The sequence below is a fragment of the Cimex lectularius genome, unplaced genomic scaffold, assembly GCF_000648675.2.
Source record: "Cimex lectularius strain Harlan isolate CLEC.00 unplaced genomic scaffold, Clec_2.1 scaffold4, whole genome shotgun sequence".
Classification (NCBI taxonomy): domain Eukaryota; kingdom Metazoa; phylum Arthropoda; class Insecta; order Hemiptera; family Cimicidae; genus Cimex; species Cimex lectularius.
In genome coordinates, this window is record NW_019392723.1 from 4,191,621 (window position 1) to 4,324,396 (window position 132,776).

Consider the following 132,776-nt stretch of genomic DNA (forward strand, 5'->3'; position numbering starts at 1 on the left):
ACAACATATAGTGTGAAATAAATTCAAAAATAGTCTACTTTTTGTCTTTGAGTGCATATACAAAGAAGGTTAGTGAGATAAGAGCTACTTAGAAAGAAAGATAGTATTATAACTAAGATAAAAAGCCAAAAAGATAGTGAAGCAGAAGAAAGGAGGAAGAAAGTCATTGTTCGTTAAGTGGACTGTATATGAATGGGTAAATACCTTTATGTTAAAATTTAAAGAGTGAATCCGAGGAGGGGATTGGGATACTTTTAAGTTTGCACTTACCCCAACGAGTTCAAGCAGCTCGGCCCCAGTCGTCCTCTTCTTTCTTCGACTAGGTAGGGCCCCACAGTCTCCGGCGGATTCAGACGTTTGGTACCGAACTCTTAAGGGACACGGGCAGGTCGTCAAAACCATCAGTGGCGCACAACACGGGTTTAGATAGGCAGGTATAACGGTGTTCTCTGCTTTGGCTCTAGGCAACAACTGACTCGCCGACCGGCCGGAGACCTCCAGAAGGGTTCAAAGGGCGATCGGCGTAAACATCACCACCCACCAAAGCACGAAGGGCTTTAGGAAATAGGATGTCGACATAGGAAAAAACACAAGAAACCCAAATTGGAACTTCCATATGGAAATAATTAAAGGAAAAGAAATCAACTTGATGGAGAGGAAAATTACATGGGTACCCACCTAGGGTAGTAAACAGACAAATAGAAAGGAAAAGTCAAACTCCAATTAAAGAAACAAAAAAAATAGGGTTTCCAACCACCAAAAAACAGACATGAAAATATGTACAAGATAAACAAGGAGACTGACTAACTCTAAATCAGTCAGGCAGGCGCAATAATTTATTGACTGGACGAGTATAAACACCTCGAACAGTTTGAACAGTGGCCACTCGTACGATTCCATCCCTGCCTGGATGCAACTGGGTAATTCTGCCCATGGGCCAGTCGAGAGGGTTGCTCGTCAGGTCAGTCAAAAAAACTATCTCGCCATTACAAAGGGGCTTACAATGAGTAGCCCATTTGACTCGGTTGTTCAAAGTTGTGAGATATTCACGGGTCCATCTTTTCCAGAAGGATTGGGTAACAATGCGTAAACGTGTCCAACGTTTGTGTAATGATGAATCTTCAGGCATGGGTTTCTCAGGCAGTGCGAGCAAGGGAGCACCTATAAGAAAATGACCCGGAGTCAAGTAGTCATTATGGTCAGGATCATCTCTTAAATTACAAAGAGGACGACTATTCAGGATAGCCTCTATGCGAGAAAATAGAGTGTAGTATTCTTCAAAGGTAAGTACCGTTTCCTTTATAGTCCTTTTCATTAGGAGTTTAGCAGATTTTATGGCGGCTTCCCACAATCCACCAAAATTGGGGGACTTGGGCGGATTGAATTGCCATTTAATCTGCCTTCCAGAGCAGTATTCACCAATTTGGGTGGAGTTATTTTTCAAAAAAGCTAGAGTTTCCGTCAAATAACGAGCGGCTCCTACAAAGTTGCGACCACAATCCGAATAAATAGTGTGAGGAGCGCCTCGACGGGCCACGAATCTATCCAAGGCGGCTAAAAAGGNATGTGAATTCAAGAATATCGCTCACTCGATTGGCTATGTAGGTTTCTAGTCGATAAGGGGGTATCCTCAACCAAGCTAATACGGTTTTAGAATCAGTATACAGCTGAATTCTCTTTGGTTTCAAATTATTTAGGCCCGTTTCCGGCGATTTCAATAATCGCGATAAGAGATGAGCCCCGGACAACTCAAGGCGATTTATCCGTAATGGTTTCAATGGGGCGACCCTGGTTTTTCCTACCAGGAGGGAACTATTGATAGTACAGTTTTCCCTGGTGACGAGATAGATACAAGCTGCAATACCCCTTTCACTGGCATCACAAAACCCTACCAACAACGACTCTCCGGTTTGTGGTCCGATATATCTTGGAATTAGCACTTGATCTACTTTATGGAAATCTTCCACAAAGTGCTCCCAGAGCTTTAATTCATCCCCGGTCAGTGGCGTGTCCCAAGCTTGCTTAGAAAGCCATAGTTGCTGGATGAACCACTTCATATAGTGAGTAACAGGTGCCAGGAATCCTAGAGGATCAAATACGCGTGCTAAGTAAGAGAGGATATTCCGCTTACTTATCAACCCTTCAAAAGGGGATACTCGAAAACCAAAGCAATCTTTGTGTGGGTCCCAAATCAAACCCAAAATTTTAATGATTTGGCAGTCAGAGGGAAAAGAAAGAATTGACTCCCTGTGTTCGGGCGGTACATTTTCCAGCACAGATTCCCGGTTACTAGACCATTTGCGGAGGTTAAAACCCCCTAGCGCTAACAATTGGACTAATTCCCCCTGCAACTGACAAGCCACTTCAACCGTATCAGCACCACATAAGACATCATCAGTAGTATATAGGGCACTTGGGGCAGACAAACATTACCCCCTCCACTTTCCCTGTTCATGGTGTTTGATGAGCTGGACTTTGACCCTTTAATCTTCCTTGTCCCCCCCCCCCGCGAGGATGGTCGTCGGGTCTGAAGAGCCAGACAANAAACCAAATATGGTTTGGAACAGACTAGGTTCTCCTGGAATTATTATTGGGTTAGGGGTTTGTAGAAGCTTTGGGTAAATATCAGCTCCTAAAAGAAGGTCAACTTTGGAAGGTAAATAAAATTCCTCGTCAGCAAGGGAAAAATGCCGAAATTGATCTTTTAGCTCTGATACGGGTAAACTGGGTAAAGACTGGGCAATGGTCGTCAACACTATAGGATTTAACGGGAACGAATGCGAATCATATCGTAAGGCAATAACACAATTCACGGCACCACACACTTTCACCCGATCATTGGAAATACCAGTTATTTCACAATCGACTTTAACAAGTTGAAGTCCCAACTTTTGAACTAATGACGAAGTTATCGCAGACACCTGAGAACCAGAGTCCAACACAGCTCTAGCTAACTGGAATTGACCGCACGAATCCCGGATCAAAACCTTGGCAGTACCCAACAAGACTAATTTGGGTTTTACCGTTGTACCAGAAACCTTAGATCTGCGAAGAGATGACGGTGTTTCCGTTACAGAAGAAAATAGGGATGTTTCAGACTCGTATGTGGGCACTGATGATTTACCTTCAGGTTCACTATTGGATGGGTGTAACAAACTATGATGTTTATTACTATGACATTGTGTACAAGTTCGTTGAGATTTGCAATGTTTTCGTTGGTGTGGTCCTAGACAGTTAAAACATAAATGACGTTTCCGCAAAAATTCATATTTACTATCAACACTGAGGGCACGAAAGGCTGTACATTTGGACACAGCATGAGAGCTGTTGCAATACGGGCAGTGCAAACTTTTATTCGAGCCAGAGACTCGAGTAGACCCAGCATTGTCTTTAGTTTCAACCGGTTTGGTAAACAAGACCATGCTTGGTTTGCGGTTGTTAATAGGCTCTTTTACGGTTGATTCTAACAGTTCATTAGTTCGACACATTTCAATAACAAATTCTACAAGTTGTTTATAAAGCGGGATTGAATTTGACGAGTGTTTACTCTCAAAAGCCTTCCGGGTTTTGTGGTCTAAATTATGTAACGCCAGATGTAAAAACAAATAATCAGCTTGATCAGAAATTTCTAACGCTTTGAAGGCATTTACCGAAGTTGTATGAACTTTCAGAAATCTTTGTAAATTATGTGCATTTCCATTGGGCATTTTACCAAAGTTACAAATATTATCTATATACATTTGTGCTAACCTTCGTTTATTTTGATAACGCTCTTTTAAAGCATTTAAAGCTAACGCGTAATTTTGTTCAGATAAGTGATACGGAGAGATAACGGACTGTGCATCCCCGACCACTAATGTCTGAAGGTACTGAAATTTTTGAACGTTAGTCAAACGCTTATTACTATCTATCAACGATTCAAACAGGCCCAAGAATCCTGGCCATTCGACAATTCGGCCAGAGAAGGGAGCTATCTCCAACTTCGCTAAGTTATCACAAGCAGGGGTCTCGGAATTCTGTGATACATTAACCTGTGGTTCTTCCTTTTTGTCATATTCTAAGTAAGCAGCCTTAGCCGCAAAGACCATATCTTCAAACGCGGTTTGAACTTCATTTACTTTAATGATAAAAGAAGGATCCCCGATTTTTGAATTAAATGTGATAACTCTATTCTGGATATCATCAAACCGTTCTTCTAATGTACTCAATCTTTCCAATCTCGGAACAAATGATTTTACCTTGTCACATGACAGGGATTTGGAATAATTGAGTATTGATTGCACACTTGTAAAAACCTTTTCTCTTTGGGAAATTAATGTTTTATATTCTGACTCTATTTCCATTTTGGGAGACATGTTAACTTTGTAAAGCTATCAAGATTGTTAAATTTAAAACACAAAAGAAATTCTTCAACCAACACCTTTGTTAGTGGTTAATAAACAAATGGTAATTCTTGTACGTTAGTAACTGGTTGTTTATAAACACTGTAGAAGGTAATACATACATAAGGTTACACTCACTTCGCTCCCTTGACCTCCAGAAGCCCCCACCCGGAACCGGCAAGACACAAGTGGTCCAGGTGATGATCACGAATGACGTAAGGCTGCCTGCAGATTCAGGTACTGAAATTGCAAATGTCCGGACCCTTCCACGGTCCCCTCTTATTCACTCTTTTTTTTTTTTTTACACAATTTTATCCGGTTCAGTGGGACCAAAATTTATGTTCGTTAAGTGGACTGTATATGAATGGGTAAATACCTTTATGTTAAAATTTAAAGAGTGAATCCGAGGAGGGGATTGGGATACTTTTAAGTTTGCACTTACCCCAACGAGTTCAAGCAGCTCGGCCCCAGTCGTCCTCTTCTTTCTTCGACTAGGTAGGGCCCCACAGTCTCCGGCGGATTCAGACGTTTGGTACCGAACTCCTAAGGGACACGGGCAGGTCGTAAAAACCATCAATGGCGCACAACACGGGTTTAGATAGGCAGGTATAACGGTGTTCTCGGCTTTGGCTCTAGGCAACAACTGACTCGCCGACCGGCCGGAGACCTCCAGAAGGGTTCAAAGGGCGATCGGCGTAAACAGTAACCTTCTTACCTTCTTTTTTCCTTTAGCAGGATTTTTGCTTCTCCAGCAGTTAATTCATTAACACTATTATAAATATTTAGGTTTAACTATGATAAAAAAAGAGGAAAAAATACAACTAACTTATTTTATTTAGAACTAATTTACATTTTTTTACATTAACTAAACGGAGACATACACTTAATAACTAAGGTTCTGTATTATCAGCCCTGATAAAGTGTTATAAAAGAGGCCTCGAACCTTCAGACTTCGGGCTGCGCCGTAGTCAATTTGTCGAACTGTTGGTCTCACACTTCCGGACCAGCACCAAACAGAGGACACATAAACTCTGTTTTTATTTTTAGTTTCACGCGGAGACCACCACTACCTACGTACGACACTCGCTGACTTACTCGCCTTCTTTTTTCAAACCTCGAACCCAGAGTAGTGACGTGCGATACCAATCGATATGAGTAAAGTATCGAATATTTTCTTTCGATACCGAGTATTTTTAGTATACATACATTTGGTATATGCAAGTACTGTATCGAATACCTTTTGTAGTATCGGAAAATATACTCAAATAAATTTTTCGTCGAGTGTTCAAGTAATATTGAATTGTTATTTACCGTCCGAAACTTACCTTTCACTAAACTGGGAGCTGACTAGTCACTGTTAGGAGCGCCTACAAGTGGCATGTATAACAAAGTTAATAGAGATTTTTAATTGGTGGTTGGTCTGCTCATACTTCTGATAATGCATAATTCTTTCCCGCGTCGCCCCTCGCACTTTCAATTTCAGTAATTTCATATAAAATGTTTTTGTCTTGAAGTCCCTGAAATGTGTTCACCTTCCTTCTCGTAGGTAGATACATAATCTTGTCTCCTCCCAAAAGTAAGGCACGAGGTTATTTTGAAAAAAAAAAAAAACTGAATCGCCGGCATCTTGTAAACTCTGGTAATACAGTAGGAGTACGTCTTATGTTTTAAAACATTTGATCAATTTTCTCAAAATTCGATAACGATAAAAATTGAAATATCAATTATGTTGAAATGTCTTGGCAACTTTTCCTTGTTCTAAAGTACGTACCCACTGTATGAAAAAACTACTTAAAAATTAAAAAAACCCTGCAATTTCTTGATTATATTAACGCATGAACGTATTTTAACCAAAGTCCAATAGTAAGTTTGAATAAACGAAAAAGTACTAATATGAGTAAGTACTCGTTAGTATCGAATAATTTCTGTTGATACTTGAGAAGTATCGAATATTTCTTTCGTCGCCAGTATCGAGTACTGGTATCGAATACTTTCTGGTATCTACATTACTACCTCCAACAAGCGTTGAACAGCTTCAAACCTCTCTTGATGAACAAGGTTTCTGTTTCACAATACTAAATCCGGTCGCTTATGTACTGTATGCTTAAAACTAGCTAAATTTTAATCTATCACTAATTCATTTCAGATGTTTTGTTTACTTTTCCTTTAAATCGTCACAGTTAAATCGCTATTGTTAAATAAACATGAATTTTTGGTCTTGTTTAATATTTGGTTTACAGTAAAATAAGTATATTGTAATTAATATAATGATAAAAATACATATATCTTCCTTATATACACATAGTGCCCGGTGTTTATTTTTGACGTTATTTTTAATTGAAGTTGATACGGTCCCTCGTAAATATGTATATTCAAAATCTTTCAGTATTATGAGTTAATTTTGACCGTTTCCTGATCGTACTGAAAACTTGCACATAAATTATTACCGAACCACGTTATAAATTTCGTCCTGGCTCTAACGACTCGGAACAATGGTGATGATGAGCCACTGATTCCAGGCTCATCTGAATTAAGGAATTAATTCACCATTGTCTTAAAATCCACGGCAAAAACTCCGCTCGTTACATTCAATTTGGTGCGAGGTCGTTATTTTAAATTGGGCCCGTTGATGGGGGAAAAAGGGTCAGGGCCGGAGGACGTTTTTTAACTAATGTTAACGCTAATAATGCCAACAGTGTCAGTCCTGGCATATAAAATTCAATATCATTTTCTCACTTATTGAAACGACTGAAACACTCGGCAATTTAATTTCATTGGCGAAATGGGAATTACTGACATGTGGCACATCTTAAATTCAAAGTGATTGTATTGATTCGCCTTTGATTACCGTCCACACTCTCTGATTCAATCTCTCTCCCATACTCTCCATTTAGTGTCACTAGATCGATTGAAACTGTCCAACCATCTAAACCAGTTCTACTATTAATTTTTTTAATTAGATTATCTAGTGCAATATAAATTAATCAGCGCATTTATCACACTATTATCTGACTATTTGTATATAAATTCCATTATTTCATTTAAATATTTACTTATGTTACAATATATACATAGATTTGCGAATAGTTTGTCAAACTTCAGAGGCTCTTTCTTTACCCAAAATGCAACATATACCCTACACCGGTTTTGTTCCATTTCATTTGTAAGAGAAGTAAAGGTAGGGACAGGGATAAAAGAGGTGGCCACAAGGCCTTCTACACATCGACTTTGATCTTGTGCTTCTCTAAAATTCAGCGGCTAGCTTCAATTTGCTAATCAACCTCCATACCCTTGCCAGCGGCTACTTTGTGTAGGGTCGTACTTGAGGCTATTCATCTCCTAGTTTCAAGAAACTACACCTACATAGAATCTCAAAAGAACATAAAACGTGTTCTGAGTCTCCTTTTTTTCCTGGTAGTATCTGCGCAGTGTTTCTCCGTTTATACTCCTATCTGGTGCATGCACCTTCTTAGGCAGCAGTGCTCTGACAGGAGTCCGACCAGCTTCCTGGTTCTGTTACGGTTACCTTCCAGTAATTCCATTGTAAGTCTTGCAGATCGCCCTTCTATGAATCTCTTCGCGTGCCTGATGACTGAGGTCTTTTTCCAACAGGTTTTGCACTCATTAAGAATCCATTTTGGATCCATTACCTAGTTTTTTGGCAAAGCTCTAGGCCACAATAAGGTCCGGGCCTAGAGAATTCACATTGGCTCTTTTTTTTTGTTACTTATGTGGGCCCAATTTAAAACAACGACCTCGCACCAAATTGAATGTAAAATTTGGTGCGAGGTCGTTGTTTTAAATTGGGCCCACATAAGTTAGTTGATCATTTATGAATAAACGAAGAAGTACTCATATGAGCAAATACTCGTTAATATCGAATAATTTCTGTCGAAACTTGAGTAGTATCGAATATTTTTGTTTCGTCACCAGCATCGAGTACCGGTATCGAATATTTTCTGGTATCGCACGTCACTAACCCGGAGCCCACTAGCCTCGAACACAATGCTTTCCGAGTGAGGATCTCTTAGGCCGCGCATGCTTCCCGCTCTTTATAAATTTTTTAACCGAGAAGAAAAAAAAAAGTAATATAATCTTGTAGAATTGGTCCCCTTATATCAAAGGAAGATACCAAGTTCAGAAAAACTCTTAGTGTAACAGATCGTCTTGCTGTAATTTTTCGATATTTAGCATCTGGTAAGTAGGTACTGCAATTAAATAAAAATTCTATTTTTAAATTTATTTTGTCTAGATTTAAACCACTCTTTTTTGTCACTAATATTTACGAGACAGTTATTGAAATGGCAGAAAGGTATGGCCACTTTTCGCGTCAGGTGACGAACAAGGTTGTACTTGTAAATGACCAATGTTTACATGTGTTGAAACAAATAGCTCGTGGTTGAAATATATATCTCTGGCATAAAGTCTTCATTGTTTACATTAGCCACGATTTCTGTCAGACATAAATATGCAATAACTGTATGTTGTCTTTGCTGCGTAAGACACTTATTAGCGCTGAAATATAAATTTTAATGGCTACAACTTTATTTCTGTTTTCAGAACATTGTGAGCTTGTGTACTTTGAGCGTGGGGTCAAGTTTCGGCGAGTCCGTCCTTCAAGATTCTCCAAGAGAGACGACAGTCGTGACGAAAACCTCATGCGAACTTCTACGCCTGTCGCAGCACGACCTCAAAGCACTTGCTGAGGTAAGAATAAAAAAAATACAGTAAGAGAGAGTGAGAGAGAGGAAAACCGTCGTAAAAACTTCGACATCTCAAATTTAGCAGTTACTCCCACATGAAATAGTTAAAGAGTTAGGTAGACTATTTTTAGCGAGGCCCCTTTCCACACCACCGTATCGACGAAAGGTCGCTAAGCCCTTTTAAGTTTGAGGGAGCTTTAAAGGGTAGTTCCCGATGTAGGACACGACGGTCGTAAATCTCAAAAATAATCCGTGGATATTTCAACGAACTTTTGCCCATTTCGAATTGAGATATATACGAAACAGTATTGTAAACAACGACCAGCGACCATTACGGTTTAATCCGAGTTTCCGAGTAATTAATTGTTGGAATGCCACAATCCATGAAAACTGAGTAAGCTGTACATTGGTTTCCAACCGTGAATTGCAAATTGGGCCTCGAACAATGAAGATTTGATGCCTTACGTTTACAATGAACGATTTACAGTTTACATTTATTGATTGCATAATAATTTGAGTTATAATCGTTTCATTGACACATATCTCTTCTAATGAATTATCACATTAAAATACTAAATTCACTAATTTCGTGGTCCGCTTGACCAATTAATATATTACAATTAATTAAGGTTTTTACTTGAGATAAAAAAGTCAATGGCACGAGCGGGATTCGAACCACGATCTTCGGCTTGATACGCCGCTGCTCTACCACTTGAGCTATCGTGACCTCGATCCACTCGGACACTAACTTCCCATCTCAACCCTACCCTATGAATTTTCCCTCTTTTTTGCTCTTTTTCAATCCCGCTCGAACACTGACTTTTTTATCTCAACTAAAAACTTTAATTAATTGAAAGATATTAATTGGTCAAGCGGACCACGAAAACTAGTGAATTTTTGAAGAATGAAACTTGCCTATTTTGAAAAGCAGTGTGACAGCTGCACATACGTTGACGGTAGATGTAGATGTGATTTTTAAGGGTATAGTATACTCGCTCTTTAAGAGCTATTGTATCCCTTGTTCTCTGCCTAAAGCACATCGATTTCGATCCAAAACATTTCCTTCTGCTGGCTAATGTTGCTCCGCAGTTTGTTAGTAAATGTGTTGGTGTGTCTTCCGCCTCCTTGCAGAATCTGAATGTGCCATGTTGGATTGTTCCAATTTTCTTTAAGTGTCCATTCAATCTGCAGTGTCCTGTTAGGCATCCTATTAGGATTCGCAGTCTGTTCCTGCTTCCTTTGGCACATTCTGTGATTTCTTTCTTGCCAAAATTGGTTAGAAGATTCTTGGATTGTCTATGTCCAATGAGTGAATTCCATTGTTCCTTCATTTTCTTTTTGTCCTTCTGTCTGAGATATTCGTTAATAGTGTGGATTCCTATGCCACAGAAGGGTTCGGGTCCTATCAGCGGTGTGGCAGCCCCTTTCCTTGCAAGGGTGTCCGCTTTCTCGTTGCCTTCTACTCCCATGTGTCCTGGGACCCAGCAGAAGCTGACTTTATTCTACATACCTAATATGTTTACCTTGGTTTTGCAGTTCAGCACCATCCTTGAACTAATGATACTTGAGCTTAGTGCTTTGATGGCTGCTTGGCTAACTGACATGATAGCTATATTCTTGTTTTTGTACCCTTTACTTAGATTGAATTGGGTACATCTTTCAATTGCATGAATCTCAGCTTGGAAGAGACTGTGTGTTTTCCCGTGGGTTCTGAGTATTTGGTTCTGGGTCCACATACTCCTGCCCCCGTACCTTCTTGTGTTCTAGATCCATCTGTGTACCAGAGGATGGTGCCATTTTTAAAGGAGTTATTTCCCTTTCTTTTCCATTCTTTTTTGGTACCCAGATATATTCGGAATTTTTTCTCGTAGAAGGGAGAGACAAGCGGTGCTCGGTGAGAGAGGGGCTGAAAATTATTTACAGAGGTTATCTTGAGCGCCACTGTATTTTTGGGGAAGGCTAACTACCGAAACCCGAAACAAAAAGAAAAATAAAAGAAAAACAGCAAAAAAAGAGAAAGAGAAAAGAAAGCACAGAGATACAGTTCCCTTGTTGAACCTCAGTCGACCGATATAGCGCTTCTCGCTTCCTCTTCTGTATGAAGAAGTCCAGCTTTCACCCAAGATGTGGAAAGTAACTGTTCGTTAAGTGGACTGTATATGAATGGGTAAATACCTTTATGTTAAAATTTAAAGAGTGAATCCGAGGAGGGGATTGGGATACTTTTAAGTTTGCACTTACNTTCGAACCACGATCTTCGGCTTGATACGCCGCTGCTCTACCACTTGAGCTATCGTGACCTCGATCCACTCGGACACTAACTTCCCATCTCAACCCCACCTTTGAATTTTCCCTCCTTTTTGCCATTTTTCAAATGTCGTCTAATCGGATTGGATTCTCGACGACAAATGAAATGGCCACGGAGAGCTTTAGTGAAGTATACTTGATTTTAAATCATTAAATTCACTAATTTCGTGATCCGCTTGACCAATTGATATATTACAATTAATTAAGGTTTTTAGTTGAGATAAAAGTCAATGGCACGAGCGGGATTCGAACTCACGATCTTCGGCTTGATACGCCGCTGCTCTACCACTTGAGCTATAGTGACCTCGATCCACTCGGACACCAACGAAATTAGTGACTTTAATGATTAAAAATGAAGTATACTTCACCAATGCTCTCCGTGGCCATTTCATTTGTCGTCGAGAATCCAACCCGATTACTCGACATTTGAACAATGGCAAAAAGGAGGGAAAATTCAAACGGTGCGGTTTAGATGGGAAGTTGGTGACCGAGTGGATCGCGGTATGGTATGGTGGAAGGGATGATGGGAAGCGGGGCTTGTGTTCCCCAGCCGGACATTAACGGAAAAATGGCAAAAAGGAGGGAAATTCGAAAGGTTGGGTTGAGATGGGAAGTTTGTGTCCGAGTGGATCGAGGTAACTATAGCTCAAGTGGTAGAGCAGCGGCGTATCAAGCCGAAGATCGTGGGTTCGAATCCCGCTCGTGCCATTGACTTTTTTATTTCAACTAAAAACCTTAATTAATTGTAATATATTAAATTACATTCAAATTATGCCTTTTATTTTGATGCAGCAAAACAAAAAAGGCTTGGAATAGAAAAAGAGGAAAAGAATAAGTGTAATATGGGGGTATATTGAAAAAGAAGGAAAGAAAGAGGAAGAGAGAGAGAGAGAGAGAGAGAGAGGAAGAACGAGAAAGGGACAAAAAGATAAGAGAGTTAACGAAAGAAATTGTTAAAAATAAAATATGCATATTTTATATATATAGTTAGAATAAAATGATTATTATTTTATTATTTATGTAGTAATTTTACAATTTTACAAAATAACCTTTACCTTGGAAACGGACATTTCACAGAACCAATAGATAGATAAGCCAATAAAAAGAAGGGAGATAGTAAGTGTAATAAAGATATATATAGGGGGCGTCGGTGGCCGCTATATATATATTTAGGCGCTGACATGGCGCTAATCATTGAAAGGTAAAGGTCCGGGTTCGAATCCAGCGGCCATGCATTCGAACCCGACATAACTTACAAATGGGCTTTTGGCCTGCAAGGATGATGTGTTTGTTTGTTTGTGTGTGTGTGTGTGTGTCGGTATTAAAAATTAGTGTGGTGGTGTAATGGAAACAAATAAATAAAGTGATGAGCGAAATGGATATAAGAAACCATTACAGTGATACTAAAAGGAAATTCATTTAATTCTTCTTGAAAGTTTTTGAAATGTTACCGTCATAAAGAATCACGTTTAATGAGGTTTAAACATAAACTTGATTTTTTAAAGATAAAAAAAAGATTAGGCTCATGTTAAGAGTTGTGATTGAAAAGGACTGGCGGTATGATGTTGAAAAAGGGGTAAAGGGAAAAGGGACGGCGTAACAGCCTCTCAGCAACAGCCGTCGATACACTTGTTGCGCCCGGCTTTCTTCGATCTCCCGCGAGTGAGGTCGTTTCTCGGCAGACGCGGTTGTCCTCGTAATGAACTTTGACCTAATTTACCATCATCGGCCTGCTCACGCGTTCCGTAAATTGCATTTACCCGTCTGTAATTATTTCTGTTGATTAAACTGTATACTATAAACGGACAGACGGAAATGACGGTCATGTTCGAGAACCCTGTCGAACAAATAGTCGGATTATTGTAAGTAAACAATCAAAAATCATTATCAAATTAGCTGCTTTATTTAAACTTAGTTGTTCAACGTAGAGCTCATTTTGATGTGAAATAGGCTAATGTTTCATCTTGGGTTGTAAACAAATTCTGTATGTGAAAGATATGATTGACAGATAAAGTCAAATTTCCTATCTGTTTATATTTCGCAAGAATAGCAGGTTAATTTAGGCGTTGAACAAAGAAAAATGAACTCGGTATACTTTTACGCTGAAAAAGCAGAATTGCCCACGTTTATAGATTTTAAATTATATTAATTCGGTTTCTGTCTTTAACATTCTACTATCCAACAATTTTAAGAATAGTCGATAACATCTCATCGGCTCTAAAGAAAGGAGTATTGCCTGGGCGCGTTCTCGGGCGTAGCAGAGTCTTTCGACGGAGTCTGGCATCCAAGCACTTTTAAATCTTAAGCACTTCCTACCTTCTCGTTATTACCTTTTATTGAAATCCTATCTAACTGATCGCTGTTCCAGAGTGAGGTGCAGCAATGAGTTCGCGAAAGACAAACAGATACAGGCCGGCGTACGGCAAGGGAGTATCCTCGACCCTATATAATTTAAACCGCTGCCTTGCAAATAATCCTGACAATATTATCACAACCTACGCAGACGACACCGCAATCCTATCCCCTAACTCAAATCCTATCCAAGCTACCTATAACATCTAGGAACACCTTCAGTTTATCGAAGACTGATGTAAAAGTGGAGGACAAGACAAGGCGTACCGCAAGGGAGTATCCTTGGTCCTATCCTTTATATAATTTAAACCGCTCACCTGAAAATAATCCTGACACTATTATTAAAACCTACGCAGACGACACCGCAGTCCTATCCCCTAACTCAAATCCTATCCAAGCTACCTAGAACATCTAGGAACACCTTCAGCTTATCGAAGAATGGTGTAAACGTGGAGGACAAGACAAGGCGTACCGCAAGGGAGTATCCTTAGTCCTATCCTTTATATAATTTAAACCGCTCACCTGAAAATAATCCTGACACTATTTTCACCACTTGCGCAGACGAAACCGCAATCCTATCCTCTAACTCAAATCCTATCCCAGCTACCTAGAACTTCCAGGAAAACCTTAAGCTTATCGAATACTGGTGTAAACGTGGAGGACAAGTCTGAACGAAGAAAAATGCACTCAGCATACTTTTACGCTGAAATAGATAAAAAACAACATCATCAACAACAAAGCCATACCAGTCTCCACTCAAGTCTAAATACCTGGGGCTATATCATGTCAGCAAACTGACGTGGAAATACAAACAAAACTTAAAAAATAATAACTCATTACAAGTCTTGGGCTACTACGAATACTTCTAAGACCGAAATCGACTTTGACAATTAAGACAAAGCTAACACTGTACAAGACTTTACTAAGACCGATATGGACATACAGAGTGGAACTGTGGGGTACTGCCAAGCCTTCCAATATCCAGCGCATCCTGTCCTTCCAATAGCAAGTCCTCAGACATATTGTCAAAGCATCTTATTATGTCCCTAACCTCACTATCCACAAAGATCTCAACATTCCTTTTGTCAACGAACCGATCCAGCCCAGATTCCAAACTCTCCACACCAACCTTTCAAACATCCTAAACATACTGCTCGAGCCCTCTCCACTCATTCCCAAACCTACATCCCACCCCGCTTTAAATAAGGAGCCGCTTTTAAATATAAACATTTTCACGCTTATGAATTTATGGTATGCCAGAAGAAATTTGGAATAACACGTAAAAGTCTGTCTAAAAGTCCTACTTCTTCTAATTGCTATAGTAATCCTCACGGCTCAATTAGAGGGAAATACAATATAATAGAAATGTGATATCGTGAGTGTGTGGGTGCCATGCAATTTTACGCTTATTGTTAATGTACATTTTGTTAATAATAAACTTATTTCTAATAAATATGCGGATCTGAAGTTTGGATGAATGTTGTTTTAATTGGGAAGGGAAGAGCGTTTTTTTAAATATTTTAATGACAATTTCAATTAGAGTGCACAAGCAAGGGTAGCGTCATGAGGTATCTCAATTTAGAGCGATTACAATAAGTAGACGGCATAAAGAACAACTGATGTTTTCGTTCACAAAACTAGCCAACAACCTGGATTATAAAGTATTTCTACCATCAAATTAAATTATTAAAAATAATTTGAAAGTGAAGCGTAGCTCGAAATCCTTTTGTGTATATAGCAATTTCGTTTGCGTGAAATTTAAAATTTATCTTGCGATTTTAGTTTAAAATGAGACATTTTTAAAGTATTATATTTAAATTATTAAATCTTTACAATTAAAACTTAATTTCTATTAAGAATAGATAGATGGATAATTGATACGAAGAAATTGAATAGGGTGAATGTTACACAGTGAGAATGAATAAGGAAAAGGAAGGGAGGGAGAGAGAAAGAGAGAAAGAGAGAGAGTGAGAGAGAGGGAACAAAAGGGTGTGAGAGGGAGAGAATACTGTTCGAGTACCTACCGTTACAGAAAAGTTGAGATTCAATGAAAAATACTAGAGAAGAGTTAGTGAGTGAAGGACTGAAAGAGTGAGGTGAGAGAGAGAGAAAGAGAGAGAGGGAGGGAGAAGGAGAGTGAGAGGGAGAGGGAGAGGGAGAGACAAAGAGAACGAGAGAGAGAGAGAGAGAGAGAGAGAGAGAGAGAGAGAGAGAGAGCTTAGAGAGAATGGAGATCGATTAACCGTAAGGAGTCAGAAAAATTGAAATTCAAGAAAAAATACAAGAGAGAGTGAGGAAAGGAATGAGAATGATGAGAAAGTGTGAGAGAAGGCGAGAGGGTCATTCAAAATGGTGGGCTGATAGGCTGATAATGAAAAGAAAGAGAGATGTATAAAAAAAAAAGGCGAGCGTCTGAAAGGAGGAACACAGAGAAAAAGAGGCAAGAGAGAAAGACAGATAGAAAAAGAGAGAGAGAGAGAGAGAGAGAGAGAGAGTGAGAGAGAGGGAGAGAGAGAGAGCTTAGAGAGAGGGAGAGAGAGAGAGCTTAGAGGCAATGGAGATCGATTAACCGTAAGGTGTCAGAAAAATTGAAATTCAAGAAACAATACAAGAGAGAGTGAATGATGAGAAAGTGTGAGAGAAGGCGAGAGGGTCATTCAAAATGACGGGCTGATCCGCCGACAGTGAGGAGAAGAGATGGATAAAGAATGGCGAGGGTGTGAAAAGAGGAGCACAGAGAAAAAGAAGCGAGAGAGAGAGAGAGAGAGAGAGAGAGAGAGAGAGATTGAGAGAGAGAGAGAGTAAGAGAAACCGTGGAGGGCAATGGTTATCTATTTCAATATTGCTTTCAATCCTCGGTCTGTACTTGTTTCAAATATCTGTCAATCGTTTGAGATATATTTTCAAACTTAATAAGTACACAAATGAGGTACATTGGATGAATGTAAGTTTAAGAATACATAGTTGTAACTTTTCATTGTACAGCAAAATAAAATTTACTTCATCCCAACCATAAAACTTACTTTTTGGTCTAATTTATCATAAAAATTCTTCCTAGCCGAAAAAACTAATATGGGTAAATGAAATATTTACATTGAATCAAAGAAGAACGAGTTACCAATAGGCTCTTAAAACAGATGAGATATCGCGAAAATAATATCAAGAGTAAAGGGGGTGAGAGAATATCCCCGAAGGTGCTCATGAAAAAAATCCTTTTTTTCGTAAAATTCAAACGTAAGTTAAAACGGGGATTTTGTACCAAATAATTTTTGCAGTCCAAATCAATGCACGGCGAAATGAGAAAGTTCAAAGGCGTTAAATTTAACAAACGAAATTGAGTTTATTCTCCTTTCGGGATGGAACCACGCGGATAAATTTGGACACACCCCTCGCATGTAGACCCAGTTCGTCTGATAGGGTTTTTATTATCCCCTAGCCAATGGGGGATTGATCCTGGGTAATAATGGGACCTGGTAATGAGCTCCCGTGCAACAGATACCCACGTCTTCCAGGAGGTAATTCCCGGAAAATGGAATTAAGGCTTTGCCTATACCCGAACATGCTAATTTCCTCACAAGTGAATCGACATGTTTCGAGGGTTTTTCTACCCGGTTCATTTTACCGATTTCCTTTTGGGCCGGATGTAAGATCCACCGTGAACCTGGGAACACTTACGGTTTCGAAAGGCGTGCCAGCGCGTCGAATATAGGACATTCGGGTTGTTTATCGATCATGGGCTTTGTGAAGCAAACCAAATAGTCTGCATCCATTTCCACTTACATCTCTTACATTTTTATAAAATATATAGTAAAGTTTACAGTACAATAACACCTCAGAGTTAATAAGTTTCGCCTTATACATGAGTTATCTTGTATGTACAAGTTTATTTTCTGTAAATTGTTACTTTTTACATAGAAATGTGTGGTGTTTAGTAACCGTTACTTAATTATTATTTCGCATTCTCAACACGTCAGACAAGAATGACACATCTACACGGAAAAAGAAACACTGAGCCCTGAAGATGATCTCAAAAAAGATCGAAACGTTGGCACGATAAAGAAAATGTTTTTCTAAAACCTACGTCACACCAGACCGCATCTCACCGCCTCCAAATAATAATTTTTACATAGATTATACTACATAAACGAATTTGTTTGATTAGATAAGGATACCTAAAAATATCGATAGGTCTTTCACAAAGGAATAAACTTTATTCCTTGTAGTTGATTCGTCCAACGAATTTTAACGATGTTTTGATGGTAGAACAGATTAATTACGTGGCAAGTATGGTGTCATGTTTTTTAAATTATTTTTAAAAATTATTTAGCGAATAAGTAATAAAATTAGCATTTAGAAGGCCTTCTCCTCTCAGATGGGTTTTGATTGTGTTGTCCCTTTCACCCTCATTCTCACTCTCTCTCTTTCAATTTTTCTTCATTTATCCATCTATTTTTCTTTCTTTTTTTTTCCTTATTTTTCTCACTCTTTTTATGACAGTCTCTCCCTCCCGCAGACTTTCCCTTCATCCTCACTGATTCCCTCTTCAATCTCAACTTTTTTTCTATAATCGGTTAATCTACCTCCATTCCCTCTAAGCTCTCAAATAGCATTGTGCTCTCTCTCTCTCTCTCTCTCTCTCTCTCTCTCTCTCTCTCTCTCTCTCTCTCTCTCTCTCTCTCTCTCTCTCTCTCTCTCTCTCTCTTCCTCCCTCCTCTCTATTTATCTATCTACCTATTTGTTCCTTATATCTTCTTATTTGTCTGTTTATTATCTTTTCATATACTTAAAATTGCAAATGCACAACATTTGTGACCAGTTTGAATTTTAGGTCAAAAATGTGATGAGAATTTTATTTAAGTTCAGATTTCGTCCACTCTACTAAGGTAAACTTCAACTGTATAAAGTATTGCAACTGTCATTACACTATTTTATGAATATAACAGTAGTATTAATCTTTATGTAAGGTATTGGTTGAAATGAAAAAGATAGTGTCACGAGCGGGATTCGAAACCACGACCTTCCGCTAAATACGCCGCTGCTCTACTACTTGAGCTATGGTGACTTTGATCCATTCGAACACCAACTCCCCATCTCAACTTACTTTTCGAATTTTCCCTCCTTTTTGCCATTTTTCAAATGTCGTGCAATCAGGATTCTCGGCGTCAAATGAATTGACCAAGGAGAGCATTAGTGAAGATACACTCCGATTTGCTTATTAAATCCATTATATTTCGTAGTCCGATTGACTCAATAACTTTTTTCAATGAATTAATCTTTGTGTAAGGTATTGGTTGAAATGAAAAATTCGCGATAGCTTAAGTGGTACAGCAGCAGCGTATTTAGCCGATGATCGTGGGTTCGAATCCCGTTCGTTACACTAGCTTTTTTATTTCAACCAATACCTTACATAAAGATTATTTAATTGAAAGAAGTTATTTGATCAATCGGACCACGAAATATAATCGAAGTAGTATTAATTTTTTAGCCTAATCCATGATTTTTATAAATAGAATTATTAACAATCTAACGATATTATAAAAATAGGAAAAGAATTCCTACGATATTATTACAATATGAATTTTTATAATATGTATTCCCTTCGCTTGTGATGTGTTTGTATTAGTAGCCGCAATGAGGAATGCAGAACTGAGATGATATGATACATAAGTTATTACAACATGCAGGCTTGGGTTGGAGACATAAAATTATAAGTTCAGAAGTTATAAAAATAAAACCAATTCCTGCTGAAACACACCGATGAGAATAGCAACTGTTTCGAAACGGAATTAATAGAACGTAATTAGCCAAGTTGATATGTTGTTAAATTTTCATTTTGATATAACTTTATGGGGGACAATGCAATAAATTCAAACTTGGAGATGAGCATCCGGGTAGGGATATTTGTCTTATAAAAACACATTACCGGAAGAATAGCAATAAAGTCTAAACATGATGTATATTGTTTTGCTATATTTTTTTTTGAACCTTGTCATATGAAATTTATGATTCGAATATTTGCTAATATGACAGAAACAGAATAAAATAATTTCAACATTTGACTTATAAAAACAATTTAACGGAATAAGAATATCAAAAAATTATGAACAATTTTTTAACCTAATCATATTTGCTAATATGACAGAAACAGAATAAAATAATTTCAACATTTGACTTATAAAAACACTTTGACGGACGAAAATATCAATAAATTATGAACAAGATATATGATATTTTTTTAATCTTAACATTTGAAATTTATGATTTCATTATTTGCTACGTGTAGAGATTAGTGACCGTTAATCGATAGTTATTCAGATATCGTGAGATGCGGTCGGGTCTCATAAACCCGACCGCATCTCACGATATCTGAATAATTATTTGCTACGACAGAAATAGAACCAAGTAATTTCAACATTTGACTTATAAAAACACATTAATGGGATAAAAATATCAATAAATTATGAAAAAGATGTATGTTTATCCTTTGAAATTTATTATTCAATTTTATGTCAACACAGCAGAAACAAAAGAAAATGATTTAAGCCTCATAAACATACCTTTTGCTTGATTTCGCTAAAACAAAGTCTTATAAAAAAACAGAAAATGGTAACCCCTAAAAACATTTTAAATACCCTATTGATTTTTTGAATCCATGCAATTGCTTATCGACATTTTAATTATAATTATCTTCAATTCCACCAAATTTATTCGATATCTTTATCAACATATTAAAAACTAATATCTGTGATTCTCAGAATACTCATAAATGTGTGGTGATTAGTGACCGTTTGTCGATGATTATTGAGAAATCGTGAGATGCGGTCTGATGTGATGTAGGTTTCAGAAAAAACATTTTCTTTATCGTGCCAACGTTTCGATCTTTATAGAGATCATCTTCAGGGCTCAAAGTGTTTGTTTTATGCTTAATTGCAACACGTCACGCAAGAATGGCACAATTACGCCGTAAACAAATACTTTGAGCCCTGAAGATGATCTCGATAAAGATCTTAACGTTGGCACGATAAAGAAAATATTTTTCTGAAACCTACATCGCACCAGACCGCATGTCACGATTTCTGAATAATCAATACTCATAAAGTTCTAATTTAACTCTCATTTATCACTACTGATCATTCCGTAATGTTTGTCAGAGTTGGGTTTGGTACGGTTAACGTAACAAGCCACAAATGGTACAAACTTGACGATCATGCTGTTAGCATAAGAAACTAGAATTATTTGTGCTTTTAAATAGATATTCAATACAATAATTTAAACATAGAGAAACAAATTTGTTTCGCTAAAACATATATAGTCATGTTACGCTTACGTAAACACGTACCCTGTAAATATCAAATTTTTAATCGGACTTTAGTTAAAAATTAAGATTCAAATAGTTTGAAATGTATAAAAAATAAAATGAAATTCTTCGAACCTTTTTCGATTTTTCGGTTTAGCCTGATTAACAATTAATTATCGTTTATTACGCAGTAATCTGGTTGACGGTAAACGTGATCAGAGCCGACGTTCCATTTCCGCCCATCGATTGTCGTATCTACTCTAATCAACAGAAATGAAATGGAAAACACGCCTAACATTCGTTTGAATTTGCTATTGTGCAAAAGTGCGAGACCCTTTTATCCACTTATTGTTAGTCGGGTTTTTAACAAGGTAACTTAATTGTATGAATTAGTATTTCATTAACGAGCGAGTGAGAGAGTGAATGGGTTTTAGGAACTGATTACGTTGGGGGCTGAAATGACCTAGCAGTTAGCAGCCCCCAGAGCCCAATCTCGGCGGCTGGACGGATAAGACCGAGGTCTGACCCCAGACTGCCAACACCCGAGGTGGGTGATTCTCGAGGCCTGGCATTAATTTGTTGTTAATTACTGAAGCTGGAATGGCCGCACTGCGAGAAGTGATAGGCTCAGCTATGTACATCAGTGTGCCGATTTGAACTTATACACATCTAATCAGTATTTGATTAACGAACTTTTACGTTTTGAAAATGGTAAAGACGCAATTGGCTTTGTTTAGAATATATCATTATTGGGAGTTTTATTTGATATTTTTCGCCGCCTGGACAAAATTTTACAATTGCTCTTAAAAATAATTTTAAATAATTTTAATAACATGACATATGAGTTCTCTCAGAGGTACAGCGATGCCATAATTTTGCTAACAAAGAGGTATAGAAAAATAATTTAATCACTTTTGCTGTAAATATTAAATTTGTTCCATTATATTTCGTGGTATACTTAATATACCACTTTCCGTAGAGTTCAATATATTCTTTAAGGTCTTTACTAGGTGAAAGAAAGACAAAAGTGTTGGGATCACCAAGCTTTCGGCAACATTATGTTGCCATCATGAGGGCCTATTTATTAAGAAAAATATACATAATTAATATAAATGTAACAATAAACAATCAAACCAACAATGCATACTTTCACAAGAGAGAAGAGAAAAAATTCTCATCGGAAAAACTAATGAAAAAGTGCTTTGGTTTAGGTTATGAAGCACATGGCTAGCATTCAGTTATACATGGTGAACAAGACATCTATGTATGGGAAAGTATGCATTGTTGGTTTGATTGTTTATTGTTAAATTTATATTAATTATGTATCGATGAACTAGATTATCGACCTGCTGGATACAAGAAGTCTTTNAAACACCATGTTGTTTAATTTCCTATTAAGGTTTTAAAGTAAGATATCCAATTATTGTTGTAATTATTGTTTTTTCATGTTTTAATTGTTTGTTTATATGATAATAAAACAGGCCCTGAAGATGACAATATAAAACTGTCGAAAGCTCGGCGAAAACCGTAAGGAAGTTTTCTCTGTTTTGACCTCTTCCGAAGATCCTCTGAAAAGACTTAATAATGTATATTTTTCTTAATAAATAGGCCCTGATGATGGCAACATAATGTTGCCGAAAGCTTGGTGATCCCAACACTTTTGTCTTTCTTTCACCTAGTAAAGACCTTAAAGAAGATATTGATTCTACATTGATTATCTGCAGGTCGATCTACAAACATCATACCACTTTACTTTCGTGGTAATAACTTCTTTCAATAATTAATCTTTATGTAAGTTATTGTTTGAAATACAAAGCCGACAAATAAAAAACAACCATTACAAGTCATTACAAATACACGACATTTGAAAAATGGCAAAAAGGTGGGAAAATTCGAAAGGTAAGGAGAGATGAGAAGTTGGTGTCCGATTGGATCGAAGTCACGATAGCTCAAGTGGTAGAGCAGCTGTGTATTTAGCCGAAGGTCGAGGGTTCGAATCCCGCTTGTGACACTAGTTTTTCTTTCAACCAATACCTTACATAACGATTAATTAATTGAGTGAAATTTGTTGTTAGAAATATTTTCTAATGTTATTCCAGATCAATTAGATTGATTGTAAATTCGGTATCACTATTCAAATGAAATAAGCTTGTTGTATTTTAAGTTCAATCATGGGCCGACGTGATGATGTCCTTTTTTTACTTATTATATTGAAAGCTAATAGTAATTATATCAGAGGTAATTGTTGTTATAAGGTTTATTTATAAGGCATTTCATCAATTAAAATCAACATTTGGATTGCTTACATTCGAAAGCTCAATTACGCTTAATCTTGAAAAATGAACCGTTTCTTTACATAATTATTTGTTACTCAAGAATCACTGGATGCTGTTGTTAGCCAAAAAGAAATCTAAAGACAAGAGGTAGAACTATTGTATAAAACTAAACGGAGGTCTAAACTTTATTTCTAGTTTTATTGCAGTCACAAAACTTAAACATTTCAAATTAAATAATGTGTTGGTTGAGACAAAAAAGTCAGTGTTAGATGCGGGATTCGAATTGAATAAAGAATAAATCGGATAAATTGAAAAGAATTTATTTGGTCAAGCGGACCACGAAACCTAATAAAATTTCAAATTAATATAATGCAATAATTAAGATTCAAAAGAAACAGCGTTCAGTTTTTTAACACAAAACCTTTGCAAGTTTCGTGGAAAACCTCCCCTTCATGAGTCAGATTATTTTTATGCAAATAGGTCTAAGGTATAAACTGAATTAAACACAAACTCGATATTATTATTAACATTTTTTATTTATTAGTATTTATCATATTTTTTTAATTGGCATATCCGAAGTAAAGGATAAATCTACAGGACATGCAATACTAAAAATTTGAGTGGACTATTCTTGGGTCAAATAATAACTTTATTAGTTTTACCTTTGTAGAGTGGACGAGAACTGAACATTGAATAAATTGTGTTAAATAAATTGTAAAATGCTTATTATATTTTTGACCTAGACGTACGAACTGCTCACAACTATTGTGCAATTGTAATTTTAATTATACTGTGTATGCGCAATGACATCAAATAGAGAAAGAAAAAAAGTAACAGAGATAGAGAGAGAGAGAGAGAGTGAGAGAGAGAGAGAGAGAGAGAGAGAGAGAGAGAGTGAGAGAGAGAGACAGGAACAGGAAAAGAGAGACATACAAACTAAAAGAATGAGAGTTACACTATTAGATAGAAAGAGGAAAAAGAAGAGAGATAAAGAGGGATACTAAAGACAAAATTTATGGCTTAAGGAAGGAGAGGTAGATTAATCGAATGAAGATAGACAGAAAAGTCGAGATTCAAGTAAAAGACAAGTGTGAGTGAGTCAGAGATACAGAAAGAGATAGAGATAGATAGATAGATAGAGATAGATAGATAGATAGATAGAGATAGAGATAGAGATAGAGAGAGAGAGAGAGAAAGAGAGAGAGAGGGAAAGGGAGGCATACATACCAAAAGAATGAGAATTCAACTATAAGATAGAAAGAGGAAGAAAAAGAAAACAGATAAAGAGAAATACTGAAGACAAAATTTATGGCATAAGGGAGGAGAGGTAGATTAATCGAAAGTGGATAGACACAAAAGTTGAGATTCAAGAAAAAAGAGTAGTCTGAGTGAGTCGGAGAGAGAGAGAGAGAGGGAGAGAGAGAGCGAGTGAGAAAAAGAGAGAGAGAGAAAGAGAGTGAGAGTGAGGTAAGTGAGAGAGAGAGAGAGAGAGTAAATGAGAGAGAGAGAGAGAGTAAATGAGAGAGAAAGAGTAAGTGAGAGAGAGAGAAAGAGAGAGAGTGAGAATGAGAGAGGGGGAGAGAGAGATAACATTACAACAAAGGGGTAAACTGAAAAGTTATTATAAAACCTTAACCCCCTAATATTTCAAGTTTAATAGAATAAAACTTGACCGTTCAAAATAATTGATGAAAGCATTATTTTCAATGTACCCTTCTCGTTCCAAGCGAATTTATCGTTGTTACATTGTAAGAAATAAAGTTATTATCGTGATTCAAGGAGATAAAATTAGCTACAGAATTGTAGCTACACATCTTCATATAATTGCTTCACAAAATGTCCATTTACTTTAAATTTAATAGATTCGACGAAATCTGAAGGAATACTGTTTGGTTTAGAGGATTAGGGAAACGGGATGGCGAAGAAGGTAGGGAGGATTTAAAAATCATAAGATATCACCCTATGAAAATTCATCCGGTTGAAAGTTCCGCAGTTAGCGTTTATCTCTATTTTCACACTAAGACGGGGAAAAAACATTTAGCGTTTCCAGCAGTTCGAAAATAAAATACACCAGGGTTAGATGGATTTCCGTCCCCCCTCATCGGAAACTCAATTATAGGATTTATTTCCTTCCATGCCGTTTTGCTTTGTGTGTACAGTCGCTGCTATTTTAAGAAATTAATAAACCAAGAGCGGTCCGAAGTACCCTCAGTGTTGATTGCCGGTTCGGATCGATTCGACCCCAGGCTATTTTTACAGGGAGCAACTTTTCTGAATCGTCTACTGACGGCAAGGGTTAGATTTACGCCCACCCTTGTACTATCCTCATATATTAAGTTAGCAGGGTTTTAAACCTTTCAGCACCTATTTGCTCTTGTATTTCTTTATAAATCAAATCAGTGCCGGGATCAGGGTTGTACGTCAAGTTGAATAAATTAAATTATGGTACATACATTAATTTTTTTTAAATTGTGTCCTCATTTATAAGTTTCTAATATTAATAAAAGGTAGAAATAATTTTTTAACAAATACTTACACTCTCGTTAGTCCGGCGGATATTAAAAATTCATCGAAACAATTAAGCTGGAATGAATGGCAAAACAGATGGAACGCCCTGATTGAAAAAGTAAAGGTGATAAAACCGACAGTCAAACCTTGGATCCCTGAAATTTTCAAAAAAAAAGAACGATTAAGGATAGGCCATACCCGCCTAACACATGGACATCTTCTCATCGGCAAGAGAACGAAGAAATGCCCCATGTGCAGCGCAAATGTAACAGTAAGACATATTTTAGAAAAATGCGAACAACTAGCGCCACACAGAGCACGGTGTGGCCTTCCCAATGACATAACAAAATTATTAAGCACAACAGTGATTATAAACGAAAGGTTATTGATTACCTAAAATTATTCAAAGCTATATATAACCCACCACACGTATATCCCCCCCCCATTTGTATGAATCTATTTATTTGCGTGAGTTCGAAGTATGCATGGGTATGTCTGACGGAATTTCGAGAACTCACAGGCCCACCAAATTAGTATAGGTACGTATATATATTTGTAGTATGATGTGAGGGACGGGTCATTGGCATTTCGTTAGTTCTATACTTCCGAAGTGTAGTGACCTGTTCAGAATGAATGTATTTATTAGCGCGAGTGGAGATGCGTGAAAGGACGTGGCTGTCGAGGAATATCGAGCAATCCACGGAATCGTCAACCAATTTAGGATGGATTAGTGTATGAGTGGAATTTGTAAATACTGTTTGAATGTATTTATTAGTGTGAAAGAAAGGAGGCCGCAAATTAGATAACGTATCTCCTATTAGGTGAATCTGAAGGCAACAGTCGTTTAGTTTGGGCATAAGAAGAGTTAGAAAAGAAAGTGCTCATAAAATAGCTAAGATGACAAATGTGAGAAGGCTGACCCTGGTAGTTAGCCGGCAAAAAAAGTTAAATATTTAAAAATCTTTTTGTCTAAGTAGCTTTTGGTAATTTACGTCCTTTCAAAATGAGCGAAGTTTTTAGCTTATCACCCCCTAATTTTATGTTGTATTTCTTATTAAACGAAACCCGCGAATAATTTATATTGCAATAGTATCATTTGTTACAAACTGAACTAATTAAAATAATCTAATATTATTTAACTATTATGAAAGCCTTAATAAAAATAATAATAAAAGTTATTATAAACAATTAGTAATGTTAAAAGTCGAGCAGTAAAACCTGGATTTTTCGTAGTAAAATATATGTGTAATAATATATGATTGAATATAATCTAATTTTGTTATTATGTATATTGTACATTTATAGAAATTTATGTAAAACTGTATTTTAGTTTGGTCGTCACTGATCATCCTGGTCAGCAGATCCTTGCTTGTTCGCTTGTTTAAACGTTAAACCTGGGAGGATTAGACCAGGATGATCGAACATGATTAAGCTGTAGGTTCATCACCTCCCAGACCCCAATAATACATCTTCCACATCGTTACAAAATATATATTACACTGTGGTCAAAATATGAGCCGAACATGTAATGATCTTTTGTTTTTATTAATTATTAATATTGATCCATTTATGTTTTATTTAGGAGTCAATTGACCATGTTACTTCTTTCAATGGATTATTCTTTTTATGTAAGGTCTTGGTTGAGATGAAAAATTTAGTGTCACGAGCGGGATTCTACGTTACGTTAGCTCAATTGGTACAGCAGCGGAGTATTGAGCCGAAGGTCGTGGGTTCGAATCCCGCTCGTGACACTGACTTTATTATCTCAACCAAGACTTTACATAAGAAGAATCATTATTAATATTATCCAACCTACGGTGGTTTGAGGTTTTAAAAAACTTAAAAAAACATAGGTACAAAATGTCGGCCTATTCTGGCTGGCAAATAGTGTTAAATAACTTACAACTAAATATTTAGTTCATCAATATATATTTCTAATTAAATTTTAATTGAGTTTGTCTCAATGTTCAAGCTGTTTTTCTGTTTGGTATGATAAATAAAAAATATTATTTACTGCAATTTACTTTTTGATAAGTCCACTCTGTAGACGCAAAGGACAATTGTAGACTTTACAAATAAAAGGTGCAATATTGATATTTATTGCCGTTATCTTTAATAAAAAGAAGTTATTTTTTGTTTCAGAAAAACAAAGACGTTATGACGGAGCTAATTTCCAACTGCAAGATGAAAAACGGTGAGTCCAACACGTAATCTTTATCTTTTTCAAGTTTCCAGACGAACGAACGAGAAGAAAAACAAAGCCGGCCAATTGGTCAGATAATAAAAAACGCACGGTAGATTAACTCAGAATAAAGAAACGTCATAAACCCCGAATTAATATCGTTTTCAAATATTAAGGGAGCCGAAGCTCATTCCAATTTTCGTTTTATAACCCGCGGGGTATTCAAGTTAGGAAAATGAAGGTAGATTCAGGCAAAGCGATTACTCTTTGAGGGCATTTGCCCATGAAAAGGGAGAAAAGAAATACGGGCAGCCTTCATCCCACTGGTTCTTTTAGCAAGGACTCTTTACTGCCACCGACCCCAGCCGCTGTAATGTCCCTATGAAATGCTAAACGTGTTACCAGTCAAGTTCGCTTATTTCCAACTAAACAGGCTTTCAAAGGAATTTATTATTCTTTGTATTCCGCCGCCTCAATTATGGAAATTAGCCACCGGTAGAGTCGATATCCTTCTTAAAAAAATACCTTGAAAGTAGGAAAAAGACAACAAAAATATAATAAAAAAATACTAATGTTAGATTTATAAAACAATGTTATGTCAGTCGAAATAAACATATAAAACAACAATTTTTTAAGCATTACATATGACTATGTATGCATAGCATGGTATTTGAATATAAAACTTCAGGCATAAGGTGAATTTGAAAAAAGTAAAACACTGTTCTTTCATCAAGCTTTCGATAAACATTCTTCTTTCATCAGGACCGTATGGTGATTAGTGACCGTTAATCGATAATTATTGAGAAATCGTGAGATGCGGTCTGGTGTGATGTAGGTTTCAGGAAAACATTTTCTTTATCGTGCCAACGTTTCGATCTTTATTGAGATCATCTTCATGGCCTGGGATTTACAAACATTGTTTACATTTAACAAATACACGTAGGATGTGGGAAAAAGTGAATTTATACAATGTAAAATATATTTTTTTATATTCATTTGAAGTATTTCTACTCACTGAAAGTGTTATCTTCTGTGTAATTGTGCCATTCTTGTCGTGTTGAGAGTGCCAGTGAGATATTGCTGTTTTCTGAGACCTATATCACGCCAGACCGCATCTCACGATTTCTGAATAATAATAATTTTCATCAGGACGTTGACAGTATTTATGATTTATACAGTTAGAAAATATAAACTTAATCCATATTTGTTTAATGGTCAAAATTGATTCTTTTTATCTAAGGGTTTTGGTTTAGTCACAGCAGCTCAACTGGTTAGAGCAGCGGCGTATTGAGCCAAAAGTCGTTGGTTCGAATCCCATGACAGCTTGTGACACCATTTTTTCATCTTACCCAAAAACCTTAGTTTAAAAAAATTAACTGAAATAAACTTAATATTCAAAATTCTGGCTTCAAATACATATAATGAATTAATGATTTTAGTTTAGTAGAGCGGACGAGCCTCAAGAAGTAGTATCGAGTACTCTGGGGGAGTGAATATGACCAGACTTATATGTTTGTATCGGGTGTTGTGTTTATCTAATTTATTTGAATGAATGTAATTTATTAGCGTGAAAGGAAGGGTGGTTTAACCCCGCCCCCAGGAATATCGAGTTCTGGGGCGATGGTGGCCGCAACGGTTTAGGCGTTGGCACGGCACTTATCACTGTAAGGTAAAGGTCCCGGGTACGAATCTAGCGGCCCTGCATTCGAACCCGACATATATACAAACGATTTTTTTTTCAAAAACACCGCCACCCAGAGGGTTTATATGACCTCTGCTGTTGCGTTTAGGGATGGTTAGGGATGGTTATGGATGGTCGCCTATCTAGGGAGTACGCGAGGGGGGGGGACGGGCTGATGTATTTCGGCCCGTTAGCCCCTCGCGTGCGGCGTACGACCCGACGCACAATGCGGGCCCGACCATTCGGAGTGGACAAGCGGAGAGCGTGGCTACTGACCCTTAGGGGCCGGGACACCACTACACCAATGCTGCGGCGGTAACACTTTTCCGTCGTATGCAGAAGTGCGTCAGCTCTCATCTTGAGAATCAAAACGTCCGATAAGGCCGTATAGGCTAGGTGCGGACGTTAAAGATCCTCTTGTCTTGTTGACGATGAGTAAATCGGGAACGCATGTTGCGAACCTTCGTGAAAAAAATATCGAATACCTGGGAAGAGTACATCTGGAGAGTAAAAGTAGTTATTAGCGAGAGTGGAGTGGGTTCAAACCCTCCCCATGGACTATCGAGTACTCTGTGTACTCTTCGATGTTTGCGCTTATACATACATACTCGATAACCTGAGGTACAGATTAGAATCTAGCATTTTAGGAATCGACTCAAATTTCATATAAAAGCAGTCAGTAACAGATTGCGCAAACTGCTGTAGGTTGAAAAATAAATACGCGTGAAAGACCAAGAAAATAAAACACGCAGAGGGCCGGCGATGACATGTGCTGTTTTTGACCCCTCAAGTTACCACCATTATATATAAATATTAAAAAATGAAATTGGATTAATCTAACCTGAGTGCAATATTTAAAACAGGGCATCGAAAGCATTGTAATTCGCTAATAACAAAAACTAAAATATTCTAGTAAACACTTAAATTGGAAAAAGAAAAAAATATTTAAATATTTGCTTTTGCTCTCAGGAAAAAACGACAGTTGTAAATAGCGAATATATTGATAAATTCAAAAAATATTGAGACTGTATTATTATTATTTTCCAAAAGTATTGCTAAAATCGACGCTTGTTTTTTGTATGTCATATTCAGCGATTCCGTAAACGTAACGTCTATTAATTTCAACGTTACTTATTTATTTTGCATCGTTATGTTTACCGTTTATTTTTTGTTTTTACGTTTTGTGTGATTAAACACTTTTTAGTTAGATAGCAATTCAGTTACTAGTTAAACCATATTTTTATTTATTTAAAGGATGTCGTTTTATAATAATGAAAACAAATGTCATGTAAAATCTATTTACACATAAATAACTACACGATGTCCTTTTTAACGAGCGCCCGCAAGTGTTTTTTTTATATTTTGAACACATACAATTGAACAATGTTAATCTTATAATTTTTGCGCAGATTCCAAAACTGTCGTCCAATTTTTTTCGACGTCAATTTTTTTATATTTCAAATGAGACCCCCAAATTATTATTTTTTTCTGATTTTCTTCTACATTTTATCTGAGAAGAATGAATATCAAATCTTTGGAACACCCCCAAAATTGACGGCTCTAGGATTTTGAAAAGCATAGAGTTGGAAGATTTTTTTTTAACTTAAAATATTTTCCAGTGAGAATCTAGTTTCATCATTTAAAAAGAATTGTCCAATTAACATAAGCAAATTAACCAAGAAATCCAGATTAAAAAAAATTGTCTGTTCAAATTTTCTTATTTATTCACATCAATCGTGACTTTTTATCGCCACATCCGAAGCAGGGGAATAAAGAAAATGACTTGCAAATAAAATTTTTGAATAAAGTTTTTCTGTTTTAAATTTTTGCACGGAAAAAGTAATGGAATAATAAATTTGTTCAAATGATGCAGATAGCCTGTCTGATTTTTCTTCTAATTTTTTTCTGAGAAGAATGAATGTCAAAATTTTGGGACATCCTCCAAAATTGACTGCTCGAGGATTGTTTGAAAATATTAACAAATTAAAGGTGGCGTCGGTGGCCGGAACGGTATAGTCGTTGACACGGTGCTCAACATTGTAAGGTAAAGGTCCCGGGTTCGAATCCAGCGGCCCTGCATTCGACTTTAAAAATGGACTTTTTTTCAAAAACACCGGCACGCTGAGGGTTTATATGACCTCTGATGTTGGGAACCCTCGTAAAAAAATAAAATAAATAAAAAAATTAACAAATTAAGGAAATTTTCCTGGAAATGTTTATTAAACGCGAGTTTCCATATCCTTTCTTTCCCCATGAGGTCGGTAGGTAAACATAATAATAATAAAAAACTTTAAACACAACCATTTCTCATTACAAAAATTTGAGAAATTGCTTACTTGAATATAATTGTATATACGCATAGAGTTGGAAGATTTTTTTTTAAATTAAAATATTTTCCATTGAGAATCTAGTTTCATCATATTTAAAAAGATATGTCCAATTAACAAAAGAAAATTAACCAAGAAGTCCAGATGAAATTTAAAAAAAATATTTATCAGTTCAAATTTTCTTATTTTTTCACCTGTTTTTAATTGTCGCATCTGATGTACGGGAATAAATAGAAAGACTTGCAAATAACATTTTTGAATAAAGTTTTTCTTTTCTAGATTTTTGGACGGAAAAATTAATGGAATAACAAATTTGTTCAAATGATGCAGATAGCCTTTTGTCCTTCAAGCAAAAGTTTAGCCTGTCGGCTGTCTAATTTAAGGGAAGAGTATACAATTGTTTGAACATTTTAAACCAGGTCAAACCAGATAAAGCGTTTTGAACAGTCGGAATGTTCAGTTTTTATTGTTGTTGTGTTGTTACTTTTTACCTTAGGTGGAAAAGGCCTGAGTGGAAATGGTAAAACTTCATCCTCAGTGTTGCTGTTCTGTATTATTTATTAAAAAAAGAAAGCGAAATTCTAGTATTATAAATAAAACGTTCAGATCTAATTATTTTGAATATAAATATTTAACAAGGAAACTCCCCAGCTTTCAAAACAATAAATTTTATTATTTAACTGTTTTATCTATAATGTTTTTCTCGCGAGTTATTTTTAAATGGACCGTTTTTATCGACCACCGTGTAAATATTAGTTCACATTTTAATCTGATCTTTAAAGTTACCCGGCTCAGAAAACTCCATGGAAAAGGTAAAAGTATTGAGGAATATCATATCTTTATTGTACTTTGCCCTTCGATTGTTTAATTTCTCTTAGTTATAATGTGATAATATTTTATAATAATTTAGTTATAATATTGTATAATAATTCTGTTGTTAATTAATTTTACGCGTTGTCGACTCTGGGAGAAACCGCGTTGATTGAAATGTAAATAGGCCCTTAATTCATTTGGCACGAATGGAGGTCCCACATGTAGAACCAACTTTTTTTTAATTAACTTTTACTTATACATGTTCCCCTTTTCATTAAATGTGTTCCTTATTCATATTATAAAATAAGTTAACTTTAAACAAATATCAAAAATTGAATTACATGTTTTACATTAAGTTTACAAGATGTTGAAAATAAAATAAAAACTTTTTATACATAACTAATTTTTTAAAATAATTTTACATCTCCAAACATTTACAGTAAAACAATTTACGTTAAACCAATTTGATTTGACAGAAGGCAATTTTTAGATAACTGTTATAAAGTTTTTTAGAAAATAATTCTTTTTTTTTCTCTGTCACAAAAATGACACTATGGGCGGAGCTGCGCCAGGGGTACACAGGTTAGGAGAAACCGAGGAGGTACCGAGACTATTGTTGTTTGGGGATCTCTAAAAAATGTAGATTACACTTGGGCAATAAAGTTTGCAAGTTGTTAAAAATATTTTTTTTTAATGCATAACTAATTCTTAAATAATTCACTAATTTCGGTGGTCCGCTTGACCAATTAATACATTACAATTAATTAAGGTTTTTAGTTGAGATAAAAAAGTCAATGGCACGAGCGGGATTCGAACCACGATCTTCGGCTTGATACGCCGCTGCTCTACCACTTGAGCTATCGTGACCTCGATCCACTCGGACATCAACTTCCCATTTCAATCCCACCTTTTGAATTTTTCCTCCTTTTTACCACTTTTCAAATGTCTTGTAATTGTAGAGCAGTGGCGTATCTAGCCGAAGATCGTGGGTTCGAATCCCGCGCGTTCCATTGACTTTTTTATCTCAACTAAAAACCTTAATTAACTTAATAATAATTTTACATCTACAAACATTTACCGTAAAACAAGTTACGTTAAACCAATTTGTTTTGACACAAGATAAATTTTTAGATAATTGTCATAAAGTTCTTTAAAATAGGTAGTTATAGATAGGTTCTCGATGTTGCATTCCGAATTAAATTTAATTTCCAACTATCTTTATGACTGCATCCGTAAATGAGATGGTTCCAGTTTTAGGGAACTGCTTCCTTACAGTAGCAATTTGGACTTGACATAATTTTTAAACGGTGTAAATAGGTTCTATTGCTTCTATGTTCAGTGAGGGCTTGTGTCAGTTTTTAATGCATTGATAGGAGATAATTTTTTGCGATCATGAACTATCGGGAAGAATTCTTTTGTCCGTCGACCGTTACTTGTGTTGCGCCATTCATCGTTCCATATTTCTTTTTTTTTATCTGAATTTACTTAATGGCTTTTTACTGTAATTAACACAGAAAATAGCCTTCTTTGCCATTTAATCTGCAAGCTCGTCGAAGGCGCCCACATGCGCTTTAGATCAATTGAATCAAACTGTCCAAAATATAACTTTCTGAAGCTGGTGTAGTATTTTTCTAGTTTCCTTGACTAGAGGCAAGAATGAACAGGTGGAAAATTCGTCCTAGCCAAAATTACAAAATTTGAAGGAATTTAAAATTTGGTTTCATTTTGAAAAACTTCTTACTGTTCTGACAAAACCATTATATTTAGTACTCTGAATGACCATATTACTTCTTTCAATTTATTCATCTTTTTATGTAAGGTTTTGGTTGAAATGAAAAAGCTAGTGTCACGAGCGGGATTCGAACCCACGACCTCCGGCTCAATACGCCGCTGCTCTAACCTCTTGAGCTATCGTGTCTTCGATCCACTCGGAAACTCTCCCGGACAACTCCTCATCTCAACCTACAACCTTTCATCTTTTCCCTCTTTTTTGCCTATATTATAATAACTATATTTAATAATAAGAATTGCCACAAATTGTATTCCATTACGTTTAATGACATTTCACTAGAAAAACAGTGTATAAATAGATATATTTTTGAAAAATACTTATGTTCAACATTAAAATTTATTAATTTCATTGTTGAAATTTGAAATGTTTTGCCACCAAAAGTGCTTTTGGTGAAATCATGTAATTATAATTTTGTTGAATAAATAGATGATTTATTTGTATTGCAGTAGGTTGTACATATCGAAATATTATAAATATGTGTATATTTTTTTTCTCCTAGACACAAAAATGACACTACTGGCAGAACTGTACCAGCCCACAGTTTTGGTAGACCGAACATGTCTCGAGGGCATCGTTGTTTGAGGTTCTATGGAAAATGTCGATAATGCTTGGGCAGTAAAGATTGAACGGATTTGATTGAAAGGATTGGATGCGATGTATATTGGTTGGCTTGGCGGTACACCACGGTTTCACACCGCAGGTCCAAGGAGGTCGCTTTAATTTCGCATAGAGTTAGTTGAGTGTTGATGGTCAGAACATATTTGTGATCTAAACGTCTTCGTATTTGCTTCAGTTTTCGGTCTCTTGGGGTGACTTCAGAGTAAGATGTGTTTGTTGATGCACATGGAAGGCAATACTGTTTTGTCAGTACAATATACACTGATACATTTTTCCACATTCTTTGAAAAATTCAAGGTGTTTTTAGACATTGGAGGCTGCTTGGATAGGATTCGTATTAAAAGGCCGACTTGCCGTTGGGTGTATAGGAGGGTTTGTAGTGTAAATGTATACAGTATAGGGCCGAGAATGCTCCCTTGTAGGACGCCAGCTGGAGTTGTTATATCTGACAATGAGTATTCGTATACGTTTCTGTTTAAAATGGAACATGTTTTTAAATTATAAAACGCAGATTTCTTAAAATTGGGGCAAAAACGTTCTTCCTTTAAAAAAAAGTTTAATGAGTGAGAATTTTAACTTAATTAGATATTTTTGACAAAAGCGGTCTTGTTTCAGTCCTATATCAAGAATTTAAAAAAAAGATAATTTAGGAAACGGTAAGTTAAAGGTTGGGAGCAAATTTTTCTTGTTAAAGAGTTAAATTAGAAGCAATTTTAATTTTACTTTGCCGGAAAAAAAAATGTCCAAAAGTCATTAAATATAAACGGGCACTGTTAAATATTTTTCTTGTGCAAAAGTATAGTAATAGTGCAGGTCGACTCTTGTTATTCGAAACCCAAAATAATATCAAGAGATTATCAAGAGAAGAAAAAAAAATAGTAAGAATTGATGTGCATTTTTATAGGGTCTTACCTACAAAAATGCACATATTATATATATACACACTTACATTTTATATATATATATATATATATATATATACAGGGTGAATTGCTACTCGTGCTACAAACTTCTCCAGTAGATTCTTCACCCTAAAATGAACAAAAAAGTTCATATTGTCCATGGTCCGATTCTCAACCATTTCAGAGTAATTTCGCTTTTTATCGATTTTGAAAGATATCACGTCCTGGCGTCGGAAAATCGTGATATCTTTTAATCTAAACATTTCTCTGAAAATCTAATAGCACCGTTGAAATTCCCGTTAATTTTTCAATAAGAAGATGACGGTGGCAAAATGTTTGGGCTAATTTTTTGTGTTTTATTTCAGCCAGAACTACAAAAAGAGTGGAAAATTGTGTAAATCGGAAAGTGTATAAAGTAATCCAGAGTTTCTAATTTTAGTCTCAGAAGGCAGCAAATTTGAGGAAAACTACCTGATTTAATAACGCTTCCAACGCACTCGTCATTTTCTTATTTAGTGGTTGTGAGACCAAGATGTTGATGACAAAAAGAGAAAAAATGGTGGTTCAAGGATTGCTAATGTTTGAGAGTGACTTGCTACTCGTGCTACAAACTTCACCAGTAGATTCTTGACCCTAAAATGAACAAAAAAGTTCATATTGACCATGGTCCGATTCTCAACCATTTCAGAGTAATTTCGCTTTTTATCGATTTTGAAAGATATCACGTCCTGGCGTCGGAAAATCGTGATATCTTTTAATCTAAACATTTCTCTTAAAATCTATAAGCACCGTTGAAATCCCCGTTAATTTTTCAATAAGAAGATGAAGGTGGCAAAACGTTTGGGTCTTTCTTCCTTGACCTTCTAGCTGTTTGTAAACTTCTTAAGCATTACATACTAAATGGGCATTAAATTAAATTAAAAAATTTCAATGGAATTATGATTTTGATTCTCTCTAAAAATTAACGGGGATTTCAACGGTGCTTATAGATTTTAAGAGAAATGTTTAGATTAAAAGATATCACGATTTTCCGACGCCAGGACGTGATATCTTTCAAAATCGATAAAAAGCGAAATTACTCTGAAATGGTTGAGAATCGGACCATGGACAATATGAACTTTTTTGTTCATTTTAGGGTGAAGAATCTACTGGAGAAGTTTGTAGCACGAGTAGCAATTCACCCTGTATATATAAAACATCATGAAAATAATGAAAAAGAGAAAATAGAACAACCGTAGAAATTTACCAAAGTGGCCTGGTGAGGAAATCGAAAAAGAGTCGACTATATTTCAATTTAATTGGATTCTTATCAAAAAATTTTATTCTAATGAAATCGGAGAAATTACTTACTTTTTTAAATGTTGAAAAAAAAATTTTGTTATTATTTGTTATGTAGAATCTTGGCAGCGAGCCGCCCAGTATACAAGTGTACTTTTATGATTCCTCCTGACTATTTTATTCAGAAACCGGATCAGTCCGAAGGAAAGTAATATTCAAAGGTTGACGCTTTAAATACAGCCGGAAAACAAACGCCCCTGTTATTCGAAAGTGGAGATTGAAAGGCAAATAAACATTACAATAGCTCTACGCTCTCTTATCCAAAGACAAGAATAGATGGTGTATTATTAGTTTCTACCGGATGATCTAGCCTGGAATGGATGTTTCTTGTCAGTGGTAGATATTTTTTTGCTTCTGCGGACGGTTGTTACGATCGCAGGCTGGAAAAAAGCAGGTTACGATTCCGGGTCAAACCCGCCGATGTATACAAACATTTGAAATTTGGTGTTCAGGTTCTGTATACTTTATAGGCTTTTAACATGGGACTAACAAATTTGTTTGCCTTCGGCTTCTTTCTGCCTATGCGCGGGAAAACAAATGATGTTTATTTTTATATACGAATTTCAAATATACTAGATTAATTAAATTAAAAAAAATAGAATTAAAAAACCGTTTCAATTTTTCCATTTTTGTTGTATGTTCCTTTTTTCGTTACATGGATAGTTATATTCATTTATTTTCATTGTAACATAAATTTTAATTGTATAAATTTTTCACGACAAATGCATAAATAAGAAATTAATTTGTATTGATTAACTTGAACCTGTTACATAAAGGTTTATTAAAAAAGTAGAATAAGAAAACAACAGTTGGTAACATCAAACAAAACCAAATACCAACTACAATTAAACTTACAGCAAAAAAATTACATTTTGATTAAGTACATAAATATTTTACATCCAGGTTGTTGGTTATTTCTTGAAGTAAAAACATGTTTTAAACCATACATTTCAGTTGGGATGTATTTCGGGCCACGTCCCTGCTTTTCAAATATGCAAAACTTTTTAATATCCGTAAATACTTCTTTTTATTAAAACTGTAAAAAAATGAAACCTTTATGCATACAATTGTTGATTTAGTTAAACCGAACTAAGCAGATCAAAAAGTTACAAAGGTTACATAAAAAGGGGGTATCATTGCTTAACATTTGCCGTCATGAGACGTGACACTATAAAAGTGTAAATTTTAACTTTTCATATAGTTACGACAAAGATTAAAGTTCTTTCATAGTTGATATATAAAAATAAAAATAATAAATTTATTTAAGTTTACAATTAATTGGTCAAACGGACCACGAAAACTAGTGAATTTATAATTAATAAAAAGTAAAATAATGAATACTCGACAATATTATAAATTACAATAAGAATAAAAAATAATCTAAAATCAATAAATGTAAAATTATAATATAAAATATTTGGAATAAAATATGGAAAAATAATTAATATATATATAAGAAATGTAATGTGTACACATCTTAAATCAATTTTAGTTACTAACTAGATTTTTTGAATAACTATTCAAAATAGTTTTCTACTGGTTTTCATGTTTTGTCCGCCAATTTTTATATTCACTTCTTTCAATTCATTAATATTTATGTAAGGTATTGTTTGAAATGAAAATGCTAGTGTCACGAGATGGATTCGAACCACGATCTTCGTCTAAATTCGCCGCTGTTCTACCACTTGAGCCTTTCGAATTTCAATTTTTTTCGAATTCGGAGGGAATTGTTGGGATTGGAAGTTGGAGTCCGAGTGGATCGAAGACAGGATAGCTCCAGTGGTAGAGCAGCGGCGTATTTAGCCCAAGGTCGTGGGTTCGAACCCCGCTCGTGACACTAGCTTTTTCATTTCAAACAATACCTTACATAAAGATTAATTAATTGAAAGAAGTTATTTGGTCAATCGGGCCACGAAATATAATGGTTTTATATTAAGATTGTTTGCGGTTAAATTAATGTACATAGTTTCTAAAAAATTACATTGCAGCTGAAATATTTTGCTAAAAACAAACAAGTGGGTTTTTAGTTCAAGAAATAACTAACATCCTGAATTCAAACGATTTTACTACCAAATTAAATAAAAATAAAGAATTTAAATTTCATTCAGAATTCTACCTTCTTGACTATAACGAACTAGCATCTCTTTTCAGAAAACAAATTCTTCTGTAAAATTGGAAAATTGACCTTTATTTACAACAGAAAATACCACTAGGTCCATGGTACATCTATTTGTCATGGCGTACAGATATCTTCAGGAAATGTTTTAATGTTATAAGTTTTGATTTCTTTTACATTGGTTCTTGCGTTTTGTAAATTTAATGTATGTGTACGTGCAAAATGATATTAAGTATATTTTATAATTTTCTTCGTTAGTTCTTTTCTGTGTTAGTTTATGTTTACTCTAGTTATCAACCAGTATTATAAAACGAAGTACACTTGGGTAGTGCCACTGAACATTATTAAACCTTTTGGTATTGTCTGGCATAACGGTATTATATTCAAGACTGATTACTGGTTCTATAAGCTCAAATCTGCACATGCATATATAAATGCCCGCACTTTTACAGAATTGACTTTTTCACTTTTTTCAGTCTATCGTTAATTTCAGCTTTTGTAATTTACAATAAATTATCGGCAGGTCCCGAGGATCGCCCAGATCAACACCTAATCTTGTATGTCTTATCAGTTCAACCACGAGGTTGGGTTCGGGGTGCTATCAACATCTAGTTCATTTCAGAACACAACATAATGAGTTCCTAAATACAAATCCATTTACGCTCTTACTCACTCTTAAAGACATTATTTCTTATGGCGGAAAGGAGGGAAAATTCCAAAGGTGCGATTGAGATGGGAAGTTGGTGTCCGAGTGGATGGAGGTCACGATAGCTCAGGTGGTAGAGCAGCGGCGTATCAAGCCGAAGATCATGGGTTCGAATCCCGCTCGTGCCATTGACTTTTTTATATCAACTGAAAACCTTAATTAATTGTAAGATATTATTTCTTATTTACATATCATTCTTTCCGTTAGGGTAGTGGAGTACTCGATAACTTCTATCCCCTTTTTACCTTACTACCCTAATTGCGGGAAGGTGGGATACTCAATATTCCGCCATCAGCCCTTTCACACTACTCATTCACGCTAATAAACACATTCACTCTCATCACAACTAGGGAAATACAATTATCATAAACTATATATAATCAAACAACGGTTTTCTTCAAGAATCGGAACATGGAGATACTCGTTGCCATGCTTAAGCAGAATTATCATATCTGGTGGCTTTCCTACGCGCTCTTTCTAATGCGCCCAGGAATTGATTTTCATGCTGCCTAATAATAATGATAGTATCACTTAAAAACATGTCAATTTCCAGTCCACTTTGAAAATGGAAATTCAACTGACTGCCTGTACAATATCGCTCAGTATTAGGTCCTACTCTATTCTTGATTTATCAAAACAACGTTCTTAATTCAGCAGCGCTAAAGTTAGCAACATTTGCCGACGAAGCGGTTGTTTACATCTTCCTGGCGGGTTGGTGCTGTGGTAAACATATTAAACAGGTTATTAATAAAATAGAACGAATTTCCTCAAATAAGGATCAATCCTACTAAAACTGCAGCAATTTACTTGCATAAATTTGGACCTAACTTTAAGAGGTACCGCGTACATTTGTCAGTTACGTTTAAAATCTCGAAATACAGCTAGACAGTAAATTAAATTTTACTTCCAACCAATTAAGGTTTTTTGTTAAGACAAAAAATCAGTGTCACAAGCGGGATTCGAACCCACGACCTTCACGCTCGTGACACTGACTTTTGTATCTCAACTAAAAACCTTAATAAATTGAATGATATTAATTGGTCAAGAGGACCACGAAAATTAGTGAATTGTTTTATATGTTATATTATATGTTTTGTATGATGTGATAATGATATATGTATAACTTCCTTCCCCACCCTTTCAAAATCCAACTTATATAGACATAAAACATCAATATCTCACTGGCGCCCTCAACATGACCCACAGGAATGACACATCTACACAGAAAACAAACTCTTTGAGCCCTGAAGATGATCTCAATAAAGATCGAAACGTTGGCACGATAAAGAAAATGTTTTTCTAAAACCTACGTCACACGAGGCCGCACCTCACGATCTCCAAGTAATTATTAACTAACGGTCACCACACATTATCATTAAACATGAAATTTACAATGTTTTACTTAAATTAAAGAGATCCCGTTTGATGCCGAACATATTTGGTCTTCTTGTGTGTTGTGGTATGTTTTCATTTGGAAACTTAGGTTTCCCAGGGCTTGTTTTAATTTATTGAGTAAAGTTTTCCCTGGTTGTGCGAAAAGAGGCGTTACTTAAGCGAAATGTTAAGAACCCTGAAAAGGACTGACAGTGATTGCTTTGTTTTCACACTCCATTTACCAAAGTTCTCGAGGGAACTTGCAGACGTTCCGCGTCGTTTTGCGGCCAGGTATGGCAGAATGTAAACACCATTTTATTTGGATACGTTGAAGAGAGCTTTCCGTAGAAATTCACCGGATGCGGTCGCCCAACAAACTGAGAAAACACGCCCAATTAACATCTGTTTGTTATGTAAACGCTTCGCCCTTTTGCACAGCGGCCGGGGAGGATATTTTAATCTGCTTAGCAGGCTTATCCCGCGTTAACGCCTCTCAGAGGGGTAAAAAAACATCTCCTTTAATGGGGAAAGATTCGGCTCGTTAATTGTCGCCACGAGTAAATCGGCGGTGCCGCCTGTGTGGGATACGATAAAAAACCTGTTAGAGCTTAAAATTTAACTTACAACCAACAACATGCAGTTAGGTTTAATCCATGCTTCCCGTACTCATTTGAGAAATAACTCTTTTTTTTTTTGTTGAGAAGATTAAGTTTAAAACATGCTTTGAAATTATAATATTATTAAGGACAGCTTAAAGCTACGCAAACAAAATCTTAATCTGGCTTATTACGAATAATTAAAACCAAATATATACACCGACAGGCAAAAATTTCCACCCACTTGTAATATAATTTGATTTGTATATATTTCCATATATTAATGATGGTTTTTTAACGTTTAATAATTGAGTCTTTGTCAAAAACAGTTTTAAAAAAAATTTAAATCGGTGTGGAAAATGAAAAAAAGACCGACAGATAAAATTTGTTTTAATTTTGTTTTAGATTTTTACTTAATATTTCAATATCGCGAATTTCCTCCACTTCCCTTACTTACATCTCGAAGACGTTTCAGCATACTTTTTACCAGTCTAAAAATGTCTCTTTGCTGGAGGTTAGTCCATCTTTCACAAAGAGTCCTTACAAGATCGTGGAGTGTATCAGGAAGTGATGGACGTTCTCTTATTCGTCTTTTGAGGTTATCCAATAAACGTTCGATGGGGTTCAAGTCTGAATAAACATTAAATTCACTAATTTCGTGGTCTGCTTGACCAATTAATACATTACAATTAATTAAGGTTTTTAGTTGAGATGAAAAAAAGTTAATGGCACGAGCGGGATTCGAACCCACNTATATATATGTATATATATATATATATATATATATGTATATATATATATATATATGTATGTATGTACGTACATGTGTGTGTTATTTAGCGTGTTTTTCAATAATTTGTTGAAGTAGTGAGGAGAGATCAGGAAAGAATTGTTTTAGAAAAACACCTTTTTTCATTTTCACCTTTCATTTCGACCTTCATTCGGGGCATCTTCAGGGCATGGATGAATTACACAATATACATTATTATAAAAATAATTATGCAATACAGATGTAAATAATATAAATTTTGAACCGAATACATAATGTGTGGTGCTGCTCTAGTAGTGTCATATTGGTTTTGTGTGAATTTATTGTGAAAAGGTTGTAGGATGAGATGGGGAGTTGGTGTCCGTGTGGATCGAAGTCATGATAGCTCAAGTGGTAGTGCAGCGGCGTATTTAGGCATATTTAGCTGAAGGGTCGTGGGTTCGAATCCCACTCGTGACACTGACTTTTTTATATCAAGACAATACATAAAGAAGATTATTTAATTGAAAGAAGTAATTTGGTCAATATACCACTAAATATAATGGATTATTAAATTCACTAGTTTCGTGGTCCGCTTGACCAATTAATATCTTACAATTAATTAAGGTTTTCAGTTGAGATAAAAAAGTCAATGTCACAAGCAGGATTCGAACCCACGATCTTCAGCTAGATACGCCGTTGCTCTACCACTTGAGCTATCGTGACCTCGATCCATTCGGACACAAATTTCCCATCTCAACCACACTTTTTTTTTTAATTCTCCCTCCTTTTTGCCATTTTTCAAATGTCGTGTAATCAATTTGATTCTCGGCGAAAAATGAAATGGCCATGGAGAGCTTTAGTGAAGGTATACTTCATTTGAAACTTATTAAATTCACTAGTTTCGTGGTCCGCTTGACCAATTAATATCCTACAATTAATTAAGGTTTTCAGTTGAGATAAAATGAAAAATGGCAAAAAGGAGGGAAAATTTAAAAGGTGTGGTTGAGATGGGAAGTTAGTGTCCGAGTGGATCGAGGTCACGATAGCTCAAGTGGTAGAGCAGCGTCGAATCTAGCCGAAGATCGTGGGTTCGAATCCCGCTCGTGCCATTGACTTTCTTATCCCAACTGAAAACCTTAATAATGGATTATTTTGAAACTTGAATTTATCTTCTGCTGTTTTTATATGATTATGACAGGATGGAGAACGCGGTGATCCCCGCCTATAATCAAAGAAAATTTCCCAGATTTACCGCGTTCCCTACACTGTCACAGCCATACAAAACAGCAGAATAAAAAAACCTAATGACAGAATGAAATTGTTTAGAAAAGCCTAATAACGAGACAAACAAAAGAAAATTCAAATCTATTTTTTATAGGAGCACACATATTCACGTGCTTTATTGTCACTATCTCCTGAAATTAGAAATTTCCAGGCTGAACGGACGCTAACTGCGGATCTTGAAAAGGCATAGTGTATGATTAGTCGCTGAAATATAAATCTCTTGCACACCACACATGTGGTTCAGATCCTCCGTTTCGTTACAAATACACTTTAGGAACAGCCTGTGATTTATAATGTGCAAGTATGAGGCGCCTGTCACCAGCTTTTAGAATAGGGACGATGAAAACGATAATATTTCCCTCAAACATGAAAGGTTTTTTTCTTTTATATGATTTTTGCATTAGCAGATGGCTCAATGAGAGGCAGAGAACTGAGATAGTACTTCGAAGCGATAAAGCCATATATTATTAATAGTCTGATAAAAGACAGTGGGATACGGTGTGTCCTGAATATGAAAAAAGCAGCAGCGCGTAGAAAATTGTATCACTGGCAGAACCCATCAGAGATAAGTAGAGTTTCATCCTGTTGTAATGCCTCTGGCGGGTCCAGAGTGGTTTCCCACCTGAGAAGCAAAGGGGGTTTTTGTCGCTAACGTCCCACAGACAGGGAGAACCAATCCCAGACGACGAATTAGAGTTTTCCCCTTACTTATTAAAACAATATATAAATTTATGGTAAAAAAATGTGAAAGAATAAGGAAATAATTAACTTGCAAAAATCTATTGATTCTTGATTGTTTAAAAATCTTCTAAGGTTTAATTGGATATCTTTTATTTGCTCTCATTATGATCTTTACGAAGGAACAAGCTAGTATGATGTTTGTTGATCGACCTGCAGATAATCTATGTAGTGTTTCAATCTTCGTAGAGGTCATTAGACAGGTGAAGGAAGAAGAAGACAGATTGTTGGGTTCACCGGGCTTTCGGCAACTTATAGTACCATCATCAGGGCCTATTTAATAAAAATTAAAATAAATAATATACAGTTAACAGTTAACAAAATAAAATAATATACATACTTTCCCAAGAGTGCAGAAAACGATTAACATGGAAAACTATTGTAAAAGCGTTTTGGGTTTAAGGTTATGAAGCTCATGGCCAGCATACAACATTTTACATGGTGAAAATAGACATCTATATAAAATTGTAAGTAATTATTAATATTTAAATTAACTTATTAACTTAGTGATTAGTATTTAAATTAACAAAATCAATAATTTATAATAAAATTTAACAGTACCTCGGTAATAAAAAATCCATATGACTAAAGATTCAACAATTTTGTTCTGACTAGCAATTTCTTACAGGTAGCATTTATGATCACAGAGGTAAGAAATTGCTAGTCAGAACAAAATTGTTGGACCTATAGTCATATGGATTTTTTATTACCGAGGTACTGTTAAATTTTATATTTATTTAGAAATCGTGAGATGCGGTCTGGTGTGATGTAGGTTTCAGAAAAACATTTTCTTTATCGTGCCAACTTTCGATCTTTATTGAGATCATCTTCAGGGCCTGGGATTCAAAAGGTGGTTTGAGTGGGAAGTTGGTGTCTGAGTGGATCGAAGTCACGACAGCCCAAGTGGTAGAGCAGCGGTGTATTTAGCTGAAGGTCGTGGGTTCGAACCCCGCTCATGACGCTGACTTTTTTATCTCAACGAATACCTTGCATGAAGGTTAATTATGTAAAAACTTTTACTTTTTTGGACTTGATAACTCTATTGGCCAGTCTAACCGCGTTGGTTTAAGTTTTGGTTCTAATAATCGTTGTTATGTGAGTTTGGACCGACTTGAGCCTTACTTTATGATATCAGTGGTGTTTACTTTTAACAAAGGCCGTCCCTGAGTTAAAGGTGACAACCGGAATGATATACGTTATCAGAGTGGAGTTAGCCTAAATTTATTCTCTGTTGAAAATGCATAACGCGAACAGGTAGGCGTGAAGGAGTGCGACGGGGGTCTATCTCATCGTTGCGTCATAGTTTTGTTCCCTTATCGCTTTTATCGCCCCTTTTCTGTCAGTAAGCGACATGCTTTTCTCTGTGTACTGTATAGTCTGTTCGTTCCTCTGCAAATGTTCGAGGCTGACGACGAAAATCGGTATTTGTATTTTTGGTTTTTCGCTTATGTCGTGATGTTCGATTTGGCATTCGCGCTCACTTTTGAAAAACAGAAGGCGGTGAAATTGTGAAGGAAATGTTTCTCGGGCAATTTCCTCTCAGCCTTCAAAACTCTGTTAAAGCAGTAAAACCGATCGTTGCCCGATTATTGTTACAACGTACGCCGAACCGCAAGTCGGCCTTTATCGATTTTCCCCCCGCTGTTTTATTATTAGTTAAGGTGCCATAACAAATATGATTTTCCAATCGACAATCGTACCTACTGAATGAACAACCGAGCTTCCGGAATCTTCACCCCCCTTAGGAAAACTGTTCTTAAATTGCTTTTCGACTCGGTTATCACTTTTAACAACTTTCCTCTCCTCTTCGTGTTAAAATCAGAAATACTGTCTGACACTGCTACGTCACCTTGGCATAAATGGATTCCGGAAAATGAAATTTCGTCCGTTTATTTCTCCAAGGGATGGTTACAAGGGAAATATTAAACCCCGGCCTGAGGTATATTAATACAAGACCCTTTAAAGGAAAAAGATCCGGAAATAATACAAGCACACCTCGCTAATTTTACAGAAGAGAGTACATTTGTACGTAATCAACAGATATAAAACGAATACTACAGAAAAAAGTTTATATAACTAATAATAATAATTGTATATTGCACGTTTCCCAATTTAACCGCTTTATGTATTAAACGATTAGAAAGCAAATCTTCAAATTTAGAACTAGAATATAAATGGATTTTTTATTTTTTTCCTTCATATTATCGGAATTACTTAAACCTTCACTCGTAAGATAATCGTACCGCCTACTGGAAAATTAGCCAACACCAGCTACTGTGTACTGTACTTTTTGCTCATGACAGAAAAACAAAATACTGCAAATAATTCGTATTTTATCGTAGAGGCAGTGTGCATCCGCCAAAATTATAAATCGAACAGCAATGAACAGATAATTGTTGGATTTGTACTGCTTTAAGCTTATATTGCTTTGCTCGATTGATATTTTCTTATTATCTGAGTTAGTTTGACCTTCAATCATAAGAGAGATAAGGCAACACTAGCCCGAACAGAGAAGAAATAATTACGGCGATTATTTCATGACCTAGTTTTTTTTAATAATAGAAAGAATTCGAGCCAAAATTGGATACGTAGCTTTGGGCCAACGCCCGCGCATGTGTCCGGCTTGTAAAGAAAGCTTGTTCGATTTTTCACACGTAACTGAAGGGCCTATATTGGCTCTGTAGAGGGAGTGAATAGGAATGCCACCCGATGTAAGAATTGTACTTGAGCACGGCATCGAGTCTTTGGGTCCTTTGTTGAAATTTTTGGAAAAACAAGGCTGTTCTATAGTACATGGTAGATAGATTTCTTGTTTAAAGTGAATCTGTAGTATGAAATAGCCGATGGCAGAAGCCCATGGACCATCAAATAGATATTCCATAAAAGGTGTTCATAATTTACTGAAAATCAATTACAATTACTTATTTTAACTTATATAAAGTGTGGTTCAATAAAAAAATAAAATAATAAAAAATCAAACATTAAGGTCTTGGTTGAGATAAAAAAGTCAGTGTCACGCGCGGGATTCGAACCCACGACCTTCCGCTTTATACGCCGCTACTCTAACACTTGAATCCCAAGCGGCGTAACCGAAGATCGTGGTTTAGAATCCCGCTCGTGACACTGACTTTTTTAGAAACGGTGAATGAGTGAGTGCGGTGTTCAGTCCTTTTTTAAAAAAGATAGTTTCTATTCACATAAAGTAGCAGGAAATCTCATCTTACTGTGAGTAGGAACCTTTTTAAAAAAACGGACTGACTTTTTATCTCAACCAAGACCTTACATGGAAGGAATAATTAATTGAAAGATATAACTTGTCAATTGACCACTAAAACGTAAATGAATTAATGAATGAATTTTACAATTAGAAAAATATTATCAACAACTCAATTCACTAGTTTCGTGGTCCGCTTGACCAATTAATATATTACAATTAATTAAGGTTTTCAGTTGAGATGAAAAAGTCAATGTCACGAGGGGGATTCGAACCCACGATCTTCGGCTTGATACGCCGGTGCTCTACCACGAGCTATAGTGACTTCGATCCTCTCGGATTCTTTATCTCAACCAAGAACTTACATAAAAAGAATAATTAATTGAAAAAAGTAACTTGATGAATTGGCCACTAAAATAACAATGGATTAATATTAATAATTATTAATATCAAAAGATCATTACATGTTCGGTTCATATTTTGACCACAGTATAACATATATTTTGTAACGCTGTATATAGTCGAAGGTCGTGGGTTCGAATCCCGCTCGTGACACTGACTTTTTTAGAAATGGTGAATGATAGATTGAGAGCGGCGTTCAGTACTTTTTAAAAAAAGATAGATCCTATTCACAGTAAGTAGTAGGAAATCTCATCTTACTGTGAGTAGTAACCTTTTTAAAAAAAAGGACTGACTTTTATATCTCAACCAAGACCATGGAAGGAATAATTAATTGAAAGATATAACTGTCAATTGACCACTAAAACGTAAATGAATTAATGAATGAAATTTACAATTAGAAAAATATTACCAACAATTGCTTTTGTTTGTATATTTATGCATTATATTTATTTTTAAACTATTTTCGGCAGAAGCTCATCGACCATCAAATAGATTAGTTATAAAGTATTTCCATGTAAGGTCTTGATTGAGATAATAAAGTCACGAGCGGGATTCGAACCCACGACCTTCGGCTAAATAAACCGCTGCTCTACCACTTGAGCTATAGTGATTTTTTATCTCAACCATGACCTTACATAAAAAGAATATTTAATTGAAAAAAGTAACTTGATCAATTGACCACTAAAATATCAATGGATTAATATTAATAATTATTAATATCAAAAGATCATTACATGTTCGGTTCATATTTTGACCACTGTATAACATATATTTTGTAACGCCGTATTTAGCGGAAGGTCGTGGGTTCGAATCCCGCTCGTGACACTGACTTTTTTATTTCAACCAAATGCTTACGTAGAAAGAATAATTAATAGAAAGATTGAGTGGAAAACTGGGTCAATTGACCACTAAAACGTAAATGAATTAATGAATGAGTTTTACAATTAGAAAAATATCATCAATGATTACTTTTGTTTGTATATTTATGTGTTATATTTATTTTTAAACTGTTTTCACAGATCTGCTCTGCCATTTGGTACCCGACAAATTGACAGATGTCTATTAACTGCTTCACCTTGGATATTCTGAAAATAGAAATTCCTGGGTTTATTTATCCGGACGTATAGTTGGACTTTTAATACCATTAAACCGTTTTAACTGCCAACGCCGTGTACGCTTGTTTAGGATGTGCAAAAAACTTCGGAACAATCCGATATTTAATCTGCTTTGCGCCAGTTGTATAGACAGAACATAAAATAATACGATGGTAGGATAGGACAAACCTGAAAATGACAATTTATCCCCTGTATCGAGCCCATCGTTGAAACTCCGTTTTTCAATATTATCCCCGGGCTGAGAATTTAGTGAGGAAAACCTGCAATAAAAAATATCCCATAGTCGGTATTGCGTTTATAAACCTGATAAAATCAAGGACTTAAAAGGATTATTCACTGAGTTGGGTGAATCACTCGAAAGGGTGGAATACCAAATGAGGTTTTTGTTATTTGAAAAGTTATTGAAATTTCGTTTAATTTATATAAATTTTACCTACATTGTTATTAAATCATAAGGAAATTTGACTTTTGAATAACATTCTGCAACACTGTTGTTACATTATCTTCGCCTTAAGAATTATAATATAATCTTAAGTAAATATTTCTAAATGGATTTGTCAGATTGTATAGTGAGAACATGTTCAAAATTTAAATTGAAAGTCATCTTTTGATTTATACTGATTAAAGATTACTGAATTATATAAACTCAAATCAGCACACTCGTGTACATACAGAGTTGAGGTTATCACTTCTCGCAGTTCGATTTTAGCTTTATAATACAATTGACAAAAAATTATAGGAAGGTCTCGAGATCGCCCACCCCGGATGTTGGCAGTCCAGGGTAAACTTTACGGGTTATCGATAGCTGGGTCATTAAAGTCACCAACGCAATTCCTAAAACCAAATTCGTTCTTGTTCACTGTCAAACTTACTCTTAAATAGATTCTTTCTTATTTACTTTCTTAGTTAGAGTCGTGGACTACTCGATGTTGGTCCATCATCCGTTACACCTATTATGTACCTAGCCTTATAGAGGTTCGATGGGTTACTCAATGTTCTGCCTTCATCCCTGTCACACTGTACATTCACGCCAATAAATACATTCACTCTCAATGTGTGAGGTACTCAAAATTATCAGCATTATTTATTCTCAACTTCTTCATTCCTGGTTGCTGATTAATTTTAGGTTGTTTTTAAAACGTTTTGAACTCACGGCGATTCCATCAAATCCATTTATTGAAGATATCGATCTAAGGTATAAATATTATTCATAATAATTGCTATTTGAAATTAACCAAACATTGGGGATGCTTTGTCTTTTCTCTCTCTCTCTCTCTCTCTCTCTCTCTCTCTCTCTCTCTCTCTGTTACAAACTAATTAATTGAACAGCAATTATCATAAATATCAAAGCAATTATAAAGAAAAACATGTAAAAATTATAAATCTTTTAAACAAAATTTGCAAATAGCTACCGAGAGATTGCCACCGATAATAATTTTTTTAACGAATGAATGAATTAATGTTTTAACGAAGGTATTTCAACTACGAGTTTATATGAAACCTCAGGGCGCTGGTGTTTTTTGAAAAAAGAACTTTTGTAAGTATGTCGGGCTCGTAAGTAGGACCTTTGGATTCGAACCTGGGATGTTTATAGTGATGAGCACTGTGTCAACAAAGCTTAACCATTTCGGCCACCACCCCAATATATATATATATATATATATATATTTTATAAACATATACACACTCGGTTCTAGAGTTTTCTATTCATCTGGGACAAAAATAAAACTAATTCCCAGAAAACTACCGGTAGGCGACGTTCCGAAACATAGAAAAGCAGTAGAAGGGGTTCCCTGTTGATGTATTAAAATCGGACGCTTAATCCACTGAAACGTGAACGATTAAAATATACGCTGTAGTAAAATCGGACGTCGAACCCACTGGCTAAAACTGGCTTTAAAATGTATGAAAACGACGGTGGCGTTCAGCCTGAATTTGGGTGAACTATTAACATTCAAATATTGGCACAAAGCACAATCTGGACGTCCACTCCAATATTGGTACATGTGCTGCTCTGATGATGATGAGCTGAAAGCACTGGCCCGGCAAATCGGCGTCAATATACGGACGCTATTTGGCCCAGGACGCTGGTTTAAATATAAAATTTCTTCGAGGGGATGCCGAGTTGATAGGAAGATGTATATATATATATATATATAAATTTTTAATTACTATAATTTTTTATAAATAATGAGATAAATAAATATATGTGAGTTATGTTTTTTTAATTTTTTCCAACTGTGCCGTAAGAAAGTTACCCACACTTAATGAAAGCTGACCAACAAGAAAAATAAAAATCGCAAAATATAAATAGTGTCTGTTTTTATTTTTATATCAAGAATATAGAAAGTTTAAATATGGAATAATTAATATTCTTTAACTTTTTCCTACAACTCTGAAGGCTGCATAATTTTTGGAATGAAACTTTAAGGTGTAAAAAACGTGGCTTAAATTATAAAATATTGTTTCATAATACTTACTTTGCTTTATTACATGTGCATGGCTTCCTCTGTAAAACCAAGTTAGCAATGCACCTCATTTTTTATTGAGAATTTGTCACCTTTCGGGAAATTTCATTGAACTAACTACAAAAAAGATTTTGGTTTTTGTAAGCAAAAAATTGGTATTTTAACTACGAGTTTATATGAATCCTCAGGGTATCGGTGTTTTTTGAAAAATCGTATTTTGTAAGTATGTCCGGCTCGTAAGTAGGACCTTTGGATTCGAACCTGGGATGTTTACTTTGCAGTGATGAGCACCGTGTCAACAAAGCCTTAGCCGTTCCGGCCCTCCAAAAAATGTATATATACACATTTTAATTAGTATAATTTTTTTAATAAATAATGAGAGAAATTAGTATAGAAAAATCACAAACCGAATTCTGAAAAAAATTCTAAAATTTATAAATCGGCTTATTCTTTGGCTTAAATTACAAAATATTGTTCATCATATTTATTGCGCTTTATTAGATGTGCATGGCTCCCTCGGTAAAGACCCAGTTTGCAATGCGCCTCATTTTTTATTGATAAATTGTCACCATTCAGGAAATTTCATTGCATTAACTACCTAAAAGCTTTTGGTTTTTCTAAGCAAAAAATTGGTATAGTGCATTTTGTACATCGTATAATAAAAAGTAAATAAATAAAGATGGATGACAGTACATACATGAACGTGACCGGGGATATATGGCGGCTGAGGGAGCACGTTCTTACCCAAGTGCAATAACTTTTTCCTCTCGGGAAAAGAAACCGTTACAATACAAACAAAATACTAGTTGAAAAACTTATGAATATATTGTTATACTTAGATATAAGAAAAAAAGTTATACAACTGGTATAAACAAGAGTAATAAATTAGTTAAACTGTCTCATTACAATAAGACAATCTTAGGTAAATATACCAATTAGGACGAGATTAACCTCCTAAACTGAAACGGATGAAGTATCACCTGTAATTTATGTGACTAATTAGTAAGCAACTCAAATTCTGATGTAAGGAACTCATCAAAATGTTTAAGGACAGTGATGGAATATTCAACTATGCAGACATCTGTCACAGAGCCGCCACGACTGTGCAATAATTTAACTAAGTTTCAAATTGACCCATTACGGTTAGAAACGATGCTATACAATACAAGCCTAACCAAATGGGGGAAAACCCATTAGGAAAAGAAGAAAAGGTGATAATTCACCGAATAAAAAACTGTACAAACATAGCATCAACAATACTTCAACGTGCGTCATTTATTTGTTGTAGAAGAAAATTAAAACTAAATTTCCTGCCCAATTTTCCTCGATAGATTACTCGGTCATTGGCTAGCTTTTTCCTCTTCAAGCAGCAGTTTATAGTTGTTCACCGTTGTATAACCAACAAATTTAATTTATAAAAACACATTTGACTTTCATCCTGTTTCGTGCCAAACTGTATTTTTAGATAAAATCCATTTTCATTCCTTATCACTGATTCGCTACGAATTGAGTCGTCGGTGTAATTATTTCAAAGGTAATTAACAATATGTCAATAAACCGGCTCTTAATGTTTATTGGTTCAAAACGTTGCTGAACAAACAAAGTCCATTTTCAAATGAACCTGAGTAACATTTATATATGGCATTGTACAAAATATGAATATATTTTATAATTTAATGAGAAAACCTTACCCCAATAAACATGTATTTTTTAATTTGAAAGGGGAATAACGTATGAATTAAAAATTGTTATTGAATGTTTTACAAAGGTTTGCCTTCGTGACATTTAAATTAAATTATATATTCTTTTTTTGTCATCCTCTCTCTCTATTCCGCTATGGATAGTGTGCTTAATTTTTAAAACTGTATAGTTTTAGACTAATTCAATTTTGTAGTAAGCTGGAATCACATTATTATTGATTTAATAAATATTACATAAATAAAAACAAAAGAATGGAAACAGGTACAACAGTTACATCTTAAAAATTTCTGTTTATTTCAATTAATTAAGGTTTTTGGTTGAGAAAAAAGTCAGTGTCACGAGCGGTATTCGAACCCACGACCTTCGCTAGATACGCCGCTACTCTACCACTTGGCTATCGTGACTTCGATTAGTGTCCGAGTGGACCGAAGTCACGATAGCTCTTATTTTTTGAAGTATTTGAAAACTATACACCCGATGATCAATTTTCTCTAAACTCGATGACGATAAAATTGAAATATCAATTATGTTGAAATGTGCTGGCAGCTTTTCCTTATTCTGTATGAACAAAACTGTATGAAAAAAATACTTTTAAAAAAACTGCAATTTCTTGATTATTTTAACGCATGAGCATATTTTAACCAAAGTCCACAATAGTAAGTTGATCATTTATGAATAAACGAAAAAGTACTCATATGATAAAGTTACTCGTTAATATCGAATAATTTCTGTCGAAATTTTCTGAAAGAAATTTAGAATATTTCTTTCGATAGTAGTTTCGAGTAGTGGTATCGAATATTTTTTGGTATTGCACGTCACTAGTTTTTGATGACCGCATCCCTGATCTCGAACTTACTAGTTTATGTTTAAAAAATGAATATATCAATTTCCCTCATTATTTCGTAAAATCTATTTTGGATATTATTTTATACCTGTCTTGAGTGTTGCAAATTTTTAACCATTACAAATAATTGTAAGCGTTAATTTATTATGTATTTACTAAATCAGTACTGCTTAATTTTGAATATTGTTTTCATATTAAAGAGGAAATTTAAAAATTTTGGACTACTAAGAAGAATTTCTCTTCTACTGGGACAATCGCGAGAACACAGGAACATATATTTTCAATATTAATAATACTTAAAAAGTAGCCTCTTGTTTTACGACATATGAAGAGCACGGCGCTCGTATAATCTGAAACGTAGGAGAGGGACCATCCTACCCAGATTAAGGATACGCCATGCCAGGCTGGCACATGGAGCTTACTCTTGGGCCAAAGCCCGCGTATGTGTCCGGCTTGTAGAGAAAGCTTGCTCGATGTATCCCACATTACTGGAGCGGTTGTTCCTTGGCTCTGTATGAGGAATGAATAGGATGCCACGAGTTACAATTTTTAGTTGCAATTGTTGGAAGAACAATGCTGTTTTATTTATTATAGTACATGAGGTACAATAGATGTCTTGTTTATTGAGAGCGTATATAATACATGTATTTATAAGGGTGAATGTGGCGGAACCCCAGCGACCATCAAATAGATTTCTTGTATAGTGTGCATAACGGTGATGGATTGATTGATGATATTGAGACCTCCACCACCCTACTTGAGCGAATGGCATTGCAAATATAACGAATATCGATACTTACTCATATCGTGTAGATAGAAATTTGAATAAAAATATAAATTGAATAAGAAACATATGGTAAAATTTAAATTGACATTAGTCGACTTTACTTTAGAACTTACATGACACTTTTGGTGGTTGGAGATTACTGGAAAGTTTTCCAATATTTGTACCGATCCTTTTTAAAAAGATAGTTCCTACTCACAATAAGTTGTTTTCAATGATCCGGATATCAGAACTCCTTCAACCTGATGATGAGCTAAAAGCTCGAAATCCGGATCGTTGAAAACAACTTACTGTGTGTAGGAACTATCTTTATAAAAGGATTGAACACGCACTCACTCCACCATTCATCATCTCTATACATTTGTACCGAGTTAAATATTTCAATAAAATAGCTCAATTTTTCAGTACCTAAAATAATAAGATAATCTATCTATTACAGTAGGAAGGATAATTGCGATATATAATCGATACGTATATGGTATCGCAATAAAAGCATCGATACCAAAAATACTTGGTATCTGATAAAAGTCTGGATAGTTGACTTTTATCTATAAATCCCTAGTTGGGGATGCAAGGACCTAGATGACCTCTTCTGCAGCCTTCGGCGTCTGACCACCTACTGCACACACACACACACACACACACACACACACACACACACACACACACACACACACAGAACTTGGAATTGATGTGAGAAGTCAAATTCAAATTGAGCCTACGCATTTAAAGCCCCGTAGGCATTGGTCGACCATCAAAGTAAATACTCTCTTTACATTATTACGAATATAATTACGCTTTTGTAAAAAAAATTATATATACATTTGCATTTTGCTTAATTAGCTAATTAAAAAACAATTAATCGGAATAAAAAAAGAAAAAACGAACGCTGATTAAAATTGTTATTGAAAAATCTATATTTTTTTAAATAAGAAATACAAACATCATTTGCATTTTCGTTTTGACTAAAAAATTTAATTATTTGAAAATAACCATTTATGAAACCAATTAACGAATTAATTAAAAACATTTCATTAATTTTTGTTTAAACAATGTTCAAAATTATATAAGATTGATTCATTAATATATAAAGTGCTATTACTTGTAACTACTATAGTAATTATATAATTAATAGATCTACGTTTTAGTAGTCAATTGTCCAAGTTACTTCTTTCAATTAATTGTTCTTTCCATGTAAGGTCTCGGTTGAGATAAAAAAGTCAGTGTCACGAGCGGGATTTGAACCCACCACCATCGGCTAAATACGCCGCTACTCTAGGTTGTAGGTTGAGATGGAGAGTTGGTGTCCGCGAGGATCGAAGTCACGATAGCTCAAGTCCTCAAGACCTAAGGTCTTGGGTTCGAATCCCGCTCATGACACTGACTTTTTTATCTCAACCGAGACCTTACATAGAAAGAACAATTAATTAAAAGAAGTAACTTGGAAAATTGACCACTAAAACCTAGATCTATTAATAGTTATAATTACTATAGTAGTTACAAGTAATAGCACTTTATATATTAATTAATTAATTGAAAAATATACGAAACTATATTATAGTCTTCGTAGTAAATAGATTTATGAATTATTCGAGTTTACAAATACTGATTACTGATTTACATAAGCTCATACACGCATGTACAGAATTGAGCCTATCACTTCTCGTAGTCCATAGGCAATTCCAGTTTTTGTAATTTACAATAAATTATTGGCAGGCCCCGAGGATCACCCCTGATCGTACATGTCAGACCTCGGTCTTGACCGTCCAGCCGCTGAGGTTGGCCCCAAGAGGCTATCGACAGCTCGGTTATTTCAGCATCCACCATAATGGGTTCCTAAATCCGAACCCATTGCCGCTCTCACTCACTCTTTCTTATTTATATACCATTCACTCAATTAAGGTGATGGAGTACTTCGTATTCCTCCATCACCATTTATACCTATTATATAACTAGCCAAATAGAGGGTCGATGTGGTAATCAAGAATCCGCCATCGGCCCTTTTTAGACATTCACGCCCATAAATACAATCACAATTATTAACACACTCTTGGGACCCAAAATTACCATTACTATAAACACACTAAAAAACAAGATATCTATCAAGTACTACATACTATAGAACATGCATGTTCCTCCAAGAACAGAAACAGGGGACCAAAAACTAGCTGCCTTGATCAAGCAAAATTCTTATATTGAGCGGTATTCCTACGTGCTCTCTATATGGAGCCAAGAAATTGTACTCTTCTATTAGGTGATACACATCGAATAACCTTCTCTGTATGCCGGGCACATGCGTTGTCTTTGGCCAGAAAGTAAGTGCCGTGTGTGAACCTCCGGCTTATTCTTTCTCAACTTTACAATTTGTAGATCTGCCAGGCCTAAGGAATGTACTTTTCACTTATTTCATTTTCTCCAATTTTCACTTATCCCGTTTTGCCCCGAGGACGACTATGCCAAAATCAAAATTATTACTCGTAATAAGCTTGTACTTGGATAACTAATTACCCGTCATTTCTTCGTCATTCACATTTTTTTAGTCAATGTATTTTCCAGCACAGCAGTAACAACATTACAGCGACTAACAAAAAAATTCGATAGTTACATTGCCTGAAGGAACTATTTCATTAATACTGGTAGTGTTTCATTAGTAGATAAAATACTACTACTTTGATGCATTTTTATTTTTTTACATCTGACTTTCATTGTGACGAAATTTACGGTAACAAGGATCGAGTAACTTGCGCAGAATGAGAATATTTAAAGTTTTCTGTGTGGTTTCATTTAATACGCAAAATACAGCGTGTAGGTTGTTTGGAAAAAATGTTGACTGAGCGGAGGATGTTTGAACGCTTGGCCGAACTCCAGACCTCTAGTCTACATGTCCATATGAGTTTTAGCATGGAGTTATAAAGACTTTTATAAGTTGGATCGTTTGTCAAGTAGTCTTGGTAGAAGTTTATATCGTTTAATTTGCGTGAATGCCATGTCGTTTGTCTGCGGCGTATCTAGCCGAATGTCGTGGGTTCGAATCCCGCTTGTGACACTGACTTTTTTATCTCAACCAAGACCTTACCTAGAAATAATAATTAATTGAAAGAACTAACTATAACGTCAAAACTGCAATAAGATTAATAACCAGTGAAATTTTTATGATCTCTCAATACATATTAGATATTGAGATAATCCTCTTTTATATAATAAAAATAACATAATTTATTGGGTTGTCCGGAAAATAATGCAGGATTTTGGTATTAAACAAAAAAAAAGAAACTAGTTACTTTAAAGCAATGTTCTTTAATCAAAATAATTTCCCATACTCTCAATACATTTCTCCCAACGTGTTGGTAACTTATTAATTCCGTCTGAGTAGAATTCAGAATTTTTAGAATTGATAAAGTCAATAAATGTATTTTCCAGTTCCGTTTGATTTTTGAATATTATGTGTTGTAAGTAGTGGTCCAGGTGTCTAAAAAAATGGTAGTCAGTAGGCGAGAGGTCCGGAGAGTAGGGTGGGTGAGGCAAAGTTTCATAGCCAAGCTCCAATAATTTTTGTGACGTTACACGTGACACATGTGGTCGAGCGTTGTCATGCAACAAAATGGGCCCTTTCCGATTGACCAAAGAGGGCTTCATTACTGCCAATTTCTGATGCATGGTATTAATTTGGTTACAGTATGATTCAGCATTGATGGTTTCGCCAGGATTTAAGAAGCTGTAGTGTATTAAACCAAATGAAGCCCACCATACCGTAACCATTACCTTTTTTTGATGAGTTGGGGGCTTTGGAGCTTCTCCTTTGTCGAGCCACTGTCCAGAACGTCTAGTGTTATCGTAGAGAATCCACTTTTCGTCACATGTAACAATTCTGGCCAGAAATGGGTCATTTTTGTTTCGACAAAGAAGTGATGCACAAACATCAAAGCGCTGATTTTTTTGGCGATCGTTTAATGAGTGTGGAACCCAATTTTCGAGTTTTTTCACTTTTCCAATCGCCTTGAGGTGGTCAACGACGGTCGTTTTACTGACTTTGAGTTGCTCTGCAAGTTCTCGAACAGTTGTTTTGGGGTTTTCTTCCACCACTGATCGCAGAACATCATCATTAAGAGAGGAAGGCCTTCCACGACCTTCTTCATCTTCAAGGCTGAAATCTCCCTCCCGAAATTTTTTAAACCACCTTTGCACAGTGCACTCATTAACACAACCCTCGCCCCAGACTTGGTTAATGTTTCTAGCCGTTTGGGCTCCGCTTCGGCCGAGTTTAAACTCGTAAAAGAAAATCGTACGAAATTCTCGCTTTGACATTATAAGGATAACTGAATTATTTCCAAGTAGCAGAATGCTACAGAGGTAAACAAACAATATCATTTGGAAGAGGATTAATAAGTGTTGACATTCATACAAATGAGTAATCCTGTAAACGTAAACAGAATATTTTATATAGATTTTAAAATCCTGCATTATTTTCCGGACAACCCAATAAATTATTGGGGATGCCTGAAAGCTTTCCTTTCTTCGCAAGATAGATCCACCATTTACTTTTTGATTGATTACTAATAATTACAGGATTTGGATATGAAATTTGATTTGTGGACCGTACACATTGATAAATGTCTAGCACAGGCCCATAAGTCATCCAGATTCGTATTGCATAGGGAACTTGCGCTTGATGGAAGCTTGTTTAATATGTCTGAGAATTTCCTCTGTACCGTTTGCTTGCTGGTTTTTGTTAAAATTAGAAGTGAGTTGCTTCCTCTCAACTATAATCCAACAAGTGATAACTGCCTCAACCTGTATTCCCTATACAATAAAAAGGCCAGAGAAGACACCTTACTTAGCAGAATGTCCGACACTGGCGGAATTCAGATTGACACACTTAGGTCTGTACTCATTAGCAAGAGAATATACAATCGGCTCATTAAAAAATTTTCATTGTTTCAACTTAGTAAAAATTTGTTAAAGAAGCTTGGAGTTACAGGAAAGAATTGAGTTCGTATCTTGTTTATTGAAGATGTTTTTATGCCACTTAATATTATATTTATTGAGGTATTTTTTCCTTGAGATTATTAATTAGATGCCCTGCTCAAAATGCTAAGAGTGTAAATAAGTTTAATAATAGTAAGTTTCATGTGCTTTTTTATTAAAAAGTAATAATAATTATTTTAAAAAAACTTTTTGCCCGTTTTTCCGGCAGACGGTTGTCAACCATAGCTGTAGTGGGCTTTTATTTATTTTTATAACTCTAACTATGATATAAGTATGGCACCCCGGCCTCCTCTATTAGATAAAATGTACCCTCCCTCATTCCTACTACCTTACCGTGAAATTTCTTCCTCTCAGATCGATTGTTTAAAGTAAGAATCGGCACCGATTTTTCATCTATCACACCAATCAAAGCTGGCGTTCCACAACGAAGTATCCTAGGCCCAATCCTCTACACCATCTACACTGCTGACCCACACATCCAAACACACAAATCACAACCTACGCGGACGATACCGCAATATTATCAAGACACTCCAATCCTATCCTAGCAACAGAAGCACTCCAACAACACCTGAACCTTATTACAAACTGGTGCAATCTGTGGCGGATCAGGTTAAACGAACAAAAAAGCCAACAAGTTACATTTACGCTCAAACGACAAACCTGTCCACCAGTGCACATTTACAACAAAATAATAACACCATCGAACCAAGTCCGCTACCTTGGGCTTTACTTAGATAGTAGACTTACTTGGAACCCACATACACGATTAAAACGGCAAGAACTTAACAAAAGATATGGACTACTCCGACACCTTCTTGGACCAAAATCAAAACTAAGCATACATAACAAACTAACCGCCTACAAAACACTCATCACACCTATTTGGACCTACGGAGTCGAGCTGTGGGGCTTGGCCAAATCATCCAATATCCAACGAATTCAGTCTTTTCAATCTAAAGTTCTCCGCCGTATCCTCAATGCTCCCTTCTATGTCACAAATCAAACGATCAATAAAGATCTTAAAATCCCTTTCGTCAAAGATCTTATCCAAACACGCTTCTTCACTTTTCACTCTAAACTCTCCCTCCACCCTAACTCCTTCCTCAACATCTCACCCTTACAATACTCCATGCCGTTTAAAACGACGATGGCCTCGTGACCTTCTATCTAACCCACAGAATTAACTTTAACTCCCCCCCCCAATTAAATAAAAGTTGGTTTCTCTCCCTACTGCCTCCTGGTCTGACAGGACTGTCAGATTTGTTTCTAACTAACTATTTGCTCAATGTATATTATGTACAGATAGCAATAAATAAAATAAACGTCTTTAAAATAAAAATAAAAAAAATTTTATAACAACTTTTTTATAACTAATTATATTAAATGAAGTACATTTTCTTTTCATTTCATTGCAGAGTTTTGGATTTTACTTTCCCCACAAAAGGCAGGTAGCAGTTCAGAAATAAAGTTCGGGTCCCTACAGGGCGCGAGTAGGCATGCCGCTAGATTTTAAGAGGGTTGTTTCGCTTTTTAAAGGAATTGAGTATTTTTTATTGTATATAGAAATAAACTTATGATTTTTCCTTCTTGAACGTGGGATAATAGGTCATCTCCAAAAAACCACAACCAGTTTTTATCCACACGTTTCGGATTTATCTTAATCCTTCCTCAGGTGAGTTAACGCAATGGTTAAAACAGTGGTCGTGAGTCATTAATATTTTATAACAGTTTATTTTAAAAAAGAGCCAGTGTGGTACAATTTAAGTCTTTCAGACTCCGAACAAACATTTTAATATTTTTAAATAATGTTTAATGTTTTTTTGAGATGACCAATTATCCCACCTTCACGAAGGAAAAATCATAAGTTCAACTGTTGAGGTCGAAATATAAAAAAACATCGTTATAGAAATAAAGTTATTTGTTTTGTGTTTCTGTGTCTTGTATTTGTAAGTGTATTTATTGGTGTGAATGTGGAGGGGCTGATGGCGAAGTAGCTTCTCCATCGCTTCTCAGGTTGTGTTGAGCTGATGGCGGAAATTTTATAAATTACCCCATCGACCCCAGTCTAGATTAGTTTACATGTACCTGAATGTAATATATTTAAACTAATATGTATATTTATGTAAATATAATAAATATTATTACAATTAATTAAGGTTTTTAGTTGAGATGAAAAAAAGTAAATGGCACGAGCGGGATTCGAACCCACGATCTTCGGCTAGATATGCCGCTGCTCTACCACTTGAGCTATCGTGACCTCGATCCACTCGGACATCAACTTCCCATTTCAATCCCACCTTTTGAATTTTTCCTCCTTTTTACCACTTTTCAAATGTTTTGTAATTGTAGAGCAGCGGCGTATCTAGCCGAAGATCCTGGGTTCGAATCCCGCTCGATCCATTGACTTTTTTATCTTAACTAAAAACCTTAATTAATTGTAATATATTAATTGGTCAAGCGGACCACGAAATTAGTAAAAATAAATATTATATTTACATATGTATGAATGTATTTACTGGTTCGATTGTGTAGCGGTATTATGTTAGTGCTTCGGGGCTGAAATGACCAAGATGTCGGATGCCCCTGTCAAAAAGAAAAAAAAATAATGTTCGAGAATAGTTCTTTCGTATCGGATCGCAAAAGTCTGGGGAAAAAAACGTAGAACTAAACAATTCATCTGAGACATATTCCATTCATTCCACCTGGTTCAATTCACAGCACATGTACAAAAGGGGACCGTTCAGTTTAACATGGTCGAGAGGTTTGCTGATTGAGAAACCTATAAGATTGAAAGAAAGAGATCTAGTTAGAAACTACCTCTACAAAACTCTAAATTTGGTCCATCAATTCCCTTCGGGCTATCTTTCGTATTAGCTTTAAGTTTCACTTTAGCAAAACAAGATTAAATTATAAAAATCAGTCGGCTACAAGTTGTCCACGCTTAATAAAATTTAACTTTTTTAAACGCTAATGAGTTGAACTTATAACTCACAACTTTCTATAGAGTTTTTTATTTAGAAATCGTGAGATGCGGTCTGGTGTGATGTAGGTTTCAGAAAAACATTTTCTTTATCGTGCCAACGTTTCGATCTTTATTGAGATCATCTTCAGGGCCTGGGATTTACAAACATTGTTTACATATACCAATTACATTTTGGATGTGGAAAAGTGAATTTATACAATGCAAAATATATTTTTTTATATATTCAATCAATGTATTTCTACTCACTCAAAGTGTTTGTCTTCTGTGTAATTGTGCGTGTCGTGTCGAGAGTGCCAGTGAGATTTTGCTATTTTTTGTTTATATACGTTGGATTTTGAAGGGGTGGGGAAGGATGTCGGTATAGAAAAGACATTTTTGTATAAGGCACACAGAACAAAACAAACATAAACGTAATTTCATAGAAATGGTTTATATCAACAGAGATAAACACAGCATCAATTACAGAACAGATACATGTAAACTCAGTCGCAGCTACGCCAATATCATTAATCAAATTCAATACAGATAACATACCTATATCATCACATTACATTCCACACATCAAATATTTTTCACATAGTCTAATTTCCCAACAAATTAGCTTTCCTTTTCCTATTTATCACTTTCCATATAATCCTGAAAGGATAATCTGGCCGAACCATTATCAACACGTTTTTTCCCTTCGTCGGCTCTTTTCACTTCAAAGAAGCCGACGCCTTATACAAAATCCAATCTTTTCTATACCAACATCCTTCCCCACCCCTTCAAAATCCAACATATATAAACACAAAATAGCAAAATCTCACTGGCACTCTCGACACGACACGCAAGAATGGCGCAATTACACAGAAGACAAACACTTGAGTGAGTAGAAATACATTGATTGAATATATAAAAAAAATATATTTTGCATTGTACAAATTCACTTTTCCACATCCAAAATGTAATTGTTATATGTAAATAATGTTTGTAAATCCCAGGCCCTGAAGATGATCTCAATAAAGATCGAAACATTGGCACGACAAAGAGAATGTTTTTCTGAAACCTACATCACACCAGACCGCATCTCACGATTTCTAAATAAATATCGATTAACGGTCACTAATCACCACACATTTGTATACAGTGATTGATTAAAACTTTAAAAATGGTTGCACCTTTAATTTTAGGAATTTGTCAATGATAATTAATTCACTATGAATATTCCCTAGTAGCAATGATATTGAGATTCGGATTTTACTTCACCAAGGAAAATTTATTTTTTCTCTTTTACTTGTTCTATTTCTGTGTATATTTTAATGAAATTTTGTGTTTCGGAACGTATTTAAAATCAAACACGAACAGAGTTGAAATGTTCCTTGGTTATTAATTTACCTAGGCCAATAACACCCGCTTTTCAAGGTGTAAATCAAATAAATGTTTTCGTGTTTAACCGTATAATCAAGCTCAGTTCGCTTTTAATTGGAAGGTATTTGTAATTAGAGGAAAATATTTGTATTCCCATTATTACACACCGAAATATGAATTATCAATGTATTTGAAATTGGGTGTAAGAAAATATTAACCCTTGTATGAGTTGTAGAAAAACATTGATAAATGTGCTATGTAATTGTTTTTGTGCAACGATTTCACGTAATCGTTCTCTTCGTCACATGATCCTGATGAAATTGGCGAATCGTTTGCGTTCAAAGGAAATCAAAAGGGAAAAATTATCTCTTTCAAATCAAATCATTGTTCTGCTACGAGACAAACCGTTTCCCGCTGTCGACGAGTTAAAGGAGAAAAACGACCTATTGAAAAATTCCATGATTTTTAATTCTTTTCATGGAGTAATTCTTTCTTTTGTAATGGTTATAAACGTTAGGTGTTAAAGCCTAGAAATTTAACTCAATATTTGAATTTGGTCACAATGTTCGCCAGAAGCTCGTCTTTCGTTATTTAAAATCAAATCTTTCACCATACTTCCAATGTAAAAATATTTACAAATTAATTCAATTCAATTTTAATCCAATTAATTAATCGTTATGTAAGGTATTGGTTAGGATAAAAAAGTCCGTGTCACGAGCGGGATTTGAACCTAAGACCTTCGGCTAAATACGCCGCTGCTCTACCACATTAGCTATAGTGACTTCGATTAGTGTCCGAGTGACCGAAGTCACGATAGCTCAAGTGGTAGAGCAGCGGCGTATTTAGCCGAAGGCCATGGGTTCGAATCCCGCTTGAGACACTTGACATCTTTATCTCAACCAAAACCTTAATTAAAAATTAGCCTCCTTCCTAAATGGAGTTTGATTGAAAGAGCGTTGATCAGTAGTGGATGTCGGTGGTGTCGGCAAAAGGTCGACCACCCTTCGCCAATACATTCCAGTCCCGTATCGGATTATACAAATTCCCATTAAAAAGATTTAAAAAACTTTGAGAGCTTAAAGTGGCGTTCTCAGCAAAATTGAATATGACGCTGGATGTTTCTGCCTGAATGTACATAATGGAAAGTTTGTTACCGAGTGGAAAATTGGATCGACGAGAAAGGGGAAAGCAAGTTGGGCGAATTACAACAAAGTCCATCTGACTAGAGTACTCACGTGCGTTTGCACCATTGAAATGCTTTTATCTCGTTCACGATCGATTTACCTAGCGGACGTGTGAGAGTACGCCAAAAAATCAACTGAAAAAAAATTGGTTTAGATTTCACTAATTTCGTGGTCCGCTTGACCAATTAATATATTACAATCAATTAAGGTTTTTAGTTGAGATAAAATGGTAAAAAGGAGGGAAAATTCAAAAGGTCCGGTTGAGATGGGATGTTAGTGTCCGGGTGGATCGAGCTCACGATAGCTCAAGTGGTAGAGCAGCGGCGTATCAAGCTGAAGATCGTGGGTTCGAATCCCGCTCGTGCCATTGACTTTTTTATCTCAACTAAAAACCTTAATTAATTGGTTTAGAATATTTAATAGGGATACAACTAGGATTATTTTTTCAGTGTAAAAACTTCACACGTCGGTTTTTTATAATTATTTCTAAATTGGTAGATGATCTTTATATAAATGTATATTTACATATTATACCTACTGTACATTTTCTCTACACTACTGATACTTATTAAGGACTGGTCCTAATTAAAATAATTTTCACGGTTAAAGGAGGATTATTAAATTTCAATTTCTTGGTTTGGCAAGATAAAATTATTATTATTCAATGTGTAAAAAAATTGACAGGCAAAATATCCCACCCACTTGTAATATAACGATTTGTACATACTTTTATATATTAATCGACGTTCACGTTTTTAAAGTTTAATAATTGAGACTTTGTCTAAAAAAATATAAAAAATGTAAATTATTAAGGAAAATGAAAAAACAAAGACAGACGAATAAAATTTTGTTTTAAATTTTTAATTTCACATTAAAAATCTTCAATATCGCGTATTTCTTCCACTTGCCTTACTTACATCTCGAAGAAGCCTCAGAACACTTTCTACCCGTCTGGAACTACCTCTTTGATGGAGGTTAGTCCATACTTCACAAAGAGTCCTTACGAGATCGTGGAGTGTATCAGGAAGTGATGGACGTTCTCTTATTAGTCTTTTGAGGTTATTATAAATATTCGCTGGGGTGCAAGTCTGGAGAACGGGCTGATGATTTGCTGCTGAAGGTACGTTTGTACTACACGAGCGTCTTGCGGACAGGAATTATCCTGTTTAAATGGGATTTTTGTTGCCCATATGCAAGCAGTGCAACTCCGTGTTCTGATCAATTCTGGTCCTCTTACGGGGCGAAAAGCCATCAGTCCATACAGATTTAATCTTCTTCGAGCAGTGCGTTCAGAAATTTGGACACCTCGAACATCCTGGACCTGCTGAATCGCTTGAACAACAGTACAGTTTCGTAAAATTCTCAAAGTCAAAAAACAGTCAACTTGAGGTTCTGACTCCTAAGTCGTCCAGAACCGGGCCTTCTATGGTATGACCCAGTTTCTCGAAAAGTCTCGCAGAGTTTCGTAGGGAACTCCGATGGCAATAGCCGCATTCCTGGTGGAACGTCCATCATCAATAAGTGTCACAACACGCACCACATCCTCAGCACTAAGTGGCATCTTTAAGTTTAAAAATTGAAATTAAGAAAACAAAGATAAAAATTAAAAAATTGATTGCTTCATAGTTCAACTGAGACTGAATAAACCTTTTAAATTCCGTAAAAATCAAACATCGACAAATGCTTTATCCTTGTTTTAGATTAAGGATTAATTGAGTTGACCTCTAATTGATATTCCCATTTTACAACATAGCATAACCAAATATTTATTGGTAAAAACAATGAGGCAAATTAAGAGCAGAATTTTCTCTTATGGAGAAAATAAAAAAATCAATTGGGTGGAATTTTGTCGGTTGTATAAAAAGAGAATATTACCGGCAGATGCTCAATTTTTAATTGATCATCTATGAGTGAGGAATCTGTGAAAGATGGAATTAAAAAAAGAGGAATTATATTTTTATACAAAGAATATTGACATTTCAGAACGTACATTTATTTGCAAATGGAGCATTGCAAATTAGGACATTATCATAATTGAATTTATGTTAAGTGCATTTTGTGTATTTATCCCTAATAGAATTCCATATTGGGACAGTCTGTAAAAATGTATGAGGTACATTATTATTTTAAAAATATGTTTGCTTTATTACAGACAATTGTGCCCATGTACCACAGGCATTTATATTTAAGCTTAAGAGAAACGTAGCTTTTTAACGGCGTATGTACTATCAAAATAAATAAAAGATTTCTATAAGAAAATACATAAAATAAGAAAATATTTTTGTCAGAGATTAACTTCATGTTTTTAAAATGGAAATAATAGGCCGTTTGTATTGTTTGGTACATATAAAAAATGCACTTGACAATTTCTTTAAAACAAATTATCAACCGTGCAAATCGGTATACTAGATTTTGAGAAAAATGATGTGAGCTTACACTAGGAATGTCAGTCACGTATAACGTTGTCGAAATTATCAGTCAAAAAATTAATTTACCCCGATTTCCGCAAAAGCCGGTATTTAAGGGTTTTTAAGGATCTCTTCCAGGTTTGAGAATAAGGTAACCCCTTGGATACCAGCACATAAAGGACTCTATGGCAGTGAAAAGGCGGATGCCTGGCCAAAGAAGGTTCTAATAATGCGTTTGTCGAGCCAGGCATTACCACACTCTATGAGCACAGCAAAAGAGAGTATCAACAACTGGGACACGAAACAATTCCTTAAGGAATGGAATCTAACCGCGGACACAGGCAAACGAAAGAGTTTGTTAAGGCGATTAAACGAGCAGAATCGAATTGGCTATTCTCTCTCTCAAGGAAGGGAATTAGGAGGCTGATAGGTATCCTGACTGCCCACTGAGAAGACACCTCTTCGTAATGGGTATCCTACCAGATCCCTTTTGCCGTTTTTGCGAAATAAAAGAAGAAACGGCAAGGCACTACCTCGTAGAGTGTGATAGGTATGCTAGGTCTAGATTTGAAATCTTTGAAGGAGTAAATGGTCCAAAATCTTGGGGTTTGTGAACAGGTCCAAGAGATTTATGCAGGACACGTGAGCCGACCAAGTCCCGGATCTTTTAGGGATGGAGTACGAGTCTACCCAGGCATTTAACCCCTCAGGTCTTGGTCGCCCACCCTGCATAATATATATAAGGGTCTTCGACGCTAGAATCACAACAATGAAGTCTAATCCAAGTTTTGACTATTTTCAGACCTACAGCTTACAGAATGTTTATTAAAATATACACACAAAAAAACAGTATTTTGTTGATTTATCTTTTTAAATCGTATCAAATTGGAATATTATGCCTATAGGATATTTTTGTTTTTATCTGAAGTCACAATTAAATTAATACAGCAAATGTAATATTTTTTTTACAAATGTGCTCATGTAGTTACCCCAGGCATTTGTCTTTAAGCTTTGTTCACATCTTAAGGACAAGTTGAACCAAAAGAGCACTTGAAATGAGGAAAATAGACAAAGTCATCTGCCTTGTAAGAAACACAGTTTATTGTTGCAAATACAATGTCGTCGAAAGTAGACTATGCTTTCTTGAAGACATAAAGCTAAGTTATCTCATCACAAAATACGAACCCTTTGGATCAAGGTATGGACTTGAAGAAGAAAGAAAATTCGGTTGTTATTGCCAAGCTTTCGACTTATTTTAAGGTCTTCATCAGGAAAAATCAATCTTAAATATATCCATCTATAGACATATTTAAGATTGTTTTCCCGTGCGATTTTTTGGGAATTATAATTACAAACCAATTTAAAACTTTGGTTAAATAGTACCATACATATGTAGATTGTAGAATAGATTGCATTTCATGTACTTTTTTAATTTGAATATTTTTCAGATTCTTACTTGAGCGATAGGGTTTGATACGTTTTCCTTCACCCTTTTATGTTTTGGTGATATTGTTTCGATACTCATAATGATATCGAATTTTTATTCACATAGAAAATATATTGAGGTTTCCTCTTACCCCGTGACGTCTTTCTTTCCGAATCAATCGCAATTTATGGCAATCCTTCGCCCAATAAAGCAACTCGCGTCGCGATAAGGGAGTCCGATAGCCGGTTTATCGCCACATGGCGTTCCGAATGCATGTGGACCAATTAATCCAATTACCGCCGGCCACGCAACGTCGTAACTTTCGACGCGCCCGCCCCCATTTGCTTTCCTCGACCCAATTTGCCAAATTGGATTTGGTGTTCTATTGGTCAAATGGGCTGCAGGGCAAAGAAGTTGTGGTACGATCTGGCAGTCCATCTGGTTTTAAACGGACTCTAGCTGCTGGAAAACCCCCCAAGATACAAAAAAAGTCTCGGCTCCTTTTAATTAAGATCTACTTTCAACTTGTTAGCGAGAACATGTCTTAGATAAGTTTAATGGGCAGACCCATTTAAACATTAGTCAACATCCCCAAATAGGTTTTCTAAACCCCCTAGTATCTTTTAATGACACATATTTACAATCGTTCTTCCTGTTTAATTAATTTCTCTAAAATTAAAAGTGTGGTTTGAATTCTGTACAAAGAAGTATAAGGTCAAACAACGTCAAAGCAAATATCATTAATTTTTTTTACGTATCTATATTTAGTAATTACATTCTATTAAAAAAGGACAACGTTAAACGTACGTCCTTCTCTATTTATTTGTGATTATTTGGAGATTGTGAGATGCGGTCTGGTGTGAGGTAGGTTTAAGAAAGACATTTTCTTTATCGTGCCAACGTTTCGATCTTTATTGAGATCATCTTCAGAGCCTTGTGTTGTCTGCATTTCAACAAGAAGTTCTCTGATTGATAGTCGATGCAAGTTTCTTCTCATCGTTGGCGAAGTCCTTCAGAACACTCTTTGTTTGGTGTCCGTAGGTAGTTGAAATCTTTTCATAGAATCCCCCAATGGCACTCTCAACACGACACGCACGAATGACACAATTACGCAGAAAATAAACACTTTGAGCCCTGAAGATGATCTCAATAAAGAACGAAACGTTGGCACGATAAAGAAAATGTTTTTCTAAAACCTACGTCACACCAGACCGCACATCACGATCTCCGAATAATCGCTGGTAATAATTACAAAAAATTTACTTCTTTGAAAATTAATTTTTTAATTCTCTCTGATTCTCGCAGTGTCAATTTTGCATTTTTAATGCTTCTTTTTGGCAAATTTTTCATGATGATAACATTTAACAAACCAATTGAACAAGTCACTACTTAATGAAAAAAATGGAACAACATTGTTTACTTCATATGTAGATTGGTATTGTAGAATAACCCATACATTTAGTTGTTTTTGAGCTCCATATTTTCCTTATTAGTTTTTTTCCACTCAGTTAATCAGTTCGGATTGTATGTCTAAAAGGCTTTGTCAAAGTTGTGGCTGTGTCGTTATGAAGGTTAGTAAAACGTCAAAACCGTTCGTAACTTTAAACTCCGATTGCAAACCGTCACAGTTACAGTCTGGCTTGTTGATCGATCCTTTATCCTTTATGGCTCTTAGAGCCATCGTGATAATCGCTACTCCCCTTTTAATCAAAATGCTCAAATCTGAAGGAATTTTATCGAAGAAACACTGGCCATCTTTGTTCGTTTAATATCGTGTTTGTTTTTTGTTTTTTTAATCAAACGGATGTGCGAGTGGGGAATGAGCTAGCCCTGAAGATGATCTCAATAAAGATCGAAACGTTGGCACGATAAAGAAAATGTTTTCTAAACCTACGTCATACCTGACCGCGTCTCACGATCTCAATAATCATAACTAATGTTCACTAAACACCACCTATTTATTTATATTATAACCGAAACGTCTTGGCTATCGCCGTAATGGATAAATTAATGATAAATAAATAATTTGTACGACAACTATGGTCTATAATTAAGATAATGATATAAATATCTATGAACCACATTTAGATTATATTTTTCGTACAAGTAAATGATACAAAAGAGAAAAAAACATAAGCTCTGTTAATGAATAATTTGTCAACCTTCAAACCTTACCTTAGTAACGTTAATTTATCAAAATCGAATTCACTTAATGCACGATAAATTTATATCCTATAATTTAAATGATAATGAGGAAATCAGTAAATATAGTAATCAGTTCTCTTTAGATAATGCGAAATGAGTTATTCTTAGAAATCCATTAGAGTTCGTGGTCCGGCTGACCATATAACTTCATTGTCGCCGAGAATCGAATAGATTACACGATTTTTGAAAAATGGCAAAAAGGAGTGAAAAGTCGAAAGCTGGGTTGAGAGGGGAAATTTGTGTCCGAGTGGATCGAAGTCACGATAGCCGAAGTGGTAGAGGAGCGGTGTATTTAGCCGAAGGTCGTGGGTTCGATCCCGCTCGTGACACTGAATTTTTTATCTCAACCAATACCTTACATAACGATTATTATACTTAGAAACTTGTGGTGATTAGTGACCGTTAGTCTATGATTATTCGGAAATCGTGAGATGTGGTCTAGTGTGACGTAGGTTTCAGAAAAACATTTTCTTTATCGTGCCAACGTTTCGATATTTATTGAGATCATCTTCAGGGCTCAAAGAGTTTGTTTTCTGCGTAATTATGCCTGGGGCACTCTCAACACGGCACGCAGAATGGCACAATTTCGCAGAAAACAAACACTTTGAGCCCTGAAGATGATTTCAATAAAACGTTGACATGATAAAGAAAATGTTTTTCTGAAACCTATGTCACACCAGACCCCATCTCATGATTTCCGAATAATAGTACTAAGAAACTTTAAGTCCGTTTTAGTCATTCAATGAACCTATGTATCGTCTGTTCTATATTAAAAATTTAGTTATGATAGTAAAAATCCTTCCCACTGTTTTGATGTAGACTTAACTAAGAAGAAAGAAGAATGAAGAATAATTCATCAAAACTAGAAACGATGAAGTTCTTAAAAGGAATTTGTTACTGTCGTGACAGTTGGATTTATATAGTTTTCCATTATTGCCATCTAATCTTCCATTATATCGTGTTTTTTCTTATTGTAGGGAAACACGCTAATGCTTGTAGTGGCTGGAACTATTGTGCGCTTTACATCCTGTTGGAATCGTCAACTACGAAGTATTTACGAACTTAGCCTAACTTCAGCGAGCTAACGAGCATCATAGTAGGATCATATGAAGTCCGGCATCGTGATGCAACAATTCTCGGTCTTAATGGCCTCGACTACATTGTCGTCCTCTAGTGCCCTTGAACCTCTGTTTGAAACAATGTGTGGTATGATCCCGCGAGACCATCTTCGTTTAAGTTTAGAGAGAGCGTCGGCTGTGAGATTAGTATGGATTGAGAAGTGCAAAATTAGAATGGGGATCGGATCAGGTCGTGGACAAAAGGATTGTTGAAGTCGTGGAAAATGATGTCACAGTGGCGTACTAAAGGACTTTTGATTGTAAAGGATTGGATGTGCTGGATATTAGCTGGCTTGGCGGCATACCACATTTCCACACCCTTTTGTATGTACAATAGTTATATTTTGTGTAAAGTTAGTTGAGTTTGGACGGCCAAAACAGATTTCGGCCTTAAAAGTCTTCGTAGTTATTATTTATAATTCTTTTATTCGAAGTTTTCTGTTATGTTTTTGCTCTTAAGTATTAAGTGGGGTTTCCACGTCAGCCTGCTGTCTAGTATAGTCCTAAATATTTGACTCGAGTGGAAGTCGGTAGTTCTTGCTGTTGATGCACAGTGGATGGCATTGCAATATAAATGTACACTGTGTACATTTTTTCACTTTTTGCACCAATCTTAGATAAGGTCAAGGTGTTCTTAAATGTTGGAGGCTGCTTGAAAAGGATTCGGGGTTGAAGGCAGAATTGCGCTGCATTGGTGTTTGCATGAGCAGGAAAGACAGCTATGTAAATGGTATACAGGAAGGGTCAAAGAATGCTCCCTTGTGGGATTCAAATTTTATTGGGTTGATGTATGAGTACTCGTTGTCGAATGAAGCACCAGTCACTTATTCAGAATTTCAGGACAAGGCCACACCCAGAAACCCGCCCAAAAATATTCTTTGTCCTCCAGGGCGTAGAAAATGGATGAACTTTGCTGGATCATGGAAGTTGGGTCTGTAGGATATGTGTTTTGGAGGTTTGTGATCTTTAGGAATAAGATATTAGTTTATACTTGAGTACGTGGGATGGTTTTATGTTGTGGTTGAAACTACAGCTTAGACAATTTGTCTGAGGACTTTTGACTGGAAGGGTATATGAGCTGGATGTCGGAAGGCTTCGCGGAACTACTCAGTGCCGCTCCATTTGTCCAGAGTGTTCGCACAAATGTCTGTGGGACTAAGCAACAATAAAGAAAAATTTATAATAGGATATACATAATTAAAACAGATATCAGTTCAAAAAGACTTCGGAGTTGTCTAAATCTTCTACTAAGTTGTAATATCTGAAGACTTGTCAGGATTCCATGTCTGTGTATTAGTCGAAAATATTTGTTTTGAATGGAAGCCGAAAGTTCCATATTGTTTACGTTCAGTCAAGAGCAAGCCTGTTTTTTCAATGTATATGTACATTACATACATTTTTCCTCATTCAATCTTGTCTTTCATTTTTGTACCAGTCTTTGATAAACTCAAGGCGTTCTCGGATGTTGAAGGTTGCCTACATCGATTCCAGTTTAGAAAAAAACTGTCATATCATCCTGGTAATTGGATGTACAGAAAAGTAAGCAGTGTAAATCTATACAGGATAGGGCCAAGACTCTTCCCATGTGGGGCGCCGGCTTGCATTGGGCAAGTAGTAAATAAGGCTACTTAATAAAATATGATTCCGGAATAAAGTAATAAAGAGTTGGTGTGAAATGTTTGAATTTATAAACGATTCCTGGAAACTAGACCTTTCATAACTAGGTATGTAATTGCTATTTGGGTATTGGATCTCAATCAATATTAATGTGAATATGGTTGCATTTATGTAATCGTAACTTACATAAATATACAAACCTATTTAACAAGCAATAATTAACATTCTTTGGGATGAAAGTCCAATAATTAACTTTCTATATACAAAGAGAAAAAAGAAAAGAACAGTACATGCAATTTTTGGAAATGTGAACTGGAAACCCCTTAATGTGAGAGTACAGAAGGATATGATTGCATAGTAGAACGAGATTAATACTTTAAAATATTTGATTAAAAACTACAAATTTTGAACCTGAACATTTTAACCAATTTTAACAAATACAACTTTTTTTACCTTAATGTTAGGAGATTCCTTGTGGAAAACTTAAATGATAAAACACATTCGTCAAAAAAACCTGTGATATAAATGGGCCCACAAATAGTTGGTAAAATAAAAACAAAACAGCAAAATTGCTATTTACACTAGTATATATTTACATATATTTACATTATATACAATGGTAAAAAGTTGAACTACAGCATGGTATGTACAAGGAGGGTAATCCCAAAACGATCACAGTATTTACAAAAGTCACTATAACACAAATAATAAACGTCCATATCGCGCACAAAAAAAAAATCTTCCTGTTGAAGAAGAGTCAACTCCGTGAAGTAAAAATAGTCAAATCCATGAAAAGTATATAGTCACATCCGGGAAGAAATTGTGGTCATGTTAGGTTGAGTTAGATGGAGTTGCCACCCCTGAAATGAGAAAAAATTAAAGAGTAATATTAGACTGATATAAAATGAGTAACTTTAAGAAACGTACCGCAGGTAATCGTATAACGGGATGCCATACAAAATCGCTGCGTCATAGGCGGACTGGGCTATTTGCACGTATCTCTGATACCTCATCAGCTTCTGGAAGAAGCTTTCTTCGTCTCCGAATTGCATCGCCTCCATTTCTTCGGCAGTTTCGTCCACGAAGCTTTTTATTCTGTAAATCCCGTAGGCTCCGATGGCTGCTCCAGTGGCAAGTAAGGCCATGCTGTGCATAAACGGCATTTTAATACGGCAAATTATTAATCTTTGTTCTGTTTAATTTTCTAATAGTCTTATTCGCTCCGTCCTATCCGGGGTATAATACTGATGATATTTTGTCAAGATTCTCGCAATTCAAGTTTAAGCGCAAGAAAAAATAGAGTTTTAAGTAAGCACAATTTTTAAACACTGTTTCACCTTTAAATGACAATTCAAACGTTACCATAGAAACATCATCAAAACTGTTTATTTGCCTCTTTTATTTTTACATTTTTAATTTGTTTTGGAATAATAATAGTTTATATTTCACAAATAATTAAGGTCATCAATGGATGATAGTTACATATTTTTTAATATTGTATTATAGTCAGCAATTCATGATTACAATATGTAATTTGATGAACATAGACATACTTACAGTTATTTACATATTTACATTGTGAAGAGCAAATAATATTATTCTCACATTTCACTTCAGTGTCTACTACTCAGAAAGGAGGTCGCGGGGCCATTTTTCCTGAGAGGCCTTATTGGTTTGTAGGGATGGGGTCTGTTGGACAAGCCTTGGCGAGATTATTGGGGTGATTATTGTCGAACTTGGCAAATTTTTGAGGAATTACGTTTGGGATGAGTGGGATTTAAGGTCGTTGTAGAGGGTAGTATTGCAAGACAAAATACGGAGCGTTTGTAAGAGATCTGAGGATTTTAGACTGATAGGAATGGAAACGTCAGATATTGGAAGGCCTTGCGGTGCCACCTGCCACACAGTTCTATACCGTTCGGTTGTAGTAGCGTTTTGCACATTATATGTTTGTTTTTCGCCAATAGCCTGGAATGTAGTCCTATAAATTTTAGCGTTTGTTTCCATCTTGTAATACCACCAAGTCGTATTAGTCGTACATGCTGATTCGCTGATAAAGGTGAGTATAGGTGGAACCCAAGGTAACTAACGGGTAGTGTAAATGTGACATGGACGCACTTGCTTTAATTTATCTTCATTTTCCATTGTTTATACCAATCTGCTATTCATGTTATATTTGCTGGATGATTATGTTTTCAGAGAGCGCAGACTGCTGGGCAGTTAAGGCTCTTTCGACTTGTGCATACCACCTCACTTGACAAAACTCTGAAGGTGTTAGCAATACTGTGTCCATTATTTTTTCGACTGGGGCTTCCGACATCTAGGTCATTTCAGCCCCAAGTTTATATTCTATTTACCCTTTAAAACACTACATTCATACAAATAAATACATCCATACAATACACTCATTCCGTTTGGTCGGTGGAGTGCTTGATATTCCTCCACCGCCCCTATACTCAAACTAATCTAGATTGGGGTCGATGGAGTACTTTTATAAATATTCCGCCATCGACCCCGAACACACACTCTTACGCTATCATCGTTCGAGGGGTGATGATGACGTTATATTTCACCCTCACCAATCGCCATTTACGCTAATAAATACATGCACTCAGACAAAACATATAGACACACAACACATGACATACTATAACAATAAAAAAAAAAATTTCCCCTAAAAAGCGGAACAGATGCTCTGAAACTCGCAACCGTGTTCGAGATCTCTTCTTAAGTCCGGCGGCATGCCTACACGCTCTCTGTCTGTGTCCATATTGTTGTCAGTGGAACCACTGGACTATCTGCTCCCGAAGATGTGGCTTTTTACCTTCACTCTTGTGTGGAAAATTGAAGTCATGTTACATATTTGGTGGGCAAAAGATGTGTGTTCGACATCCACGAAAAATAAGGGTAATGGCACTTTATCTGCCCCGTCATTTCCTCCCTTTGATTCAGTACATTCGAGACTTTGGCTATGTTGAACTCCATTCGTTGAACTCTTCCTTAATGACTTGGATTGGAGTGTTATAGTGCAGGTTTCTTACTGCTACTCTCTCTTCTTTGAGTTGGTACGTGTGAAACTGGGCTTTTGTCTCAGTAAGATATTGTACTGCGCCTCTGTACGAGTCAGCAATTATTGCCGGAATAAGTCTGTGTCAGTCTAACGTTTCAAGCAGGTTACTGCTCCTCATCCTATTTGCTCATCAAGTTACCTACACATTAACGGAAAATCTTCCAAATTTTTCACAAGTATTAATGGTACACTCGGGGAAGCAATGATTTCAGAATTTTCTTGAAATTTTTCAAAGAATCTGAATGGATATTTTGTAGAAAAGGGAGACTCTCTGATTTCAACGGTTGTAGGTGTTAGCGGCGTGGTGGTTGAGAAACCTTGTCTGTTCGATAGAGCTGAATGTGCATAGTTACTAGAGGTTGATGTGGGTTGAAGCATATAATCTAACGCTAGTTTATCCAGGTGTTCTCGCAGCGATTTTTTTATATCATTGGGTGAAAGGGACTGCGAACCTCCTGCGTAAGGTCTCTTGGTAGTCACCATCTTTTTGATGGTAAAACTTGTCTCCCATTAGGGAGATCAAAGCAAGGAGTATATGTTTGTCAATTAAATAATAATAACTACAAATGTAATATAAACATTAAAAGAAAACATTCAAAGTGAAAAAAGAAACAAAAATATGGTCATATATTCACTGGAGGTCGAACCTGGCACGTTGAGCTGATAAGATAATGTCGGAGATATGTCGATGACCTGAACATGCAGGCTTCCTGTCCGATCATCTATTAACTTCCACAAGTCCACTCAGTCGCTCGGTATCGCCAAATCCTTCGTAAATTCGATAGAATCCTCTCAGGAGCAATGGGTCACACTCTGTGCACTTTTACGCCGATCTTCGGTGGCTGTAAAGCAATCCACAAATTAACGACTTATATTAAATCATTTATTTAATATGGCCAGCTGAACTCTTGTGGCCAGTTTATTTAAAAAAGCGACCTTGTAAGTTATTAAATATTATATAAAATACAAAATATAAAATATCTGTTTGAATGTGACTAGCATAAAATCTATTTTTTATTAAACTTATCAGCGTTGTTGAAACTGATGACAATAAATTTGTATTCCCGTATCGTTCCTATGCGTATACGTTCTGATCAATTCAGCACGTTCTGAGCCTTCATTGAAGTGAAAGTCGTTGAATAGAAAAGAAAGACGTTCGATTTTCACAGAGATACACTCGCGTTGAATAAAATACAAATGTCCCCTGCAAAATCCTCTTTGTTATATAAAATATAAATCTTGGCAAAATGGAGTATGTAATCTTATAGAATTAACGGAATTTGGGGTCGCATTTGGCCGCAATTGTTACGTTTTTGCTTCCACGATCGACTAGTTTTAAATAGCTCATGATCATAATTAAGTTTTCAAGTAAGCATTACCGGCTAAAAATCCACTTCCTAAACATTTGGAGAGATAATGAACTCGGTTTAATTGGTGTGCTATGGGATTTAGCTGAGGGGAGATTATGTTTTGATAAAATCTCCTCTCTAAGAAACTTCGTTGCAATAATGAAAGTTTTTCTGCAGTTTTATTGTTCTTAGTCATTAGAAAGAAATCTTCTTATAAGGAAGTTGTAGAATAAGATATACATTATTTTTTCTTGTTGTTTGACAGCAGTTCATATATTAAAGAAATCAAGTTCAAAACAAAATTGAAAATATCGCAAATGGAAATTTTTGACAGGAGATTGATCAAAACTGATCGCCTCTGGGTCGTTTATCTTCGATGATGACCTATCTGACAGAACCAGAAACAGTAATTTTATATCGAACCCGCGAAAAATTATTAAATTCTACAGTTGAAAAGTTAAATTCTACTTGTAAGTCATATATTTGATACAAAAGTGACGTCGTGCGATATTTGCTTGAATTATTATTTTTTGCATGCTTAATGTTATCTCTGTTTGCTGAGATAAGAACAGTACATGTCATGTGGTAAAACAGAGCTCGACTCAAAAAGTCGTTTCAATATACGTAAAAATGGCAAAAAGGAGGAAAAATTCGAAAGGTTGGGTTGAGATGGGAAGTTGGTGCTCGAGGGGATCGAAGTCAGGATAGCTCAAGTGGTTGAGTAGCGGCGTATCTAGCCGAAGGTCGTGGGTTCGAATCCCGCTCGTGACACTGACTTTTTTATCTCAACTAAAAACCTTAATTAATTGAATCGTAAGATACTTGAATCAACGAAATCTTGTCATTAGCAGGCATCATTTCTAACCGTAAACGTTATTAACAATAATTTTTTTCATTGCTGGATTGCCGTTTGTTCTTTATTGTTCCTCACTCCTAAACCTTTCGATTCTTTAGTCCTAATAACTTTGTACGATTGCATACGTTACTGTGATTGATTTTGCAATCGTCTACTTTATTTACCAAGTTTGACAGTTATTTCTTCCAATCCGATATGTTCGGATTCTTCATTATCCAGGATATCCGAGAATCAATGCATCCAGACGTCCAGTCGATTCTTGAATACATCCTGCACAGAGAATTTAATTGCAAACATTTCAGTTTGGAATATTTTGTACTACAGAGAAGCATATCTCGAACTGCTGTACTTAGGGTACCAGCGGTTCTACTCTTTTTCAAACTTACTAACCTTTTACCTTTCACTTTCTCTAAATTTCTGAGTAGTTGATGTAAGGATGATGTGTGGTCTATTTTGAAATTAATTACTTTTATAATCCAAGCTTTCAATCGTTTATTAATGAAACCTACAAAAATATATCAATAATTTAAACATTCATTTACTGTGGCATATTATGACTAATTTCACTATTTTCGTGGTCCGCTTGACCAATTAACACTTTACAATTAATTAAGGTTTTTAGTTGAGATGAAAAAAAGTCAATGGCACGAGAGGGATTCGAACCCACGACCTTCGGCTCAATACGCCGCTGCTCTACCACTTGAGCTATCGTGACCTCGATCCACTCGGACATCAACTCGCCATCTCAACCTCAAAACTCATAAGGTGGGGTTGAGATGGGGAGTTGATGTCCGAGTGGATTGAGGTCACGATAGCTCAAGTGATAGAGCAGCGGCGTATCTAGCCGAAGGTCGTGGGTTCGAATCCCTCTCGTGCCATTGACTTTTTTCATCTCAACTAAAAACCTTAATTAATTGTAAATTATGACTAATGTATGGATTTAACTGCATATACTTAATTCCAGTCTTGTTGTAAATTTCCACGCTCTAACTTAAACTGTTTTGCCTCGAACAAATAGAACCTCTGTTCAATTTTTAATTGCTAATTTGCTTTGTCTTTTTGTAATTTCAGGGCTGGGCGGAGTTGGAAAGACACCCCAGTCGCCTCCACCGGTGGTGCAGCAGGGGAAAAGGACGTTGAGCCCTGACCAGACCAATCCTGCCGAACCAATTACAGAGGTGAGCCCAATAAAACTTACACCACAGGACCAAGGATTGTCTTAAATTTCATTTCTTACGGTTTATCTCTGAGAGTTTGACAGCCTTCATTTTATTTAAAAAATTCTCAATTAAATTAACCCTATGCGCAATAACTAAATTGCAAGTTTCTATAACAAATTTGATCAAATAAATCGTAAAAAAAATTGTTTTATTTATCTATCGGCTTGTCTGACAATCTTCTTAACTGAAATGGAAAAGATTTGCCATCCTCGTTTTTTTATAACATAAAAAGGAATATTGATAATTTGACGGAGAATTTTAGATTGGGTTGATTGCAGACGTTGGGAATTGGAATCCTTGGTTGAGCAACACACCTCGCAACCGTACGCCCAGAGAGATCGAATCTTATAAGTCATCGTCTTATAAATAAAAAGTTTTATTTAGTTCTTTTATTTAGTTTCTTTTAGTTCAAGTTCTTATAAATAAAGAAGTTTTCAATGTCTAATTTCGATCGTGAATCAAGAGTTTTTTTAATAATTTATAACATCTTTCAATTAATTAATCTTTATGTAAGCTTGAGTATTGTAAGGTTAAGATAGAAAAGTCAGTGTCACGAGCGGGATATTTACTATCATAACTAAATTTTTAAAATAAAACAGACGATACATAGGTTCATTGAATGACTAAAACAGACTTAAAGTTTCTTAGTACTATTATTCGGGAATCGTGAGATGCGGTCTGGTGTGACATAGTTTCAGGAAAACATTTTTTTATTTTGTCCACGTTTCGATCTTTATTGAGATCATCTTCAGCGCTCAAAGGTTTGTTTTCTGCGTAATTGTGCCATTCTTGTGTGTCGTGTTGAGAGTGCCCCAGGCACAATTACTCAGAAAATAAACACTTTGAGCCCTGAAGATGATCTCAATAAAGATGGAAACGTTGGCACGATAAAGAAAATGTTTTTCTGAAACCTACGTCACACCAGATCGCATCTCACGATTTCCGAATAATCATAGACTTGACTAACGGTCACTAATCACCACACGTTTCTAAGTATAATAATCTTTATGTACGGTATTGGTTGAGATAAAGAAATCAGTGTCATGAGCGGGATTGGAACCCACGACCTCCGGCTAAATACGCCGCTGCTCTACCACTTGAGCTATCTTGGCTTCGATCTACTCCGACACCAATTTCCCATCTCAACCCCACCTTATGAGTTTTGAGGTTGAGATAGCGAGTTCCAATTTTAAGATTTTTAAGATAATTTTGAGATTTTAAGAAACAGTATATATACAATCTCTCTTCCTACACTTTCTCTTTTTTTATCTCTTTCTCTCACATACTCTCTCTCTGTCTCTTTATCTTTTTCTGTTTTCTGTTCCTCTCTCTCTCTCTCTCTCTCTCTCTCTCTCTCTCTCTCTCTCTAGCTATCTGTTTATCCATTTATCTATCTATCTATCTCTCTCTTACTCACTAACACTTGTCTGTTTTCTTGAATCTCAAGTTTTCTGTCTACCTACTTTCGATTAATCTACCTCCCCTCCCTTAAGCCCTAAACTTGCCTTTGGAATCCCTCTTTATCTCTCTTTTTTTCCTATTTATACATTATAGTTGAATTTTCATCCTTTTAGTAGATATGTCTCCCATTCCCTCTCTCTGTCTTCACTCTCTCTTTTTTTTTGTCTCTTTCTCTCACATACTCTCTGTTTCTTTATCTTTATCTGTTCCTCTCTCTTCACTCTCTCTCTATCTCTCTATCACTCTCTCTCTCTCTCACTCACTCACTCACTCTCTCCCTCGCTCTCTCTCTCTCTCACTCTCTCTATCTCTCTCTTTCTCTCTTTCTCTTTCTCTCCCTCCCCTCGCCTGTCTCGCTTTCTATTATCGTTTGCTTACTCTTGCCTCTATTTATCTGCTCATCTATATGTGTACTTTATGTGTTTATCTCTATGTGCGCTCTATTATGTTTTTTGTGTATATATGTGTCTCTTCTATATTTGTAATAATCTTTGTTTTCCAACTATTAAACGACCATCCAATTCATATATGCATTTAACTATATAACTATCAATGTAATATCATTATTATTGAACCGTGGGAATCCAAAAAATTCACACAAAAGGAAATTAGTTTATCCAAATGCAATTGATAAACCTTAAACCTAATAATACAATTAGCATATTCAGAACTTGCATTAAGCAACATGGACACATACAATTGTAAGGATGGATAAAGTAGCTTACAAACCTGGGTACCTATTTAACTATTTGATGTTAATAATTTGTATCTTTGATACCATATTATAATAATACATCTAAAATTTCTTATTATTGACATTGTAACCACGTTTAACTAACTAGTATTAAACTAGTGTAAATAATTTTTAAAATAAAAAAATAGAAAAATTGCTATATACATGAAGTTTATATTTACAATATTTACACTACAGACAATTTTAAGCAGTTGATACAACAACACAGTATGTACTGGATGAAGGATAATCAGGATACACTAGCAACTACCACCATATTTACAAAAGTCACTATAACACAAATCATAAACGTCCATATCGCGCACAAAAAATGTCTTTCAGATGACGAAAAATCATCACATCCGTGAATTGTAGATAGTCAAATCCGTGAAAAGTAAATGGTCAAATCCGGGAAGAGGTCATAGTCAAGTTCGGTGAGTTTAGCGGGAGTTGCCACGCCTGAAATGGACAAAATTTGAAAATCAAATGGCTCGATGACCGATTTGAAATGGAAATATTCAAAAACTTACCGCACACTTCCATTAATGAAATCTCGGATAGAAGGTCCGTAAAAAATTGCTGCGTCGTACGCGTATCGGGCCATTTGCAAGTATTGCTGGTATCTCATTATCTTTGAGAATAGACTTTCACCATCTCCTTGCCCATCGTTCACCGGCTCCAGCTCTCCCTCGTCTTCCGGCACGATATTGTTAACTTTATAAAGGCCATATGCTCCGATTACTGCTCCTGCAGCGAGTAAAGCTACGTCTTGAAATGTTGCCATTTTGAATCAGCAAATTAGCAGTGTGAATCCGTTTTCAATTTTTAAGATTCTTAGAGACTCCGTTGTAGTCCGGGTTTAATAACTTTGTCACAATTAGGTTAGGTCAGGTTGAATTCGGTGAAAAAATATTGTTTCCGTTTGGCACAAAATTTTTATATTAATATTTCACTTTTAAATGAAGATTTTTAACGTAACCATAGAAACAGTACACTTCTGCATTTAGTATTGTTTCTTTATCAAAATCATAATTGCCCAGCAACCAGTTTAATTTATTTTTATTATTTTAGGACCAAAGATAAATTCTAATGTATGATTGCTTTATTCTATAGTTTAACAGTACATCAATTCTACGCTCACAAACCGTAATCGTTTTTCATTCCATGGAAAATCTTTACGGAAAAATATATATGTACCTAATGACAATCGTTTTTCCAAGCTCATGTTTCGCTTTTTCCATATATAGTTAGTCAAACTTAAAACCGATGCTTCGAATAAAAATTTACGGTTCTTTGCGTGTTGTAGATCCATTTTAATAAAAGGGATCTCGTGTTACGGCAGAAACAAACAGGTAAAAATAGGCTGTTTATTTCTATTGAGGCTGTGTCAGAGATAGTAAAGATTAGTAACCCTTTTACGGCTATAAAACATGTTTATGAAAAACAAATTATAAAACGGTATGACGCGTTCGTTAAGCAATTAATAATAAAGTGCGGTGATTAGTGACCGTTAGTCGATGATTATTCCGAGATCGTGAGATGCGGTCTAGTGTGACGTAGGTTTTAGAAAAACATTTTCTTTATAGTGCCAACGTTTCGATCTTTATCGAGATCATCTTCAGGGCCTGTGATTTACAAACTTTAAACTGTTTAAATTTAGTAAATATATGTAGAATGTGGAAAAAAAGTTAATTTATACAATGCAAGAAAATATTTTTTATATTCAGTCAAAGAATTTCTACTCTCTCAAAGTGTTTTTGTTTCTTCGAATTACTTTGATTTAATATAAAAAATATTTTCATGCATTGTATAAATTAATTTTTTTCCACATCCTACATGTATTTGTTAAATTTAAACAATGTTTGTAAATCCCAAACCCTGAAGATGATCTCAATAAAGATCGAAACGTTGGTACGATAAAGAAAATGTTTTTCTAAAATCTACCTCACAACAGACCGCATCTCACGATCTCGAAATAATACATAATAAAAATAAATATTTTTTTATTAATTGAAGAGAGTATACATTTGTAAAATTTTTATGTTACAATTGATGGGGTGGAGCTCGTAAGAGAGAGATAGGTAGAGTAGTATGTATATATACAAATATACATCGGATAAATCGGTCGATCGATTGATATAATTGATACCTAGGACTTTACCAATTAATAATAAGTAGGTATTAATTGAAGTATAGGTGGTGATATGTGGTCGAATGAATATGAAAGTGTATGTGTCCGTCGTTAACACGCTGATATCATAAGGCTTCAATTCAAAGCGATGTTATGCAGATGACCAAATAATAAAAGTCAGGGGCAATTTTGATCGTATATGTACTATTTAACTCAATGGAGAAGTGGTACGCTAAATAGGTACTAGGAGTCCTTCCCTCTAACCATGTACTCTTCACTAAAAATGGATTACTGCAAATTAAGTGTCCAATTCTATATAGTGAAGTACTTGAAATATCAAAACAAGCAATTTATCATACGAAAAGCGTGCCTGGTACACTCAGATCCTAATGAAATCTACAAAGCAATGTTGGCATCAAAACACTTTTGGTAGAATTGGTATCTAAGTATAACATTACTGCTCATAGCGATGGTAAGATCCATAATGACATAGACAAGTTTCATACGGTGACCTAAAGTTTATTTAAAGAAGAGTTATGTGATAAGTTCTATAAGAAACAATGTCTTGGCACAACAGGGGTCATGAACACTAATCAAACATCTGCACTGGAGGCAATGCTCAATTTCCCACTCTTCCTCATTTATGTGAAAAGGAAGCCTTAAGAATGCAGAGGAACAGGGGAATCACACTTATTGCCATAGTAAGTCATGAGGTAATATTAAATCTAGTAAGAACATCAATAATAACCGCAATGTTCTCTGATATTCTACAAAACCCAATGGATTTTGATAAACCAGCCCAAACGCTAATCTCTACGAGATAGGAAAGCTTAAGAAGCACTCGTAAAGCCAAAATAGGCGCTACTATGGTTCAAGGATGAAGGACCTACTGGCTTAGGACAAAAACCAACTATTTTATAAACTCTATACAGCCTTGCGTCAGGCTCCAACTATTTTTCAAGTAAAAATCATTGCAGTTGAGATAGCTAGAAAGCCAAGCAATGTTGTAGAATAGCTCGTATGAAGTAAATCCTCGCCTTTAAGTTTATGAACAGTATAAACAGCTTAAATTTATGGTTACCAAACAAGAAATTGATGTGGGTCCATTGGCATTAATTTATTGATGACAATGAGATGGCATACATACTTACGAAGTAGGACGCCTTATCATACTTGATTGGGCCCGCACCTTTCTGTTGAGTAACCCTGAGTTGCCTTAATAATGAAATGGCTGATAAGCTCCCAAAAGAACACAAATACCTTTGCATGAAATTATCAAGAAAGAGACAAGGCAAAAACCTCGATATCCAAACAAAAGACAACATGTAGTACTTCACTAAACCATAAAAAATACTGATTCTCAAAGACATACTAAATAAAACACGCCCAGTTAAATATCATCTAGCAAAGATGGGGAAAATGAGCGAAGATTTGTGTGGTGTTTGCCAATAGAAACCATAAACAACCAAATACTCAGGTCCACAGCTCCTCGTTGTAAAATACTTAAGACATCTCAATATTTCATTTTTAACACCAAATGAGAAACTTAATATACGAATGATACTGATGATTTTAACAGCAGATTTTCAAGCTTCTATGCTTGAACCTAAGGTTCAAATTCAAACAAAATACAAATATCGCTACACATTACTATATGCATTATATACAAATCCTTCTTTGTTTTATCTAAATGTACAATTTTAACTTTCTCAAAAGTCTTTTCAGAGGATCTTCGGAAGAGGTCAAAACAGAGAAAACTTCCTTACGGTTTTCGCCGAGCTTTCGACAGTTTTATACTGTCATCTTATATTTGTTTATATGATAATAAAACAGGCCCTGAAGATGACAGTATAAAACTGTCGAAAGCTCGGCGAAAACCGTAAGGAAGTTTTCTCTGTTTTGACCTCTTCCGAAGATCCTCTGAAAAGACTTCTTGTATCCAGCAGGTCGATAATCTAGTTCATCGTTACTTTCTCAAAAGTTTTAATAAAGTAAAGAAGGAAGCAAAATTAAAAAAATATGCAAAACACGACATTCTTATCTCTCTCTTTTTAAGTGCCTAATAAATATAATTTTAATGGTTGCCTACCCTACGTCATTTATTTGGATAATATGTTATAATTAAGTGTAAAGTAAAATTTTGTATATATCTATAACACTTTAGTTATTATTTAAAAAATATTTAGGTGATACTGTTAAAAAAAAGCGAGAAGCTATTGGAAAGTGTTCAGTTTTAAGCTATCGACTGAAATGAATAAAAACCCTTTAAAAAAACCGTTTGTTTGCTAATCGCCTATTTGATTGGCATTCGTAATCCCACAATTAATCCACAATCCCCAAAGCTTTGAAAGAATGTTTCACAATGTCACCAGTTGACGTTTTTTTATTAAATTTAGTTATATTAATTTCATTTTTTATTTAAGGTCTTCGTTGAGATAAAAAAGCTAGTGACGCGAGCGGGATTCGAAACCACGAACTTCGGCAGAGTTGGTGTCCGAGTTATAAGCTGAGCGACGTATTAAGCCGAAGGTCGTGGGTTCGAATCCCACTCGTGACACTGGCATTTTCATATCAATCAAGACTTTAGACAAAAAGGATAATTAATTTAAATAATTAATAGGTCAATTATGACTGCTAAATACGTTTATGAATTAATATTTATTTCTTCTTACCGAACAAGACAGAAATGTTTGATTTTCTTGTAGAAAACTGGAAAACAATTTCTACGGCTGTACGACAAATGCCAATTAATTTCGCTTGGTCCTAACTTGATATTTGTTATGTGGACAATGTCAAACAATCGGGGGAAAGTATAAAATGTATGAAATCCTTTTGGAAGCCTGTTACGTCCCATGGCAATTGATGCTTTTTACAAACGGACATTCATGAAAATTGTTTCCCCTCTGAATATTTAGGTCACGTTCCTACCTAAATTGTTGATGTGATCCACGAACGCGTCCTAATAAAAGGAAATAGATAAATAAAGATAGATTTCATATCTAAACCCAAATTATTAAAATTCAATTATTGTAGTAAATTGTGCGAATTTTAAACTAGGCACTGTGTCATAAATGTAATGGTGATTTTTTTATGGTTTTTTTCTGTTTATAAAATCTATTTTGAACTTTCGGATCAAAACACTTCACCATGTATGTCGCGACTCTTGAAACTCTTATTGATAAGATAACTTTTTGCTTATGGAGGATAAATTGAGCCAAAAAGAGTAAAGAAAAAGCGAGTAAATGGCATCCATTCTTTGAGTTTAAATTCTAATAAATTAAAAACTAAACATTACCTTGAAAAAAGAGGCGAAGTCCATTTCTAATTTGTTGGAGGAATTAAAACAAAGGATGTTTGCCTTTTATTGTAAAACCTGAAAGTAAAGTCAAATGTGATCACGATGTAACAAAATAGGTAGCAGACAAAATATATTTCATATAATAAACAGATTTGACATTATTATAAAAATAATATTCTTATGTTCATATGCTACTATAAAAAAAGTTCGGCAAGAAATATACCGGGCCAATTTGCCAATTATGTATGCACATAAAAGTTGCCGGGGGTTTCTTTACAAAAAGACTCCTTTAATCTACTTTTCACCAGCCTAAATTATGCCCTTTTCTTTTCAAATTTAATACTCTGTCTTGAAAATAATGATAAATTATTTCTGCCTTGTGGACTTTGTCATTGTATTATTATCATTATTTGTATCATTAAGGTGAAATTTTTTTGGTTTACCAGAGAATCTTTGAACATGAAAGCTAACCGTTACTCGTCCAAGAAATCAGAATGCAAAGGTTTTTATTAAACAACAAACTCGTATGCGATGTTAATAAAAATGAAACTTATGAAAAATCTTTCTATTAATTAAGGTTTTTAGTTGAGATAAAAAAGTCAATGTCACGAGCAGGATTCGAACCCACGAATTCCGCTAGATACGCCGCTACTCTACCACCTGCGCTATTGTGACTTCGATCCACTCGGGCACTAACTTCCCATCTCACTTATAAAAAATCTTGATATTTTGAAAACTAGATCATGAAATGTATGTTCGATATATTTTTTTATTTCGAAAATATTTTATTTTAATTATGTGAAAACTTCTGTCAAATTACATAAATATTATATTATATTCGTCCTTTCTTAGTTAATGGGTTCTGCATTTTAGGCTTGTTACAGTAAATCAATCTTGAATTGTTTCAACCATCCTCCTCGGTTTTATAAATTAAATATGGCCTATGCATTTCTGGGCTAATTCTGCTCCCCTGTTCAAACCTCCTGGGAGTTTATAAATCTAGTCTACAAGACTAGAATACATAATAATTAGTTTGTGCTAGTTCCTCTCTATAAACTCCTAGGAGCCTTGAAAGGGGTGAAAAGATGATGTAATACATGATATTATATTTGTTTAAAAAATAATGTTTAATCCCAAATAACTCTTCTAAAATATTTTATTTATCTAACATGTATAAATACCACGTATTTTATGAAGTTTTACATAAATAATTCCTTGTTGATTTGATCCTAAAATACAATTGAAACTGCTTCAGCATTTTAACATCGAAAATAATTAAATTAATATATTTAAATGGCTAAAATTTATGCTCTTCTATTATTATTATAATTGAAAAATTTCGTTTTCACTGTAAATATTTTGTTTCAAGATCGTTTAATCGTTGAACAATGGTTGCATGTTTTTAAACGAAGTATTCTCTTTCATAACCATAACCATATCCTCCTGGCAGAGTTCATGGCAAATGGGTGCAAGCTAATGACTGATGTTAGGGGTAGAAATTGCATGCGAGAATATTTTACGACAACCTTGAGTGCCTACAGACACTTTGGAGAACCATCAATTTTAGATTTGTAGATGTAACTTTGGTTTTATATGAACAGTTTCCCGACTAAGATCATCAAAGTTAAGATGGCATGTGCCTAAAGGTAGGAAAGATAATTTGAAAGAAGGAATATACAGTTTTTGAAAGGTCATTCGAAAATCTCTGTGTTCTTGTTTGTTGTTATTGATGTTCGAATCGTGTAGAGTACCTTTTTTTAAAAAATGTTACCGTTTATTAATGAAACCGGAGTACCAACTGCTAGCAGACCTATCAACATTATCCCAAGAAATTCAATTCAATCAGTTCCTTCTCCATTTGAATTTTTTCTCACTTTATGTTTACTATGTATTGTTATTTTATGCTTTTCACGTCGCTTTATTGTTAAATTTAAAAATAAAGCACAAAATTTTTATTCAAATTAACAAATTACTTACTTAAAATAATAGTAAAAAACGAAATGAAGATATTTTATCATCAAAAATTAATAATAACAACTAAACAAAAGAATTGTTCATGTTAAAAATATGAAAGAATAAGATAATTTAACATATAACATTTAATATCCTTTTTAGTGGTGCAATTGCTTTTTTAATTATTTTTTTCAAAGATGAAGAAATTGTTAAGGAAAGGAAAAAACCGTGGTTGATGGAATGGTAAGGCGGAAAGATTAATAAATAAAAAAATGAAAAATGCAAGGAAATTTTGAATGAATGGACTAAAAACGTTTTGAAACTTAAAACCCTTTTATTGCGGGGAAAATAATACAATAGGGGCGTCGGTGGCCGCAACGGTTAGGCGTTGACACAGCGCTCATCACTGTAAGGTAAAGGCCCCGGGTTCGAATCCAGTGGCCCTGCATACTTACTAAAAAAAGTTGATACTGCTTATTTTACTCCTTTTGAGGCCCATAAATCTGAGAGGCTTTGTTGTATTATTTTTTTCTTATAGTCTATACATGCCTACAAGCGATTTCCTACGTTTCTTTTGTCCGTTTTCTCTATCTTTCAGTAAATTCTTAATGACTTAAGGTTAAACATTTCACAGACAGGCTATTTTCTTTGAATCTGTTGATAATACAACTTCATCATAAAATTTGACCTTTTCTTTACGGTTCAACTAGATTAGAGTGTTATTAGTTTATTATATTTCCATTTGCTTGCATTATATTTATATTTTTATCTAGGCCGTTTGACACATCACCATTTAAATACAGTGTAAATATCTAAAAATGTCCCCCACGCTTTTCTAACTTACTATTTAATAGTTAAATAAATTAATTCACTAATTTCGTGGTCCGCTTGACCAATTAATACATGACAATTAATTAAGGTTTTTAGTTGAGATGAAAAAATGTTAATGGCACGAGAGGGATTCGAACCCACGACCTTCGGCTAGATACGCCGCTGCTCTACCACCTNATAAGTTACCAACACGTTGGGAGAAATGTATTGAGAGTATGGGAAATTATTTTGATTAAAGAACATTGCTTTAAAGTAACTAGTTTCTTTTTTTTTTGTTTAATACCAAAATCCTGCATTATTTTCCGGACAACCCAATAAATTGCGTGGTGATCCCTCGGGATGTAATTTATTTTTCAAATACAACCTTTAAAACATCCGAAAAATGTTATTTTCTTTTAAAAAACCTTAACATAAAAAGGGTTTGAATCTTAATTAGTTAAATTATATTTGATTCATCATTAAATAACATTTGCATGTTTAGTTAAAAAATATTAATAAATTGATGTTAATAGTATTGTTTGTTTATCAAGGTTTATTTTATTTAGCATTATACAATTATTTTTCCAAAAAAATCTCTTTTATTTTTTAAAAATGAAGCTGGTTTGTATCGTAGGTAATTATAATTTTTTTTAAATTTTTTATTTGAATGAAATTCCTTCGTCTAGCTATAGAAATTTTGAATTTCTCATAGCTCACAAGTAAACATAAAAATTAAAATAAGCCAAAAATTGCATCCAAAGACAAGTACAAAATGAAACAAGATAATGAAGGACGTACAGTTTTGAAAAAAAATTGCCAAATTCACACAACCCAATCTCAATATTAATTTAATAAAATCTATAAGCTTTTTGTTATGTTGCTCTTCTTTTATAGATGTAGGTTATTTTCATTTATCTATCTTGTATGTTTTGTAACTTGTTTTAATAAAATTCCTCATTTGCAAAGAAATTTCAATAATACAAGTTACAAAAAATACAAGATAGTTAAATGAAAAGAAGCTAAAATCTATTGTTATATGAACATGTGAACGGTTTAGTGCTGAGAAAGTTTAAATTTGCTTGTGTTCCCCACAGTAACTAATTCATAATTTAATGCTCATAATTAATTTTCATCATAAATATTTTTTCAAAAGAAGTCTTTCTTTATTGCTTGTCTTTTTGAGCATGAACTATGTGTCATTGACTTTCTTCATATAATTTATATTTGGATTGTATTTTGTGGTAGTCTCTTATAATGCTTTTTTAAAATATAAATCAGAATTTTAGTTAAGTTTTGCGTAAAACGTAATATTTTAGCTGTCTCATTTTTGCCATGTCGCTTTTTCAAAATGCCAAGCAGAATAAAATCTCACGATAAAAGGATGAATTAATCAAAAAATCCTATTTACCCCTCCCCCCATCAAAACGAAAAAAAATGCCATGTTATCCCAATGTCATAGGTTTGCGTCTCCGAGGGAAAAACCTGTCAGGAAGTTTCCTAATGAACTTTTCCCTTTTGTTTTCGCCCTTAAACAATGGTACATTTCAAAAGCCTACGAAGTGAGATTAAGCTTTCAATCCGTGCAAAGGCGAAAACTCCTTTAATATTGCCGTTGAATCCTCTTCGCCTAACTTTCTTCCAGGCCGACGTCAAGTTGAATGGCCTCGTCACATTAAGGATGATACGATCTAATCTTGTTTAATATACTTTAACCCCGGTTGTTGTGATATTTGAAATGAATCACATTGTTATAAGAATTTTCTTCAAAATTACGTTTGTAAATAATAGACACGAAGTATGCTTATAAGATGGCAGGAGGGTAGGTAGATTAAGACTCCCTTTTTAATCTTTTGTATTTATTTATTGTTAACTGTAAAATTAAATAAAATTAGACCTAACATTATATTTCTGTTATGTGAAACCATAGTTTTTTTTTCATTTTTAAAAACAATTTTTTCAAACGAGAATTTTCACAAAATATAAAACTTGATGAAAAGTAATTCTGATTTAAATTCCCTACGTCAAGACTTATATTATATTTTCTAATTACAATAGAAAAATATCATAAAAACTAACTTCCTACCTTACAAACGTTTTAATCGCAGGATTCTACGTGCTGGAAGGAAACGCTTTGTTTCCTGAATCATGATTAATCGGACCGACTTCGAAGCCGAGATACGCTGAACACACATGACCTTAGTTAAAGCGACTCAGCAGAAATCTCTCGCCGATAGAATATTATAACGACGAAGTTTCACCTGTAAACAAGCAACTGTAATTAATTTATCGTCCATTCCCTCGAACGAATTATTAATAATTGGAGAGTTTTTCATTTTTCAAACGACGACACAGTTGACTGTCGATCATCACTCCAAGCGCCGTCAGCCTGTAAATTCATTACAACGATTATTTCATCAATAAAATATATATAAATAAAATAAAAGTAAATCGGAGAATAAATGGCCGTACTCCTCGTGATCCAAATTGAATTGTGAAAAATAAATGGCACAGCTAAATCTAAGTCAGATTACAAAATACGTGCATTTGTATTGTCATAGTTCAGCGATTAGTCAATTCTGTCTGTGTGCATGTGTGTATGAAATGCACAGAAAGGGCGAGAGTGAGAAGGATTAATAAAAAATAGATTAGAGAGAGAAACAATGGAGAAAGAGAGTGTGAGAGGAGGGAGAGAGAGAGAAGAGAGAGAAGAAATAATAAGAAGGAATAGGTGAAAGAACGAGGAGAATGAAATACATTGAGAGAGAGAAAGAGAGAGAGAGAGAGAAAGAAAGAAAGAAAGAGAGAGAGAGAGAAAGAGAGAGAGAGAAAGAAAGAAAGAAAGAGAGAGAGAGAGAGAGAGAACTGAGAAAGATAGATAGGTATAGAGAGAGTGAGAGAGAGGAGAGAGAGAAGAGAAAAACAGAGTGAGAGACAGAGAGAGAGATAAAAAGGGAGAGACGGAATAATAGGAAGAAGGAATAGATGAAAGAACGAGGAGAATGAAATAGATTGAGAGAGAGAGGGAGATGAAAAAAATAGATAAATATAGAGAGATATAGAGAGAGTGGGAGAGAGAGGGGAGAGAAGGGAAAAGAGCGTGAGAAAGAGAGAGGAGAGAGAGGGGAGAGAAGGGAAAAGAGCGTGAGAAAGAGAGGGAGAGAGAGAAGGAATAATAATAAGAAGGAATAGGTAAAAGAACGAGGAGATGAAATAGATTGAGAGAGAGAGGAGATGAGAAAGATAGATAGATATGGAAAGAAATAGAAAGAGCGAGGAGAAAGAAAGTGCGAGAGGGAGAGAGGGGGAAAGACAGAATGAGAGAAAGAGAGTAGAGGGAAAGAAGGAATAATAATGAGAAGGAATAGGTGAATGAACGAAGAGACTGAAATAGACTGAGAGAGAGGGGGAGATGAAAAAGATAGATATGGAAAGAGATAGATAGATAGTCGGCGAAAGAGAGAGAGAGAAAAAGAGAGAGAGAGAGGAGTCAGAAGGAATAATAATAAGAAGGAATAAGGGAACGAACGAATTGAATGAAATAAATCAAGAGAGAGGGGGGAGATGAAAAAGGTTAGATCGATATGGAGAGAGAGAGAGAGAGAAGAGAGAGAGGGAGAGAGAGAAAGAAAAGAGAGAGGGAGAGAGAAAGAGAAAGAGAGAGAGAGGAGTCAGAAGGAATAATAATAAGAAGGAATAAGGGGAACAACGAATTGAATGAAATAAATCAAGAGAGGGGGGAGATGAGAAAGATAGATCGATATGGGGGGGGAGAGAGAGAGAGAGAGAGAGAGAGAGAGAGAGAGAAAAGAGAGAGAGTGAGAGTGAGAGAGAGAGAGACAGAAAAGAGAGTGAGAGGAGTCAGAAGGAATAATAATAAGAAGGAATAAGTGAAAGAACGAATTGAATGAAATTGATCGAGAGAGAGGGGGAGATGAGAAAAATAGATCAATATGGAGATAGATAGATAGATATATACAGAGGGAGAGAGAGAGAGAGTGAGAGGAGAGAGAGATAGCGAGTTAATGAGATAGTGATAAGTAAAGATTCAGAAAGAGAAGGAATAAATATAATAAGAAGGAAGTGTAAGAGAACGAGGAGAAAGAGATGAGATGTTTCTTGCAATTTACGAAAAAAGGGAAAAATAGAGTAAGGGAAAGAATGGGAGTGAATGAATGGGAGAAAGGGATAAGAAAAGGGAAATGTGAGAGAGAGTGTGTGAACCATATTGTTAGTGAAAATGAAAGCTAAACTAATTTGTTAAGTTGCCTTGAATTGTAGATACCTGATTTTTGTGTAGGCTGAATAACTTCGTATCCCAGCTGCTCAGTTGTTTTATCAAATTGGCTCGTTTGTGAAACAGCTGATATATGCCATAAAAAAGGGAGACTTCGTTGCTTCCGGACAAGCAATATTTCTTGTGCAGTTGTGCGTACTGATCATGATTGAAATATTGTTTTCAGGTCCCTTCCGTCGTTATGACGAGAGCCGCCTGGGTATTGAGGACGCTCCTGCTCAATGAGGCCGAGTCTATTTTACGGGAGAGAAAAACCGCCGGTGGCAGGCTCGTGGTGCCCTGCTGCGCTTCGGGAAGCGAACTGGTCACCTGGCTGGTCAGCCTGGCCCCGGATATCGACAGGCATCAGGGTACGACCATGTGGCAGGCGTTGCTGGAAGAAGGTCTCATATATCACGGTATGAATTTTTTAAAATAAAATATGCAAACACTTCTTAAGGTGATTCATGCCAAATACAAAAGTGAACGTTTCTACAAAAAATGATTACTGACAACTACTTGCATCTCACTGTCAATTTAACTCATTGGTGATTCCAAATTTTAATTTTTCTATTAATCAATTAGTTTATACTAATTAGTACATTATTTTAATATATACGATTTTTATTCACATAGCCCTTATAATTTCATTAAGATTAATTTGGTATTAGTATTACAGAGTGGTTCTGACCCCTGTTCCTGGATACCCAAGTTTTGGATGTTTAGCCCTCCTCCTTTAAATTAGTAATTACTTCTCTTTAAATATATAAACCATGACTTTTTATAACAGACGAAACAAACAACACTGACAACCAACCAACAAAATTATTGTACCTCAACATGTTTTTCCAATAGTTTTCGAATCCAATATTCGATTTTAAGTGAAATATTTTATTCTTTTGTTTATTGTTACTTCGATGTTTACGTTCTACTTGACTTTAATGCTTGGTGTTTAATGTATTTGAGAAGATATGTCTCAAGTCCAAGACAAACCACTTTCGAAGCCTACTAAAGTCTACTAATTAAATCTAGGGGGCGTCGGTGGCCGCAACGCTTTAGGCGTTGACACAGCGCTCATCACTCATCCCGCTGGATTCGAACCCGGGGCCTTTACCTTACACTGATGTGCGCCGTGTCCTTAAAACCATTGCGGCCACCGACGCCCCTGTATTGGTTATTAATAATATGATGCAATCAAATAATATGTATATGCTTTTATAACAGTAATAAAGCATGTTTAAAAATATAGATAAATAAAAAAAAAACTTTGCTTAAAATTGTTTAAGGTTGGTGTCAATTTTAATCATATCTTCTTTATAAAGATTTAACAGGAATAGAAACTTTAGTTGAAAACTAATTACATGGTTTTATTTTTAGACTATAAAATTGTCAAGATATCAATTGTTCTTAATTTACTCAGTCATTATGAATGTACTTTTGAATTATGCTTAGATTTGTGGAAATAACGAAAGAAATACTTGAGGAAAATAGGGTCATCGGACGCTAAAACACCAACCCAGCTTTCCAAGGACTTTTTCCCAACTTTGTATATAGCGCAAGTTGAATGTAGGGCGAATAAATTATAATGAGTGGGATGCAACGAATTTTGTTTTAATAAGGTCTTCAAGTGCTGATGCAATGTTTGCATAAGTGCGCAGGGTTTATCTTTCTGTCGGGCATTTCAAAAAATTGTACAGTTAGGATTGAACTAAATTGTCAAACGATTTGGGGAAAAAAGGATGAAATGTCTTGATCGACACGATATTATCAAAATGGTAATTTTAGAATGGTAGCCGACTTTCGGCGAAAGGGGCCGACTTAAGAGAAACGGATTATTCGACGAGATTTTCGGCCCCGATCAAAAAATTATTTCGTTATTTCAGAAAACGTTACAGCTGGGCAAGACTTTTATCTGCACGCTCGCTGGCTTGTGGGCCACGATGTGTCATGTCCAAATCCAGCGGGATTTCGAACCCGACATACAAATCGGCTTTTTTTCAAAAACACCGGCACCCCGAAGGTTGAAATAACCTCTGCTGTTGTAAACCCTCGTAAAAAAAATTCTACTATTTAAAACATTTATTCTAATCAGCTGCCCTTAGGAAGGCGTAAAATTCAAGTGACCTGTTCTTCTTTATGAAAATTTAGAAAATTAACTTGGTACGACATAGTAGTAAATGGGAAAACACGCCTTTTTAAAAATTAGCATTACAATTTCTGAAAATTACGCTGTGCCTTATCAACTTTAAGCTCTGGGTAACATAAGCCCGGTGGTAGTATCGGAAAGCTCATGTTCGCCATTGGTAGGATTATTGTATCATGCACTTTCAGATTGTTCCAGATGGCCGGACTATTGATCCAGAGCTTTAAAATTCTACATTTCGCTAGACCTTAAGGGTTGTAAAAGCTAAAACATTGATCCAACAGTAAATAAATATTGGAACAAGTCAACATCCTGAAAAATGAAAGGTAGTTAAAAATGTATACATACCTCAAGGAGTAAAATTCAATTTATTACTTAAGATTTCTTAATTATGTATATAACGTTTTCTGTTGATGAAAATCAGCCTGAAAGCTAAAAATTGCGTTCAAAGTCTGAGTAGACACAGGACGATCATATATCAACGAACTTCCTCAACCAGATCGCGATTTATAAGGACTGCGGGCTCGCTAATAAAATTTTAATATGTAGACGTGGAGGAAATCGGTCTTTTGGGAGTGACAAATCGTGCAAACTTTTTCGAATCCGTAGATCTAGGGCAAGTTAATAAAATGAAAGAGATTTTACGAGTTAATTGATATATCCTCCACACGTCTGAACTTTATAGCAACGATACTCGGAAGGGGTGATGAGTTCTTTTTTAGTTGTCTGTGTTATAAAAAATAGCATCTATAAAATACCTCACAAAGAAGACAAAACATGATTTTTTTAAATTATATATACAATATTAGGTCTATCTGAAAGTGGGAAATGTGGACGAGTGGTTAGGGCGTCCGATTCGTTCTTGTCATATAAGCGGTCCTGGGTTCGAATCCCGGCAAAATTCATAGGTTTTTAATTGAGAATAATATGGAAGAAGTACTGTAAAATGTTGTGACCTTTCGTCAACTCCACCAATCGGGTTGGTTGGACGTTAAATGTTCCTGTATGACAAAAATTACATTGAAAATATTTTGGACCACAATATGACAATTTGGACATTGAATGTAATACCAAATTGATCGAACATTGTGGTTGTCAACCAGTAAACCCTGCGAAAGTTAACCAACTAAAGAAAAGTATGTTTGTATACATGAGATGTTATCTATAGTTTAAAAAATATCTCTAATCTTAAAATATATTAAAAATAGATTCTTTACAAGAAGTTATTAAAAAAAGACTCATCATTGATATCGTATTATTCTTACAGGAATGGTACAGCCATTTTGAACTCGTTAAGAAACTTGAGTAAAAAGCATCGAGTCAGAGGATTTTGCGTATAAATATATTAATGTTTGATTTTCTGGTAATTACATTTTTTTAATTTTTAGTTACTGGAGAACATCCGTTCAAAGATAAGTGCGTCCTTTACCAATTCAGACAGGACAGGGACATCACTTGCATCCCACGTCCGCCACCGCAGGACATAGCCGAGGCCGAAGAACACTTGCACGAAGCCATAGCGGACCTGAGCGACCGCGGGCCCGACGCCTGGCTCAGGATGATACTAAGAAAGCCGTAAGTGTTATTTCCGAGATACGAGGAAAAGTTTTATAACAGTCTTTCCTATCCCAGGAGCAACGACAGGACCCCGGAAGATCTGGAGATCATTTATGAAGAACTCTTACACATGAAACCTCTCTCTCATCTCTCTAACTCGATGAAAAGGGAACTGGCGAGTGTCATCATGTTCGAAGCTCATCCCAGATCAGGTTCGATAGGTGAGTCGGGTCAAAAATTAAAAAACTATTCAGCAAATTTTATTCAAAAATTGGTCGTGTCGATATCAATTCTCGAATCTCCCTGAGTTGAAAAGGATAAAAGATCTTTTAAAACCCTCGAGGTGATTTATTATCACATCTATCATATCGCGACGTTAGGAAACATTAGCCGTGTCAAAAATGTTAAAACATACACCGTCAGAATTGGATCAATTGACATCAAGTTGAATTTATTTATTCTAGAGCCTATATTGGATGGTGTTAATAGAGTTAAGAAAGTTTTGAGTGATGGTAGGCAACCCTAAGTGGCCTATGGTCGTGAGTAAAGTGGAAACAATGGGAAATTATCTATTTAATATAGGAGTTGTCGTTATAAGATAAATCAGCTATAAAATTCTATTTATATTGCCCATTTTAACTGGACTGTTCCATGAATATTGATATTAAAGAAGTATAAAATTATTCAACGATGTTGGGTTGTGGGATGTGCAGTTATACCGTAAACAAGCGTAGTGCTCGTTTAATTTCATCGTTTCGAATGGTTTTCATTCTTTTTCAAGGAAACGCTGGAATAAAGGTAGAGCCGCTTTTGTCCATTTTTTTCCGGTGTTACCATCAAAATCGTTTCAAAGTAGTAGTTCCTCAATTCTTCTTTTTTTTCCCCTTTTTTCTTTCTCGAGCCGGTATTACTCTAATTACGCGTCAAGGGCTTTACTTTTTAGTTAGAAATCTGGTACTTCTTCTTAGGAAAAAAAAACCTTCGAAACGAATCTATGGCTACGATTTTAATGCTAACACCGGAAAAAAGTGGACAAAAGCGGCTCTACCTTTATTCCAGCGTTGCTTTGAAAAAGAATGAAAACTATTCGAATTTTGGCAGATTAAAGAATTGAGCACAACACCTGTTTTCGGTATGTTTACACATTCCAAAACCCAGCATCGTTGAATACAACAGTCAGAAATAAAATATATAAAGTTATTATTAACAATTAATTGAAAGGGATAGACCCCTACTAATTTATAATTATAGTTGAGTCACGGCATGAGCAGAGTCTAAGTTAACAAATTGGTACTTGTCAGCTTTTCCTTTCGCCTGTTAGGCCTTTTCTAAAATTAAACTTACCTTAAAGCTTACCTTAAGCTTCCAAAAGCTAAAGCAAAAATATCTTTCTCGCAATGAGAGCAAATCACCAGAGTTACTGAAGAGAATGATAAAATGGAAACCGTAGAAATAAAAATAATAAGAAACGTAGATAAAACGTGAAAGAAGAAAAGGATAACTTACTGGACCAAAAATTAAATTTATCGCACCTTTAAAAATAGGATCAAATTATAAATGAAAATAATTGGGATAATTACTCAATTAACTACTTTCTTCTACATTTAAAAAAAAATTCTATAATGTTTCTTTGTTAATTTAATAAATAAATCATTTTAATTTGCAGAAATAAGTGAAATGGCAAACGCAATTCTTCTAAAGCGTAAAGCAAAGACATTCCATGCTTAGATTAAATAATTCGTTTTCCTCTTAACCATCTAATTATATCTATCAGTTTACCTTGTGTACACGCAGATATGTCTATGCACATTAGTGACTTTAAACGCCTTCATGATTTTTTAACATTCGGTTACGTACTTGTATATAGTTTCATATTGTATAATTTGGTTTCTTGACAAAATAATAATAATTTGAATTAGAAAGTAAACGAAAGACCAGATAATTAAATTATTCTATAGGTTCTTTATATATATGAACAGAAAATAGCCAGCTGCTATATACACAAGTTTATATTTACAAATATTTGCATTATATGCAATTTTAAGATTTTCTTCTCTATGTACAACAAGGTGAATTCCAAATAAACACCGTATTTACAAACGTCACTATAACACAAATCGATAAATCATAAGCGTCCATATCGCGCACAAAAAATCTTCTTTGTAAAAAAAGTCAAATCCATGAAATACAAATGAGTCAAATCCGGGAAAAGGTTATAGTCAAATTCGGTGAGTTTAGACGGAGACTCTCCTGAAATAAGGAAAATTGTTAGATGAAAAGTCTGGGCCGATAGAAACTTACAATGTTGAGGAACTTACCGTATGTTACCGTTCACAAATTCTAGGACGGAAGGTCCGTAATGAACTGCGGCGTCGTAAGCGTACTGGGCCATTTGCACGTATTGCTGGATTTTCATGAGCTTCTTGAAGAACCCTCTTTCTCCTTGTTCGTTGTACTCCTGCTCGGGCTCTGCATCTCCATTCAACAGTACATTCTTCATCGAATATATTCCGTACGCTCCGAGTGCTGCTCCAGTTGCAACTAAAACCATCGGGTGGATAAACGCCATTGTGAAACAGCAAATTATCAGTATTGGTCCAATTTGTTTTCTCAAGATTCTTATTCACTTCGTCGTAGTCAAGGTATATTGAATGTCTTAGTAGGTCACGATCTTCGCAATTTTAGTTGAATCCAAAGTAGAATTTCAGCTTCGGTATAGCACAAAATTTTTCAACAGTGTTGCACTTTTAATAGATGATTCAACGTTACCATAGAGATACTGCTCTCTTACATTATTTTTTTTAAACACCTTATTAATTACATCTGTTTGGCCATTTTGTTTGTATTTTACCTTTCACTACTTCCTCCTTCCCTTCTCTTTCATGTTCTATCCTTCCTATTATTTTTTCTCTCTCTCCTTCTTCTCTCTCTCTCTCTCTCTCTCTCTCTCTCTCTCTCTCTCTCTCTCCTATTAGGTTTTTTCTAAAATTAAACTTACCTTCAGATGACTTCCAAAAGCTACACCCAAAATATCTTTCTCGCAATAAGAGCAAATCACCAGAGTTACTGAAGATAATGATAAAATGGAAACCGCACAAATAAAAATAATATGAAACGTAGATAAAACGTGAAAAAAGAAAACGTTAACTTACTCGTCCAAAAATTAAATTTTTTACACCTTTAAAAATACAATCCAATTATAAACGAAAATAAACGGGGGTAGTTACTCAATTAACATTTAAATGAAACGGAGATTTTTTACACAAATCGGCTTCTCTCACTTTTTTCCGTGTCTGCAATTCTATTCTCATGCCTATCGACTTCCAATTATCGTTACATACTAAGCTATTATTTACCTAATTTACCATCAATAGATCAAGAAATTGATTTCTGCCATCAGTCTCACCTTCAGATTTAAATACAATTTTTTCTGGTACGACTTTAATAAATCTAATGTCGAATCCTTAGGAACAATAGCCAAAGATGATCAAAGAACTTAACCAGTAATTTTGAATCGTAAGGGAGCTGACAATGGGATGTAACCTAATCCAACAAATCTGTTCCTGCCATTTAATGTAACCATTCTTGGACGTGAACGATAAAATGTCTATAATGATAGTGATGTATTTCATCACATTTCCTGCCAATAGTGTATGTCAACAAACTAACTAATCAGTTTAAAATTTTAAAATGCTCAAGTTTCTTAAGATGGCCCTGAACTACCGTTGAGTTACGCCCTACGCTATTTTTCTCCTCGAAGTGTTGTGCTAAGTTACGATTTGTCGCTGTCTTCAAAGTAATTAGAAATGATTCTGAAGTTGTTTCGTGGGGCAGACTATTCTATTGAGCTTATTAGGTAACAACGTCATTCGAAAATATCAAAAGCTCATTTGACGTCAAAGAAGATAGCTATGACTTAATTTGTTATCTTTTCATACAGCTTGATAATGGTATCATTTGTAGAAAGCTCTTTTTTTTCCCTCGAATAGTTTTCCCGTCAGCTTATTTAACATCGGACCAACCTCAAGAGAATATGTTTTTCAATAGGTTTGCCTGAGACTGGTAGACTACAGGTTGACCTGAAGGCACCTTCGTTCCTTAGGTTTGTTTCCAGATTTAAAAAGCATTTTAATTTGGGATCTTTTCCAGTCTGATGTGGAAATATCCTTGTTTTAACAAGTGTGGTTGTCTCAGTTAGAATTGAGATGATTGGGACGCTTTTCTTAATGTATTATATTCTTCTGAGTTATAATCTGGAGCCTTTCACTTTTTTTTTGGTAGTTTATAACACACATAACCTCGTCGAATGTTCATTGGTTGCTATTTTCAAAAAGATTCCTCGAGTCACTATGATTTTTTCTTTCAATTCAACTGTTTTGAGTTGTTCTATTGTCTTTTTAACAGTTTCTGTTTGCTTCCCATTTTTTTATTGAATGCTTTCTTGGACTTTGATCTTTTCCATTGCGACTTTGTATGTTTGCCCCTTGAATAATTCTCAATTTATTGCTTTCGTCCTTCTAATTTAGATTTACTGAAAGTTTTCGAAAACTTTTTGATCGCAAGTTGAAATTAAGAAATCACTCAGATTTGACAAAGAATTATTAATAAAACCCTTTTTATGTGCCAGGCGTTTTTCGAGATATAATGTGCAGAATTTATTATTCAATCTTTTAATTTATTTTTTTGAAAGGTTTCATGATAAACAACCTTCGATTATTAATAAAGGAATAAGCAATATTTATACATCTTACAATAGATTAAATGTTTTCTTGAATTTCTTTCATTTCCCAGATCCCAGCTTAGTGAACTTGTGGGATCTGCTTCCGAACCTTCAAATATAATTATTATTACATAAATTTGTGGAGGAATAGTACATTCAACATTTTTTACTATTATTTCGAAATTTCGACCCAAGTGGCTGGCACTCCCCGATGTCGAACAGGTGCCAGTATGACCTATTCTCAATCGGGTAAGAACGATTCCTCGTTTCCGGCTCTGGTTCGAGGGGTGGGTTATTATTATTAAAGTGTGCGGTGATTAGTGACCGTCAATCGATGATTATTCACAAATCGTGAGATGCGGTCTGGTGTGATGTTGGTTTCAGAAAAACATTTTCTTTATCGAGCCAAAGTTTCGACCTTATTAAGATCATCTTCAGGGCCTGGGATTTACAAACATTGTTTTAATTTAACAAATACAAGTAGGATGTGGAAAAAAGTGAATTTATACAATGCAAAATATACATTTTTTATATATTCAATCAAAGTATTTATTTATTTTAGTATTTATTTTAGTAAGAAATACTTTGATTGAATATAAAAACTATATTTTGCATTGTATAAATTCACTTTTTTCCACATCCTACATGTATTTGTTAAATTTAAACAATGCTTGTAAATCCCAGGCCCTGAAGATAATGTAAATCCCAGGCCCTGAAGATGATCACAATAAAGGTCGAAACGTTGGCACGATAAAGAAAATGTTTTTCTGAAACTTACATCATGCCAGACCTCATGATTTCTGAATAATCATTATTATTAAAAGTGTTATATTACGTATGTACATTTTTTATCAGAAATGGTCAGCTTTTTATATGTACTTAATTTGAACAATATAAGCAAAATACCCTTCAATTTGAAAAGTATGATTTGTGGGAAATTAACCTTTCTAAATAATGTATAATTTTTCATGAGTCAAAAAGAAATTTTGTTACGTTAACGGTAATATTGAACTAACAAAACATTAAGGTTATTTTAGCAGTAAAAACAATGAACTATTACATTTTGTTTACAAAATGAGGCCAACAACAATTTATTTGTATACGTTTTTTATATTTGAATAAAGAAAAGTTCTATTTGCATATTTGGGTTCGTACCTTTTCTATTCTTATCGGAGTTGATAAAATCAACATCCCCCAGTCCGCCTCGTTAAAGGAAAATTACCCTGTGAATTAAATCATGAAGTTTTGCCTGGATAGCATTTGTTTATAGGAAGCATTGAACCGTTAAAGTGAAATTCCTAGATTGAGACCTTTGAAAATACGTCTTCCCTTAATTATAAGGCCTTGAAGCCGTCTTGATTGTACTTCTTAGGGGGAAATTTATTTCTTTGTGTACTCAGTGGTGAATATATATGCAGTGAAATGAAATAACATGAACGAAACGAATTAGTACTTAAATTCAGAAGTGATTTTATTTTCTATCATTTATATGTATTATATAATGTTAAAGTTAATGGAAAAAAGCTATTCTTGTTTTGCCTTATTAATTTTTAAAGAAAAAACTACCCTTTGTGTAAAACCTACCGACATTTTGGAATATCGGTTTTGTTTACAACGCGACATCATTTTCATCCGACTAAAAATAAACCTCGCCACCTTTAGCGGGATTCGAACCCACGATCTTTGGTTAAATACGCCACTGCTTTAACCTCTTGCTTGTATTGAGCCGATGGTCGTGGGTTCGAAATCCGCACGTGATACTTGCTTCTTTACCTCAACGGAGACCTTAGATAAAAAAAAGTGTAATTAATTAAAATGTATTATTTATATAAAACAATATCTATTTTATGGTAAAAATATTATTAGATTTTTTTATATTTCCAGTTTTAATTGAAAGTTTAAAATGTGTTTATTTTTATTTGGAGATCATGAGGTGCGGTGTGACGTTTTAGAAAAACATTTTCTTTTTCATGTCAATGTTTCGACATTTATAGAGATCATCTTCAGGGCTCAAAGCGTTTGTTTTCCAGGTAGATGTGTCAGTCTTATTTGTATTTTGTTTTATAAAACGGTGGCTAATTCTGGTTATTAAAATGATAAACTAATATTTCGCTTTTCTAAACTTTCGCTTGAAGATACTACTGTATAAACAATTAATTAAGGTTTTTAGTTGAGATAAAAAAGTCAATGGCACGAGCGGGATTCGAACCCACGATCTTCGGCTTGATACGCCGCTACTCTACCATTTGAGCTATCGTGACCTCGATCCACTCGAGCACCAACTTCCCACCTGAACCCAACTGAGATCGAATCCCGCTCGTGCCACTGACTTTTTTATCTCAACTAAAATCCTTAATTAATTGTAATATATTAATTGGTCAATCGGACTAATCTACTGTATAAATTTAAAATGGTAAATATTAAATAAACCGCACAGAAACACCAACAACGGTTGGTGACGGCAGAAGTTATATTATTATGACGTATAGTGTAATATGTATTTTCCTATTCGTACTAATGATACAAAGTATACACTTTGCAACATTGATTTTGGTTAATAAAGTTTCCACAATAAAAAAACATCTTTCATATTGGAAAAAGAGTTTCTGCAATACATACGTCAATGATGCAAGGGGGAAGAAAAATGGTTTCGTGTTTAGAAGTAGTACGGCTTACATAATATATAAATGCTGTTTTTAAATATTAGATCGGCATTAAATTAGTTATTCTAACCAGTATTAAATGTTACTTCATTTGGGGCAACAAATGATTGTTACAAAGGAGGCTACGGAGGTGGAATCATCGATTTTTAATGAAACTTATTTTGCGATACTTAGTAGAAAAATACTAGACATGTATTTGAGCGTTCTTGGCAATTAATAAAAAAATTAAATATGGTTTTCTGTGTGTTGAACATGTATTTCAAGGTTATTACATGCATGTAATTGTTTTGATATTTGAAAAATCAGTTCGGATTCGGTTTTAGCACCCTTTAAAGCCCTGAATATAAATTTTTGTACAAAACAAAAAATTAAAGTTTTTTGGTTGGATTAGCAGATCAGGGCACAGTTTTATTACCCACGTAAGTCAAGTACTCCATTTAAACACCTCCGGATTTATCGAAATTCCAAGTTATTACAACTCGTATAAACCTTAACTTATCTTCCGTCAAGCTTTGTCAACAAGGTTATGATTTCACGCTATCATAAGAATGAAAAATAAGGATGAATTCAGCAAAAACTCTTCTACGTTTTATTTTATACCTCCGGTTTAAGTTTACTTACGGACGCCACGTTTGTGCAGTTTATACGCATAAAATCCATTGCAAAATTTTCGGTAGATTAGTGGAATCGTTTTAATTTTATCTCGAGTTTTAAGACTTTTTTTAAATTGGATGCGTTGTGTGGAGAGACAAATTAGAGAAAACAATTTTTTGTAAATAAAAAAAATAATTAGATACAGTAATATATCTACTTTTCTAGTGGCATTAGATAGGATATGATAACAATAAATAAATATTCTTTATATAAGGCTTTGGTTGAGATAAAAAAGTCAGTGTCACAAGCGGGATTCGAACCCACGACCTTCGGCTATATACGCCGCTACTCTACCACTTGAGCTATCGTGACTTCGATCCACACGGACACCAACTTCCCACCTCAACCCAACCTTTTGAATTTGGAGAATGACAAAATGGAGGCAAAATTATTTAACTTAATTGGTGTGTTTGTGTACATTTTTCTATATTGGTTTCATTTTACTTTGAACCATTGTGCTGAGCTAGCACAGTTGTCTTTTTTTGATTTGTCAAACCTTTTACATGGTGCGAATTTTATTGCACACTTTATGGTTTTTCCTAATAAACAACATTGCATGTAGTTTTAAGTAAATAAATATCTTAGTTTGTACCATTCTACAGTATTAATAGTTTAATATCGGTAAAATAGTATTAATTTATAACCAATTTTCGGTGTTATAGCTACTATTGATTCGGTTATAGCTATATGTATATTATAACAATTAACAAAAAATAAAACAATTATAAAAGGTCAACACAAAAATAATATAATTAGATTTTTTTCACTGTAAAGCAACGCTTCAAAATGAAAATTCTGATAATCCATTAGCAAGTTAGGAAGATATTAATGTAAATTTGGTTTGGACGGCCGCTCACAATGTTGTAGGCCCCGGGGGTTTTATAACTAACACGATTTCGACACAATTTCAAACCATCCACTACTTATGGAATTTAATAAACAATATATCAGTTAGATAAAGTTTAAAAGGATCGTTATAATTAATTACAATCGATTGAGTTTTTAAAGTGTTGTGTTACGTACAACAAAAACTGCAATATATGCTAAAACTATATACAATACCAAGCAAGAACATTGACTGTTGAAATCATAATGATAACTTTATTTATATGTTTTTCATATATCCAGTGTTTTTTTACTTATAGAATCGATTCAGGAAAACATTGGTCACAAAGTAAAATTGTACACTTATTGACAGAAAAATTAATTTAAAAAAATCTTTGAAAAATTCTTTTATGACAATAGTTTTTCCCAAGTTATAAACAAAAATAATGTTCTGCGTGTAATAATTATAGTAAACTATCCAGTAATAGTCACACTCGTAAAAGTGTTTATTTAGTTGTTATATGAATTTTATACAAGCGATTTTTTAATAAATTTATCCTTCGCTGATCGCAGAATAATTTTATAACGGGATGTTATTTTTTCCATTTTTCTACGGGCCTTAAAAAACGAAAAGTGAATCAACTGTTAAATCTAATATGTTTTATAAAGAATTATTGAAACTTTAAAAGTTAAACGCTCTTTTTTGATAAAATCTATAACAAAAAAAGTAAATATTAACTCATTTAAAAAAACGCATATTTCTTCTACCTTATCAGCCTAATGGATTTTTCTGATCTGCATGGACGTAGGTATTATCTCTTTTCACTTCATTTCTATCTCTCATTCTACATTCTCTTTAACATTTATTTACAATCCCGCTTGTGGCACTGACTGTTTTATCTCAACTAAAACCTTAATTAAAGATTAATTAATTGAAAATTGTCTTTAAACTTTGATAACCAACATTATTAACGCCTTGGTTTACGACATTATAATAACAATAGTAATAAACAATAAAAACTCTAAAGTAGAGATTCAGAAGTTACCTATGGAATTTTTATTTACTCACAAAGTATATACAGGGTGTCCCAGATCCTTCTGACGAAACTCAGGGAATCGGTTCTACTCTTCATTTGGAGCAAAAAATGCGCAGGAGAAAATTTTAGGAAAGTTCTCTATTTCGAAGATATTAGTCAACTTAAGTTTTTTCAACTTTTATAATACCTTACCACATAAAAACGCTTACAAATTTCAAAATTTTGGGACTACAACAAATCCAATTACACCATTTGAAAGAACGCTGGATTTGCTGTAAGATATTTCTATTTGCAACAATCTGAATGATATAAAATGTTAGCCAATATCAGTTGGAACATGTCAAAATTACAAAATTTAAAATTTTGGTCATGATTGCACGTTCTACCGAGGTTACAAAAAATACCTACAACTTGTCAACTTTCACAAAAACTTTTTCATCTAATATGCTTTACGTTGATATATCCAGGTTTTTAAATAACGTTCTAGTAGAGTTGAAAAATAACAGTTGAATGTTCGAAAACGTGAGCTACGGTAAATTTGAACGGGGGGGTTAGCAATAAATCAATTAGAACTCGCTTCGTAAAATAAAAATGGGACTTGTTTGACCGGTTGAATGAAAAATTGGGATCGAAGTTTAAACAATAATCATCACAGAATGTATCAGGTAGGGTGTGTTACTGAAAGATAATATTAATTAATATTAATATTATTTTACAAAGCGAGTTCGAATTGATTTATTTCTATCCCCCCTTCAAATGTACCTTAATGTATATATATATATACATATATATGAAAATAGTAAGTAGAAACAGCAGTAAGAAAAAGTGGTAGTAACAAATATTACAGAACCTGCATACATTTTTTTAATAAAATAGCTATGAATATGATTTTAAGATTATAGATGCCATTTAAGATGCCACTATATGATACTTCTGCTTGTCTGTTTGTTTGTATATCGATTTGGTCGACTTTCTTATACATTTTTTGAAAAACAATTTGCTATAATGTTTACAATTTACAAAATTGAATAAATAAATCATTTTAATTTGCAAAAACAAATGAAATGGCCTGCGCAATTCTTTTAAAGCGAAAAGCAAAGACTTTCCATCCTTAGACAAATATTCTCCGCTTAAGCGCCTTATATATTATATTATATATTATGTATATAGTTACCTTGTGTATAGACAGATATGTCTATACATATTAATGACTTTAAACTCCTTCAGGATTTTCTACCTTTGATTTATGTACTTGTATATCGTTTTATATTATAATACGTACGTTGGTACGTTGACAAAATAATAATTTAAATTAGAAAGTAAACGAAAGGCCTGTTATGTAAATTATTCTAAAGGTTCCTTATACGTGATGAAATGAAGAGAAAATAGCCAACTGCTATATACACAAGTTTATATTTACAAATATTTACATTATATGCAATTTTAAGATTTTCTTCTCTATGTACAACAAGGTTATTTCCAAACAAACACCGTATTTACAAACGTCACTATAACACAAATCGATAAATCAAAGCGTCCATATCGCGCACAAAAAAATCTTCTTTGTGAAAAGTCAAATCCATGAAATACAAATGAGTCAAATCCGGGAAAAGGTGATAGGCAAATTCGGTGAGTTTAGGCGGAGCTTCTTCTGAAATGTGGGAAAATTGGAAAATTAAAAAGTGCGCCTGGGCCGATAGAAACTAGGGACAATGTTGAGGAACTTACCGTATGTTATCGTTCACAAATTCTAGGACGGAAGGTCCGTAATGAACTGCGGCGTCGTAAGCGTATTGAGCCATTTGCACGTATTGCATGATTTTCATGAGCTTCTTGAAGAACCCTCTTTCTCCTTGTTCGTTGTACTCCTGCTCGGGCTCTGCGTCCCCATTCAACAGTACATTCTTCATCGAATATATTCCGTATGCGCCGAGTGCTGCTCCAGTTGCAAGTAAAGCCATTGGGTGGATAAACGCCATTGTAAACAGCAAATTATCAGTATTGGTCCAATTTGGTTTCTCAAGATTCTTATTCACTTCGTCGTAGTCAAGGTATATTGAATGACTTAGTAGATCACGATCTTCGCAAGTTGAGTTGAATCCAAAGGAGAAATACAGCTTCGGTATAACACAAAATTTTTCAACAGTGTTGCACTTTTAATAGATGATTCAACATTACCATGGAGACACTAGTGCATTTATGTTATTTTATTTTTTTTAAATCAAAATATTAATTACATATGTTTTGTCATTTTCTGTTTTACTCTCTCTCTCTCTCTCTCTCTCTCTCTCTCTCTCTCTCTCTCTCTCCCTCTCTCTCTATATCTTTATATATTTTTTTCTATTTCCTTCTTTCCATTTTCTCTCTCTCCTCTATCACTCCCTCCCTTTTTTTCTCTCTCTTCGCCCGGAAAAAACTGATCATAGATAAAAACAAATCAATTATTTACAACACTATGATATAACTTGGACCTACTTGGACTTCTGAACTGGTACTTTAAGGGGTTCGACCCGTAACATTCATAGAACTCAAAAATCCTAAATTCGCCTTTCTAATTTATCCAACGAAAAAATCCAAAATGTTTTAAATGTCTCGCCCATTCTTTAATTCCTGATATTCTTTTATGTGTTTTGTTTGTCTATGTGTACTATTGCTTGCAACCCACACCTAGTAGCTGAAAATACAGGAATATTCTAAATTGATTCCTAAAGCGCATTTGTTTCAGCAAGTTTTATAAAAGTATACATTTTCTTTGTGGACTATTTGCTACTATTTTTAGAACAATCATCTTTTCATAAAAAATGTATTCATATTAAGTAAACTGAATTGAATTCATTCAACAATTGTCAGACATTTGTACGGGGCTATACATGTTTCAACCAACAGTTTTGGACACAGAAACCACTGACAGACACTCCGCAATCTCGTCCAAACCAGATATTCGGTGTTAGAGGTATTTCGTAAGTGTGTCAATTGATAAATCTGTGCTTACGAAGTTTTGATTCGTAGCGCTTGCCACAATCAGTCAGAATGTACCGCAGAGTAAGTTGAGCCTTCAAGTTTTCCACTTTGTCCAACTTCGCCTCTCGGAAGTGCTTAACAAACTTTCAATAGTGATGAAGTAGACCTGGCCCGCAACAAGCGAGACGTGGCGAATCCCAATAGTCAAATATGATTTACACCTTGGTTTGAAAACAGACGTGAAAAGTTTTCTTTGATAATTTGAAAGTTAGATTTGTGATCTCGTTTCACTGGTTCAACTAACAATAAACAAAAATAAAATAAACAATACGTCTTTCTGTGAAAGACCACATAAGCAACAATAATAAAGTTGGTCATTGATTAAGTAAGTTATGAACATTGAAAAAATCTTTATTTAACTACATTACTGAACAATTATTTAATATGTTCAATTTTCTATTTTTAAATTTGTCTTTCTGCTAATTTCTTTAACCTTCTTTTAAAATGGTTTCTAGTTTAAAATATTTATTCTACAAATATATGTGTGTTCATTCTTTAATTTCTCATAATAGAATAGCCCGGAAGTACCCTATGAGTTGGAAAAAATAATATTTTAGAACTCACTCCGACTTGAAGATACGAATTTTTTTTTAAATGGAAAAAACGAACTGAACTTATTTTCTCCATGATCTCTGCATATTTCGTCTAAAATTTGGCCATTTTTAAAAACTTCGGTAAATGTTAAAAAAACGAAAAAGAAGTCATTTACTGTGACAAATTATGTTCCACTGGCAGCTGTTTCCCTGGCCCAAACATACACAAACCCACATTTAAATATTGTTCGGTTTAGGCGAGGAGGTTATGGGGCCATCATCTTGGAGTATTTTCTTGGCGTCGTGGAGGTTTCTTAGGAGAAGAAGTGGAGAGGGCTTGGATGGGTTGAAACAGTTGAGTAAACCTTAAGGAAGTTGGAACGGAAGTACTTTGACTGAGGAAGTGTTTAGGTCATTGTGGATAGTAAGATTGGAAAGTAAGGAGTTTGATCAATTCTGAGGACTTTTGATTGGATATAACTCTGGTTTATTGGATGTTAGATGGCTTGGTGGTACTTTAGTTTCGCTCCGTGCGTCCAAATAGGACGAAGTAATAATGTGAATGTGAAGTAATAATTTAAATATAAGAAATTGAAGGATTTCAAAAATTCACTACTCTTAAACGAAACCTCCTACGGATTGGTGAATTCTATAAAAAAACTGTTACATTAATCAGCTTTTTTATGGAATGCTCTTGTTTTGAGGTGAATGATATTGGGTTGGTGCAAAACTAATGCTGGTTTTTAAAATTTGTTTTGCAGGTGCTTGTCATTTAAACAAAGTTAAATCCTCAAATCTAGTTTGTTGGATTATAGTCATTGCTTTTATATAAAACATTTTACTTTATACTAAATTTTATAAGAATGAGGACCTGCTATGCCCAAACTAGATTTTCGTTCAATTTATTTTTACGAATTTAAAATTGGAGGAAATGCGGCCCATATCGCGCGTAACATCCATACAGTTCCGGGGTAGAGAAGCATTGGCGAATGAACGGTGCAGCGATGGTTTCAGAGATTCCGCCTTGTAGATTAAGATCTGGGAGACAAGGGTGGTCGCGGTAGGTCTTCCATTGTGGACGCGAAAATTCAAAACTTTGATTGAAGAAAATTCACGTAAGGCCATACGGGAAATTGTGGAAGAGCTTAGTGTAGACTGATTAACTGTTGTTCGCCATCTGGAGCAAATGGGTAAAATACAGATGCTCGACATGTGGGTACCGTACGAACTGACCGAAGCGCAAAGAAATCGACGCTTTGAAATTTGTACGTCTCTTCTGATGCGCCACCAAAATAATCCATTTCCCGATCGAATCATCACGTGCGATGATGGATTCTGATAACAGGAGGCGTTCAGGTCAGTAGCTGAACAAGGATGAAGCGTCACCGAAAGACTTCCCAAAACCAAATCTGCGCCCCAAAAGGTTATGGTGACTTTTCAATGAATTGAGGCTTTGGCTGAGATAAAAAGTCAGTGTCTAGAGCGGGATTCGGACCCACGACCTTCGGCTAAATACGCCACTGCTCAACATATCGAGACTTCGTTCCACTCAGACACCAACCCCATCTCAACCCCACCTTTTGAATTTTCCCTCCTGTTTGCCATTTTTCAAAATTCGTGTAATCTATTTGATTCTCGGCGACAAATGAAATTGCCACGGAGAGCTTTAGTGAAGTATACTTCATTTTGCTTATTACATCTATTAGGTTTCGTGGTTTATCGCAACCAAAGCCTTAGTTAATTGAAAAGAATTTATTTGATCAATTGGACCACGAAACCTAATAATATGGTGACGGTTTGGTGATGTACTGCTGAGGCTGTTCACTATAATTTCCTGAAACATAGCAGAGAAATATTGCAAAGAAATTGACAAATTTCATGGGGAACTGCAACGTCTCTGTCCAGCAATGGTAAGCAGTAAGGGGCCGATTCTTCTTCACGATAATTACAGGCCATGTCGCAATACCAACCCTGAGAAAATTTAAGGACGTAGGATATGCAACTTTCCGCACCCTCCAAATCCACCCAGCCTCTCGCCTACGGACTTCCAATTTTTTTAGGCATTTTGATCAAGTCTTGAGGCATACAATTTTTAGAAAACGCGGAGAAGCCGAAAACGCCTTCCAAGACTTCATTGTCAGTCGAAATAAAAAAAAAATCGGAATAAAAGTACTTATTACATGTTGGCAAAGATGTATAGATTGTGATGGAAAATATTTCATATAAATTTTCTTTATTTAATAAACATTAAAAAGAATTTTGCCTGCCTTTTCAAAACCTGCTTTATTTTTGCACCAGATCGATAGATCGAACCTCTCAGAAAACGCATATCATGAGAAAATCTAGGTTTTATACGAGGGGGAAGATTTTATTCGTACTGATGAGAATACAATGGATAAATTAGAATATTCTTTATACTTTTTTTGCAAACATAATAACAAAATATCCACTAAAGGAAACAAGTTTATCATATGGCCGAACAGTCTAAAAGTCAACTCTTTTTTTGGATAAAGAACAAACATTCCAATATCTTTAATAGCATTGGGCTGTTTTCGTTCGAGCCTTTTTCTAGTTTCAATGTCTGTCATGTCTCTATTTTAATTTACATCGGGAATATTTAGTTTGCCCCTGAACAAAAAAGCGTACCATTAATACAAAACAAATCCTCCCCATCGTTTAAAATCTTGGTTTTTTCAAAAAACACGTTTTGTGATCAAAAAGAAAAAATAGCGATCCTAAAAGTACCAAGAAAACCATTCCAAAACTTATTAAATAAAGCATTTTTGTTCAATTCGCTAAGCTCTAGGGTGTTTTGCCACTGCCCAGAGAATTTTTGAAATGCTTCAAAGAGATCTTTTAAAAAAATTCAAACTTTTTAATTTTATGGGTATGGCAGCAATTCGGCTATTAGTGAATTGATCGGATAGGAATCAGTAGATGACTCGTCTTTCATTTTTTAGAAGATTTATCGTACATTTTAAAAACTACTTTAATTTCTATGAAAAACGAAAATACAACCGGGGTAATTCTGTATTTTCTTGGATGAAGTCAGATATGGTCGACAAAATATTTAAAATGTCGTATTTTACCGCCGGAAGGTGTTTGGAAGCCCGTTTTTGAGTTATTCTACTACATTTGGTATGCTATCGCCCCCGAACCACCCTGTACAGTAATCAGAAAGTTTGTTGTTTATAGCTAAAATATAAATTCACACTCTTCGACTAACATTGGTCCGAAACTAAGTATATAAACACATAATTTTGTAAAATGATTTAATATTTATTTATAAATGGAGCTGTGTAATTATTATTTATTCACATCTACTCCCGCCTTAATATATTTGCATGTACATTTCAACTTATTAATTATTTATACGATTATTTTATAATTAAAACAAGCCATAATAGTTTTTAAGGATATTTCACATATAAAAATAAATAACATTTCACCAATATTGCTGAATTTAACCAAGAGGTTGGCTATCCTTTAACGGCCTACGTCTGTGCGTTTTTCCCCTTAACTTTATGGATGCAAATGGTACAAATAATATGGAATATATAATTAGAAAGTTATTTTTTTAAATTAACCAAAATGACAATTGAATTTCTTCCAACCATTCTGGGTATGTTTTTTTTTTTCATTCGGACGGAAGTCGAATACTTCCTTAATTAATTCATTACTTAATTTTTTATAATTTATTTTTAATTAATAATAGTTATGCTTAGAAGAAAGACCAATTTTTTATATAATTTTAAACTTTATTTGGTGGGTAGAGACTTCTATGATAGAATTACTAGCTTTTTGGAAGTTCGTTAAAACTCTCCGCATCAATCATTGCAGCTGCTCAAATGTATGATTGATTGCATAGAGTTAATTTATTACATTTTTATGGAAAATATTGAGTTTGTATACTTCGACTGGTACGTATGTCACTTAGCCGGATCAAAGTCATCATCAAGGAAACAGCATTGGGGTGGACGTTGCGTGCCGGGAGAAAAATGCAGTGAGTCACCCCAATCTCATAGGGTATCCCCCATTACAAGAAGGGTGGACGATGACATCGATGTTTACCATCACTTTGGAATAAGGCCTAGGGGCTTAGTCAGTCGAGATCCAGTACGGGACACGGCCGCACGTATCGATTGGTCAAAATGACTTTTATTTGTTTCTAGTGTTCGAGCAGGGAGAGGAAGGAAGGTCGTGGTATCTCGTGCTCAACGGTTCCGTCGACGTCGTCATCCACGGAAAAGGGGTTGTAGCAACACTCCACCAAGGTGAAGATTTTGGAAAACTGGCCTTGATCAACGACGTACCAAGGTAAATTTGCATTTATATCTGTAGTCTTTAACTTATACCCATAAAACCCTGTGAAACAAATAAGATATAAATACATACAATACACCAGGTCGTGATTAATTAAAAAATAAGTAACATGTAAGACATCATAGCTCAAAAGATCAGCATCGAAACTAAAACTATTTCAAATTTAAACTTTTTAAGCTATACCATAATAATAAATATCTAAAATATTCCTTCAAATCAATAAGGTCGCACATGACAAGCATAAAATCTTGAAAAGGCAAATAACCGAACCGAACCTGGCTTATATGTGAATAAACATTTTCCTTCTAACATGTTTTTAAGTGTGGTGTACTCTTAAGAATGGAAGTTGGATATTTATTGTAAAGAATCGCTGAAACTTTCAAAAGAAAATGTACTGAGAAATTAGTACATATTTACCTAAGTGCTCTTCTTATTAGGACTTCTTTTAAGTAACTATACAACCAAACTATCATTCTACTTCCTCTTTAAATCTTTGATAACACAACTGATTAGTATTTGACATTATATATAACAACAATAATAAAAAATAATGACACTAAAGTACAATCAAAGAAGTCGTCTACGGGATTTTTATGGTATGAAATAATCAGCTGTAATTCAACCAGGGAATAAAAATGTAAGAAAATAACAAATTACTGTCTGTCTATTTTTTGTGTTCACCTTCTATGTTTAAAAAAAAACAATTTGGCTATAGTGTGTACGATTTATTAATTTAATAAATAAGTTATTCTAATTGACAACAACAAGTGAAATGGCAAGAACAATTGTTTTAAAGCGTAAAGCAAAGACTTTTCATTCTTAGATTAAATAATTCGTTATTCTGTTAACCATCTAATTATATCAATCTTGTATAAAAACAGATATGTCTATATTATTCATTCATGATTTTCAAACTTTGATTTATGTACCTGTGTGTCGTTTCATAGGGCATCATTTGGTACGTTGGCAAAACAATAATAATAATTTTGAATTAGAAAGACAAAAAAGTAAACGAAAGACCTGTTAAATAAATTATTCTATTGGTTCCTTATATTTAGTGAAATGAAGAGAAAATAACCAACTGCTATATACACAAATTTATATTTACAAGTATTTACATTATATGCAATTTTAAGATTTTCTTCTCTATGTACAACAAGGTTATTTCCAAAAAAACACCGTATTTACAAACGTCACTGTAACACAAATCAATAAATCAAAGCGTCCATACCGCGCACAAAAAAAAAATCTTCTTTGTGAAAAAAGTCAAATCCATGAAATACAAATGAGTCAAATCCGAGAAAAGGTGATAGGCAAATTCGGTGAGTTTAGCCGGAGCTTCTCCTGAAATGAGGGAAAATTGTTAAATGAAAAGTCTGGGCCGATAGAAACTAGGGACAATGTTAAGGAACTTACCGTATGTTATCGTTCACAAATTCTAGGACGGAAGGTCCGTAATGAACTGCGGCGTCGTAAGCGTATTGAGCCATTTGCACGTATTGCATGATTTTCATGAGCTTCTTGAAGAACCCTCTTTCTCCTTGTTCGTTGTACTCCTGCTCGGGCTCTGCGTCCCCATTCAACAGTACATTCTTCATCGAATATATTCCGTATGCTCCGANTAATCCTGTAAACGTAAACAGAATATTTTATATAGATTTTTTTTAATGAAAACTTAAAATCCTGCATTATTTTCCGGACAACCCAATAAAACCATCGGGTGGATAAACGCCATTGTGAAACAGCAAATTATCAGTATTGGTCCAATTTGGTTTCTCAAGATTCTTATTCACTCCGTCGTAGTGAAGGTGTATTGAATGACTCAGTAGGTCACGATCTTCGCAAGTTTAGTTGAATCCAAAGTAGAATTTCAGCTTCGGAATAGCTCAAAATTTTTCAAAAGTGTTTCACTTTTAATAGACGATTCAACATTACCATGGAGACACTAGTGCATTTATGTTATTTTATTTATTTTTTTTACATCAAAATATTAATTACAAATGTTTTGTCATTTTCTGTTTTACTCTCTCCCTCTTTTTCTATTTATCTATCTTTCTCCTTCTCTCTGACTCTTCTCTTTATTGAAAAGAGCAAGATGGATTGGAGCAAGGGATTAATTAACTTAATGACAGATTCAACAGAAATAGCTTGAGATAGGTAAATGGAGAAGAGAGGGAAAGTGCGAGACAGTCAGACAGACAAAGTGAAAAGGACGAGGAAATGAGATATGTATAAAGATAAAAAATCTGAACATAATATATTAATTGAGATTGATAGGTCTTTTATATATTAATTTGGTCGTAAAATACGAATGCTCCTTGACATTAACTAATATTTATTCCAGATCTGTCTTGTTTATTTACCAATCGAATCAATCACATATCTTTCTATTTGTGTTCAACTTTCTTCCTTCCTTTCTTTTTTAAGTTCTTAAATTATGAAGACATAGACCAGAGGTTTCGTTCGTCCATGTCCATTACTGGTACAATAAAGTACAACGTTATAGTTACATAGCTAGAAGGATAGAGAACGATGTAATACAAGATTGGAAAGCCTCTTTGATTTTGTGAGGTGATACGATTTAGTTATAAACTAATAAATTGAATAAATCCTAATCAGTACAGATAAGGTTTTATTTAGAAAAATAGGAATAGTTCACACATAACAATAGACAAACAAACAAACATATAAGCAGAAATATCATTTAGTAGGCATAACATATATGCCGACAACTGTATTAAAAAAATATATGCAGGTTGGGTAGCAGTTGTTAGTCTACAGATTAGACGTAGGAAGATTTCTTAGAAAGTTGGTTATTAATCAAGCAATACCTTTGTATCACCCGATATGAACGTACAAAATTCACTAATCATCCATGAATGTTTACTCTTTTTGAACATAGGAAAGAACAGAAAGTATGAATGATTGTTTAACATAAAGACAGATTTAGAGCTTGAAATGATATATCGTAAAGACAAGGAAGGAGAGTCATACAATTAGTCAGGCAGACACAAAAATGTATAGGGCTGAGGAAGTGAGAGATGACTGAGATTATTGGGTTGTCCGGAAAATAATGCAGGATTTTAAGTTTTCATTAAAAAAAATCTATATAAAATATTCTGTTTACGTTTACAGGATTACTCATTTGTATGAATGTCAACACTTATTAATCCTCTTCCAAATGATATTGTTTGTTTACCTCTGTAGCATTCCGCTACTTGGAAATAATTCAGTCATCCTTATAATGTCAAAGCGAGAATTTCGTACGATTTTCTTTTACGAGTTTAAACTCGGCCGAAGCGGAGCCCAAACGGCTAGAAAAATTAACCAAGTCTGGGGCGAGGGTTGTGTTAATGAGTGCACTGTGCAAAGGTGGTTTAAAAAATTTCGGGAGGGAGATTTCAGCCTTGAAGATGAAGAAGGTCGTGGAAGGCCTTCCTCTCTTAATGATGATGTTCTGCGATCAGTGGTGGAAGAAAACCCCAAAACAACTGTTCGAGAACTTGCAGAGCAACTCAAAGTCAGTAAAACGACCGTCGCTGACCACCTCAAGGCGATTGGAAAAGTGAAAAAACTCGAAAATTGGGTTCCACACTCATTAAACGATCGCCAAAAAAATCAGCGCTTTGATGTTTGTGCATCACTTCTTTGTCGAAACAAAAATGACCCATTTCTGGCCAGAATTGTTACATGTGACGAAAAGTGGATTCTCTACGATAACACTAGACGTTCTGGACAGTGGCTCGACAAAGGAGAAGCTCCAAAGCCCCCAACTCATCAAAAAAAGGTAATGGTTACGGTATGGTGGGCTTCATTTGGTTTAATACACTACAGCTTCTTAAATCCTGGCGAAACCATCAATGCTGAATCATACTGTAACCAAATTAATACCATGCATCAGAAATTGGCAGTAATGAAGCCCTCTTTGGTCAATCGGAAAGGGCCCATTTTGTTGCATGACAACGCTCGACCACATGTGTCACGTGTAACGTCACAAAAATTATTGGAGCTTGGCTATGAAACTTTGCCTCACCCACCCTACTCTCCGGACCTCTCGCCTACTGACTACCATTTTTTTAGACACCTGGACCACTACTTACAACACATAATATTCAAAAATCAAACGGAACTGGAAAATGCATTTATTGACTTTATCAATTCTAAAAATTCTGAATTCTACTCAGACGGAATTAATAAGTTACCAACACGTTGGGAGAAATGTATTGAGAGTATGGGAAATTATTTTGATTAAAGAACATTGCTTTAAAGTAACTAGTTTCTTTTTTTTTGTTTAATACCAAAATCCTGCATTATTTTCCGGACAACCCAATACATAAAACAGTTTTACCGCAACTTAAGTATTCATGTAGAGGAATGTTTTGGTTGTTCAGCGCTCGAATGTTGTAATCTTCAAATAATTTGTTTCTAACTATTCATAAAACAACTTAAATTTGTATTTTTATTTCAATATTTCTGACAAAACTATCATTTATTTTATACATAATCCCATTTTTAATTAACAGTAATTTTTTAATGTTATTTTGGACATTAACAAGTCCGGATATGTATTAGAAAGTACGGTCGAAACATCTCAGTACATAAGTCAGATTAAGTTTGAGTGTATGTAAATAAATGTGTAATAGAACCATTAAACCATATTACATATATTCTTATTTATTTTTGGCTGTCATCCTTCTATGCTTCCTATTTTCTTAATTTCCTTGAATTTTATTGAATAAATGTTCAAATTTTTGTTCATGTCAACAATTTTTGTCTGGTATGTTGTCGCAAGACAAAAATGAGTACTTAAAGGTTTCCATGAAATGTATGTATGCCCAATGTGCGTTGTGTACTTAATCTAATTTGCTTTGTCTTGCCATGCCATTCTAAGTGATATATATACAATTTCATCTTCACTAGAAAACACAATTTACGCGTTTTAATGTTTACTCTTCATTCTTTTTTCCCCGAATACAATTATTACAAACATGCCATTATCATGAAAGCATCTTCATTTTATAAAAATGTATGTCTATCAAGGAAAAAGATAATTAAAGTCCTTCTGGTGAATTAAAATATTTTGTGTCATCTTCGATATTAATATTCATCCAGTAAATATTAATGTTAGTTTATACAGAACAAGTGTAATTTTGACTCTTCTTCTTCTTAGATTAGATAATTGATCCACTTTTATCAATCTCTTTATTTATGACTAATTTGCCTATTTACTTTTAGATACCTTCTAATGTATTTACTGAAGGCTGTTGAGCCACCTTCCTACATTTTCTAATTAATTAATTACTTTACAGAGATTTAAGATAATTTAGTCTTTCTTTGTATCGCAATGGAAGGTTGTATGAGATAAGTCCTTTTTTACATATTTATCTTTCACATTATTCTTACTATATTTTATTTCATATTTATTTGTTGAATATCCCTCTTTCCTTTCATACCTGTTATTATAAATGCTATATTTCTTTCGTAGAATCTCTTCCTTCTTTCTCCATCTGCCTGAAATTCTTTTGTTTTAAAAACATTCATACGTTGTTGTATTGTTCAGGGGATATAATGGGTGATAAAATACGTAAAAAATGTAAATAGTAACTCTTCATATTCTACCTTATCAACCTAATGGATTTTCTGCTCTGCATAGACGTAGGTATTATTAGGAATCTCGTTTCACTTCATTTTTAACTCTATTTCTACTTTCGCTATAATCTTTGATAACTTATTAACTCCTTGATATACAACATTGTAATAATAACAGTAATAAACAATAATAACACTAAAGTACAATTTCAGAAGTTGCTTATGGAATTTTTATTTACACACAAACTATATGCACTATATATATCAAAATAGTAAGTAGAAGCAGTAAGAAAAATTGGTAGTAACAAATACTACAGAACCTGCATGCATTTTTTATTAGATAGCTATGAATTATTTTCTTAAATATAATTTTAAGATTATATTTTATACCACTATATGATATTTCTACTTGTCTGTTTATATATCATTTTTGTCCACTTTCTTCTACAGTGAACGTGAACAAAGAAGAACATATTCCTTCAGGTTTTCTAATATTGAGTTATGTACTTGTATATCGTATTGTATAATTTGGTACGTTGACAAATAATAATAATAATAATTTGAATTAGAAAATAAACGAAAGACCATTTAGGTAAATTATTTCATAGGTTCCTTATACGTGATGAAATGAAAAGAAAATAGACAACTGCTATATATACAAGTTTATATTTACACTAAATGCAATTTTATGATTTTCTTCTCTATGTACAACAAGGTTATTTCCAAACAAACACCGTATTTACAAACGTCACTATGATAAATCATAAGCGTCCATATCGCGAAAAAAAATCTTCTTTCTGAAGAAAGTCAAATCCATGAAATATAAATGAGTCAAATCCGGGAAAAGGTGATAGTCAAATTAGTGAGTTTAGCCGGAGCTTCTCCTGAAATGAGGGAAAATTGTTAAATGAAAAGTCTGGACCGATAGAAACTAGGGACAATGTTAAGGAACTTACCGTATGTTATCGTTCACAAATTCTATGACGGAAGGTCCGTAATGAACTGCGGCGTCGTAAGCGTATTGGGCCATTTGCACGTACTGCATGATTTTCATGAGCTTCTTGAAGAACCCTCTTTCTCCTGGTTCGTTGTACTCCTGCTCGGGCTCTGCGTCTCCATTCAACAGTACATTCTTCATCGAATATATTGAATATGCGCCGAGTGCTGCTCCAGTTGCAACTAAAGCCATTGGGTGTATAAACGCCATTGTAAAACAGCAAATTATCAGTATTGGTCCAATTTGGTTTCTCAAGATTCTTATTCACTCCGTCGTAGTCAAGGTATATTGAACGACTTAGATAGGTCACGATCTTCGCAAGTTTAGTTGAATACAAAGTAGAAATACAGCTTCGGTATAGCACAAAATTTTTCAAAAGTGTTAAACTTTTAATAGACGATTCAACATTACCATGGAGACACTAGTGCATTTATTTTTATTTTATTTTTTTTATCAAAATTGTCAGGCTGACATATGTTTTGTCATTTTCTGTTTTACTCTCTCTCTCTCTCTCTCTCTCTCTCTCTCTCTCTCTCTCTCTCTCTCTCTCCTCTCTCTCTCCCTCTCACCCTCTCTCGCCCTCTCTCTCTCTCTCACTCTTTCTCTGTCAGGCAGACAAATTGAAATGAGGAAATGAGATATGTATGAAGAGAAAATATCTGAACATAAAATATTAATAGACATTGAAAGCTCTTTTATATATTAATCGGCCCTAAAAACAGGAATGCTACTTCAAATTAGCTAATATTAATTTTAGATAGGTCTAAACTGTTTATGTTCAGCTTTCTTGAAGAGGCACCCTTGTACTTATTTATTTTTTAAAATCAAAATATTAATTACATATGTTTTGCCATTTTCTGTTTTACCCCGTCACTCTCTACCTCTCTCATACATATTTTGACTAAAGTTCGGCACGTTTTTAGTGTTTTCTTCATCAGATGATCATTTACCTGATCCAGATTCAAATAATTTCAATGGTCGAACTTTACTTCACACACATTTTTGTTCATGTCAACTATTTTTGTCTTGTACTTTGTCATAATAAGAAAACATAAAATTACCTTTACACAAATGTATCAATAAAAAGGATACTGATCTGATTTTTCCTCTATTTTATATTGAACACACTTTTGTTAATAATGGTCGAATTGCCATAGGATCTTAATTCTACTTGTAAGCCATAAATGATGTCCATTTTGGGTGTGTTCAGCACTGTCCCATCATGCCCCCACTTAGGTTCTTTTTTCTTTTATTGAAAATATTACATACAATTTGCCCATTTATTGTTTGAACCCATTATGTAAGTTTTCTACAATTTTCTATTTAGCATTCATTTATTTATTAGATGTTAAAAATTTTTGTCCTTAAGTTACTTAAAATACTACTTTTGGAACATCTCTCTCGAGGAATTTTTCATATGAAACTTGATCCAATAAACATGGAAGTAAATATGTACAATAAATAACAAATATTGACTCCAGTCCTTCTCTCATCATACATTTATTCATCACCAATCTGTTTAACTTTAATTATCTTTCTACTTTACATGGGCAGAATTGATGCCACAATGAGAGATATGTTATTTTAAATTTTTATCCAATAAACGAAAATATTTTTACTCATATACTATTGTGGACTGGTTGGGCGCCAAAATCTTACGCCGAGAATTTGCCTATGACTTTATGCCCCTTAAAGAAGGAATAAAACAAAATCGATAAGAGGACCGTTCGTGAAAAGAACGGGTTTAACCTCCACCAAGGTTTACTTCTTTTCCAGGCGCTTGAAAATCCCCGCTTCTAGGAATGTGGAGCACCTTCTCTGAAGTTGAGTGGGTCCGCGATCGCCTTCGTTGATTTTCTTTGATCCGGCCAGGCCGTATGGATGTCCGTCTCGACGCACACCGTCCTCTTCCATGACTCACTCACCTTTCCGAGTCCTAAACCTATCCTAGGCCATATTAATTTTTGATTGACACACCGCCAACTTTAGTTTAGGAGACATTATAAGTTAGGAGGCATCCCTGTTTAAATAATAATAATAGTCCATACATATTCTGATACGAACGTAGCAAGCATTCAAATGCGACATATAGTTACATTGTTAGAGAAATGTTAGACAAAAAAAAATGTGTATAGAAAGGTATTAAAGCATTCTTTAATGACAGAAAGTAATTTTATACATTCAATTTGCAAGAAACTGAACAACAGAATTGATAAAAATTTAGCATACTTCCATTCTATGAAACTGGCCAAGGATGCACATATTTATAAGTGCACGATAATGGTATTGAATAAATTACCCAGCGATAAAAATATAATAAAAATGATAAAATATTATTAAACGTCCTAAAGCCCCACTCGAAATATAAAAATGCCTTTTGCTTTGTATTTAATGGTAAATGACATCCCAAATAGAATGGTTCACCAATTACCTCATCCCCTTTCAGTGTATTATCTCCATTTCCACCCTTACGCACTGTAATCTCTCCCTCACACACCCTCCCAATCCCTTTCTCCTTTCTTTCTCTTTCTCACCTTTGTCTTTTTTTCATACGTTAACTGAATATATTTCTCAAATAATGTAATAATAATAATAATCAAATTTGAGCCGATAAATAATCACACATAATTGATTTTTTTAAAATAAATTAAAGGCTGCAACCTTATTGGTCATTAAGCCTTGAGTCTTTGCAAGTCAACGGCGCAGCCCGGACCCCCCAGAGCGAGGCCCCCGCAAACCCCGGCGCAGTGGCAGCCCCAGGCCTGGAAAGAACGGAACCCCACGGATCTCTCGCAACTGATTCTTTTAGTCTTAATATTGCGCGCAGGACTTTATGGAGGAGGGGTCGGTGTCTAGTCACCATCGACACCTCCTCTAAGCTAGCTGGTGATTCCTTGATCTCAGAGTACGGGGAGGCACCCCTCAATCCAGCCCATGACCGAGCAGCACCCGAGGCCCCGAACGGGCGTCGCCAGAAGTCAGCCTCACCACCCGCCAACATGGGGAACCAGCAAAGGAAACAAGAGTTGAGGGGATGGGATATTAGATTTTATCAATTAGTTGGATGTCTGTTAAGAAGTTAATAATTTTGTTTATTGATGTTGAGTTGTTGCTTAGTATGGATCGGAGGTCTTTGGGAATCTGTTGGAAGGTTCTTTTAGAGGTGTATAAAGAACAATCTATTAGGATGTGGGATATTGTGATGGTACTTTTACTGAGTGGACATATAGGTTTAGGAGTTCTTTCAAGGAGGAATCTATGGGTGAGTCGGGTGTGGCCAATTCAAAGCCGGGTTAGGAGGGTTTCTTCTTTTCGGGAGGGTCTAGAAGAGGGTTCCCATTTCTTCACATCTTTCTTTATTGGGAGGAGCTTGTTTCCTCTGCAGGCATCCTATTCACACTTCCATGCCCCCCAGTTGAGCCGCCTAAAGTGACAGCAGAGGTCACTGAAGGGGACCCCTCTGTGAGGAATACCACTCAAGGCTGCCTCTCTCGCCTTCTCATTTTCAGTTATTCCAGCGCGGCCTGGGATCCATTTGAATAATACTTCTACACCTACGTCTTGATATTGCTTTAATTTTGCAAGAATATTGTAGATGTCTGGGTTTAGGGAGAATGTGTTTTTTAGTGTGCTGAAAGAGAGTCACAACAGATAATTAGGGTGGTACGGGACACATTAATGATATTAATTGCTTTGAGTATAGCTAGGAGTTCAGCAGTAAAACTAGAGCAATGGTGATGTGGGCGGAAACGATATACTTGTGATTCACAGACCACAGCAGATCCAGTTCCATCCTCAGACCTGGATCCGTCATTGAAAACAAAAACTGCTTCTGAATGTGTAGATTTGAACATTAGAAATTCATTCTTAAATATATACAGTTGGGTACGATCCTTATTGTAAGATGAGAGTGAGTAGCAAATGGAAGGTGTGGGGAGGGTCCACGGGAGGATGGGGGATGTATGCGATTTTTGGACTTGAGGGACTTCAATTTTGTAATCTGTTAGGAGTATGTGGATTCTTAGTGGGAAGGAAAAACGTGGGATGTGCCAATCAGGAAAGTTTGGAAGAAGGCGTCCATTTGTAAAAAGGGAATGGAAAGGGTGATGGGGGGTGGATAGGATTTTGGCGAAAGAGAAGAGGTCAGATATGCGACGTCTTTGTTTTAGTGGGAGTTCACTTGAGTCAACGTGTATGCTGTTTACAGGGCTAGTACGAAAGGCACCAATAACCATTCTCAGCCCTTGTTTTGAATTGGATTGATGATTTCAAGTGTTTTTTCACTGGCATAATTGTTTACTATAGTAAAAGGAAAGTTAAAGAAAGATTCGTTTTTAAAATTAATTGAGCAAAGCGCATTACAGATGTGATCATACTCTAAATATAAAACATGGCTTGCAACCTGTGACGACAAACGCCCAGCGACGTTCCTCACATAATAAGATCATTAATAAATTTAATAACAATAACGTCCTAAAATTAATTACGAACATTCTGGATCAAGATATAATAATGAAAAAATAAGCAAATTCAGTTGTTACTGTCAAGCTTTCGGCCGATTTTAAACTCATCATCAGGGCAAAACAATCATAAATATGACTGCAGATTGGCATATTTATGTTTTTTTACAGGCAATCTCAAATTTCATTGAAGATCGACTTAGTCCTGACAGCAACACTGATACAGTCCTATGCAAAAAGGTCGAAAGCTTGGCAAGGCAAAACAACTGAATTTTCTTATTTGGAGATCGTGAGTTGCGATCTGGTGTGATGTAGGTTTTAAAAAAACATTTTCTTTATCGTGCCAACGTTTCGATCTTTATTGAGATCATCTTCAGGGTCTGGGATTTACAAACATTGAAATTTAACAAATACATGTAGGATGTGGAAAAAAGTTAATTTATAAAATGCATGAAATTATTTTTTACATTCAATCAAAGTAATTCGAAGAAAAAAAACACTTTGAGTGAGTAGAAATTCTTTGACTGAATATAAAAAATATTTTCTTGCATTGTATAAATTAACTTTTTTTCCACATTCTACATATATTTACGAAATTTAAACAATTTAAAGTTTGTAAATCCCAGGCCCTGAAGATGATCTCAACAAAGATGATACGTTGGCACGATAAAGAAAATGTTTTTCTAAAACCTACCTCACAACAGACCGCATCTCACGATCTCGGAATAATCATCGACTAACGGTCACTAATCACCACACTTTATTATTAATTGCTTAACGAACGCGTCATACCGTTTTATAATTTGTTTTTCATAAACATGTTTTATAACCATAAAAGGGTCATTAATCTTTACCTCTGACACAGCTACAATAGAAACAAAAAAACCTATTTTTGCCTGTTTGTTTCAGCCGTAACACGAGATCCCTTTTATTAAAATGGATCTACAACACGCAAAGAACTGTAAATTTTTATTCGAAGCATCGTTTTAAGTTTGACTAACTATGTATGGGAAAAGTAAAACTTGAGCTTGGAAAAACGATTGTCATTAGTTATATTTATATTTTTCCGTAGAGATTTTCCATGGAATGAAAAAGGATTACGGTTTGTCAGCGTAGAATTGATGTACTCTTAAACTATAGAATAAAGCAATCATACATTAGAATTTATCTTTGGTCTTAAAATAATAAAAATAAGTTACATTGTTTGTTGACCAATTAGAATTTTGATAAACAAACAACACTAAGTACAGAAGAGTATGTTTCTATGGTTACGTTAAAAATCTTCAATTATAAGTGAAATATTGATATAAAAATTTTGTGCCAAACGGAAACAATATTTTTTTCACCGAATTCAACCTGACCTAACTTAATTGTGACAAAGTTATTAAACCCGGACTACAACGGAGTCTCTAAGAATCTTAAAAATTGAAAACGGATTCACACTGCTAATTTGCTGATTCAAAATGGCAACATTTCAAGACGTAGCTTTACTCGCTGCAGGAGCAGTAATCGGAGCATATGGCCTTTATAAAGCGAACAATATCGTACCGGAAGACGAAGGAGAGCTGGAGCCGGTGAACGATGGGCAAGGAGATGGTGAAAGTCTATTCTCAAAGATAATGAGATACCAGCAATACTTGCAAATGGCCCGATACGCGTACGACGCAGCAATTTTTTACGGACCTTCTATCCGAGATTTCATTAATGGAAGTGTGCGGTAAGTTTTTGAATATTGTCCATTTCAAATCGGTCATCGTGCCATTTGATTTTCAAATTTACGTCCATTTCAGGCGTGGCAACTCCCGCTAAACTCATCGAACTTGACTATTACCTCTTCCCGGATTCGACCATTTATTTTTCGCATATTTGACTATCTACAATTAATGGATGTGATGATTTTTCGTCATCTGAAAGACATTCTTTGTGCGCGATATGGAAGATTATGATTTGTGTCATAGTGACTTTTGTAAATATAGTGGTAGTTACTAGTGTATCCTGATTATCCTTCATCCAGTACATATTGTGTGGTTGTATCAACTGCTTAAAATTGTCTGTAGTGTAAATATTGTAAATATAAACTTCTTGTATATAGCAATTTTTCTATTTTTTTTAAATTATTTACACTAGTTTAATAATAGTTAGTTAAAACTGGTTGCAATGTCAATAGTAAGAAATTTTAGATGTAGTGTTATAATATGATATCAAAGATTGAAATGATTAACATCTAATATTTAAATAGGTACCTATTTGTTTGTAAGCTTCGTTACCCATCCTTACAATTTTAATGTGAGCATGCTGCTTAATGCCAAGTTCTCAATATGAAAATTCCATTATTAGGTTTAAGGTTTATCAATTGCATTTGGATAAACTAATTTCCTTTCGTGTGAATTTTTTGGATTTCCAGAAGTCTTGTGTGTCATATTGGGAGAGCCCAAGGCGGTTTTTCTAACATTGAAAATAATTAATTGTTTAACAGTAATAGATACGAGTTTTGTTACAAGGTCGGAGTGTCTCCTCCTTTTCAATAGGCTTTATGATCGTGGATTTTGGCTCTGGGCAATTTTTAGAATCAGTTGGTAGTGGTGCGCCGTGATGGACCTCTGATGTCGACTGTTGGTGTACATAGTTTTAACGTTTGATTAAAGTAGTGAGAATCATGATATGACTAAGTAGATAAAGCACAAGTTGTAGTTGTCCATTGGCAAAAAATTCAAATATTTACAGAAAAATTATTTTGAAATCGTTAAAAAAAAATCAACCTTTGTTTATGTACAAATTATATTTATACACCTTTACAACATTGATCATATATACCATTTACATTTGGCAGTATGTACATTATCTACCAGTTAAAAAATGAAAAAAGGAACTATATATTTACAATAACAACAATTATTAACATTATTCACATTTTCATTACATCAATAAAATATTTACGGTCATTTTCATAAAAGAAAGTTCATATCGTTGAAAACATCTAGAACTCAATCGACATGGAATGGAATATACATGGAAATAATGTAAATAATCTTTTTAAAAAGTTAGTTCCTACTCATAGTAAGTTGTTTTCCAACGATCCGGATTTCGAGCTTTTAGCTCATCATCAGGTTCAAGGAGTTCTCTCGACATGAATTGATGCGGTTGTAGAATTCCTTCAACCTGATGATGAGCTAAAAGCTCGAAATCCTGATCGTTCGAAAACAACTTACTCTGAGTAGGAAATTTCTTTTTAAAAGGATTGAATACCGCACTCACTATTTCTATTAATGTAAATAAAGGCAAATCCGGTGTTTTGGATTGTGCTACGTCGCCTGAAACAAGGACACTTACGTAATTGGATCCATAAAAAAATATATTAAAAAATAAACATGCCTTCTATTTGTTGATAATTCTTTTATGACGCCAGGTCCAAATTTTATCGCAAAGTCAAACAAAATGGGGCCGGCAAAGACGAACTTGCGATATCTGTTGATTCGAGCGGCGTTCTCTTTACCTTCCATGGCGAACTGATCGTGTTCATTAAGCTGATCCATTAAATACTGGTATAGAGAGTAAGCAGAATATACTCCGAAAGCTGCTACCGCCATGAAAGTGGCTAAGTCGCTAAAAAAATTAATTTCTATTGACTCAATTAATTTTTAATGTAACATTAAAATCAGTTACGAATCCAATATTGGGAATTCTAAACTTATTTTTACTAAAATTAAGCAATTGGCTACCATGAACCAAAGATTAATTTTATTAATATTCAACATAACTTTCTTTTATTTTGAATTAGTAATGCCAGTTAAACAAGTTTTTTCCTACTTCCTTTACTTACCGTCAAAACTCAAAATCTACTCGTAAAATACAGGGTGATTCACTATTCGTATGACAAAGTTTTATTTTAATTTTATTTTTTATGAGAAAAAACATTTATTTCTACCCCCTACATGGTCCATTCTAACAATAGCTTTAAATGTATACGTTTCTCCAATTTAACGAAAAAAAAATTTGTTCATTTTTTTATATTAATTTCTAAATAATACGTTTTATAGTTTGTTTTTCATAAACATGTTTGATTATCAAAAGAGTCATCGCTGAACACTCGAAACTCACTAGAAACAAATAGCCTAATTTGTTTATTTATTTAAAAAAAACGATTTTAAGTTTAACTAACTATACAGGGTGAATTGCTACTCGTGCTACAAACTTCTCCAGTAGATTCTTCACCCTAAAATGAACAAAAAAGTTCATATTGTCCATGGTCCGA

General features: G+C 34.8%; 2 protein-coding genes and 1 non-coding gene across 3 annotated transcripts; 1 reads left to right on the plus strand and 2 right to left on the minus strand.

The window, feature by feature from the left end:
- Nucleotides 1–2,483: 2,483 nt before the first annotated feature.
- LOC112126835 lies at nucleotides 2,484–5,081 on the minus strand. The gene is made up of 2 exons (XM_024226714.1): nucleotides 4,825–5,081; nucleotides 2,484–4,607 (listed from the first exon to the last, which is right to left on the minus strand). Exon 2 carries the CDS (start codon nucleotides 4,353–4,355, stop codon nucleotides 2,484–2,486), a length of 1,872 nt encoding a protein of 623 aa, XP_024082482.1. The 5' UTR covers nucleotides 4,356–4,607; nucleotides 4,825–5,081.
- A 3,694-nt stretch (nucleotides 5,082–8,775) lies between these two features.
- Nucleotides 8,776–117,543, plus strand: LOC112126832 (rap guanine nucleotide exchange factor 4-like). Its single transcript, XM_024226685.1, has 8 exons — nucleotides 8,776–8,861; nucleotides 8,943–9,089; nucleotides 27,968–28,019; nucleotides 81,195–81,301; nucleotides 96,190–96,421; nucleotides 99,534–99,720; nucleotides 99,778–99,923; nucleotides 117,328–117,543. Exons 3-8 carry the CDS (start codon nucleotides 27,983–27,985, stop codon nucleotides 117,474–117,476), a joined length of 858 nt encoding a protein of 285 aa, XP_024082453.1. The 5' UTR covers nucleotides 8,776–8,861; nucleotides 8,943–9,089; nucleotides 27,968–27,982; the 3' UTR covers nucleotides 117,477–117,543.
- Nucleotides 107,979–108,051, minus strand: Trnay-aua. The gene has a single exon. It is a non-coding gene; the product is annotated as a tRNA-Tyr (tRNA).
- Nucleotides 117,544–132,776: the final 15,233 nt, after the last annotated feature.

Bases quoted from the DNA above. Each gene is read 5' to 3' on its own strand.
- LOC112126832 (XM_024226685.1), top strand. From the start codon at position 27,983: ATGACGGAGCTAATTTCCAACTGCAAGATGAAAAACG. The intron at 99,721-99,777 runs GTAAGTGTTATT...TTCCTATCCCAG, and splicing joins AGGATGATACTAAGAAAGCC to GAGCAACGACAGGACCCCGG. The intron at 99,924-117,327 runs GTGAGTCGGGTC...ATTTGTTTCTAG, and splicing joins TCCCAGATCAGGTTCGATAG to TGTTCGAGCAGGGAGAGGAA.